The sequence below is a fragment of the Agelaius phoeniceus genome, chromosome 18 (genome assembly GCF_051311805.1).
Source record: "Agelaius phoeniceus isolate bAgePho1 chromosome 18, bAgePho1.hap1, whole genome shotgun sequence".
Lineage (NCBI taxonomy): Eukaryota > Metazoa > Chordata > Aves > Passeriformes > Icteridae > Agelaius > Agelaius phoeniceus.
In genome coordinates this window covers 13,524,169-13,664,439 of record NC_135282.1, presented here as the reverse complement: position 1 = coordinate 13,664,439, position 140,271 = coordinate 13,524,169, and the positions used below count along the sequence as shown (strand labels likewise).

Genomic DNA, 140,271 nt, shown 5'->3' with positions numbered 1-140,271 from the left:
TGATTCTGTTAAATTAAAAACCCCACAAACATGGAGAGCCCAGAGCAGTTTCTCACCTCCCTGCACTCCACTGGACCAAGGGAACTGCTCTGCCATGCAAAGATCATCGGCTGTTGAGATAAATTAAGTCCCTTAATCCCTTAAATGTCTCCAGGCTTTATCTCGAGATGGCATCTTGTAAATTTGTGCTGTTTGGATCCTCACTAAGCTGCTCTTGGGCAGTGCCAGGGGTGGGTGATGCTGCAGGTGAGAGGCAGATGCCCAGTGTGACCCCAGAGGCAGATGCCCCTGTTCCTGTGGCCCCAGAGGACAGGGCTGTGGCACTGGACAAAGCCCCAGCCAGCCCATGAGCAGCACAGAGCCCTGGAACACCCTCTGCTTGCCTGCTGTGATGTGTGGCTGTGGGTAAGTGTACAGAGTCTGCAGCCCCAGATTAGATTAAGATTATTTGTAAAGGCTTTTTCTTTACATATGTTTGCCCTTGTGCTGCACAGCTGTGGGCAAAGCCTCTTGGAGCTGCTGATCCCCTGCACAGCTGTGCAGGCTGATGTGCTGCTCCTGCCAGGCTGGGCAGCCCTGGCAGTGCAGAGCATCCTCTTTCCTGCACTGAAACTGCAGCAGAGCCTCCTGCTGAGCCTGCAGCACTTCCATGCCCTGGGTCCCCTCCCATGGGCTTCGACTCCAGGTTTCTATATTATATTATTATATATAATATATGATATATAATATATTATATATATATATATATATAATATTATGCATCCAGGTGTGCCCCAGGTGCCTTGGGGCTCTTCCCCCAGAGGGTGCTGGCACTGCCCAGGCTGCCCAGGGAATGGGCACGGCCCTGAGGCTGCCAGAGCTCCAGGATCACTCCAGGGATGCCCAGGGTGGGATTTTGGGATGTCTGTGCAGGGCCAGGAGCTGGACTGGATGATCCTGTGGGTCCTTCTGTTATTGTGTGATTCTGTAACCTGACTCTGAAAGGAATTCACACAATCACAGAATATCCTGAGCTGGAGGAACCCCCAGCATTGCCCAGCCCACCCCTGTCCCTGCCCAGACCCCCAACAATCCCACCCTGTCCATCCCTGGCAGTGCTGCCCAAAGGCTCCTGGAGCTCTGGCAGCCTCGGGGCTGTGCCCATTCCCTGTCACTGTGCCAGGAGCTCTCCTGTGCTGGTTTGGGATGCTCAGGGACCTCCTGCCTCTGCCCTGGTCCCTGGCATCTCTTCCCCTGAGTTTGCCAGGGTTCCTCAGCAATGCTTTATCAGTTCATCAATGGCTGCTTCACGTGAAACATTTGCTGAACACCTGGGATTGGACTCAGCTTTGGGGTGGTGCTGAGTTAGGCTCTGGTTTAAACTTCAGGTGAAAGAAGAGTGAATATGACACAGAAACATCAGTGAGGCTCCTTCCCCACATCCATTAATTTGGGAAAGGCCTCCAAGATCAAGTCTAACCTTCAATCAAATCCCACCATGGTCACTGAGCCATGTCCCAGTTGCCACTTCTCATTCTTTCCCCATTTCCAAGGATGGGGACTCCACCACTGCCCTGGCTTTCCTTGGCCAAGCTCCTGTGCTCATTCCTCTCTCCAGACCCAGCTGAGAGCTCTCTGGAGGAATCACAAGCTCTTGTTAAAGCCCACAGGTGACTTTGGCAATTGCTGGCCTGGCAGAGGTCAGCCCTGAGCCTGGAGTGCCCCTCAGGCAGCACAGCCTTGCAGGAAAGGTTTTTCCATCCCAGGGGTTCTGAGAGCGGTCTGTGTGTGGGGACTGGTAGAGCAGGACACGGGGGGCTGTGCCTTGCTGGGAATGGGGTGTCCCCTGCAGCCTTGGGGAGCCTCCAGCTCTGTTCCTGCCCGGGGGCCCTTTGCCAGGTGGGATTTGGGACACCTGCAGTGACAAACCCTCCCTGGCCCCTCTGTCCCACCCTGCCTGTCCTCTGCACGGGAAATGCACCTTTAAATAGCTGAGAAGCCCCCTTGACTCCGTGCCCAAAACCGTGGTGAAAGAGGCTCCATCTTTCCATCTCTGACAAATCAATACTGTCTGGGCACTGGAGATCCCAGCTAAATGAAGTGCTAATTACTAATTTAATAGTCAGAATAAAACTCTCTCAGGCTGTAAAGAGAAAGGCCACTCCCCCTTGAAGGTGAACAGAGCAGTGAGCAGAAAGGCTAAAATACAACCCAAGAGTCTTCTCAAAAGGTTGAAGGCACCTCTCAGTCATTTCTGTGTTTTGTTTCCTCTGTTTGTGATTTCTTAGATCCAGCAGTGTCCTGTGGAATCCAAAATTTATTGTGAGGAGAGCATTGGTAACAAAAGTTCAAGTGCTGCAGTGAAAATCTGTCTCCTCTTCTTGGAAAGCCCTTGCAAAAAAACCCACCAACAACACAATGCATAGGAATAAAGCTAAGAAATGCAGCATTTGGAGCCAGAAAATGAAAGCTAAAAGCTGTGGTTGCTCTGCATCTTAATCTCTCTGCCCTGGCTAAGGTTTCCTTTTCCATTAGTGCATTATTTAGCAGCTAAAATGTAAGAGAGGATGGGAGCTGACAGGCAGAGCCTGTTCTGGAGTGGTTACAGGGCTGTGCTTCTCCTGCACCCACAGAGCTGACTCCAGCTTTGATGGATCACCAGGAATGAGATGGGTGGGTGCAGTGCCCTGCAATGGGGCAGGAAGGGGCAGCCCAGACCTGCAGGGGATCCCAGCACAGCTTGTCTGTCCTTCCTGGGGCTGCAGCCCTCCCACAGAAGAATCACAGGACCATGGAAGAAGCTGGAAGGGACCCACAGGACCATCCAGTCCCACCCCTGTCCCTGCCCAGACCCCAGTGAGCCCTTCTCAGGGACCTGGCAAAGGGACATCACCCAGGAACCTGCTTAACCCTTCCAGGGCCTCATCCATACCCCAAAGGATGAAGCTACACCCAGCAAAGCCAGGATCCTGTGCATGGAGGGAAATAAGGAAAGGGAAAAGAGGAACAGGGCAGGGAAAGAAAAAGAGAGGAACTGTACAAAGCTCTGTTCCCATCATCTTCAAGCCTTGGTTCAGCTGTGCAGGGTGAGCACTGAACTCCTCACTTCTGCCAAGGTTCCTCAGGAGCTGGGTGATGAAAGGGTGGATTCCTCATCCCAGCAGTGCAAGGCTGAAGAATGGGGATAAAGCCTCACAGTCCATGATTGTCTTGAGGGATCCTTTTGTTACATCTCTTTTTAGAATCACAGAATCACAGAATATCCTGGGCTGGGAGGGACCTGCAGGGATCATCCAGCCCAGCTCCTGTCCCTGCCCAGAGCCCCAACAATCCCACCCTGTCCATCCCTGGCAGTGCTGCCCAAAGGCTCCTGGAGCTCTGGCAGCCTCGGGGCTGTGCCCATTCCCTGGGCAGCCTGGGCAGTGCCAGCACCCTCTGGGGGCAGAACCTTGCCCTGATCTCAGCCTGAGCTGCCCTGGCTCAGCCCCAGCCATGCCCTGGCTCCTGTTCCTGCTCACCACAGAGCAGAGCTCAGTGCCTGCCCCTCCTGTGGACACCTGAGCTCCTTCCCTCCCACAGGGGCTGTGCTGCCCTTGGGAGCTGAGGAGCCCTGGAGAAGGAGCCCAGGACAAGGTGCCAGCTGTCCCACTGAGAACAGGGCATGCTGCTCTGCCAGGTCCTACCTGTGGCAGCACCAGAGCCCCTCCAGCCCCCCCTGTGACCCCTCAGCCACGGCTGGGCAGGAGCTCCAGTGCTCCTGCCCTGATTTTCTGGTGACTGGCTGTGAGAGTCTGTCTGAATTTTCCCTCATCTGCCTCACGATCGTCATTTGAGGACCACTGAAGAGAAGAGCCCCCTGTTTTCTCTGTAGGAGAAAGTCACATGCCAACAAGGCCCTGAGACCTGAGAGCATTGCTAAGTTACTGTTTTCACAGGTGTTCTTTGCTGTGTGCTACACTGAGCCCAATGAGAAGAAGGGGGCACCGTGCCCTGTTTGCAACAACAGCCCTGGGAGCTGTCCCACCTCTCGGCCTGGCTGGATTCTCCTGAGTTCTGGGTGGTCCCCCCACAGCAGACCCTGACCTGTTTTACAACCCCCGTGACAGACAGACTGAGATGTGAGGAGCCTCTCCATCAAGGACTGGGACATGGAACCCCCATGTGAAAAGGCCCCTCTGCTCCTCCCAAGGACTGAGACATGGAACCCCCATGTGAAAAGGCCCCTCTGCTCCTCCCAAGGACTGAGACATGGAACCCCCGTGTGAAAAGGCCCCTCTGCTCCTCCCAAGGACTGGGACTGAACCCCCCAGCCCGGGGCAGGTGTGTGGGGGAGGCAAGCTGACCAAAGCGAGATGTTTGCCTGCAGGTTGTGACCACTGGACCAAGAACACAATGGCTCTGGTTTACTGCTGAGAACATGGACTACCTGTTACATCTATTCCTTATTGTATCTGTTCCCCCCCTCACCACAATTTCCAATAGAGTTATCATAATAAAAACCTCTGAGTTAGTGAGAGATTTTGAGATCTCCCCAGCGTAACAGGCGGATCCTTGGCTGGACTGGACCAAAGGACTTAGTCTCTACCTTTGGTAGCAATATCTCCCTCTTTCTCTCTCTCTTTTCTCTCCCTTTCTCTATCTTTTTCTCTCCCTTAATCCCTCTATTGCATTTTGCTGTGGGTATTCAATAAAGATGCATTTGTTTTGATTATCACTGCAAATCCCCTGTGCCATGTCAGTGTTTTTTGCACCCTGAGATCAATCCATGAACCATCACGAAACCCATCCCTGAGGATGGATCATGACAGCCATTCCCAGGGCCCTGGAACCCTGCACTGGCTCCATGTGCTGTGGAGCCGAGTCCCCAGTGCCAGCACAGCTCTGCACAGGGGCTGTCCTCACTGGCTCAGCAGCAGGGCAGGGACAGCTCCAGGGGCTCCTGCTGGGCCCATTCCTCCCCTGGAAGCTGTTCCTCCCTGTTCTCTGGGCTCCAGGGCCCTGCCAGGCAGGAGGCACAGCCGAGGTGCAGTGCTGGGTATCGACGTGCCCCAATATTCATGGCCCCATAAAGCTGGTTTATGGTGATATAATAACCCTAAATATGGCACTATTGGCAACAGGGAGCTCGCAGTTCTGAGTGCTCTATCCTCGGTGAAATAAATGCCTCCCAGTCATCAATAGAGGAGCTGGATGGAGTCAAGCAAACAGCAGCTTTTCCATCCCTCTCCCCGCTGCAGCTTCACAAGGTATCAATATATCTATTGGAGTCCTTTGTGAGCAAGACATAAATCTGGGCGTTTGTTTGCCGGGAACAAATGCTTTATTATTAGCAAATTGTAAAGCAGGGGCGAAGCACTCTGCTAACAAGTGCCCGATCTGCAATGCTAATGGCAGCTGGCTGCAGCTCACACTCCGCCCCTCCTGTAAACACCTCCGTGGGAGCAGCAGCATCTCCCGGTGACTGAGAGCCCAGCCCTCCCCTCCCGCTCCTGCTGCCGAAAATAAGCTCTGCAATCGCTCCAGGCCTGGCAGACGAGCACGGGAAGCGCTGGGCAACGCTCTCCACTCTGAGTGGCAGCGGAGCATTTTGACATCTTGCCAGAATTCCTGAAAAAGGAAGGGGGAAAATCCATTTTCTTTCCTTTTTTTCAGGCTGTTGTTATCAGGAGTGAGTGGGGAGCTGTGTTTGCCAGGAGCTGCGAGGCTGGCAGGCTGCTCTCCACCCATGTGGGGTGGGGAACACGCTGGGAGATGTTTTGGGAGATGTTTTGGGAGATGTTCTGGACGTGCTGCAGGGCTCCCCAAAATCCTGAGTGATCAGAGCCCTCTTCAGTCGGAACACCTGGACAGGACTGCCAGGGAAACCCCAGGGCACAGGGGACACCACGAGCTGTCAGCAGCTTTGGGAACTTCCCCAGCCCCACTCCTCCTTCAGAGGAGCTCAGCTCAGCCCCGGTTCAACAGGAAAACCCCCTGGCTCTTGCCCAGCTCCCTGGGAAGGGGAACAGCCCCAGGGTGCTGCCACAAGATCCTGAAACTGCAGTTTAAGTGAGGTTCCCTCCTGGTTTTCTCTTTTCCAGTGCATCACCATCCTGGTCTGGAGGCCAACCCAGCCATGAGCAGCAGATATTTCATCCACTTTCAAGAGGAGGGAGTGCTTGCACTGTGAGCTGGAGGGCTGCTGGCATCTCACCCTGGAGCCCACCTTCCCTTCCCTTCCCTTCCCTTCCCTTCCCTTCCCTTCCCTTCCCTTCCCTTCCCTTCCCTTCCCTTCCCTTCCCTTCCCTTCCCTTCCCTTCCCTTCCCTTCCCTTCCCTTCCCTTCCCTTCCCTTCCCTTCCCTTCCCTTCCCTTCCCTTCCCTTCCCTTCCCTTCCCTTCCCTTCCCTTCCCTGGCACCCTGCAGCCCAGCATGGTTTGCAGAGCTGGGATGTTCCAGCAGCTCCTTGGGAGCCCTGCAGAAGGCACCACCACCCACTCCTGCCAGGGAACAGCAAACACGGCCAGATATTTGCATGCTCCATTTGGAGTGCTTTGAAACAGCTTCTCAAGTCAGTTTTGGTAAAGCTCTCAGTGATCTTCCCCACTGCAAGGATGTTTTATGTATCTCAGAGCACTCTGTCACATACACACAGGAAGGTGCCCTTCACAGGTGGCTTCTCTGTTGCTTGAGGGTGACATCAAGCTGTCCATGTGAGTCACAGAGGGAGGAAGAGCAGCCCCAGACACCAGAAGTCCTTCCACACTCAGGCAGTGGTGCAAGAGCTTCCCAGGCTGCAGTTTTCCAGGGCACAGCCCCTCTGCACAAGGCTCTGTTGGAGCAGAGCTGAGCACGGTCCCTGCAGCAGCTGAGGGAGATGGAGGAGCTCCCAGGGGCCTCCTCTTGCTGGGAGCCCACAGAGCCCCCAGGCACCACCCAGACACACCTGGGCACAAGCTCAGCCCCATTTTCCTGCCCTCTGCCCGTTCTGAGCTGAGGAATGGCACGAGAGGAGCTGAGGCTGGGGGGGACTGAGCCTCAGGCAGGCTCCTGCGTGGTGTGAGGGCTCCCTTGGCTCCCTGTCCTTGGGGCTGCAGCCCAGGGGAACATGGAAATGGCAGGAGAGGAAGAGCAGGACTGTGAAAGGTGAGAAAAGCATGGTGGGGGGGTTTAGCCAAGGGCCAGCTGGGCTCTGGGCTTGGAAAGACCTCAGGAGGAAGCATCAGGAATCCCTGCTGTCCTTGCCATGCCAGCATCCATCTGCAGGGCTGCCAGCAGTTGTGTCCTCACACCTGCCCTGTTCCTGCACTGCTCCCGAGCATCACTCCTGTGCAGAGATGGAGCTGGGACATGGCCTCAGCCCCATTCCACAGGGAAAAGTCCCTCTCAGCCCTGCCCATCCTTCCTGGGATGCCCAGGGCAGCAGCACATCTGCAAATGACCCCAGAGCTGCAGTGCCCAGCAAAAATGTCAGGCTGGACACCAGGAGGAATTTCCTCATGGAAAGGGGGCATCAGGCCTTGGCAGGGGCTGCCCAGGGAGGTTTGGAGTGCCCATCCCTGGAGGTGTCCAAGGGAGGCCTGGATGTGGCACTGAGTGCTCTGGGCTGGGGACAAGGTGGGGATTTGGAACAGGATGGAATCAATGACCTTGGAGGGCTCTTCCAGCCTCAGTGATTCTGGGATTCTGTGAATAAAGCCAAGGTTCTCACTTCCAGCAGACTCTGGGCAAAGCCTCCAGCCCTGCAGGAATCTCTCACGGAGAAAAGAAGCCAAAATTGCAGCTCCTGCAGCATGGAAATGCTCAGGGCTGTCTTGCCTGGCACCTGCAGCAGTCTCAGCCCCATGCTGGCTCTGCCTGATGCTGCAGAATCTCATGGATCAGCACACGGGGCCCTGGCACAGCCCTGTGCCAAGCACTGCCCTTGGAGGGGACAGAGGTGACAGCGGGGCTCTGAGTGCTGCCCTGGCCTCAGCCTGCCATTGCCAGCTCCCCTGCAATTCCTGATCCCGCATTCCTCATTGCCCAGCTCACGCTCGGCCCAGTGCAATTCCTGCTTCTTATCCCACCATCCTGCATTCCCGGCCGTTCCAGTGCAATTCCTGCTTCTTATCCCACCATCCTGCATTCCCGGCCGCTCCAGTGCAATTCCTGCTTCTTATCCCACCATCCTGCATTCCCGGCCGCTCCAGTGCAATTCCTGCTTCTTATCCCACCATCCTGCATTCCCGGCTGCTCCAGTGCAATTCCTGCTTCTTATCCCACCATCCCGCATTCCCGGCTGCTCCAGTGCAATTCCTGCTTCTTATCCCACCATCCCGCATTCCTGGCTGCTCCAGTGCAATTCCTGCTTCTTATCCCACCATCCTGCATTCCCGGCTGCTCCAGTGCAATTCCTGCCTCTCCTGATCCCATATTCCGGCATTCCCGGCCGCTCCAGTGCAATTCCTCCTCTCCTGATCCCATATTCCCGCATTCCCGGCTGCTCCAGTGCAATTCCTGCCTCTCCTGATCCCATATTCCGGCATTCCCGGCCGCTCCAGTGCAATTCCTCCTCTCCTGATCCCATATTCCCGCATTCCCGGCTGCTCCAGTGCAATTCCTGCCTCTCCTGATCCCATATTCCCGCATTCCCGGCCGCTCCAGTGCAATTCCTGCCTCTCCTGATCCCATATTCCCGCATTCCCGGCCGCTCCAGTGCAATTCCTGCCTCTCCTGATCCCATATTCCCGCATTCCTGGCTGCTCCAGTGCAATTCCTGCCTCTCCCGATCCCATATTCCCGCATTCCCGGCCGCTCCAGTGCAATTCCTGCCTCTCCCGATCCCATATTCCCGCATTCCCGGCTGCTCCAGTGCAGTTCCTGCCTCTCCTGATCCCATATTCCCGCATTCCCGGCCGCTCCAGTGCAGTTCCTGCCGTGCCCGCACAGATGGCGTCGGGCCGGGCCGTGCTGAGCGCGGCTCTGCGGGGCCGGGTCCGAGACAGAGCCCCCAGATCCCGGCTCTGGGCAGCGCTCCGGGCCCTGGCAGATCGCTCTGCCTCTCATGCTCAGCGCTGTCGCTCTTAAAATCCATCTCAGCGCTGCCCCGCAGCATCAGCTCCTGCTGCAAAATCCCCGTGTCCCTCGAAATCCCTGTGAGGGGCTGTGGGTGCTCCTCTGGGGCTGCCTGGGACCAGTGCGGTGCTGCAGCCCTGCTCTGTCCCTGCACTGCTGCTGCAGCCCTGCTCTGCTCTGTCCCTGCACTGGTGCTGCTGCAGCTCTGCTCTGTGCCTGCACTGCTGCTGCAGCCCTGGTCTGCTCTGTCCCTGCACTGCTGCTGCAGCCCTGCTCTGCTCTGTCCCTGCACTGCTGCTGCAGCCCTGCTCTGTCCCTGCACTGCTGCTGCTGCAGCCCTGCTCTGTCCCTGCACTGCTGCTGTAGCCCTGCTCTGCTCTGTCCCTGCACTGCTGCTGCAGCTCTGCTCTGTCCCTGCACTGGTGCTGCTGCAGCTCTGCTCTGTCCCTGCACTGCTGCTGCAGCCCTGCTCTGCTCTGTCCCTGCACTGGTGCTGCTGCAGCTCTGCTCTGTCCCTGCACTGGTGCTGCAGCCCTGCTCTGCTCTGTCCCTGCACTGCTGCTGCAGCCCTGCTCTGTCCCTGCACTGGTGCTGCTGCAGCTCTGCTCTGTCCCTGCACTGCTGCTGCAGCCCTGCTCTGCTCTGTCCCTGCACTGGTGCTGCAGCCCTGCTCTGCTCTGTCCCTGCACTGGTGCTGCAGCTCTGCTCTGTCCCTGCACTGCTGCAGCAGCCCTGCTCTGCTCTGTCCCTGCACTGCTGCTGCAGCCCTGCTCTGCTCTGTCCCTGCACTGCTGCTGCAGCCCTGCTCTGCTCTGTCCCTGCACTGCTGCTGCAGCCCTGCTTTGCTCTCTCCCTGCACTGCTGCTGCAGCCCTGCTCTGTCCTGCACTGCTGCTGCAGCCCTGCTCTGCTCTGTCCCTCCCGTGCCCCCCGGGCAGCAGGGCCGGCCCCCAGCCCCTGCCGGGCTCCTCGGTCCCTGCCAGCTCCCCCAGGGCTGCCCCGCTGCTTCCTTGAAACTTGTCCTGTACTTTACTTTGAATGCAGCAGGGAGTCAGAATTCCGCCCACTGTTCCCTTCTATTCTTGGCCCTCCGCTTCCCTCACCTCCCAACCAAAATCTGTTCTCCTTCTGAAAATGGCTTTGATTTTCTGACGGCGAGAAGGCAGCTCTCTCCCACGGGCTTTGGGCCGTGGGCTGGCACCCCCAGCTCTGCAGCCCGGCCCAGGGGCTGCCCCTGGCCTCGCTGACCCCTCCGCAGCCCCGCTCTGCTCTGCCCTGCCCTGCTCTGCCTGCTGGCAGCGCTTCTGCGGCTCCTCCACTCCCTGCTCCTTGCATTTACCGCCTGCCTTGTGCCAGCCCTGCTAAATTTACGGGATTGTTGCTGGGAATTAGCGCTGTGTCCGTGTTTTCCTCCCTCCCTTCCTGCTGCCACTGCCGGCCGAGGCGGAACGCGCTGTTTGTCCCCATTCCAAGCGGCTCTGTCGAATCAACAAGAACAGATATTCATCTGCTGCGGGAGGCTAATTGCAAACAGCCAGGAAACAGAGGATGATTTCACCGGCAAGGAATGGGCAGCGCTGGCCCTGCCCCTTTTGGCAGCACGGGTCAAACCCGAGCTCACACCTGAGCACAGCCCTGGTGCCAGCACCCTCTGATGGCTTTGGGGTCCCCAGACAGGGACCCTGCTTGGCGAGGCAGCAGCACAGCCCCATCAGTCCCAGTCCAAGCAGCCCCTGCAGTGCCAGAAACCCCTCCAGCTCACACCCAGGCACATTTGTAACACCTGCACCTGCTCCCTGAGCTCTTGAGCCTGCACTGGGGGGAATCCTCAGGTGCTCTTCAGAGCTCTGAGGTCTCTGGAACACAAACCCCCCCAAACCAGCACCCTTGTGCTGCCCATTTCACATCCTTAGCCAAGAGGTGGCACAAACAGCAGCCCCAGGGCAAGCAGGAGCCTCATGGAGGTTCCTCCAGTCCAGGAACGTGGAAGGGTTTGCTGGACATGTGGTTTGTGTGTCATTGTCACTGCCACTCCTGGTGGCACCTCAGCTGCACACATTTATGATGTTCACCCTGCAGGAGCAGCATGCCTGAGTGTCCTGAGTGCTGTCCCCTGCTCAGGGCCTGGCCAGCACGGCCTGGGGAGTGCTGGTCCTGCAGGACATGGAACCATGGCTCTGGATTCCCAGTGCTGGTCCTGCAGGACATGGAACCATGGCTCTGGATTCCCAGTGCTGGTCCTGCAGGACATGGAACCATGGCTCTGGATTCCCAGTGCTGGTCCTGCAGGACATGGGACCATGGCTCTGGATTCCCAGTGCTGGTCCTGCAGGACATGGAACCATGGCTCTGGATTCCCAGTGCTGGTCCTGGAGCACATGGGACCATGGCTCTGGATTCCCAGTGCTGGTCCTGCAGGACATGGGACCATGGCTCTGGATTCCCAGTGCTGGTCCTGGAGCACATGGGACCATGGCTCTGGATTCCCAGTGCTGGTCCTGGAGCACATGGGACCATGGCTCTGGATTCCCAGTGCTGGTCCTGGAGCACATGGGACCATGGCTCTGGATTCCCAGTGCTGGTCCTGCAGGACATGGAACCATGGCAGTGGATTCCCAGTGCTGGTCCTGCAGGGCATGGGACCATGGCAGTGGATTCCCAGTGCTGGTCCTGCAGCATGTGGGACCATGGCAGTGGATTCCCAGTGCTGGTCCTGCAGGACATGGAACCATGGCTCTGGATTCCCAGTGCGGGTCCTGCAGGACATGGGACCATGGCAGTGGATTCCCAGCTCCTGTTGCTGCTGCCAGGGCTCTGAAGCAGCAGCTGCTCTGCAGAGTCAGGTTTGCAATGAGAGGAGCTGATTTCCATGGGCCTTCCCACAGAGCTGCATTCTGCTTTCCTGCAGCCTTCTGGCTCTTCCTGAAAACCTCTCGCTTTAGGAGCTATGTGGGCACTTGGCTTTTCCTGGGGCACTCTGCAGGAGCAGCTCTCAGCTGTCACTTCAGTGTCTGCACTGCTCTGGGCAAGGGTGGGCAATGGAGGGGCCACCAGGCCAGGGGGGTCAGGGGGTGGCTTAATCCCAGGGGCCCTTCTAGGCTCAGGCTGCTGCCAAAACCACACCTCCTTCTCACTGTACTCAGTGGTTTTTTGCCAAAATACTCCATTCCATGATGTTCATTTGCCACTTTCCCTGTGGAATTGGGTGCCCCTACCCTTTGCCAGCAGAGCAAAGCCATGGCCTTGACAGGGATGTTTCTAAAGCCTTCATTAAGAGCTGGTTCAACAGCACTGACAGCATTTTCTTGGGGTTATTTCTAAAAGCTGAAGCAGTTCTTGTAAAGCCTTGAAAGTTCCAGCACATCCCCTGGCAAACCTCTGTGGTCCAAAGCAGCAGCAATGCCCCAGCAATTCAGTGCCTGGTGGGCAGGGTGAGCTGGGCTCTGACTCCAGCAGCTCCACAAGGCCAAAGCCAGCATTTGCTGGGATCATGGCAGTTTGGGACAATAATTGCCAAACAGGATCAAAGACAAATCCACCAGATTTGAGCTGCTCGAGCATTCCTGCACTCCCCTGAATATAGAACAAGTTTCAAGGCAGAAAAAAAGGTTTGAAAAAATCCAGCTTGTCACAGGTTCTCTCCAGGTGATGTTTGGGGTCAGGTTTAGTCTAAAACCTCCTTGGAGAGGGAGCAATGCTTTGGTTCTCCAATCTTCTGCCCAGTTTGGCACAGTCAGTACTGGAGAATTCTGCTCTGAACTTTGCCCTTCCCTGCATTCCCACCCATTACATTTTCAGGAAAACACACACTAGAATTGTATTTACTTGTTTAATTCTAACTAAAGAAGACAATACTGCCTTACCCCTCTCTGAAATGCCTCAGTGTGCTCCAGTCCACTCTGCTGCGTTCCATGGGGGGGCTGAACACTGGGGACTGACTAAAAGGGCTAAAAACTGAAGAGCCAGACTGTGGTGCCTGGAGATCCATGGGGCAAAGTGACAGAGCTGCTTAAACCTGGCCTGTCCCAGCTGGAGATCCTGCCTAGGGGGCCCCAGGAGCAGCTCAAGCCAATCTTTGCAGATAACTGAACGAGTAATCCCTGCTCTACCCCAGCTTCCACCTTCCTCCAGCTCGCTTGGTTTCTCTTTACCATGAGCAGTTTTCCTGCTCTTTAGCCAGCTTCTCTGGCACCAAGCCATGCCAGTGCCATGCCAAGGGCCATGCCAGTGCCATGCCAGTGTCATGTCAAGGGCCATGCCAAGGGCCAGTGCCATGCCAAGGGCCATGCCAGTGCCATGCCAGTGCCATGCCAAGGGCCATGCCAGTGCCATGCCAGGGCCATTCCAAGGGCCATGCCAGTGCCATGCCAGTGCCATGCCAGTGCCATGCCAAGGGCCATGCCAAAGGCCATTCCAAGTGCCATGCCAGTGCCATGCCAATACCATGCCAGTACCATGCCAAGGGCCATGCCAGTGCCATGCCAGTGCCATGTCAAGTGCCATGCCAGTGCCATGCCAAGGGCCATGCCAGTGCCATGCCAGTGCCATGCCAGTGCCATGCCAAGGGCCATGCCAGTTCCATGCCAGTTCCATGCCAGTGCCATGCCAAGGGCCATGCCAAGTGCCATGCCATGCCATGCCAGTGCCATGCCAAGGGCCATGCCAGTGCCATGCCAGGGCCATGCCAAGGACCATGCCAAGGACCATGCCATGCCATGCCAAGGACCATGTCAGTGCCATGTCAAGGGCCATTCCAAGGGCCAGTGCCATGCCAAGGGCCATGCCAGTGCCATGCCAAGTGCCATGCCAGTGCCATGCCAAGGGCCATGCCAAGGGCCATGCCAGTGTCATGCCAAGGGCCATGCCAGTGCCATGCCAAGGACCATGTCAGTGCCATGTCAAGGGCCATTCCAAGGGCCAGTGCCATGCCAGGGCCATGCCAGTGCCATGCCAGTGCCATGCCAGGGCCATACCAAGGACTGTGCCAGTGCCATGCCAGTGCCATGCCAGTGCCATGCCAGTGCCATGGCCAGTGCCATGCCAAGGACCATGCCAGTGCCATGCCAGTGTCATGCCAAGGGCCATGCCAGTGCCAGACCCTTCAGGAGCTGTGCAGGGGGTGGCACACTGAGTCCCTCCCATCCCTCGGGCACAGCCTGCTCGTGGCTCCCCTTGCCTGGGGCCAGGGGGTTCCTCCTGCTGTGCCCCAGGGACTTCCAGGCTCTTCTTGGGGATCTCCTTCTTCCTCAGGCCGGTTTCTCCTCCTTAGGCTGTTTGGGAGGTTTCAAAGCGTGGCTGGCCACAGCTCCTGGTGCCTCACAGCACACCCAGCCCCTCCAGTGCCCCCACCCAGGGCTGTCACACCATGGTGGGCACAGCTGAGTGCCCCACACGGGCTGGTCCGGCTGGAAATTGTGATTTGCCTCCAGCCTGCCCTGGCCCCTATCCCTGGGTCCTCTCCCATTCCCCATGCGCCCTCTGCTCTGGTTCCTGCCCCAGGCTGGCTCCCTCTGCCCTCTGTTGATGGCAGCAGCTAAAGGGGAAGAGTCCAATCTTTGGCCTGGAATGGATTTACCTTCAGTGCCCCTGGACAGCCCATGGTGCTGGTCCCTGTTTGGTGGCAGATCCCCGTCCCTGGGGGCAGGAGAGCTGCCCAGGGCTGCCCTGATGTGTCTCACACCCTGTGCCTGCCTGGCTCAGCTCTGCTCCAGGTACAGCAGCGTCCCCGGGAGCCTCTGCAGGCCCTGGAGATTTTCAAGTTAAGACATGAGCTAGAGGAGTAATCCAAAATGAATAATTTATTTTGGTGAATTTTCCTTCCCTCTGTTTACAGATTGTCTCAGAGCAGATTGCAGCTTTCACACCTCAATTCATTATTGGAAACTATTTGCAGATAGTTCCCGGTCTGCAACTCATTTGCTAACTCTGCTGGGAGCACTGCAGATCTGAAATCAGAGCTGCTGTGACTGGTCAGGTGGTGCTGCCATGCTCTCATTCCTCTGTGACATCTCTGAGCTCGGGATGGGGCTGCAGGGGCGGCTGCTCCAGGCACAAATCCCGTGCTCATTTTCTGCCAGGGCTCTCCAGAGCCTTCCTGCAAGGCCCTGCAGCTGCCAGGACAGCCAGGGGCCTTGGGAGAGGAGGGGTCCGCCTGAAAAATACACAAGGAAATGGAAAACAAACAAACAAACAAACAAACAGAGTGAGGAGAAGCCACGTCCCGGTGCCTCGAGGCAGAGGAAGTCTGGGCAGGGATGGACTGGAGGGAAACACGAAGCTGAGCCCTGATAGCAGACAGATAACCCATGGATTGCAGACTGGAGGAAGGCACGAAGCTGAGCCCTGATAGCAGACAAATAACCCATGTGTGATGGTGTTCACAGGGGTCTGAGGATGAGGGAAGAGACGAGGATCTGACTCCATGTTTCAGAATGCTTGATTTATTATTTTATGATATATATTACATTAAAACTATACTAAAAGAAGAGAAGAAAGGATTTCATCAGAAGGCTGGCTAAGAATAGAATAGAAAGAATGATAACAAAGGTTTGTGGCTCAGACTCTGTGTCTGAGCCAGCTCCTTGTGATTGGGCATTAATTAGAAACAAGCACATGAGCCCAATCCCAGATGCACCTGTTGCATTCCACAGCAGCAGATAACCATTGGTTACATTTTGTTCTTGAGGCCTCTCAGCTTCTCAGGAAGAAAAATCCTAAGGAAAGGATTTTCCATAAAAGATGTCTGTGACACCCATGGATTACAGACTGGAGGAAGGCACGAAGCTGAGCCCTCAGACAGCAGACAAATAACCCCTGGATTGGAGCCCAGCCCTAGAACAGCAGAGCCCTGGAAGGCAGAGCTCAGAGCAGCGACCCCAGCTGGGTCCTACAGCTGAGACTGTGCAAAATCAACAGAGGAAACTTTTGTAACAGGGCTAAAATAGTAAAATAAAAGCAGACCTTTATTTGGAAGCTTCCAGGTGTCCCAGTGGTCATGGGCACACCCAGTATTGTATTTTTACATTTTTTAGAGGTATAACAAACTAGCATATCTAACAAATATTGTCCAACTAGAAGAGCAGTTGGTTAGGGAATTTTTCCCCCAGGTACTGCCCCAATGGTGTTGGTCCAGGGCTTCTTTGCTTCACTTCTTGTTATGTCTTCCCAAATTCTGATTAGAAAATGGAATGTTCTTCTTGTAGGTCCTCTACTTGAAAATAAGACTAAATAGTATTCTAGGAATGTGTTAGAAGGTTAGCTTCTTCCTCTGAAATCTAAGAGAAAGGATAGGAAAAACACCAGGAGCTGTATAAACACATTTTAATGGTCTACAAAGTCACAAATACATGAAAAATACAGAAAAAGGAAAAATGTTCAGGCATCAACTGGGCTGGAGCAGCCATTCTTCAGCTGCTGCTCCCAGGTCCCTTCCCACTCCTTGGCTGTGTGTCCAGCACACACCCAGACTGCAGGATGTGCTCAGCAGCTGGGACTGGGGCTGCTGGGAGGCTTTGCACCCCAAAAACCTGCTCAGTGTGGATGCTGGGTCTGCCTGGAGCTTTGCATTGGGGTGGGGCTGAGAGCAGCTGCTGCAGGGATGGAGAGGCCATGGCTGTGCTGGGCTCCCTGGGCTGGCCTGGGGACACCCAGCACTGCCAGGCCAGCCCCAGCACCCATGGGCACCCCTGGGGACACCCAGCACTGCCAGCCCCAGCACCCATGGAATGCACAGGGCTCCCCTGGCCCAGCTCTGTGCAGGAGCAGCTTTTGCTCTCAGGTCTTTGTTCAGATTTTACTGCACTTCTCCCCCTCCCCTTGGCTCCCCTGCACATGCAGAATCTCTGAGGTGGGCTGGCCCCAGCTGGATGCTGGGTGCCCACCAAAGCTGCTTTATCAGTGCCCTCTGCAACTGGAAAGGGGAGAGAAAATAAAGGGAGAGGTAAACACTGGCAGAGATCCCTCCCTGGTCACCATCACAGGCACAACAGCCTGAACCTGGGGATAGTGACTGAATTTATTACCAAAAAATCAGAGCAGGACAATGAGAATAGAATAAATCTTAAAACCAGCTTTCCCCCACCTCTCCCTCTTCCCTGTTTACTCTGCTCTGGAGCCAGGCTGGGAGAGCTGGGGGTGCTCACCTGGAGAGGAGAAGGCTCCAGGGACACCTCAGAGCCCCTTGCAGGGCCTAAAGGGGCTCCAGGAGAGCTGCAGAGGGACTGGGGACAAGGGATGGAGGGACAGGACCCAGGGAATGGCTCCCACTGCCAGAGGGCAGGGCTGGATGGGATATTGGGAATTAGGAATTGTTCCCTGGCAGGGTGGGCAGGCCCTGGCACAGGTGCCCAGAGCAGCTGGGGCTGCCCCTGGATCCCTGGCAGTGCCCAAGGCCAGGCTGGACATTGGGGCTGGGAGCAGCCTGGGACAGTGGGAGGTGTCCCCCAAACCCTTCTGGGATTCCCTGCCTGTTCCCAGCTGCCCACAGTGAGTGCAGGGCGAGCTCAGGGCAGCCCCAAGCCCAGGTGAACCAGGTGAGTCTCCCCAAGGCTGCAAAGGGAGCAGCTTTCTGCAAGAGACGCCTGAATAAATCAGCAGCCCTTCCTGCACAGCCTTCTGAAGGATTCCTGGCACATCCCAACCTCAGCAGCACCGCCAGGACCAGGTGGGAACCTTTTCCAGAGGGGATTGATGTGTCAGGCTGGAGCGGTGCTGGGATGATTTACAGGAACAACTCGTCCACACCGACCCCATTGCTCAGGCAGAGAGGCTGAAATGTGAGGGAAATCACGGAGCAGGAGCTGCCAGGGCCATCACTCACTGCTGGGAGCAGCAGCAGCCCGGGGATGGCTGGAGAGGCAGGGCTGGGTGCACTGGCAGAGGTGCAGATTGCACAGCAATGTTCCTGCTCTCTTCCCAAAGCTCACCTCTCCTGGCATTCCCAGAAAACCCTTCTGTGCCTTCAGAGCAGTCCTGCCATGACTGACAGAGGGGAGCTTTTCCCTCCTTGCCCAGCCCAGCCCAGCCCAGCCCTGCCCAGCCCAGCCCTGCTGCAGTTTCATGGCAGAGGAGCAGAGCAGCCCAGGGAACAGCTCAGACACTCCCTGCCTCTCCCTGGCTTCATGAGCTGAGCAGCTGGCAGGGCTGGAGCCAGGCAGGGCTCACAGCAGGGCCAGGGCCAGCCCCTGCCATGTCCTGTGTCCCTGCAGAGGGGCCCAGGCCATGCCTCTGTGCTCTGTGCTGGGGCTGGCCCTGCCAGTGCTGGCCCTGGGCAGCCTCTGAGGTGCTCTGGGACCCAGAGCTCACTGACTGCAGGGGAGGAACCAGGCCTGGCACATCAGCTCTGGGAGCTGGAGGGACCCCCAGGATCATCCAGCCCAGCCCTGGCCCTGCCCAGACCCCCAACAATCCCACCCTGGGCACCCCTGGCAGCGCTGCCCACTCAGATGTGGGTCCTTAATTCCTGACACAAACGGGCCCCACAGGGAGGCTTTTCCTGCATTAAATGTTGGCTCATTCCCCCTGAGCTCCAGGATCAGGAGTGTGCCCAGGCAGGGAGGGCTGGAGGTGGCACAGGAGGCTGGGATGTGACCCTGGTGTGGGTCAGGCACAGGGAAGGGCAGATGGAGCCACAGCTCCAAATCTGAAATGCCTCTGATTTGGCTCCATTGGATTTTATGGGGATAGAAAAGAATTTCCAGACAATCACAGAAAGCATTTCCACCTTCTGCTCCTCAGGCTGGGAGAGATCAGAGAACCATAAAATCTCCTGAGCAGGAGGGACCCCAGGGATCTTTGATCCAGCCCCTGTCCCTGCCCAGAGCCCCAACAACCCCACCCTGTCCATCCCTGGCAGTGCTGCCCAAAGGCTCCTGGAGCTCTGGCAGCCTCGGGGCTGTGCCCATTCCCTGGGCAGCCTGGGCAGTGCCAGCACCCTCTGGGGGAAGAACCTTGCCCTGATCTCAGCCTGAGCTGCCCTGGCCCAGCCCCAGCCATGCCCTGGGTGCTGTCCCTGTCCCAGAGCAGAGATCAGTGCCTGCCCCTCCTCTTGCCCAGGGAATTCCTCCTGTGGACACCTGGGCTCCTCCTCTCTGTGGCACAGTTCCTGTGGGAGCTGAGAAGTTCTGGAGAATGATCCCAGAGCAAGGTCCCACCTGCCACAACTTCACATCCACTGTTCCTGCAGTTATGTGTAAAATACCTGGTTTGTATTGGAAATGTTTGCTGTGCAGGTTCAGTCCTGGTACTCTGTTCTGCTGCAAGAGTCCCTCTGCCAGCACAGAGCTTCCCTGCCCATGGCAGGGCATCAGTGCAGGCACTGAAAATGGAGCAGGAGCTGCTCTGGGTGCTGGGGTAAATCCTGTCAGCACAGATCCTCCCTGGCTGCTGCCCTGGCCCAGGAGCCCTGCTGGTGTAGAGCCCCCCAGTGCCCCCCAGTGCCCCCAGTGCCCCCAGTGCCTCCCAATGCTTCCCAGTGCCCCCAGTGCTTCCCAGTGCCCCCCAGTGCCCCCAGTGCCCCCATTGCTTCCCAGTGCCCCCCAGTGCCTCCCAGTGCCCCCAGTGCCTCCCATTTCCCCCAGTGCCCCCAGTGCCCCCAGTGCTTCCCAGTGCTTCCCAGTGCCTCCCAGAGCCCCCAGTGCTTCCCAGTGCCTCCCAGAGCCCCCAGTGCTTCCCAGTGCCTCCCAGAGCCTCCCAGTGCCTCCCAGTGCCCCCAATGCCCCCCAGTGCTTCCCAGTGCCCCCAGTGCTTCCCAGTGCCCGCAACGCCTCCCAGTGCCCCCCAGTGCCCCCCAGTGCCTCCCAGTGCCCCCAGTGCCTCCCAATGCTTCCCAGTGCTTCCCAGTGCCTCCCAATGCTTCCCAGTGCTTCCCAGTGCCCCCCAGTGCCCCCAGTGCCTCCCAGTGCCCCCAGTGCTTCCCAGTGCCCCCCAGTGCCCCCATTGCTTCCCAGTGCCTCCCAGTGCCTCCCAGTGCCCCCCAGTGCCCCCAGTGCCTCCCAGTGCCCCCCAGTGCCCCCAGTGCTTCCCAGTGCCTCCCAGTGCCTCCCAATGCTTCCCAGTGCCCCCAGTGCCTCCCAGTGCCCCCAGTGCCCCCAGTGCTCCCAGTGCCTCCCAGTGCTTCCCAGTGCCTCCCAGTGCCTCCCAGTGTTTCCCAGTGCCCCCAGTGCCCCCCAGTGCCCCCAGTGCCCCCCAGTGCCCCCAATGCCTCCCAGTGTTTCCCAATGCTTCCCAGTTCCCCCAGTGCCCCCAGTGCTCCCAGTGCTTCCCAGTGCCTCCCAGTGCCCCCAGTGCCTCCCAGTGCCTCCCAATGCTTCCCAGTGCCCCCAGAGCCTCCCAGTGCCTCCCAATGCTTCCCAGTGCCCCCAGTGCCTCCCAGTGCCCCCAGTGCCTCCCAGTGCCCCCAGTGCTTCCCAGTTCCCCCAGTGCCCCCAGTGCCTCCCAGTGCCCCCAGTGCCTCCCAGTGCCCCCCAGGCTGCAGGGGCCATGTTCCAGCTGCTGGAAATGCCCATGACAGAGCCATGGTCTCGGTGCCCTTCACAAAAGTCAAGAGGTAGAAGGTGTCAAACACAATCTCTGTCAGTAGAGCAGTGGTGGTGGTGGCTCTGGAGAGCCCCTTCAGTTCTGCAGCTGGGTCTGCCCCGTGGGGTGCCCATGCCTGGCCTCGAGCAGGGGACACTGCTTTGGAAAGGTGTCCTTGTGCCTCTGCAGGGTGACTCTGCCACAGGGGTGTCACCTGGAGCAGGTGACATTGCCCAGCTGCTGCCTGCCCACATCTCCCCCTGCCTCCTGTGAGCACAGCAGTGCCAGAACTTGGCAGAGACTCAGTACAGAGTCCCAGGATGGTCTGGGCTGGGAGGGACATTAAAAGAGCATCTTGTCCCCCTTCCACTAGAAAGAGAAAAAAAAAATCCTGATCCTTTGGTGCCCTTTTCTGCCTCCTTGCTCCTCTCAGAGGTGTTTCCAGGTGCTCCCAGCCCCATCAGACACAGGACAGCTGCAGCCACAAGGCCATGAGGGAGAAAGGTGAAAAGCCTTTCCTGGACCAGAACAAGATACACTTTATTCAATACTGGCATTCAGGAGTCAACTCCTTTAGGCTATGTTAAAAAAGAAAGAGGTGGGTGGCACAGCAAAGGGCAATGAATCCCCATTTCATGTGCCCTATTTCCCCACATGCACCTCTCTCAGTGCCCACAGGCCCAGGAATGGGCCCTAAATCCTTTGGGAGCCCTGTGCTCACAGCTGAAGAGAGCAGGGAGGGATGGCACTTTGCAAACAAGACTCCCAACGTGCAGAAAGAGAACTGATCCCAGTGTGATTAAGCATCAGGTAGAGATGAACATGTAATTATCCAGTCAAAGCAAGGAGGCTTCATCTCGAGGAGCTGGCTCCTCTCCAGAGCCACTGCAACTGTGAGCAGCCCAGCTCCCCCAGGACATCTCCTGCCTGGGACTCCCCTCCTGCAGCAGCTTTGCTGGACACCCCCTTGCCACAGGGAGAAATGGGGAGCACAGGTGTCACACAGGGAAATGGGGAGCAAGGTGTGACACACAGCAATGGGAGCACACGTGTCACACAGGGAAATGGGGAGCACAGGGGTCACACACAGCAATGGGAGCACAGGTGTCATACAGGGAAATGGGGAGCACAGGTGTCACACAGAATTTGGAAGCACAGGTGTCACACAGGGAAATGGGGAGCACAGGTGTCACACACAGGGAAATGGGGAGCACAGGTGTCACACAGAGCAATGGCAGCACAGGTGTCACACAGGGAAATGGGAAGCACAGGTGTCACACACAGAGCAATGGGAGCACAGGTGTGACACAGAATTTGGGGAGCACAGGTGTCACACAGGGAAATGGGAAGCACAGGTATGACACAGGGAAATGGGGAGCACAGGTGTGACACACAGAGCAATGGGAGCACAGGTGTCACACAGCAATGGCAGAACAGGTGTGACACAGCAATGGCAGCACAGGTGTCACAGCAATGGCAGCACAGGTGTGACACAGAGCAATGGGAGCACAGGTGTCACACACACAGCAATGGCAGCACAGGTGTCACACAGCAATGGCAGCACAGGTGTCACACACAGCAATGGCAGCACAGGTGTGACACACAGCAATGGGAGCACAGGTGTCACACAGCAATGGCAGCACAGGTGTGACTCAGCAATGGGAGCACAGGTGTCACACACACAGCAATGGCAGCACAGGTGTCACACACAGCAATGGGAGCACAGGTGTCACACACACAGCAATGGCAGCACAGGTGTCACACACAGCAATGGGAGCACAGGTGTCACACACACAGAGCAATGGGAGCACAGGTGTCACACAGAATTTGGAAGCACAGGTGTCACACAGCAATGGCAGCACAGGTGTGACACAGGGAAATGGGAAGCACAGGTGTGACACAGCAATGGCAGCACAGGTGTCACACAGCAATGGCAGCACAGGTGTGACACAGAATTTGGAAGCACAGGTGTGACACACAGCAATGGGAGCACAGGTGTCACACACACAGCAATGGCAGCACAGGTGTCACACAGAGCAATGGGAGCACAGGTGTCACACAGAATTTGGAAGCACAGGTGTCACACAGCAATGGCAGCACAGGTGTGACACAGCAATGGGAGCACAGGTGTCACACACACAGCAATGGCAGCACAGGTGTGACACAGCAATGGCAGCACAGGTGTCACACACAGCAATGGGAGCACAGGTGTCACACACACAGCAATGGCAGCACAGGTGTGACACAGAGCAATGGGAGCACAGGTGTCACACAGAGCAATGGGAGCACAGGTGTGACACAGAATTTGGAAGCACAGGTGTCACACAGCAATGGCAGCACAGGTGTCACACACACAGCAATGGCAGCACAGGTGTCACACAGAATTTGGGAGCACAGGTGTGGCACAGAGCAATGGCAGCACAGGTGTCACACACAGCAATGGCAGCACAGGTGTCACACACAGCAATGGGAGCACAGGTGTGACACAGAATTTGGAAGCACAGCTGTCCAGCACGGGGCACACAGCAGCAGAGGCAGTTTCTCAGTTTCTGTGCCCTGTCACACGGCCTGGAGGCAGGGCTGGCCCGAGCACACCCTGGAGCATCACTGCATGCCAAGGTCACAGCCCCAGCTGCCTCACAGTGACCTCTGAGCCACAACTGCTGGGTCAAACAGCCCGAGGAGGGGCAGGATCTGCACCAGAGTCAGCCCCAGCCCTGTACAGATGTGTGCTCTCCATTTCCAGATTAACCTTTCAGAAATGTCAGCCAAACAACCGCTGCCTCCCTTGGACAACCTGGAACTTTTGGGCCTGTGACTAGAGCTTCAATTAACTCCTTCAGTGCTCCTGCTCACCTTCCAGCCCTCTCCCAGGAAATTCCAGCTCCAGGGCCCTTTCTTCTGCAGCTATTTTGATGCCCTGCACGTTGTGACCTCTCTCTCCTGCTGCACCGCTTGGGATGGTGGAGTCAAAGGGCACTGCTGAAACAGGAGTGCTTGCAGGTGTGTTCACAAGGAGGAGCAGCACATCCCTGATCTGTGCTAGCTGGGCTGCAGCAAGAGCAGGGCAGGGTGGGATCAGCCTCCCTCCCAGAAGATGTCCATAAACAACAACAGAGAGTGCTGCAGCAGATTGCACAGCAATGTTCCTGCTCTCTTCCCAGAGCTCACCTCTCCTGGCATTCCCAGAAAACCCTTCTGTGCCTTCGGAGCAGACCTGCCATGGGCTGGCCCAGGCACCCAAGAGTGGCCCAAGTGTTCCAGCTGTGGCCCTGTGGGCACACTGCTCCTCTGGCAGCACGTTCATCAAGAGCTCTCCTGTTCATTAAGTGTGTAGAGGGCTCCTGGAAAATCCAGGATGGGCAGGAGGCAGCTGCAGTCACCCAGAGCAAACAGAGGGAAGGGGGCAGGCAAGGCAGAAGGGGCAGAGGAGCTCAGGGCATGCCTGAGCTGGGCTGCAGGTGTGGGAAGGAAGAGGATTGGGGAATCATCACTGCACCTTTGCACTCTGGAGGAGCAGAAAGAGAGTGGCCAGAGGGAGCCCCTGCCCTCCCCAGGTGCCACCTGCCCTCTGCAGGGGGCTGTAGGAAGGGGCTGCAGCCCTGGGCTGCACAGAACTTCACATCTGCACTTTGAGGGTGTCTGGACAGCTCTCCTGGATCATCTTCAGATGGGGTTTCAAGGACCTATTGAAGGTATCCCTGCCCATGGCAGGGATTGGAACCAGATGAGCCTTAAGGTCCTTCCTAACCCAGCCCCTGCTGTGATTCTGAGCCCAGCACCTCAGGCCAGCTGAGGCTGTTGGCACAAACAAGGCCCACACTGGGTAATTCACCCCCAGCTGCCCCAAGTGTCCAGCTGGGTGCTTTTGGTTGAGTTTCTTTGTTCCATAGATGATTCTGGGCTGGGTCAGTGGGAGGCACCCTCAGCCTCTGGGTTGTGCACACAGGAGAAACTGAACCCTGGCTCACCTTGCAGTGATGCCTACATGGAAAGGTGGAAACTGGGCAGGCCTTGGAGGGATGTGGTTGTGACAACAACCCTGAGGGCAAGCTGGAGAGATGGCCAGTATTGGGTACAAACCCACTGAGGAATGAAGGCTCAGTAGCATTTCTATACCCAGTGTACACCGGTAAAGATAATTACACACATTATGAACCTCAGAATGGATTGGGCTGGAAGGGACCTTAAAGCTCATCCAGTGCCACCCCTGCCATGGCAGGGACACCTCCCACTGTCCCAGGCTGCTCCCAGCCCCAGTGTCCAGCCTGGCCTTGGGCACTGCCAGGGATCCAGGGGCAGCCCCAGCTGCTCTGGGCACCTGTGCCAGGGCCTGCCCACCCTGCCAGGGAACAATTCCTGATTCCCAATATCCCATCCAGCCCTGCCCTCTGGCAGTGGGAGCCATTCCCTGTGTCCTGGCACTCCAGTTCTTCAGGAAAAGTCCCTCCCTGGCTTCCTTGCAGCCCCTTCAGACCCTGGAAGGTGCTGTGAGGTCTCCACACAACCTTCTCTTCTCCAGGCTGAACAATCCCAGCTCCCAGCCTGGCTCCCCAGGGGAGGGGTTCCAGTCCAGAGCTGCTCCCAGAGCTCCATGTCCCGTGTTTGGGGGGTGCCAGGGCTGTATGCAAAGTCCCAGGCGGGGTTTCACATGGATACAGATACAGCCACACATTGTCCACAGATCTGGTGGCAGCTGAACCTCTGCCTAGCAGGGACAGAGCCACCGCCTCCCCATACCGTGGATGTTCAGCTTTCCCCGGCACAATCCTTCCCTCATTGAGCAAATGAGTTCACTTAATAAAAATCCATCTTTCTGCTTCCCAGATGGGATGGGGGCAGATGGGATCTGCCTGTGCAGGAGCCCTCGTCCCCCCAGGCCAGGGAAGGGGGTCGGAGGGCTCGGCAGGGTGGGAATCCAGCTACAGTGAAACCCTCGGGCTCTGTGGGTAAACTGAGGCGAGCCGCTGTCCTTGCTGCCCGCGGGAGAGGGATCCCGAAGGGCAGGGATGGCGAGGGAGCTCAGCCACAGGGAGGAGTTCTCAAAGGGCTCTCTGACATCCTTCCCTCGGGAAAGCAGCGGCTCCGCACCCGCAGCAGCCGAATCTGGTGAGGAAGAGGAGGCACCGCACGTTCGGATGTCTCTCGCCGCCTCCCCGGCGCGCAGATCCAGAGCAGGGGCAAACACCCGCCGAGGTCTCCGGTGCCTCCCGAGGGGCTCCGAGCCGCGGTGCCCGGGGCGGTGCGGGCGCGGCTGCGGCGGGAGCTGGGGAGGAGGGAGCGGGCCCGGTGCCCGCCGAGCCCGGCCGTCCCTCTCCGCCGCTTCCTTTAGGTGGCACCGCTCCTCCAGGAATGAGCTCCCGGCCCCGCGCAGCCCTGCCCGGGCCGCGGCCGCACCGCGGGGGCTCCGCCGCGCACCGCACCGTCGGAGCGGCCCCTCCTCCCCTCGCCAGCCCGTGCCCGGCTCCCCCGTCCTCCCGCTCACTCCTCCAGCCAGTAAATCCGATCTAGGCTGATTCCTCTCACGTCAAACCACATGATCCCATAAAACATTCATCGCCTCTCCATCCCCGCTCGCTCGCCGCTCGCTCCCGGGATCCAGCGCAGCCGGCTCCGCTCCCCGCCGGGATCCGCCGCAGCCCCGGCCCCGTGCGTGCGGCGGGCGGGCGGGCGGAGCGAGGAGGAGGCAGGCGAGGCAGGCGAGGCGAGGCAGGGAGGGGGAGCCTCGCCTGGATGCTGACTCCAGCTCGGGGGCTGCTCATTCCCCCGATGAGCGAGGGCACCGGGAGCGCCCCCCCCTCCCCGTGCGCCGCCGCTCCCCGCTCGGGCTGAAGTTTGGCTCCGGGATCTGCCCCGCTTTCCCAAGGATTGTACCGCTGCCGCTCCACTTTGCGCCTCCAGACGTGCCTTCCCCGACCCCTAAGATGAAGAGGGCGATAGCTGAAGGTACGTGCGCCCCGGTCTCCCTCCGCCGCCGCGGCTCCCCCGGGCAGGGCACGGCGGCCGCGGCCCCAACTTCGCCCGGCGCCGGGAACTTCCCTCGCCGCAACTTTTTTTTTTTCCCCCGTGGGGTCTTCGGGAACGGCCAAGGTCCCACGAGGAGAAGAGGGGCCGGGGGCCGGGCCGGGAGCGGGCGCTGGGGCCGGGAGAGGCGGCGGGGAGGGCGCGGGGGGAGCGGGAGCGCCGCGGCTGCGGGAGCGGAGCGGAGGCGAGGCCGGAGGGGGAGCGAGCCCCGGGCACGGCTCGGCTCCAGCCGCGGAGCAGGGCAGCGGGAGGGAAGGAGGAGGACAGAGGGATGGTGGAAAGGGAGCAGCGGGCTAAGCCCCCTCCAGCCGCCGCCCAGCCTGGCTTGGCTCAGATCGGCCTCGGGGTGACCGGGCGAAGTTGGTGCCTCCGGGGGAAGCGCGTCCGCACCCCACACCCCGCACCCCGCATCCCGCACCCCGCATCCCGCACCCCGCATCCCGCAGCCCGCATCCCGCACCCCGCGGCGGAGGGGCCGGCACGGGCGGCAGAGGGGATGGGGCAGCCCGGCTTGCCCCGCTCGCAGCGCGGCCGCCGGAGCAGCCCCGGCCCCGCTCCCCGAGCCCGTCCCGCTCGCGGAGCCGCCGCACGGGGAAGTTCCCGGAGGCTCCAGGGGCTCCGCAGGGTCCCGGGGTGCGGTGGGGGCTCCCCGCAGAGCCCTCCCTCAGGGTTCCGCCGCTTCGTGTTCGGGAGCCAGAGGCTGGGGAGGGCTGGGGGTGCGGGGCTGGTGCCCCTTTCCATTCGCTCGCAGCGCCGGGGGAGAGGCACGGAGCTCGCAGCCCGGCACGGCCGGACTCTCCCCGCACCTTTTCCATGCACTTCGGCGATAACCTTCGCTTCCCGGGCCCGTGTGCGGGCTGGGGCTGGGGCAGGGCTGGCACAGGGGCCGGGGCTGCGGCGGCTCCCGGAGCTCCCCGGTCCCGCCGTGCCGTGGCCGCTTGCGAGGGCTCCGGGGGCACCGGGAAGCGGCCCCAGCTCGGGGGGGACCCCGGGAGCGGCCCCGGCTCGGGGGGACACTCGCTGCCGGGCTCAGCCCGCCGGAGCAGCAGCGTGTGCCGCCCAGGATGTGTGTTCGCTGGGAGCCTGCCCAGGATTGCAGTTCGGAACGGGAGGGACCAGCCCGCGGTGGGAGCTCCCGGGCTGGCCGGGGCTGGCCAGGGGAGGCTCGGGCGTGCGGAGCCTCTGCCTGCTCTGACTCCGCTCTGTGCCGTCTCCGGCTCGCTTCCCGTTCCCGTCAGCGACACAGATATAATTCTCTTTTCCTTTCTATTTTGGAGGGCACTCTGGCTGATTTATTTGTGACGATCAAAGGACACATCCGAGCTGTGCTCCACACCGCACACTGCCTCCTCGAGAGGCTTTGTGTCGATGTGAAACGTGAAATGGCCAATTTATTGCTGTTTGGGGAACACCTCGGGAGCGGGCTCGGCTCTGGCAGCTTCTCCCCGGCCCGGAGGGGATGCTGAGAGCGCAGCGTCCATTTGCCGGGGCTCGGGGGCTGCCGTGGGTGGGAGCCCGGGGCTCGGTGCCCCGCTCGGCCGGTGCCGGGCAGCGCTGGGTGTGCCCCGATCCCCTCGCTCCATCCCCGCTGCTGCTGCTGCTGCAGCGCTGCTCTCCCCACGCACTGACACTCCCGGCTGCCGCCAGCGCCGTGTGGAACAACACGGGGAAAAATGAAATATAAAAACTGTGTTACAACGGCTTTATTTATAGAACCAGGCTTGGAGGAGTTTGGGGTTGAATTATTTGCTTTTTTGCTGCAGTTTATGAATTGCTCCTGTGAGAGGCTGGCTTGCTGGCAGGTTTGGCTGGAAAGTCCTCACGAACCTGGGGGATTCTGTTTAGCTGAGTGTCCATCCTGCTGGATCTGCACTACATTTCCCACTGTGGGCTGCCAGGATGCTTCAAGTGCCTTGTAAGCCAGAAATAGCCACCAGGGGCAGTTGGACAGGCAGAGCTTTCCCTGTTCTCAGCACTGGCTGCCTTATTAACACGATTCATTTTTACTGAAAAAGAGCTTTCTATGCTTATTCTTTTTTTTTTTTTTTTAACCCGAATACAAACCTCTGTAATAGGAGAACCTACATCAACATCACCGATGGGAGAGCAGCTCTTTTTTTTCCTCTTGAGAGAAGACACCATTCATTGCATTATTCTGTATTTCCTGTCTTTATAATGTAAATTTTTTATCAAGGGCCCGCTGCATTTTCTGGGCTTTGTCCCCCCTTTCCCAGCTGGCGGCACAGAGCTCAGACCACGGGCCCATCAAAGGCTGTGTTTGGAGAGGATTTCCAAGGAGGAATGTGCTTAAAGAGGAATTTTAGGGCAAAAAGGTGGAGGTGCTGTTGCACCACTCGGTGCCTGGGCGTTGAACCGGTGCAGACATCGTTGTTCCCTGCTGGATCTGGGATGTTTTCCCAGACAAAGCTGGGCCAGAGGAGGAGTTAATGAGAAGCAGTGAGGAAGTGTGGAGGGCTGTGGGCAGCACGTGCTGAAGCAGCCGGGCCCCTCGTGAATTCCCTCAATGCCGAGCTCAGGAGCTCCAGGCTGGGCTTGGGAAAACCTCCCGGGAGCCTGGTGTGTCCATAAAGGAGTGAAGGGAGAGGGAGTGGCTGGTGGGAAGGAGCAAGGGGACATTTGTCACACAGCATCTCTGTCTGCCCTGCTCCCTGCCCTGCTCTGCAAGGGCAGGAGAGTGGCTGTGGCTCCATCCGCTCACCCTGTGGAGCTGGAAGCTGGCAAGGGCCACGGGGATGCCCAGCTGAGATCCCACATTCCCTGTGCCAGGCTGTGCCTGCTGCCACAGGCCCTGGGTAATCTTCTTCTGACCCCAACCATGACTTGGGCCTCATATTCCAAAGGAACAACCAGAATCCTGCAGCACAGATGGGAATTTTCCACATTTTTCATCTCAGAAGCAGCAAGAAGCCTGTGAGCTGGGGGCAGGGCAGGGGAGGATGCTCTGAGGCTGCTGCACCCCTGCACACACAGCCCTGCTCAGCCCTGCAGAGCCCTGCTCAGCCCTGCTGCCTGAGGGCACTGGGGCTCTTCCCTTCCCTTCCCTTCCCTTCCCTTCCCTTCCCTTCCCTTCCCTTCCCTTCCCTTCCCTTCCCTTCCCTTCCCTTCCCTTCCCTTCCCTTCCCTTCCCTTCCCTTCCCTTCCCTTCCCTTCCCTTCCCTTCCCTTCCCTTCCCTTCCCTTCCCTTCCCTTCCCTTCCCTTCCCTTCCCCTTCCCTCCCTTTCCCCTGAGGAGAGGGAAGTGGCCCAGAGCAGGAGGAGGCAGGGCAGTGCCCGGAGCTGAGCTCTGATTTCTGCCCTGCTCTGCCCCGGAGCTGCAGCCGGGATTCACCTGCAGGGGCCAGGGAGGAGCTGCTCCCTCCAGGCTCAGGTGTTTGTTTGTCCTCTTCCCCTTGGATTTGCAATGCTCTCTGCTGCTGTCACCTTCATGAGACAGATCTCCGAGTGCCAGGAGCCTCTTTAGATGTTCCTCAGGAGGTTTTCTCTTTATGCAGGGGGCACAGCCCCCGTGGAACAGGAGCACCCTGCAGCACTGCACAGGGGGCTGGCACGGGCAGCAGCTCAGCCTGGGGCCTGCAAGGGCTGGGACTGAATTTCTGGGAGTGCTTGTCCTTCCTGGCACTTTCTGGGAGGGCTTGTCCCTCCTGGCCACGTGGGAAGCTCTGGGCTGTGTCCCAGAGCAGGTGGAGCTGCCTGGGGTGTGTGAGGAGCAGGGGGTCAGGGCTCCTCCATCACAGACACCCAGCACTGTGGGAGGAGGAGTGAGGCTGCTGAGACACAAAGCCACCTTCTCCTCCCCTTTCCTGCTGTGGCTGCAACTCCTGGAGGTTTCCAGAGGCTGAGGGAAAAGGGGACAATTGTACTGAAAAGTCTTAATCAGCTGAAAGAGGCTGAGGGTGGGTCCTGCCGTGCCTGTGCAGAGGTGCCGGAGGAATTCGTGCAGAGTTTGCTCAAATGTGCAACCTCACCTCAGCCTGAGCTCTGTGTGCCTGGCGCTGCTCTGACACAGGGGAATGGGGCTCTGGGGGGCTGGTCACCCTCTGGGGGGGTTCAGAGGGCTCTGGGGGCTCAGGGCAGGTGACAAAGCTGTGTCCCTTGGGCTGTGGGCAGCTCTCGGCCAGAGCCTGCCTGTGGGCAGGGCACAGCTGTGGTGTGGCACAGGAGGGCACAGCTGTGGGGTGGCACAGACAGGGCAGGGCAGAGCTGTGGGGTGGCACAGGAGGGCACAGCTGTGGGGTGGCACAGACAGGGCACAGCTGTGGTGTGGCACAGACAGGGCACAGCTGTGGGGTGGCACAGACAGAGCAGGGCAGAGCTGTGGTGTGGCACAGACAGAACACATCTGGTGGTGTGGCACAAGCAGGGCACAGCTGTGGGGTGGCACAGACAGAGCAGGGCACAGCTGTGGGGTGGCACAGGAGGGCACAGCTGTGGTGTGGCACAGACAGAGCAGGACACAGCTGTGGTGTGGCACAGACAGGGCAGAGCACAGCTGTGGTGTGGCACAAGCAGGGCACAGCTGTGGTGTGGCACAGACAGGGCACAGCTGTGGGGTGGCACAGGCAGAGCAGGGCACAGCTGTGGGGTGGCACAGACAGGGCAGAGCACAGCTATGGTGTGGCACAGGAGGGCACAGCTGTGGGGTGGCACAGAAGGGCACAGCTGTGGGGTGGCACAGGAGGGCAGGGCAGAGCTGTGGGGTGGCACAGAAGGGCACAGCTGTGGGGTGGCACACACAGGGCAGGGCAGAGCTGTGGGGTGGCACAGGAGGACACAGCTGTGGGGTGGCACAGGAGGGCACAGCTGTGGGGTGGGACAGACAGGGCACAGCTGTGGGGTGGCACAGAACACATCTGGTGGTGTGGTACAGGAGGGCACAGCTGTGGTGTGGCACAGGAGGACACAGCTGTGGTGTGGTACAGAGCAGAGCTGTGATGTGGCACAGGAGGGCACAGCTGTGGGGTGGCACAGGAGGGCACAGCTGTAGGGTGGCACAGGAAGGCACAGCTGTGGGGTGGGACAGGAGAGCAGGGCACAGCTGTGGGGTGGCACAGGAGGGCACAGACCTTGACCTGCCTGCTTTGCTTTTGGAGTGCTCCTAGAAGGCCTCTGGAGTCTGCTCTTGCTCTGCCTCCCTGGTATCCTTGAGCAGGTCACTGAGCCTTTCTGTGATGTGGTCTCAGCCCTTCCAGCTCTGTTCTCACACAGTGATGCTGAGTTATGTCCCAGGGGACCCAGGGGATGCTTAAACTCAGCCCAGAGCTGGGGTGTGGAGGCTGAGCAGTCCCTGATCCCTCCCCAGCAGTGCCACAGTGGCAGGTGGGACACACTGATCATCTCCTGGGGGCTGCTGCTGCATCCACAGCAGCTCTGTGTCTCTGGGCTGGCCCACCTTCCTCCCAACCTTCACACTGCAGATTGTACAGCTTTTATTGTCCCTCTCCTGGAACCAGGAGATTAGCAAAGCACTTGAGTTTTATTTGGAATCCTCCCTGGTTGTCAAGGAAAGCAGAAACACTCCACAAGCACATGCAAAGCATCGAGGAGACTGGAAACAAAGAAACACAAACACTCCAATGCTGGGGTTTTTAGTTCAGTTTCTGGAGAGCTCAGCAGTTTGAGGCATCCCCCTGATGCCTCTCAAGGAGCAGTGCTGGCTCCTGTCTGCAGGGCTCGGGCAAGCCAGGCTCAGAATGTTTGCTTTCATGAAACCATGGAATATTTTGGATATTATAATCTCAATACACCTCTTGCTCAAGCACAGCTGATTTCACAGCCAGATCTGGCTGCTCAGGGGCTTGTCCTGCCCAGCATGGATGTATTACCAAGGATGGAGCTGCCCTGTCCTCCTCCACAGCCTGGGTGCAGCCCAAGCCCTTTGTCACCCGGCCTGGATCAGCACCATGGGTGCTCCTGTCCCTTTGGTGGCCTGGGGGTGCCTGGCTCTGTCCCTGGCTGGGGCAGGGCTGGGGCAGGAGCAATGGGGAACTTTGTGCTGGCTCCCTGTGAGGTCAGAGCAGGTGCTGGGGGGGCATCAAAGAGGGGTAAAAGCAGGGGTGACAGCCAGATGCCATGGCAGGGACACTCAGGGTGGCAGCAAGGACAATCAGAATGGCAGCAGGACATTCAGGGTGGCAGTGGGACACTCAGGGTGGCAATGGGACACTCAGGGTGGCAGCAGGGACACTCAGGGTGGCAATGGGACACTCAGAACAGCAGCAGGGACACTCAGGGTGGCAGTGGGACACTCAGGGTGGCAGCAGGGACACTCAGAACAGCAGCAGGGACACTCAGGGTGGCAATGGGACACTCAGGGTGGCAATGGGACACTCAGGGTGGCAGCAGGGACACTCAGGGTGGCAGTGGGACACTCAGGGTGGCAATGGGACACTCAGAACAGCAGCAGGGACACTCAGGGTGGCAATGGGACACTCAGAACAGCAGCAGGGACACTCAGGATGGCAGTGGGACACTCAGGGTGGCAATGGGACACTCAGAACAGCAGCAGGGACACTCAGGGTGGCAGCAGACCCTTGCAGACGTTGTCCTGTGCTGTGTTTGCTCTGTGCTGCTCCTGCCCTTTGCTGTGGGCTGGTTCCAGCCTGCTGTCCCTCATCAATGGTGATTAGCACAGCTCCCCTGGGGCTCTGCAGTCCCCAGATGCTCCCTGTGCTGACACCCTGCAGGGACAGGGACCTCTCTGAGGACACACGGACCTGGCCACATCCCAGAGCCCTGGAGGTGCTGGGGGAGGCTCCAGAGCGGGGCTGCTGCACCTCAGCTCAGCTCTGCTGGGGATTTCTCTGCCCAAGCTTTGCAAAGCTCCAGCGATGGAGCCTGGCTGGCCTTGCCCAGCACTGGAGCTGATGGAAAAGCCTCTCCTGATGTCTGACCTGCAGCTCTTGGCTGTGGCTCCTTGCTGTGTCACCTGGCCACACAAAGGTGTGCTCTGCTCTGCCATCCTTTCAGCTGCCCTGGAGCAGCTGGAGGCTGCAATTAAATCTCCCTTCACCTTCCCTTTGCCCAGCCCAACCATCATAATTCCTGCTGCCTGACCCTGCAGGACATACTAGCACATATATTGGGAATTGTTCCCTGGCAGGGTGGGCAGGCCCTGGCACAGGTGCCCAGAGCAGCTGGGGCTGCCCCTGGATCCCTGGCAGTGCCCAAGGCCAGGCTGGACACTGGGGCTGGGAGCAACCTGGGACAGTGGAGTTCCAGCCCAGCTATCCCAGGACAAGGGCTGGACTCAGCTCCTTCTTCCTTCCAGGAGCTGCATCCTGAGAGCATCCAAACCCTTTTGGTGCTTGTGGACTGGAGCTGACTCCAGGAACCTCCCTGTCCAGCATTTCTGTCCTTGACCTGTGCTCTGAGAGCCTTTATTGTCAGCTGTGCTCTGATCCCACTGCAACTGCAATTCCACAGCAAAGCAGAGGGATGCAGGCCAGAGGGAGGCTCAGGGCCTGCATGGGAGTTTCCATCCCAACCCAGCTTTTCTCCTGCCTGCATGGGAGTTTCCATCCCAACCCAGCTTTTCTCCTGTTTGGATGGAGTTTCCATCCCAACCCAGCTTTTCTCCTGCCTGGATGGAGTTTCCATCCCAACCCAGCTTTTCTCCTGCCTGGATGGAGTTTCCAGCCCAGCTTTTCTGGGTCCCGCTGGAGCTGGACACGTTCCCTCCCTGGCTCTGGGAGTCCTGGTGCCTTTCCAGCGCTCTGTGCTTGGTTTTCTCTCTCCGTGCTGCACCTTCTGCTGGAAACAAAGGGATGTTTGCATTCCAGCGCGATGCTTCCCTTTCTTCCCTGAGTGCAGGGGATAATTACAGTGCCTTGCACTAATTGATCCCTTATTAGTGCTAATTGTGATTTACGTGGTGCTTTAGGAAGGGGCATTTCTGTGGCAGAAGTGATGCTCTAATGTCGCACTTGTGATGTGTCACCTCATCTCCCGTGAGCTGCTCATGGGGGAAGCGGGTTCACTTTTATTTTTTTGTTAAAAACCAATCTTTTGCAAGAACCATCTGGCTGCTAAATTCTCCTCCCGGAGCTGTGCGGTTTGCAGGGAGTTCATTTGCGTCTTTAGCTACTAAAGAGGAAGTAAAAGTGACTGATTAGTCTGAGACTGGGACCATTCACATCAAAGTGACAGATTTTGCGAGCTGGATTTGGGGAAGTGTTTAAAACTGGTGTGTTTTCATTAAATTGTGAAGGCTGTGGGCAGAAGTGCGCTCTGGGCGCTGCAGCTCAGGCTCAGCCCTGCACCCTGGGTTTTCTGTCACTGTGAATTGTGGGGCTGCTCAAATTTCCCTCTGCTTGTTTGATGACTTTAAATATTGATTTTAATTGTGCCTCTTTCTGAAGGCTCTGAGTGATGGTGGGAGCCATGGACAATGATCCCTGAGCACAACACAGCCACGTGCACCGGGAGGGGGGAGCTCAGCCTGGCTCTGCACAGGGGAGGGAGAGAAGGAAAATACCTGTGGAGCCCCCAAACTCAGCTTTCCCTGCTCACATGGGGGCTTTTCAGGGATGTGCCAGGAGCTGCTGGCCAGGCTGGGCTCTCAGAAGCCCTTTGGGGGTGCTGGGGTGAGGCTGGGAGGGCTCCACACTCTCCCCTGTTCAGAGGGGTCATTGGAAAGCCTCAGAGCAAATGCAGAGTTTGGGAATGTGGGATTTGTCTGTGCAGAGAGAAATGGTCAATGGGAGACAGCAGGACCTGTGGGACTTGCACTGCAAGGATCTGGAGGGACAGAGCAAGGGAATGGCTCCAAACTGAGAGAGAGTGGGTCTAGATTGGAAATCAGGGAAGATCCTTCCCTGGCAGGGTGGGCAGGCCCTGGCACAGGTGCCCAGAGCAGCTGGGGCTGCCCCTGGATCCCTGGCAGTGCCCAAGGCCAGGCTGGACATTGGGGCTGGGAGCACCTGGGACAGTGGGAGGTGTCCCTGCCATGGCAGGGGTGGCACTGGGTGGCTTTGATGTCCCTTCCAACCCAAACCCTCGTGGGACTCTGGGGTTGCACGTCCCTGGGGCACTGGCATGTTTTCAGAGCAGTGGGAGCTGTGCTGTCCCTCTCCCTGTGCCCGGGTTCATTCCCAAGCACACATCCTGATGGATCTGGCCCTGATCGATGCTCTGTGGCCGTGCAAACACGGTTAGCATTGGCTTTACACTAGAGGGCTGTCTGTCCCTTTCCCTTCTGAGAGCAGCCCTTGTGCCGGGCTCCCAGTTTGATGCCGGGGTGGGGAGTGCTGCAGGTGGGGTGTGGTGCTCGGCCCTGCTCTCTGCGCTGCCCACAGCAGCCCTGCCCGGGCTGCAGGAGCCCTTTGGAGCTGTTTCTGGTCTAGTGGAGCTCTCTGGCTCTGCCCCCTGTCCTGCCCAGCAGGAAGCAGCAGCTTCCACACAGGATTCCTTCCCCTCCTGCTCTTCCAGGCTCCTTTTGCTGTGGGGAGTGGGGCACTCTGGAGCACAGGGTGCTCTGGGTCTCCAGGAGTGTGGTATTTCCTGCTGCTGCCCTGCCCTGCCCTGCTCAGGATCTGCAGCCCTGAACATCTGCACATCCAGCTTGGGCTGACAGACAGCAATTGCTCTGGGGGCTGGAGGAGCCTTCAGTGTCCCAGGGCTGAAAGATATTTGCTGTGGGAATCTACAAAACCAGAGGGTTTTGGGAAAGCTGCAAAAGGCAGGCCTCAGAGACAGCAGAACTGTGACTGGAGCTAAGCAGCAGCCATGAGATTGGTCAGCAGAAAAATTATTCAAACTGTAGAAAAGCAAGGACAGATAGAACAATGGTCTGTGTATTAATGCTTGTCTAGAATAACTCTCTAAGCTACAGAAAAGTTTATCTTGTGAGATATTAAGAAGTTTGAAGCTTAATAATGGAGCTCTGTGCATTATGTTTTAAGGCTCACAAGCAGGTATTGTATTTAAAATAAGCAAGCATTGTTTAACCAAAGGTAACTGTGCTTACAGTGGTTGGATAGAACTACTGTCAATGTGCTTTTGCTTTGTGGGATTGGTTAAGAAGCTTATAAAGTGAGTTGTGACATTAAATTCTTGGTCTGCTGCTTAAGATGTGAGCTGGTGGCATCTTCCCATTGTCATCACCATGTAATGAGGCTGATGCTGGAAAATAAAACAGCTCAAGGCACGTTCCCAGCAGTCCCATCCTGTTTGTGATTTGTAAATAACCCCCCACCAGTGTCATTTGGCAGCTGCTGTGTCGTTATAGGACACAAAATAAAACGATGTGGACACACAACTCTCCAAGGTAGAAAAGAGTGTGTTTAATTTGTGACTCTAACATTTATAGATTTTCAAAAGTGACAGTGGATTGGAGGGTGGCAGTGCTACTTCTCCAATGACACTGGACAAACCAACAGTTTATCAAATTTTTGTTCTTCCATAAAAGAATGCAAAACAATCAGTTATTTACATAAAGTGTGTGAGAAAGTTGGTTACAAGAATGTAAACACCAGAAGGCTTAGAAAAACTTAAAAAATCAGGGCAACACTTCTGCCTGAAAGTTCAGCTGGGACAGCTCCTCTGGCTCTCCTGTCACCTGTGGGGCTGGGACCTCTGGGGACATGGCCACCATGAAGCCTGCTTGCTTTGGTCCCTGCTGCCATTTGTTTCATGGAATCACAGAATATCCTGAGCTCGGACTCCCAGGATCACCCAGCCCAGCCCTGGCCCTGCCCAGACCCCCAACAATCCCACCCTGTCCATCCCTGGCAGTGCTGCCCAAAGGCTCCTGGAGCTCTGGCAGCCTCGGGGCTGTGCCCATTCCCTGGGCAGCCTGGGCAGTGCCAGCACCCTCTGGGGGCAGAACCTTGCCCTGATCCCAGCCTGAGCTGCCCTGGCCCAGCTTCCTGCTGGTTGAATTGAATTGATTTGTTTCATTCTGTCCCCACTCCCCTTTAAGCCAGGTAAAGGCAGAACCAGCTGGAGCCTGCCTGTGCCTGACAGACATGGTTTGAATTCAGGCCTGCCTGGAGAATTCCAGCCCCAAACACAACCCCTCAGTGCCTGCCATGTGCCTCAGGCCATGCATTTGTGGCACTGCTTTTTCCTCTTCCTGGATGCCTGGGCAGTCCCTGTTTGGCTCAGTTTGGGCAGAAGTGGTGAGAATGGAGAGCAGCCCTGGGCAAGGGTGAGCAGGGCTGGGGGTGGGAATGAGCTGGGATGGCCAGGAGGGGTGGAGGGGGCACTGGTGGGTGCTGGGAGCACTCAGGGGCTGTGCCCAGCACACACTCAAGTGTTGCTGTAGGACATGAAAGAACACAAGCGCACACCGCTGCTCTCAAGGTGAAGAAAAAAGGAAGGTTTATTTTCTGACTCCAACATTTATACATTTCCAAGAGTGACAGTGGATTGGAGGGTGACAGTGCCACCTCTCCAATGACACTGGGCAAACCAACAGTCCATCAAATTTCCCCTTCTCCATAAAGGAATGCAAAACAATGAGTTATTTACAGAAAGTGTGTGAGAAAGTTCATTACAAGAATGTCAACATATCAGAAGGCTTAGAAAATCTTAAAAAACCAGGGTGACACTCAAGTGCAGAGGGTGGTTCTTTGGCACAAGTTGGTTTAGGAGGTCCAGGCACTTCTCTCCCTCCCTCAGTTTGTCCCTGATATGTCCTGAGGAGGGGCAGGGGTGAATGATGGTGATGCTGAGCTCTGAGGGGTGGCACTGACCCCAGGGGTGGTGGTGGGACCATGGGGACCAGGGCTTGGAGCTGCTCTGCATCCACCACCCACAGCTGGGGCAGCAGCAGTGGCAGCAGTGACAGCAGTGGCAGCTGTGTCCCAGCTGTGTCCCAGCTGTCCCCAGGCTCAGGAGAGGGATGTCCCCAGGCCCAGGGTCCCTTTGTGGGCATGGCAGAGGGATCATGCTCAGCCCTGCAGGATTGGTGTTCCAGGCTTGATGTTCCAGGCTTGAACCGTGATTTCTGACATCAGGGGTGAAGTGAGAGGAGAAGGAGAAGGAGAAGGAGGAGGAGGAGGAGAAGGAGAAGGAGAAGGAGAAGGAGAAGGAGAAGGAGAAGGAGAAGGAGAAGGAGAAGGAGAAGGAGAAGGAGAAGGAGAAGGAGAAGGAGAAGGAGAAGGAGAAGGAGAAGGAGAAGGAGAAGGAGAAGGAGAAGGAGAAGGAGAAGGAGGGCTTGGAGGCAGAGCCTGGCTGAGGGGTGCAGCTTCATCTTAGGTGACCCCCAAGGCCACACCCTTGGGTTTGATGTCACCCACAAGGCCAAGGACCATTTCTCCCAAGCTTTTACCAAACCCAGCTTCTACCATGACACAAATTTTGCAGCTGAGGCACTGGGGGCAATGTGGGGTCTGGAGATCAGGCAGTGCTTGTTTGAACATCATTCCCACTACTCAGGCACTGTTCCTGTTTTCCTGAGCCTGTGTCCTCTGCTGGGTGCAGAGAGGTCCCAAAGCCCTGGGAAGGGGCTCTGGGAGGGGCTGGGGGTGCTGCTGGCCTGGGATTGTGTCCAGTTCCTGTCCCTTCTCTCCCAGGCTGGAGGGGAGCCCCAGGGGACAGCCCAGCCAGGGAGAGACATTTGTACCAGTGGCACCATCAATGACCCTGAGCTGCATGGGGAGCCAGCCCAGGAGAGCCTTTCCTTGGCCATGGTGTTTCATGGGAAATGCTTTGCTTTCTCTGTGATTATTTTTGGCTTTCCAGGAGTTTCTCAAGGCTTACAGTTAATCCTGAGCTTTGGGGTGGCCAGCTGGGCTGCAGGGACAGAGTCTGCCTCAGAACACTGGGTTTGGCCATTTCCTGGGGAGCTTGGGTGTGCTGGGAGCTTGGAGAAGGTCAACCTGGGTACACCTGGGGTGTGTGCAGAGTGCTCTGCATGGAGACACAGCTGGGCCAGGGGAATGTCCCTGCCCATGGCAGGAGTGGCTCTGGATGAGCTTTAAGGTCCCTCCCAGTCCAAACCATTGCAGGATTCTGTGATGCTGTTTTTGTAGTTATGAGGACCCCCCAGCTCAGCCTGTGCCTGCTCCAGCCCTGTCCCCTCCCAGCTTCAGGTGCCCCCCAAGGCAGCTCCTGGGAGCTGAGCCCTCTCCTCTGAAGTGCTGGGCTCTGCTGGTTTCACCTGCATTTCTGAGTGTTCTACCCTGCTCCTCTCCTGAAATCAAGGCCTCAGCGTGGCCCATGTGAGCCCATGACTCCCTTGCTGGGACATTTGGCCCCAGCCCTGCTGCTGAAGCCAGCCCTAAGGCTGGGGTGGGAGCCCTGCTGTGACAGCCCCCGAAGCTCTGTGGGATGTCTGGGTGTGTTCCACCCCTCTGCAGGTGTGGGATGTGTGCCCTGGGGCTGTGCTGGCCCTGGGGTCACCCCGTGGGACAGGGGCAGGGCCAGCCCTGCTGTCCACACCATGGTTTAGTGACAGAGGGGCCAGCAGCCCCCCAGCACCTGCCCTGTGTGTATCAGAGCACGAGGCCCTCCCAATAATCCCTGCCAGCTCATTGCTGCCTGTCTGCCTGCTGAGGAGGGACACCAGGCTCTGAGTGCCCCTGCTGGGGCTGAGTGTCCCCAGGGGTGACCTGGTGCCCTGTGGCACTGCAGGAACAGTGAAGCAGCTGCTCTAAACCAGGGGCTGCAGCTGCAAACGCCCTGGGAGCCCTCCCTGCTCAGGGCTGCTGTTTGCTGTGCTCTCTGACCCAGAGAGATCTGAGTGAAAGGTGTGAGCCCAGCACTGGGCATGGGCAGAGCTGGGATGATACTGGTTTTACCAATATTGCAGACAGGAATATTGGCTTGTCTGGCCCTGCTGCTGAACCAAATCACAGCAACTGTGGTGTTTCACCCCACAGACACTTTGGGCTGCCTGGGTGTGTGGTGTTTCACCCCACAGACACTTTTGGCTGCCTGGGTGTGTGGTGTTTCACCCCACAGACACTTTTGGCTGCCTGGGTGCTGCAGCTGGGCCCTGCAGACAAGTCCAGGCCTGCAGGAGCTCTGGTGGTGCTGGGATGGAGCTTCCCCCCATAACAGGGGCTGCTCCTCAGGTTTCCCTCTGTTGGAGAAGCTTTAAGGCAATGGTGAAGGAAAGGAGTTGGTTCTGATGGAGGGTTTGGATCCAGAGCTTTATTCTGGCCCACAGGCCTCTGAATGCAGCACCAGCTCCAACAGAACTCCCTGAGCCCGTGGTTGCTGCTCCTTTGAACCCCGGGGAGAGGGCAGGGAAGGGGCAGGGAGCCACCAAGCAGGGACAGGAGGGGAGGGACAAAGGGACAAAGGACACCTGGATGGCCCAATGCCCCCCGGGGGTAGAGGGCATCCTGTGACTCTGCCAATCACTCGAGGCCCTTCTGGAATGCCAGGACTGACAGACAGTGCTGGGAGGGGGAAGGAGAGGTGACTGACACACCTGGCAGGGAATTACCAGGGGAGGGACCCGGGGTTCTGAGGTAAACCCTGAAATCACAACACAATGGGAAGGGATGGTGCAGCCAGGGCTCCAATGGCACAGGAATTGCCACCGTGCTGGGAGCCAGAACCTGCCCGGGTGTGCAGACAAGGAGTGAGCAGGGATTGCCAGGGCACCCATAGCTCCTGGGACAGAGCCCCAGCCAGCTGTGGGGCCACTCTGCCAGAGCAGCTGCCCTGGTGCCCTGGGAGAGCAGGGACAGGCACAGCCCCTGGCCAGGCCAGGCACAGCCCCTGGGGACCGCGTGGAAAAAATCACAGAGCAGGGACATGCCAGGCTGGGGGACACTGGGGCTGGCTGTGGGACACTGCACATGTGGGGCTGCCTGTGTGACACTGGGATTGGGTGTGTGACACTGGGGCCGGGTGTGTGACACTGGGAATGGGTGTGTGACAATGGGACTGGCTGTGTGACACTGGGGCCGGGTGTGTGACACTGGAGCTGGGTGTGTGACACTGGGAATGGGTGTGTGACACTGGGGCTGGGTGTGTGACACTGGGATTGGGTGTGTGACACTGGGATTGGGTGTGTGGCAGTGGGGCCGGGTGTGTGACACTGGGATTGGGTGTGTGACACTGGAGCTGGTGTATGACACTGGGAATGGGTGTGTGACACTGGGATTGGGTGTGTGACAATGGGACTGGCTGTGTGACACTGGGGCTGGGTGTGTGACACTAGGGTCGGGTATGTGACACTGGAGCTGGTGTGTGACACTGGAGCTGGTGTGTGACACTGGGGCCGGGTGTGTGACACAGGGGGTGGTGTGTGACACAGGGGCTGGGTGTGTGACACTGGAGCTGGTGTGTGACACTGGGGCTGGGTGTGTGACACAGGCTGGGTGTGTGACACTGGGATTGGCTGTGTGACACTGGGGCCCAGTGTGTGACACTCTGTACACACGTGGGGAGCAGGCTGCACCCATGGGGACATGGGGACAGCTGCACCAAGGGCTGCCCTTGATCTCTTGTGGTATTTTCTGGGTCCCCCATCGTTGGGAGGAATAAATGAATCTGACTCCATGTTCTCAGAAGGCTCATTTATTATTTTATGATCTGTATTATATTAAAGAATGCTAAACTATACTACAGAATAGAGAGAGGATACAGATAGAAGGCTAAAAGATAATAATGAAAAACTCGTGACTGACTCCTCAGAGTCCGACACAGCTGGCTGTGATCGGTCATGAAGTTAAAACAATTCACATGAAACCAATCAAACATTGACCAGATGGTAATCAATGTCCAAACCACATTCCAAAGCAGCAAAACACAGGAGAAGCAATCAGATAATTATTGTTTTCATTTTTCTCTGAGGCTTCTCACCTTCCCAGGAGAGAAATCCTGGGCAAGGGGATTTTTCAGAAAATATGATGGTGACAATCTGTCATGGGACAGGGCTGAAAATCAGCCTGGGATGGGCACACAGCTCATGAAGGTGAATGGGCCATGGCTTGTTTGTCACCCAGGAGGGACACAAAATAAGGGACGTGATTCAAAACCAATGGAACAAAATGGTTGTGTTGCACACAGGGTAAGGACAGGCTCTGCCAGGCCCCTGGGCTGGGGTCAGCACTGCATGGGCAGTGTGTGAGCCATGGGTGTGGAGCTGGTGAAAGGCTCCTCCTTCTCCTTCTCCTTCTCCTTCTCCTTCTCCTTCTCCTTCTCCTTCTCCTTCTCCTTCTCCTTCTCCTTCTCCTTCTCCTTCTCCTTCTCCTCCTCTCCCCCATCTCTGGGAGGAAGTGGGAAGGGGGACAGCCCTGGGTGAGGAGGAAATGGGAAGTGCAGCTGTGAGTTGGTGCCTCCTCCCTTGGGGAATGACAGTTCCTTATCCCTTGTCTCCCAAAAGGCACAAAGTGCTGGGGACACCCCGAGGCTTTGGCATGCACGGGGCTCCAGGGGCTGCAGCTGCAGAGGGAGAGGGGACAGGGGGACAGTGTACAGAGACAGGGGGGTGACAAATGGCACAGGAGAGGGTTCATGGACAGGAGAGGCCTCCTGGGCTGCAGGTCCAGGGCAGGTGCAGCAAGGGCCACGTTTGTATTTTCAGGAGACCATCCAGCCTGCAGCTCACCCACCTCTGGCAGGGCTGCAGGAGAGCCAAGGCTTGGAGAGAGCCCTGCTCCCTGTGGGAATGCAGGGAGGGGTCACCAGCAGTGCCCACCAGAGCAGCTCCTCCTGCAAAACCAGCAGCTGGAGCCCTCTGGCCCTCTGGGGACCCTGTGCTCTCCTCAGGTGACAGTTCTGGGCTCAGGGGCATCCCCAAACTCTGCTCCCTCTCAAGCAGTGCCACCTCAGGTTGTGTTCCAGAGGAGCTTTCCAGGAGGTGGGCCCGGGAATGGGGATCCCTCAGAGTACAGCACAAACACCTGGAGGAGCAGCCAAGGCATGGCCAGCAGAAGGTGGCAGGAAATGCTGGATCAGGAAAGCTCTTTTAACAGTTTAGTGGTGCCAAAGGATGAAGGATGGACTCCATGAACCTGGAGGTCTTCTCCAACCTCAGGGACCCCGGGGTTGTGTGGCTGGTGCTGAGCTGGGGGTCCTGTGCCACCCTTGAGGGGACCCCCTGTGCTTTGTGCCCTGCCCAGGGGCTCTCCCTGTGCTCTGGGAGCCGCAGGCTGAGCCTCAGGGCTGTCCGTGCTCAGCCAGGGCCAGCCCTGCCCTCCTGGCTTGGTCACATGGGTGTGTGACCACCCCAGGGGTGTCCTGGGAACTCTGTGCTCATCTGGGCCCTTTGGAGCTCTGCTGGGCAGGTTTCTGTGGGTTTGGGGCCTCCCTGGAGGGCTGCAGTCCCAAGGGCACTGTTGGAACAGATGTTGTGTTAGGAAATGCAGAGGTGGCTCCATGGCCCTTCCCAGGGAGCATCCACGCTGTCCCTCCCTCCATGGGGACAAGGAGCTGGTGCTGGTTTCCTCCTCCCTGCCCTGGGCTGCTCTGCAGAGGCAGGGCCAGTGTGGGGTCCCTCCACTGCCTGTGGCCCTTTGCTTTGCTCCCTCCCAGGACCAAAGGCCACTGTGGAGAGTCACAGAACCATGGAATTAGGGCTGGAAAAGATCTCCAAGGTCATCAAATCCAACCTCTGACCAACACCAAACCATATTGTGAAGTGCCAGGTCTGCTCACTTTTTGAACATCTCCAGGGATGGTGACTCCAGCCTGTTCCAGGGCCTGACCACCTTTGAGTGAGGAAATTGTCCCTGATTTCCAGCCTGAAGCTCCCTTGTTGTGCAGCCTGAGGCCGTTTCCCCTTTCCCACTTGCCCAGGAAGGTGCCTGGTGCCACCTGAGCAGGTCCCTGAGCCCTGCTGGCACAGGCTGGCAGCAACTCCTCCTGCCTGCCTGGCTCTCTGGAGCCGCACAGGGAATATGCAAATTTAACCTTTGCATTTTCTGCGCTGTTCTTTTCCTGGGAAATGTCACCGGGGGCACCAAGCTGGGATCGCCTGGCACTGGGGGAAAGAGCAGCAGTGGTGTGTGCCTGGATCCTGGGGAGGATCCAGCATGGAGCTGCCTCCTCCAGGGAGGGCTCTGGGAGCTGCCCTGCCCTGCCCTGATGTTTGCAGGGATGGTGACTTGGTTTGGAAAGACAGGAGTCTGCTGAGGAAGGCAGGAGCCTCCCCTGAAATGGAGAATGTAAACCCTCCCCACCCCTCTGAATTGCTGTAAACTTTAAATTAAGGGGCTCTCAGGCAAAAATTATGGGAGCAGGAAATAACAGTTCTTGAATAGGGAAGGAAAAAAATAAAAGGATAAAATAAACAATGCAGTGCACTAGAACAACACTGCCAGAGTCAGAACCCAGCCTGACACCCTGTGGGTCAGGCTGTTGGCACAGTCCCATTGGAATTGTGGCTCAGCCCTCCTGCAGTGCCAGGGCTGGCTCTGCTGGAGCAGGGATCCTGTAGAGAAGGATGGATTCTGCCTCTGAAGATCCAGGGGAAGGAGAGGCAGCTGCTGTTCCTCTGGGCAATCCTGTGCAGAAGCCGTGCTGGTGTCTCAGAACCTCTGGATTATATCCAGGCAGGAATGCTTGGCTCCTCCCTCTGGGCTCACATCTGCCAATGGGATGCTGTAGTTCTTATCAGCCATGCAGGGACATTCAATGGCTGTTATCAGCAGGTGTCCCCTCCCCAGGGAGGTGTGAATGTGGTCACTCAGAGAGAGAGATAAGGCAAACTGCCCACTTGACAAAGGTAATCTGCCATACAGATGGGAATGGAAAACATCTTGCAGTGCAATCTTCAACAGATGGATGGATGGGATGGGATGGGATGGGATGGGATGGGATGGGATGGGATGGGATGGGATGGGATGGGATGGGATGGGATGGGATGGGATGGGACGGGACGGGATGGGATGGGATGGGTGACTGGAGCCAGAGGGAGGTTGTGTCCCTCGTGTCCCCAAGGCTGGGGGAGCTGTCAGCAGTGCCACATCTCCGGCTGGGAGAGGCTTGGGAGCCAGTGCTGTGCTCCAGGGATGGATCCAGGGGCAGCTGCTGTGGCAGGAGGGAGCTCCCTGTTTGCCCAGAGAGAGACGAGGAATCCCAGCTGGCAGAGCTGGCAGTGGCTGATGGGACTGTCCCAGCTGAGCCCAGACTGAGGTGAAGGGCTGGGATTCCTGGGAAGCACCTGTAGGACAAACAAGAGGGGGGTTGCAGTGGGGGCAGGACTTACTGCAGGAAGGAGAGGAATTTCAGCACCAGAATAACCAAAGCCTTTATTAACACCCTTGTAGGTGCTGCCACATTGGCTTTGTGGCTTTTGGGAGCCCCTGCCAGGGTGGATGTGTTGATCTCTGCACCATTCTCATGGAATAATTCCATAATTCCACTGAGGAGCAGCTGAGGGAGCTGGGAAGGGGCTCAGCCTGGAGCAAAGGAGCCTCAGGGGGGCCCTTGTGGCTCTGCACAGCTCCTGCCAGGAGGGGACAGCCGGGGGGGTCGGGCTGTGCTCCAGGGAACAGGGACAGGAGCAGAGGGAACGGCCTCAGGCTGGGCCAGGGCAGGCTCAGGGTGGATTTTGGGAACATTTCTAATGACTGAAAGGGTGGTCAGGCCTTGGCACAGCTGCCAGGGCAGTGCTGGATCCCCATCCCTGGAAAAGCTCAGGAAGCTGTGTGGGTGTGGCACTGGGACATGGCTCAGTGCTGAACTCAGTGCTGGCTCGAGGGTTGGACTCAACAGTCTTAGGGGTTTTTCCACCCCAGACAATTCTGTGATTGCCATGGGCTGTGCCAGCCCCAGCTCTGGGTTCTGTGATTCTCTATGGGCTGTGCCAGCCCCAGCTGTGGCTCTGAGCAGGCAGAGCACACCTGGAGAGCCCCGTGAGCAGCTCAGGGGGGTGGCCCTGGTGCTGTGTCCTCTGCAGAGTGACCTCAGCTGCCACTTTGGGTCTGTCTCTGTGTGGGACAAGTGCTCAGGGCCAGCAGGGCAGGAGCTCTCCAGGGACAGCCAAGGCTCCCCCAGGAGCAGCAGGGGCAGCTCTGGGCCAGCAGAACCCAAGAAAGCAGAGCAGGAGCCTTCACAAGCAGCCCAAAGTGAGCCAGGCAGGATGGGTGGGTTCCACAGGAGAACAGATCCATCTCCTGTTGGGGAAGATGAAACAGGAAAGCCTTATCAATGTGTTTGTCTGGCAAAAGATTGTGAGAATATGGAAACTATAAGTGAGATTGAAATGAAAGCAAGCTTTGAGATCCCTCAGTTACTGAACAACTGGAAAACAATGGTGTGGCCAGCTGAAGGTGATCCCCTTTTGATGGAACAACACCCTCTGCTTGCAGACAGGCCCAAGGGTCAGAGCAGACCCTACAGCTTGGCAGAAGGGCCCAAAGAGGAGATTTTAGGGTTTAAAATGTAACACAGTATGGAAGTGTAATGATTCTTATAGGCTGTATGTAAATGCTGTAGGATTTGCATCTTATATTAGATTGGTTAGTGAGAATTAGAATATTCAACACAGAAGATTTATTGTATTGTAATGGGAACCTCGCTCTCTTTACCCTTTTACTCTCTTTACCCTTTTACTCTCTTTACCCTTTTACTCTCTTACCCTTTTACTCTCTCACCCTCTCATCCTCTCTCCCCCTCTCTTCTCTCAGTCCTGCTCCAGCTGTGCCTGGCAGCTCCCAGCAGGGCCCTGCCCTTGGCCCTTTGCAATGAACCCCAAGTTCCTGACCTGGCCCCAGAGATCTCTGCTCTCCGTCCATCCCCACCCTCCTACCCTCTGACGCTCCTGCAAAATCCCAGCTCCCAGAGGGGTTGGGAAGCAGTAGAGTCACAGAGGGTTTGGAAGCAGGACAGATGCCTTGGAGGTGCCCTTGGAGCAGCCTGGGCTCGTTGGGGTTGCACTCCCAGCTCCGGGGCTCTGGGAGCAGTGGGGGCCCTGGGGACTCCCAGCCCTGCTGAGCTCCTGGTTTTGGCTGCCCCTGAGGAGCAGGTTGGGCTGTGCTGGGAGATGGTGCTCACAGGGGTCCCAGCATGAGGGAAGAGATGAGGATCTGACTCCATGTTTCAGAAGGCTTGATTTATTATTTTATGATATATATTACATTAAAACTATACTAAAAGAATAGAAGAAAGGATTTCATCAGAAGGCTGGCTGAGAATAGAAAAGGAATGATAACAAAGGCTTGTGGCTCAGACTCTCTGTCCAAGCCAGCTGACTGTGATTGGCCATTAATTAGGAACAACCACATGAGCCCAATCCCAGATGCACCTGTTGCATTCCACAGCAGCAGATAACCACTGGTTACATTTTGTTCCTGAGGCCTCTCAGCTTCTCAGGAGGAAAAATCCTAAGGAAAGGATTTTTCATAAAAGATGTCTGTGCTAGTGCTGTGTGTGCTGCAGGTCTGCACACTCAGAGAGGAGCAGTCACAAACCCACCACGAGGTGTATCCAAACCTCCTTAATTAACATCAATAACCTCAGCAGTCCCTGGCAGAGGGGCTGGAGTGCTGGGGAGGGCTGCAGGGCAGGGATGGAGCCATGGAGCAGTGAGGGGGTGCTGCTGGTCCTCACCCCCAGGAGCAAGGCAGGGAAACAGAGAGAGCAGGGCAGGGTCCACATGGGAAAGCTGCTGCTCCCACAGTGCATGAGCAACTTCCAGAACCCTTGGATTTGCCAGATCATGGAATATCCTGAGCTGCAGGGGATCCACAGGGATCACTGGGTGGCTCTGGAGGGAAGGACCCATCCTGGGACTGAACCTCGGTGCTGTCAGCACCAGCTGAGCCCAGCCCTGGGGCCGAGGGGCTGGGAGAGCTCCCCAGGCTCTGCCCTGGGGCCGAGGGGCTGGGAGAGCTCCCCAGGCTCTGCCCTGGGGCCGAGGGGCTGGGAGAGCTCCCCAGGCTCTGTCCTGGGGCTGAGGGGCTGGGAGAGCTCCCCAGGCTCTGCCCTGGGGCCGAGGGGCTGGGACAGCTCCCCAGGCTCTGCCCTGGGGCCGAGGGGCTGGGAGAGCTCCCCAGGCTCTGCCCTGGGGCTGGGATGGGAAGGGGGGAGCAGGGCAGGGATGGGTTTCCATTGCTGGGCAACCCCAGAGCACCTGGCCATGGTGGGGCCACTCAGGGGACACTGGGACCGGCTCCTGGGGACAAGAGGGACAGAGCAGGGCCAGCGCAGGGCCAGGCAGGCTCTGCAGGGTGTGGGATTATTTACAGCCAGGGGAACAGCCCCAGAGTCACCTGGGGACTGGACATCCCCAGCTCACAGCAGGGGCTGCTGGGGAACATTCCCTGCCCAGCACTCACAGGAGCAAGGCCTGTGATAGCCACGGGATTTTCTGGTGATAGCCATGGGATTTTCTGGTGATAGCCATGGGATTTTCCTGGGTCTATCCATAGGAAACAAGCAGAACCAGGCCAGCTTTGTAATGCCTGAGAGAAGAGCCTCATCCCAAAGATGAGAGCAAAATCTATCCCTGTTTTCATGTAAACCATTTTAAGGAGCATCTTTAGGCTGTGTGGCAGGTGGGAATGGCCAAGGCCTGGTTTATTTATTCTTTACTCAGAGGGTGGGCAGGCCCTGGCACAGGTGCCCAGAGCAGCTGGGGCTGCCCCTGGATCCCTGGCAGTGCCCAAGGCCAGGCTGGACATTGGGGCTGGGAGCAGCCTGGGACAGTGGGAGGTGTCCCTGCCATGGCAGGGGGGGCACTGGATGAGCTTTAAGGTCCCTCCCAACCCAAACCAGTCTGGGATTCTGTGATTCTGAGCTCTGGGGCAGAGCTGCTGCTTCCCAAATCCCTTCAGGAGCAAACATGGGCTCTGGTGCAGATGTGGAGCTGCCCCTGGCAAGGGAGGCAGCAGAGGGTTCAGAGGCACTGCCTGTTTTCCCAGCCAGGGAGAAGCATGTCCTGGTGTAATTGCCTGGCTTATTTGGAAAAAACTCACTGTAGTTCCTAGAAATTCAATATTGAAAGCACTGAGTAGGACCCTCTGTGGATTAATTTTGAGGAGAGAAGAAGAATGAGGAATTTAATGCTCACTCTAATGAATGTCAATCTTCTCTCTTAATGAATAGGAATCACAGTTTGCTGCACATTGTTGGGAAATGAAAAGCATCCTAAGTTCCATTCACTTCCTTTTTTTTTTCCCTTTCCCTTTCTTTTCTCCCCTCTTTGAGTGAGATAATGCTGTGCACAGCAGATGTGAACATTCATTTGTGAGCACGGAGGATTTTTATCTCTCCCTGTACAAGGCAAGGCTCTCCTTCAGCTGAGCTTTGTAAAATTTCCTGTACAATCCAAGCATTGCTTCAGAGCTGGATCCTTCACAGCCAGCTGGGGTGGGGTTTTTCCCTTTTCCTTGGGAAACCATCCTGACAATGCAGAGCAGAACTGGCCCAGCGTGTGCTTGATGTGTTTGCTGCTCTCAGCCCTGGCTATGCTGACTGGAGTGGCAGAGGTGAGGCTCTGGTGCCACTGTCACCCTGCAAGGGACACAAAAGGACACAAACCCTCCACAGCCCATGGCATCCCTTCCCTTGGCAAAGGGATGCCCAGGGGTGATGCCAGGGGGGGCTGCAGTGCAGCTCTGGCTTTGGGAAGGTGCTGAGGCTGGCACAGGGCAGGGCAGGGGCTCCAGCCAGGACAGGGGAACCGCCCAGCACTGCCCAGCCCTGGGCCTCAGCTCCTGCCTCTGCCTGGGGATGGACGGCCCAGGGCCTCTGCAGCAGCACAGCCCCCCCATTGCAGCAGCACAGCACCCCCATCTCAGCAGCACAGCACCCCCATTGCAGCAGCAGAACACCCCCATTGCAGCAGCACAGCACCCCCATTGCAGCAGCAGAACACCCCCATTGCAGCAGCACAGCACCCCCATTGCAGCACAGCCCCCCCATAGCAGCACAGCACCCCCATTGCAGCAGCACAGCACCCCCATCTCAGCAGCAGAACACCCCCAGAGCAGCACAGCCCCCCATTGCAGCAGCAGAGCACCCCCATTGCAGCAGCACAGCCCCCCCATTGCAGCAGCAGAACACCCCCATTGCAGCAGCACAGCACCCCCATTGCAGCAGCACAGCACCCCCATTGCAGCACAGCACCCCCATTGCAGCAGCACAGCACCCCCATTGCAGCACAGCACCCCCATTGCAGCAGCACAGCCCCCCCATCTCAGCAGCACAGCACCCCCATTGCAGCAGCAGAACACCCCCATTGCAGTACAGCACCCCCATTGCAGCACAGCACCCTCATTGCAGCAGCACAGCCCCCCCATTGCAGCAGCACAGCCCCCCCATTGCAGCACAGCACCCCCACTGCAGCACAGCACCCCCATTGCAGCACAGCACCCCCATTGCAGCACAGCCCCCCCATTGCAGCACAGCACCCCCATTGCAGCAGCACAGCACCCCATTGCAGCACAGCCCCCCCATTGCAGCAGCACAGCACCCCATTGCAGCACAGCACCCCCATCTCAGCTGGGCTGGGGAGGTCTGTGAGCAGCAGAGCCCTCTGAGTGCCAGGAGCCTCCTGGTTCTTGTCCTGCTCCTTGGCAGCTCCAGCCCTGGGGGAGAGCCACGGGCCAAGGGATCTCCTGGAACTGCTGAGGGGCCCAGGGATCTCCTGGAACTGCTGAGGGGCCCAGGGATCTCCTGGAACTGCTGAGGGGCCCAGGGATCTCCTGGAACTGCTGAGGGGCCCAGGGATCTCCTGGAACTGCTGAGGGGCCCAGGGATCTCCTGGGAACTGCTGAGGGGCCAAGAGATGTGCTGGGAACTGCTGAGGGGCCAAGGGATGTCCTGGAACTGCTGAGAGACCAAGGGATGTCCTGGAACTGCTGAGGGGCCCAGGGATCTCCTGGAACTGCTGAGAGACCAAGGGATGTCCTGGAACTGCTGAGGGACCAAGGGATGTCCTGGAACTGCTGAGGGGCCCAGGGATCTCCTGGAACTGCTGAGGGGCCCAGGGATCTCCTGGAACTGCTGAGGGGCCAAGGGATGTCCTGGAACTGCTGAGGGGCCCAGGGATCTCCTGGAACTGCTGAGGGACCAAGGGATCTCCTGGGAACTGCTGAGGGGCCAAGGGATGTGCTGGAACTGCTGAGGGACCAAGGGATGTGCTGGGAACTGCTGAGGGGCCAAGGGATGTCCTGGAACTGCTGAGGGACCAAGGGATCTCCTGGGAACTGCTGAGGGGCCAAGGGATGTCCTGGAACTGCTGAGGGACCAAGGGATCTCCTGGGAACTGCTGAGGGGCCAAGGGATGTCCTGGAACTGCTGAGGGACCAAGGGATGTCCTGGGAACTGCTGAGGGGCCCAGGGATGTCCTGGAACTGCTGAGGGGCCAAGGGATGTCCTGGGAACTGCTGAGGGGCCCAGGGATCTCCTGGAACTGCTGAGCTCCTGGCTGAGGGCTCAGCCCAGCCAGCCTGCACATCTGCCCTTTTCCATTGCTCTGTTTGGATCAGGGGGTCACCTCAGACCCTGGGGACAGTCTGGGGACACCCCAACACAGGCCCTGGCACTGGAGACAGCAGCAGCAGCAGGGGCTGCCAGGAGAAGGCTCCGTGGCTTCTGGGGCTTTGGGAGGGACTTGGGGTGTACACAGGGGCTTTGGGGTGTATGTCAAGGTTTGGGGTGTACATGGAGACTTTGGGGTGAATGTGGAGTTTTGGGGTGTACATGGGGGCTTTGGGGTGTATGTGGAGGCTTGGGGTGTACATGGAGACTTTGGGGTGTATGTGAAGGTTTTGGGGTCTCTGTGAGGTTTGGGGTCTCTGTGGGGGCTCTGAGGTGGGAGTGGAGGTTTGGGGTGTGTATGAGGGCTTTAGGTTGTATTTGGAGGTTGGGGGTGTATGTGGAGGTTTTGGGGTGTCTGTGGGGGTTTGGGGTACATATGGGGCCTTTGAGGTTCATGTGGGATGTTTGGGGTGTCTGTGGAGGCTCTGGGGGGTCTGTGAGGTGTGGAGCACACACTGAGGCCCCTCCTGCTGTCCCCAGCACCCAGGCTCAGACACAGAAGGGATGAGTGGCTGCAGGAGAGGGAAGGGAATTCTGAGGAGCAGTGGGACAGAGCTGAGGGCTGGCCCATCCATCCTCCAGGAGTGGAGCCCAGGCAGCCCCCGGGAAGGGAAGTGAGGTGTGAGCAGAGCCTGCAGCACCCAAGGCAGTCTGGGATCAGGGTGAGAAACCCCAATCACTTGTTTTTTAAAATCTTAAAAGTTTAATGATAATAAAATGGTTCTAAAAATAGCAATACAATTAGAGTAATAATAATATGGACAATTTGGATTAGGACAATATGAGACAATAGAAACAAAGAGTTACAGATGTCTGGGTACCTTTTCTGGGCAGCACGAGCCCGAGAAAGGACCCACGTTAACAGAGGATTAACCCTTAAAAACAATAACCTGTTGCATATTCATACACCTCATCCATGATGCATAAATTCCACTCAAACACAGGATTCTGTCTGGGCAGTGCCAGCTTCTTCCTCTGAATCCTGACGGGGTCTCCAGGGCTGAGCAAGGCAGGAAGAAGTTTGTTTATTCTGATGATGGGGCAATAAATTCTCTTTTTCTGAAAGATTCAGGTGTCCTCTGGCTGCTGTCTGGTGTGAGTCCTTTCTTAATAAAAGAGTATCTTACATAGCACAGTTTCTATTTTAACATTTTGTTATAACCTAAAACTCTATTTAACAAACTACTTAAGAGAATGAACACAGCATCACTTTCTAACATTACACATATAATATTCATTTCAATATTTGCAAGAAGCCAATCATAAAAGAGGCATTTTTCAGAACCAGGATGCAGATCAGGAGCAGGGCCAGGGGTCCCTGTGGCTGTGCTTTGGGATGTGGAGGGGAAGGGGGCAGCCTGGCAGGAAGGGCTGCTCTGGAAGGGGCTTTCCCCTGGTCTGTTCCCTGTGCAGATGGCTCCAGCTGAGCGGATGCTGGCTCAGAGCCAGGGGAGTTTAGAGTTGCACTGTTTTAAAATATTTATTAATGTGAAGATGTCGTTAGCACTTAAGCCGAGGCAATACTGTAGAAGTCTTTTTGCTGGAGTGGAAGTTAGTGATGCTGAAAAGCCATTAAACTGTAAATATAAACTATATTAAGTGCTCAGGAGCAACCTTAAATATCCCTCAGCTGGTTGCTGTGCCTGTGCAAGGCTGAGTGTCTGAGAGAGGATTATTCACAGAGATCTCTCTGCACAGGGCCTGGCTCTGCCCAGGGCCTCCAGGAGGGGCCTGAGGGGATTTACAGGTGAGATTTTCAGCTCAGGGGTTGCTGTTCAGTGCCTGATATCCCCCAGAACCACAGGATGCCACAGGCAGGGATAAGAAGGAGAGCATTCAACCCTGCCCAGCCTGGCCTTGGGCACTGCCAGGGATCCAGGGGCAGCCCCAGCTGCTCTGGGCACCTGTGCCAGGGCCTGCCCACCCTGCCAGGGAACAATTCCTCATTCCCAAGATCCCATCCATCCCTGCCCTCTGGCAGTGGGAGCCATTCCCTGTGTCCTGTCCCTCCATCCCAGTCCATGCACATTGAGCCCTGGAGAAGGAGCCTGTGGCTGAGATCCTGGGGTATTAAATATTGGTCCCCAAATGTTTCGGGGGTGTGTCCTGCCTGGCTTCGTCTGGCCTCGCTGCTGGACCAAAGGCTGCAGCTGTGGTGTTTTCACCCCAGAGATGCCTTTGGCTGGCTGGGTGCTGCAGCTGGGCGCTCAGAACAAATCCAGGCAAAATAGGAACTCAGTTTACCTTTGGTGGAAAAGGTTCAGGCAATGGTGAAGAGAAAAGAAGCGGGTTCTGCCGTGGAGCTTAGATCCAGAGTTTTATTGTAGCATGGTAGACTTCTGAATGTGGTAACAGCTCCCAGACAGACACCACACCTCATGGTCTCGTCTCCTTTTTAAGCCCCGGGGACAGGGGGAGGGGACGGACAGGTGAGGGCCAACCAGGTGTGAGCAGGGGAAGGCTCAGGGGATGTGGACGCTAGGACAAACCAATGTGCCCAGGCCTGGGGGGCATCTGCCAATCACACAACACCTTGCTGGAAGGTTTAGATTAATGAGCAGCTTCCAGGCAAGAGGGCAAAGGGGGAGTGGGAAAGGTTGGCGTATCTGAGGGGGATGGGATAGGTGAGACAGGAAACCACACTGCAACACTGGGGTGGTTGCTGTCCCTGGAGATGGCTCACAATGCATTCAGCCCCTGCTGAGGTTCCTGCCTGTCCCCATGGGCTCCCTGCCCAGTCAGGATCAGCCCTGATCCTCCTGCCCTGCCAGATCAGGAGCTGGGATTTTCTCAGGAAGGGCTGCCAGAGCTCAGGGAGTCGGTGAGTGCAGTGGCCCTGAGCCCTCTCTCCATCCTTGTGCTCACAGTGATGGAGCTGATGGGGGTGGTTGGTGCTGACCCTGCCCTGGGGTCTCTGGGGTCTGGCTCTGCCCCCACAGTGTCTGCTCAGCATCCCCCAGAGCTGGGCAGCAGCAGCCCCTGAGCCCTCCTGTGCCCGGGGTCCTGCTCTGTGCCAGCCCTGCTCTGCTGCCCAGCTGTGCCCAACCCTGCCAGTCTGGGTTCAGGGGAGGCCATGGATGCTCCGAGGGCTGGAGCCAGGCTGGGAGAGCTGGGGGTGCTCACCTGGGGAGGAGAAGGCTCCAGGGACACCTCAGAGCCCCTTGCAGGGCCTAAAGGGGCTCCAGGAGAGCTGCAGAGGGACTGGGGACAAGGGATGGAGGGACAGGACCCAGGGAATGGCTCCCAGTGCCAGAGGGCAGGGATGGATGGGATCTTGGGAATTAGGAATTGTTCCCTGGCAGGGTGGGCAGGCCCTGGCACAGGTGCCCAGAGCAGCTGGGGCTGCCCCTGGATCCCTGGTAGTGCCCAAGGCCAGGCTGGACATTGGGGCTGGGAGCAGCCTGGGACGGTGGGAGGTGTCCCTGCCATGGCAGGGGTGGAATGGAAGGGCTTTAAGGTCCCTTCCAACTATTCCTTAATTAACAATTCCATGATTCTGTGATTCCATGGATTTTGTTAACCCCAGGAGCTGCTGGGCAGCCTGGCCTTGCAGACCCTGCCTCCCTCTGCTGCTGGACCCTCCTTTTGTGCTCCAGCCTAAGGCTGGCAGTTGATTTAGTAAACTCCCTGCACCCAGGAGAGCTCACATTTCAATCTTTAAATCCAACCTGAATAAAGATTGCAGAAGTGAGGAGCCCCCACTCTGGCTGCTGAGAGCTCACAGTGATATGGATTTCTTAGGCAATTAAATTGCACATAATAGAGTAACTGGATTGTACAAATTTAAAGAGCACCTGGAATATGCAGGCATATTCTGAAATTTCTAATCTCATATTTCAGCTCTAGCCCATTAATCTGTCATATTTAAGGCCTTTATTTCTGTTCTGTTCACCCTGCTGCAGAGTTGGGATATTGCTGGGAAATGCAGCTCTTCCATGTCTGCCTGGATCTCCTGGGCCAGGGCCTGAGCACCTTTTCCTTCTCACATCCTGTGCTCCATTCTGGTTTTCTGAGGAGAGTGGAGCAGGGCTGGGACAGTGCAGGAGCACCCTCAGCAGGGACAGCCCTTGCTGGGGACAGGAGCTGCAGCCCCACGTCCCTGTCCCCATGCCCAGCCTGCCCACCCCTGGCTTTTCCCTTCTCACATCCAGCAGGCCCCCAGTGCTGTGTGCCCCTGCAGTGTGCAACCCCCTTCCTCTGGGCTCTGCTGGCCCAGCTCAGCTCCCTGCTGGCCCCTGGGCTGCTCTCCTGGCCAGCTGGGCACCAAGGGGGTCCCTGTGGAGAGGGAGGGAGCTCAGAGCCTGTGCTGCAGCCAGGAGCCTCAGCAGCCACAGCTGCTGCTTCCACTGACTATTCGGGGGCTGAGATGCAGCCAGGGGGATCTGGGCCCTGAGACTGGGGAGGATCTGGAGGAACACCTGCAGGAGAGGAACTCCAGCCCTGGCCCAGCTGCCCAGGGCAGGAGGAGTCCCCATCCCTGTAGATGTGGGGGAGCGATGCCCTGGGCAGGGCTGGGGGAGCAGAGGATGGAGCTGGGGATCTCAGAGGGCTTTCCCAGCCCTTCTCACTCCATGATTGTTTGGTTTGTGCCCCCCACCCCGGGTGTGGCAGCGGTGTCTGTGCCTGTCTCACCCCCACAGGTCCCTTTCTGCCTGAGTGACAAATTGCCTGTGTGGAACATTCCAAGTGTCCTCTGCAGGAGCCCCAGTGCTGCTGAAGCCCAGCAGGCCCCGTGGCTGGCAGTGGATGCCCCATGCATTTGTGGGTTTGGGTCATGGAGTTATCTGGGAGATTTTTTCCCTTTACAAATGCCAAGAGCAGCCCAGCTCTCCCCACAGGAGATCCCTCAGGGATTGTCTGGGGTGCAGTGCTGGGACAGTCCCTGGGGTGGGGCATTTTCTGGGGTCCCCGTGGCAGGAAGGAATGAATCTGACTCCATGTTCTTAAAAGGCATTATATTATATTATATTATATTATATTATATTATATTATATTATATTATATTATATTATATTATATTATATTATATTATATTATATTATATTATATTATATTATATTATATTATATTATATTATATTATATTATATTATAATGCTATACTAAAACTATACTAAAGAATAGAGAAAGGATACAGACAGAAGGCTTTACAAGATACTAATGAAAACTGTGACCCTCTCCAGAGTCCTGATACAGCTGGACTGTGATTGGTCATTAAGTTAAAACAATTCACATGAAACCAATCAAACAATGACCAGTTGGTAAACAATGTCCAGACCACATTCCAATGCAGCAAAACACAGAAGAGGTAAATTAGATAATTATTGTTTTCATTTTTCTCTGAGGCTTCACAGCTTCCCAGGAGAAGAAATCCTGGTGAAGGGATTTTTCAGAAAATGTGACAGTGACACCTGGTGTGGCCCTGTGCCCACCTGCAGCCAGTGCTGGGCTCTGCTCAGCTGCAGGTTTTGTTCCAGCAGAGGGGAGGGCCCAGGGCAGGGCCGTGTCCCTGGAGGCTGCTCAGGGTAGCACAGACAGGAATTGCAGCTCCTGCTCAGCCCAAAGCTCAGGCTGTGTGTCTATGCCAGCCAGGGCAGCCTGTGTCACCTGTGTCACCTGTGTCACCTGTGGCACCAGCTGTCTCTAGGATGCTCTGGGGGGTTGCTGTGGGGCAGCCCTGAGCTGCCTCCATTCCCCTGACCCTGCCCCAGCCCTTTCCTCAGGGACTGTGCCTGCAGGAGCACTGGGATGGGATCTGACTTTGGGATTCCATCTGCTTGTGAATCATAAAGTCATGAACAGCTTTGGATTGGGATGGACACCAAATCCACCCAGTGCCACCCCTGCCATGGCAGGGACACCTCCCACTGTCCCAGGCTGCTCCAAGCCCCAATGTCCAGCCTGGCCTTGGGCACTGCCAGGGATCCAGGGGCAGCCCCAGCTGCTCTGGGCACCTGTGACAGGGCCTGCCCACCCTGCCAGTATCTTCCCAATATCCCATTGTCAGGAAAATTAATCCGCAAACAGAGGAGCCCTGTAACTTTATTTGAATAGAGGGAGAGGCAATGGGGCATCTCCCTGGGTCTCTCACATTGCTAGAGGGCACAGCCTCCTTTTTATCCCAATTTCCTGCCTGCATTTCCCTCTCTTTTCCCACTGGGTGAGGTACCTGTGAGGTACAGACTTCCCAAATGGCCTGGTACACATCCCCTTCTAATGTGCATCCCCCTCTTCTCTTCCTTTTTCTGCATCTCTGTTCTTTTTCTCTAAGTCCAGGGATTTAGCACAGCCTTGGGTGAGCTTGGTCTGTGTCAATTAGTGCAACTCCTCTGGAATTTATGGTTCCTCCCACTGCTTCTTTCACCTCTCAGTATCTGGTTTTATCTACCAGCGGGCTCACAGGTTGTTTTAAAGACACCTCATTCCTTTCACCATCCATCCCTGCCCTCTGGCAGTGGGAGCCATTCCCTGTGTCCTGTCCCTCCATCCCTTGTCCCCAGTCCCTCTCCAGCTCTCCTGGAGCCCCTTTAGGCCCTGGCAGGGGCTCTGAGGTGTCCCTGGAGCCTTCTCCTCTCCAGGTGAGCACCCCCAGCTCTCCCAGCCTGGCTCCAGCCCTTGGAGCATCTCCATGGCCTCCTCTGGACTGGTTCCAGCAGCTCCAGGTCCCTGCTGTGCTGGGCCCAGGGCTGGGGCAGCTCTGCAGGTGGGGTCTCACCTGAGGGGCACAATCCCCCTGCCCCAGTCCCTGCTGGGGTCAAACAAGGAGCTCCTGGAGCTCAGCTGCCCCCCAAACACATCCCAGGCTGCAGGAGAGCCCTGGCCCTGCCCTGCCAGCTCCTCCTGGGAAATCCCTTGGGGTACCCCCGAGTTCAGGCACCCACAAAAGGCTCTCTGTCATTTCTGCCTCTCTGGGGCAGGAGGAAGGTGGAGCTGGGAGCTTGGGCTGTCCCTGGGGTGGCTCTGGAAGCTCTGGGAGCCAAGGACAGGGGGACAGTGATTCAGGAGGCTGTGCCATTGTGAAAAATGCATGTATTTTATGATTGGCTTTTCTCAAATATTAAAATGAATATCATATGTGTTGTGTTAGAAAGTGATGCTGTATTAATGCTTTTAAGTAGTGTGTTAAATAGAGTTTTAGGCTATAAAAAATGTTAAAATATAAACAATGCTATGTAGGATACTTTTTTAAAGAAAGGTGCTGTTAGGATTTGGAGGAAGAAGCTGACACTGCCCAGACAGAATCCTGTATTTGAATGGAATTTATGCATCATGGATGAGGTGTATGAATATGCAACAGGTTATTTTTTTTAAGGGTTAATCCTCTGTTAACGTGGGTCCTTTCTCGGGCTCGTGCTGCCCAGAAAAGGTACCCAGACATCTGTAACTCTTTGTTTCTATTGTCTCATATTGTCCTAATCCAAATTGTCCAAATTATTATTACTCTAATTGTATTACTATTTTTTACAACCATTTTATTACTGTTAAACTTTTAATATTTTAAAAACAAGTGATTGGCGTTTTTCACAGCCACACATGCCACCCTCCTGGGAGCTAAGGACAGAGGGGACTCAGGGGGCTGTGCCACACATCCCACCCTCCTGTGTCACCCTGATTTTTTAAGATTTTCTAAGCCTTCTGATATGTTGACATTCTTGTAACGAACTTTCTCACACTTTCTGTAAAAAACTCATTGTTTTGCATTCCTTTATGGAGGAGGAGAAATTTGATGGACTGTTAGTTTGCCCAGTGTCATTGGAGAGGTGGCACTGTCACCCTCCAACCCACTGGAAATGTAAAAATCTAAAAAATAATCTATCTAAATCTAAAAAATCTATCTAAAATAATCTATCTAAATCTAAAAAAAATATAAATGTTGGAGTCAGGAAATAAACTTCCTTTGTATTCTTCACCTTGAGAACAGCGCTATGCGCTTGTGTTCCCTCATGCCCTACAGTGACACTCCTGGGCAGCCGCAGGGCCCTCTGTGGCTCAGGACTCTGCAGCCCTGTCTGCCACAGCATCTGCAGCCTCAGCAGCGCCCTGGGAGCTCCTCTGAAACCCAGCCCGAGGGAAAGAGGCAAAAACCTGACCTGCTTTTGTTTGCTGCGCACAGCCCGGGCCGCTTTCAACTCCTGGCCTCGATTAGTGGAAGCTAAATTGTTTTCCCGTGGAATTGTTCGAGAGTAAAGAGAGGTCTCGGGTGTTAATTCGCTCTTTGTTTTCGCTCAGGGAACCACGGGGGTTGGAGCCTGGCGGCTCGGTGAGCGAGGCAGGCAGGTTTGTGTTGGTTTGTTTGCAAAACAAAGTTTAGGGATCGACTCTGCCGAGCAGAACGAGCCAGGATGGAAGAAAAGATGTGAGCGCTCTCTCAGGAGAGCTTTAAAAGCCTGCACATCTCGCAGACGCTTTAGAAATTCAGAGCTGACCCTGCTTGCTTTGTTTAAAAAAAATTAAAATATAAATAAAAATCTGCTGCACAACCCCGCCCCCGTGGCTTTCTTTGTGAGGAACTTCTGACAGACTCGGAAATGCTCTGCCTGCTGAATAAATTATAAACCCCATCCTCGGGCAGAGGCTGCACAGCCAAAAGCAAATTAAATCCTCTTCATGGCAATATCGAATGGAGACGTTTGCTTCAGTTGGAGGAGCGTGCATTCAGAGGATTTACCTTTGCTCAGCCTCTCAGGAGGGGAATCTCTGCCTGGGGAGGGCAGGGTGGGTGATGCTCTCAGAGAGGGCTCAGGAGCTTCAGAGCCAGGGGAGCCAGGGCTGGGCTGGCAGGGGCAGCCCTGGGTGAATTAAACACGGGCAGGAGACCTTTCTGCTTTTTAATGCCTTTATTAAAAGTGATCAGATTGGGTGGGGAGAACCAATGGGTCACGCTCACACTGCTGCTGCTCCCAGGAGTGACAGAGAGGAGGAGGAAGAGTGCAGCTTCATCCACTGGTCTGCAGGCAGAGCTGGGGGCACCGTTCTCACAACAGCAGCAGGAAATTCCCTGATTTTTGGCTCAACATTCGAGGTCCTTTGTCCAGCCAACATCTTTAGGTTAGGGTGAGGGGTAAAAAGGGCCTTAGTGGATACTGGATTCTGTTCCTCACGTCTAGACATCACTTTGATCTGTCAGTTCCGTGTTGGCTCATTGTTTTTAGGGGTTTTTGCTAGGTTTGGTCAGGGGCTTCTTCATTTGCATGCCAGCTCCGATGTCCCCTCCTCTTCCCCATCCAGGTGCCATCCTCCAGGAAGCAGCAGGGTGCCACTGACAAAAGGGGCATTCCCAACCATCAACAACAGGTAGTTAACAAAAACTGACAGGTGATAACAATAACAAACAGTTAGAGCTCCACCCTGGCAGCAACTGGCCCAACCTGTGAACTCTGCAACCTTTTAAAAAAATGGGCAACTGTTCTACTCATAACACTGAGCATCCCTTTGGATGGGGCCCAGAATGCTGCTGGGCCTCCTCGGGGCAGGGATCAGCTGTAGGGGCTAGAGCTGTCACACAGACCCCTGGTGTCACACGGACCCAGGGTGTCACAGCAGCCCTGGTGTCACAGCAGCCCTGGTGTCACCTCCCCTGGTGTCACACCAATCCCTGGTATCACACAGACCCCTGGTGTCACACAGACCCTGGTGTCACACAGACCCCTGGTGTCACACGGACCCAGGGTGTCACAGCAGCCCTGGTGTCACAGCAGCCCTGGTGTCACCTCCCCTGGCGTCACACAGACCCTGGTGTCACACAGACCCTGGTGTCACACGGACCCAGGGTGTCACAGCAGCCCTGGTGTCACCTCCCCTGGTGTCACACCAATCCCTGGTATCACACAGACCCCTGGTGTCACACAGACCCCTGGTGTCACACAGACCCTGGTGTCACACAGACCCCTGGTGTCACACGGACCCAGGGTGTCACAGCAGCCCTGGTGTCACAGCAGCCCTGGTGTCACCTCCCCTGGCGTCACACAGACCCTGGTGTCACACAGACCCTGGTGTCACACAGACCCTGGTGTCACACCAACCCCTGGTGTCACACAGACCCTGGTGTCACAGCAGCCCTGGTATCACACCAACCCCTGGTGTCACACAGACCCTGGTGTCACAGCAGCCCTGGTGTCACACAGACCCTGGTGTCACACAGACCCTGGTGTCACACCAACCCCTGGTGTCACACAGACCCTGGTGTCACAGCAGCCCTGGTGGGCAGAGCTGTCACACCAACCCCTGGTGTCACACAGACCCTGGTGTCACACAGACCCTGGTGTCACAGCAGCCCTGGTGTCACACAGACCCTGGTGTCACACAGACCCTGGTGTCACACCAGCCCTGGTGTCACCTCCCCTGGTGTCACACAGACCCTGGTGTCACACCAACCCTGGTGTCACACCAGCCCTGGTGTCACAGCTCCCCTGGTGTCACCCAGACCCCTCGTGTCACACAAACCCCCTGGTGTCACACCAGCCCTGGTGGGCAGAGCTGTCACACGAACCCCTGGTGGCTGCTGGGCTTTGGGAGCAGCCAGCAATGGCTCAGCAAAGATCTGGGAAGGTCTCTCCAGAGTGGTCCCCAGGGAGCCTCACTGGGGGAGCCCAGCCCTGTCTCAGGGACTGGAGGTCCCTGGGGTACCACACTCAGAGGGGGTGCTGCTGTCCCTGCTGTCCCTGCTGTCCCTGCTGTCCCTGAGCCTGCTCAGCATCTCAGACACCCCAAACCCATGTGGCAGGGGATGCTCCAGGGCTGCCGAGCACCTCTGAGCTGGGGGTGAGCTCCCTCTGGGCACCCAAAGAGGGGAGAAGTGGGTCCAGAGCTGTTCCAACTGTTGTGATTCCCCTCAGGTGACAGGAGAGGCAAGAGCCAGAGGTTTGTACATTAGATTGTGCTTGAATTTAACAGCACTTGGTGCTGCAGAGCAGTCCCAGCTCCATCCCCTGCTGCTGCTCCCTGCACCCAGCATGTGCCAATGCAGCTGGCTCTGCCCCCAGCCTGGTGCCAGGGGAGTTCATAGAGAGCACAAAGGAGAACAGAACCCCCCTGGATCTTCTCCACGAGTAGGGGCTGTCAGAAATATTACAGATTGATCTGTATTTTATCTGGGAGGGAGGATGGCTCCTTAACATCATTAAGTGGTGACCTTTAAAACTCATCTTGTGCTGCCAGCCGGGCAGGCAGGGGATGGAGCGGAGACGGATGGCGGCGGTGGGGAATCAAATAAATTGTTTGCTGAGATCACTGCGGGTGTGTTTGCACTGGTGTGGAGGTCCCTGGGCCACTGCTCACTGTCTCTTTCTTTTTTACAGCAGAATAAATCCAGTTTGGTGCCCAAGATGAATTTTCAGGGCCATATGTCATGTTTTACAAGGGGCTGACAGCTCAAATTGGGGCAGAATAATGGTGCCCAGCCTGAAGTCACCTCGATGGCTTTATTAGATTCCTCATCCCCTAGCAGATGAGCAGGCTGGCTTTGGGGGCTGCTTTCTGCTGGGAAACTGATCCTGTTTAGTTCCAGCTTTGAGTGTTGGTGTGTGGGAAGTGCTGCCAGTCCAGGTGCCAGTGCCAGGGCCAGGCTGGATGGCTCACACTGGGGTGCTCCAGGTGTGGGGCCTGTCCCCTGCACCCCTGGGACAGGGGAACATCCCTCACAGCCTGGGACTGTGAAGGGGTCAGTCCCACAGGGGTCTGGGCAGGATTGCCCTGTACCCTGTGAGCTCCTGTGTGGGGTCTGGGCAGGATTGCCCTGTACCCTGTGAGCTTCTGTGTGGGGTCTGGGGGATTGCCCTGTACCCTGTGAGCTCCTGTGTGGGGTCTGGGGATTGCCCTGTACCCTGTGAGCTCCTGTGTGGGGTCTGGGGATTGCCCTGTACCCTGTGAGCTCCTGTGTGGGGTCTGGGGGATTGCCCTGTACCCTGTGAGCTCCTGTGTGGGGTCTGGGGATTGCCCTGTACCCTGTGAGCTCCTGTGTGGAGTCTGGGCAGGATTGCCTTGTACCCTGTGAGCTCCTGTGTGGGGTCTGGGGGACTGCCCTGTACCCTGTGAGCTCCTGTGTGGGGTCTGGGCAGGATTACCCTGTACCCTGTGAGCTCCTGTGTGGGGTCTGAGGGATGGCCCTGTACCCTGTGAGCTCCTGTGTGGGGTCTGGGGGACTGCCCTCTGCCCTGTGGCTGTCACTCCCTGAGGGGCTTCAGTTGCCTCAGGGCACTGGGGGACTGCTGGATCCCCTTCCCCTGGGGCTGTGGTCAGGGTTGTTATTCCTGCCATAGCATGGAGCTGGATCCAGGAGGGTAAATCCCAGTTTGGGTCCATTTCCAGGAGGGCAAATCCCAGTTTGAGTCATAGCCATAGCCTGGAGCTGGATCCAGCAGGGTAAATCCCAGTCTGGTTCCATTTCCAGGAGGGTAAATCCCAGTTTGGGTCCATTTCCAGGAGGGTAAATCCCAGTCTGGGTCCATTTCCAGGAGGGTGAATCCCAGTTTGAGTCATAGCCATAGCCTGGAGCTGGATCCAGCAGGGTAAATCCCAGTCTGGTTCCATTTCCAGGAGGGTAAATCCCAGTTTGGGTGCATTTCCAGGAGGGTAAATCCCAGTTTGAGTCATAGCCATAGCCTGGAGCTGGATCCAGCAGGGTAAATCCCAGTCTGGTTCCATTTCCAGGAGGGTAAATCCCAGTTTGGGTGCATTTCCATTGGTGTGGCTCTCATCCCTGGGGCTCCCAGCACAGCCTGGGATGGTGTTTGGGATGGGGGGTGGAGGGGAGGATGGAGAGGGCAGAGGGAGCCCAGGCAGCCTTGGGGCAGGAGGAGGAGGAGGTGCTGCATCCTTTTCATGGCCCTTTCCTTGACCTCCGAGAGGTCACTGAGGACTCAAGAGCTCATTCCATGCACTCAGTGAGAACAACCCAGGGGCACAGGGACAGAGGAGCTGCATCCCGAGGGGTGGCAGGCCCTGAGGACACAGGAATAGCTCAGACACCAGCCCTGGTCCCCTCTGGGGACAGACACTGGGGGTTTCCCCAGGCCCTGAGCTGCTGGCACAGCTCCTCTGGCCCCTGGGCTGGGTGTGTTTGTCCCTTGTCCCAGGGCCGTGCTCCCAAGGGAGGTGAGGACAGAGTTCCTGTGTCTCCAGTGAGGATGTGCCTGACTTTGGGATGTCTTTGCAGACTCAGACAGCTCTTAAAGCAGAAGGTTACCCTAATTTATGGTGCTTGGATTTATGGGAGGTATATATCAGGCACAGTGTAATAGCTTTGCTGTGGCCCATCTCCTGGGGGGACATCCTGGAGTCTCTGGGAGCAGGGACAGCACTGGGAGCACTCACCAGCAGGGAAGGGACAGTCCTGGCACTGCCCACACTGCCCAGAGTGCCCAGCCTGTGCAGTGGGATCCAAAGCTCTTTGCCTTCTGGCAGTGAATGGGAAACTTCAGAAGGGGAGATTTCCCAAAGCTCAACCCACCCAATCCGTGCCCTTCCTGCAGGACCCTCCTGCAGTGCCCTGTGCCCACCCCTCTGCATGGCCCTGCCCCCAGCAGGGGCAGTTTGTCCTTCCTGTCCCTCCCTGCTGGTACCCAGAGCTGCTGGTGCAGTTCCTGGGCTCTCTGTGCCTCCTGGCCCTGGCACCTGCCCCAAGTGTCCCTGCAGGCAGTGCCACCTCCTGCTGCTCCTGCCAGTGGCAATGCCCCCAGTGCCCCTTGGAACAGGCAGAACACTGCAGGGGCAGATTGGCTCCTCTCTCCCTTCCCATTCCCAAAGCCCCTGGGAGCAGCCCTTGGGAGGGTGGGGATGGAGTTGTGGGGACATCTCTGTCCTCTCCCTGCCCTGAGCTGCTGTGTCCCATTGTCCCCACACTGAGGGATGGCCCAGGGGCTGCCCAGGCTGGGGAGGTGCCCAGGCAGGAGAGCTGAGGGTGCTGGAATCATCTGTGGAACAGGATCCTGGGGCAGCCAGCAGGTCAGGAACTCAGCTGGGGCTCCTCTGGGAGCTGAGGATCCCAGCACTGCTGGAAACCTCAGCAGGAGCCAGTGGGAGCTGCTGGGCTGGAATGGGGATCCCAGCAGCTGCAGAAACCTCAGCAGGAGCCAGTGGGAGCTGCTGGGCTGGAATGGGGATCCCAGCAGCTGCAGAAACCTCAGGAGGAGCCAGTGGGAGCTGCTGGGCTGGAATGGGGATCCCAGCAGCTGCAGAAACCTTAACAGGACCCAGTGGGAGCTGCTGGGCTGGAATGGGGATCCCAGCACTGCTGGAAACCTTAACAGGACCCAGTGGGAGCTGCTGGGCTGGAATGGGGATCCCAGCAGCTGCAGAAACCTCAGGAGGAGCCAGTGGGAGCTGCTGGGCTGGAATGGGGATCCCAGTACTGCTGGAAACCTTAACAGGACCCAGTGGGAGCTGCTGGGCTGGAATGGGGATCCCAGCACTGCTGGAAACCTCAGCAGGACCCAGTGGGAGCTGCTGGGCTGGAATGGGGATCCCAGCAGCTGCAGAAACCTCAGCAGGAGCCGGTGGGAGCTGCTGGGAGAGCCTGGAGCAGCCCAGGGCTGGCAAAGGCTCTGCTGGGCTCTGTGCCGGGGTGCTGGGGACCGAGCTGGGCTGGAGCAGGCTGCACTCCCTGCAGGATAAATCCCTCTGTGACTCATTCCCGACGCTGCAGGCAGGGCCTGGAGCAGCTGATGGTGCAGAGGCACCGGGAGCTGTGGGCACAGGGAAAGAAAGGTGAGAGCATGGGCGGGGACAGGCGGGGTCCCGGGCGCCGGCTGCTGCAGCCCCGGCTCACAAACCTTACTCACATCCCAGAAAGCAGAAATGGCTGGGGCATCTCTGCTCCCAAGCCTTTGCTCCCACTGATATCCTGAAAAGCCTGAAATCAGCAGGAATTCCTTGGATTTCTCCTCAGACCCACCAGGGCAGGCTGAGCCCTTTCCCATCGCGCCGCCCCCTCCTGCTGGAGCTGCACTTTCCGAGCTGCTTTGCTGCGGCTGTAGGAGGAGGGGGGATGAAAATCTGCTATTCCTGGGGCCCAGGCTCTCCTGTCCTTCCTCCTCCTCCTCCTCCTTCCCTGCAGTCCCTGTGTGGAAATGGCTGTGCCCACTCAAGAAGTTGGCACTGCTGCTTGAAGATGTTCTGCTTCTTTAACGGAGCCTCAGCAGTTACAAAAACTTGTCTTTAAAAATTCATGCTGTTCTGTATCATGTTAAATATTTATTCTAAAGGAACAATGCGTTCCCCCCTCCCCCCTTCTGCTATGATACCTATTTTGCATATGAGCTGATTAATTATTAAGCATCTACATTTTATTTTGACAAACAGAAGACGTGCTCCAGTCAGTTGGATGCTGTTGTGTTCTGCTGAGCTGTGAATTCACCTTCCCTCTCCAGGCACAGAGATCCTCCCTGGCCTTGTCCTGGGGCTCCCTTGGTGTCCTTAACCCTGCAGAGCCTTGGCCATGGAGAAAACTGCAGGATCCCCTTTCACTGCCCACCCAGCAGGGAGCCAGGCTGGCTCCTCAGCCCCAGGTGTGTTTTTACCTGCCCTGTCCCTTGGCTGTGCCCAGGTGAAGGTGATGAACCTTTCCTGATGGGGACATTGCCTGGGCTGGGGCAGGAGAAGGTGCTGCTGGTCCAGCACACACCAGGCTGTGCCAGGGCAGCAGGGAGAGCCTGGTGCCAACTCCCACCCCTGGGCACCAGGGAATGGGGGAGAACTGGGATGTGCTGAGCCTGAGGCAGCTGGGTCCCTGCTGGAGCTGCTCCATGACAAACGTGGATGGTGGCACGAGGTCCAGGGGACATTTCCTGCAGGGGAGCTTGGAGCTCCTCTGGGGGAGCTGGGACCCAAATTCCCTGAGTGATTCCTGGGGTGGGAGGGCAGAGCTGTGTCCTTGGAATAGAGGCCTGCCCTGGGGACACAACCAGGCCTGTCCTCCCTAAGCCCTGGGGACACAAACAGGCCTGTCCTCCCTGAGCCCTAGGGACACAACTGGGCCTGTCCTCCCTGAGCTCTGGGGACACAAACAGATCTGTCCTTCCTCAGCCCTGGGGACACAAACAGATCTGTCCTCCCTGAGCCATGGGGACACAAACAGGCCTGTCCTCCCTGAGCCCTGGGGACACAACCAGGCCTGTCCTTCCTGAGCCCTGGGGACACAAACAGATCTGTCCTCCCTGAGCCATGGGGACACAAACAGGCCTGTCCTCCCTGAGCCCTGGGGACACAACCAGGCCTGTCCTCCCTGAGCCCTGGGGACACAAACAGGCCTGTCCTCCCTGAGCCCTGGGGACACAAACGGGCCTGTCCTCCCTGAGCCCTGGGGACACAAACGGTCCTGTCCTTCCTGAGCCATGGGGACAGAACCGGGCCTGTCCTTCCTGAGCCCTGGGGACAGAAATGGGCCTGTCCTTCCTGAGCCCTGGGGATACAAACGGGCCTGTCCTCCCTGAGCCCTGGGGACACAACTGGGCCTGTCCTCCCTGAGCCCTGGGGACAGAAATGGGCCTGTCCTCCCTGAACCCTGGGGACACAAACAGATCTGTCCTTCCTGAGCCCTGGGGACACAAACAGATCTGTCCTTCCTCAGCCCTGGGGACACAACCGGGCCTGTCCTCCCTGAGCCCTGGGGACAGAAATGGGCCTGTCCTCCCTGAGCCCTGGGGACACAAACAGATCTGTCCTTCCTCAGCCCTGGGGACACAACCGGGCCTGTCCTCCCTGAGCCCTGGGGACACAACCGGGCCTGTCCTTCCTGAGCCCTGGGGACACAACCGGGCCTGTCCTCCCTGAGCCCTGGGGACACAAACGGGCCTGTCCTCCCTGAGCCCTGGGGACAGAAATGGGCCTGTCCTCCCTCAGCCCTGGGGACACAAACAGATCTGTCCTCCCTCAGCCCTGGGGACACAACCAGGCCTGTCCTTCCTGAGCCCTGGGGACACAACCAGGCCTGTCCTTCCTGAGCCCTGGGGACACAAACGGGCCTGTCCTAAGCCCTGAGCCCTGGGGACACAACCAGGCCTGTCCTTCCTGAGCCCTGGGGACACAAGCGGGCCTGTCCTCCCTGAGCCCTGGGGACACAACCAGGCCTGTCCTCCCTGAGCCTGCTGGGCACTGCTCCGCTGGTCCAGCTCTGGGGCTGGAGCCTCCTCCCAACAAGTCTGTGGGAGAGGGAAGCACACAGTCTGCAGCTCAGCTCACTGGGGCCCAGGTGTGTGCTCCTCCCAGCAGGAAAGGGCAGAGGTGGGATAGGTGGATCTTGGGTTTTTCGTTGTTAATTGCTACCCCCAGATGTGCAGGATGTCTCTGTTTCAGCCTGTGTGTCTGAAGAACGAGTCAGAGCTCTTCAGTTTTCGGTCCTGAAGTTGTTTATTAATTCTTATGAATAAAATTTTCTTTCTGCCCAGCCAAGATCTGCTCAGCAGGGCAGCCACAGGCACTGTGACCACCCCTGAGGTGGTGTTGTCTTACTATACCACAAACTACATATAACATATTTACACTTAATTCCCAATACCCATCACCTATGTTAGACAGTGCACTTCTACTCTAAACCAATCCCAAAGTGCCAACATCACTGCAGAAAATGGAGAACAAGAAGAAGAAGAAAGGCCAGACACGCCCAAGTTCCTCCATCTTGTCCCCATAACCCCATACCAAAAATCCTAAAATCTACATTTCACCCTGTGATAATTTTATTCTTATACTATTCAAACTTCTGTGGCTTTCACATCCTCATACAAAGCTGGTAACTTGCTCCAGGGGTCAAAATCAAACCCACAGGTGTTCTGGGCTGTGTGCCAGGGTCTCTGAGCCCCTCTGCAGGGTCCTTGGCAACTCTGGACACCCAGAGGGATGTACTGAGTTCTGACAGGTGGAGAAGAAGAGCTCTGGCATGCAGGGGCCCATCCTGCTGCAGGGGCACCCAATGGCACCGCTGCTCTGACCCTGCAAACTCGAAACAAGGGCTGAGCAAAGATCTGATCCCAGGGCAAACCCCACTCCAGGATTATCAGGAATTAATCCTGCTTAGAAAACGGGATTACTGTTCAGGAGAGATGCTGAAAACCCAGCATTTGTATTCTTTGTGAGATTCCAGTGTTAGCCCCTCTTCTCCCTGCCCCAGATTTCCCAAGGAAGAACAAAAATAACTCTGAAGTTTTCCCATGGAAATGTGATCTCAGCTGCTTTGCAAACATGGGAGCATCTCTCTCTCTCTCTGTGCTTCCCAAGCAGGCTTTGCACCAATAAAAACGCAGCCACGGGATCCATTTTGGAATCAATGCTCAGGAAAGCAGGAAAATGAAGCAAATCGGGCTGAGGTGTTTGTTTGGGGAGCTCTGCCAGAAGAGATGCGATCCCTCAGTGCGTGCCCTTCAAAGGGTCTGTCAAAAACCCCTCCTCGGGCTCCACCCTTGGGACTGGAATCGCAAAGTGAAGAGACCGGGCAAGGTGGAGATCTCCAAAGCATTTGGAACAGATTCTCAGGGAACCTTTGTCTCGGGACGAGTTTGGGAGCTCTGTCACAGCGAGCAGGGACTGCCCGGGGGGCTGTGGGCAGGGGGCATGGCTGGGCAATGAATGCTCTCATTACCAGCTGGGCAATGAATGTTCTCATTAACAGCTTCATTAGTGAGCGGTGGCACCGCGGGGGGGCAGGAGTTGAGAGGTGGCACAGGGCTGAGAGGTGGCACGGGGTTGAGAGGTGTCCAGGCTGAGAGGTGTCACACAGCTGAGAGGTGGCACTGAGCTGAGAGGTGGCACAGGGCTGAGAGGTGGCACGGGGCTGAGAGGTGTCCAGGCTGAGAGGTGTCACATAGCTGAGAGGTGGCACTGAGCTGAGAGGTGGCACAGGGCTGAGAGGTGGCACGGGGCTGAGAGGTGTCCAGGCTGAGAGGTGTCACATAGCTGAGAGGTGGCACTGAGCTGAGAGGTGGCATGGGGCTGAGAGGTGGCACGGGGTTGAGAGGTGTCCAGGCTGAGAGGTGTCACACAGCTGAGAGGTGGCACTGAGCTGAGAGGTGGCACGGGGCTGAGAGGTGGCACAGAGCAGAAAGATGGCATGGGGCTGAAAGGTGGCACAGGGCTGAGAGGTGGCACTGAGCTGAGAGGTGGCACAGGGCTGAGAGGTGGCACAGGGCTGAGAGGTGGCACAGGGCTGGGAGGTGGCACAGGATTGAGAGGTGGCACAGAGCTGAGAGGTGGCACTGGGCTGAGAGGTGGCACAGGGCTGAGAGGTGGCACGGGGCTGAGAGGTGGCACAGGGCTGAGAGGTGTCCGGCGCTGAGAGGTGTTGTGACAGCTCCGCGGTTCTGGAGCCCCGGGAGAGGCTGCAAACCCGGCACAATGGGATCGGGATCGGGCTCGGGATTTGGATCTGGATCGGGATCGGGATCGGGATCGGGATCGGGGTCGGGATCGGGCTCGGGCTCGGGCTCGGCTCGGTACCCATGGCCCGGGGCAAAGCGGCCGTGGCACTCGGTGCTCTGTGTGCTCCTGTGTGGGGCTGCTCTGATCCACAGGTGCACAGACAGCCCCGGGGTCACTCTGCCGCTGCTGCACTGGAATTCCAGCAAACCCCTGGGAACCTGGGGGTGCAGAAGGCACCAAGCCTGAGCAGGGCCCTTGTCCCGTCACTCCACAAGGAGCTGTGGGCAGGGCTGGGTTTGCGGCCTGCCCCACCCCTGCTTTTGGAAATGTTGGGGGTCCCACCTTGAAAGGGCCACTTTGGGGAGTCAGGCACTGGCTGGAGTAGAAACAGAGCTGTGACATCCCCTGGAGGACCCAGAGCAGGGAACTGCAGGTGCTGGGTCCAGCCTGGGTGGGGTCGCCCCTGAGGGGCTCTGCTGGGACAGGGATGGAGCAGGGTTCAGCAGTGGAGTGTCCCAGGGGAGTGACAGGACAAGGGACAATGGATTTGAGCAGCCAGAGGGTAGGGCTGGATGGGATATTGGGAATGAGGAATTGTTCCCTGGCAGGGTGGGCAGGCCCTGGCACAGGTGCCCAGAGCAGCTGGGGCTGCCCCTGGATCCCTGGCAGTGCCCAAGGCCAGGCTGGACATTGGGGCTGGGAGCACCTGGGACAGTGGGAGGTGTCCCTGCCATGGCAGGGGTGGCACTGGATGGGCTTTAAGGTCTCTTCCCACCCAACCATCCTGGGATTCTGTGCCATGGGGGAATGGGAAGACTCTTCCAAAGGCAGGCCCGGAGCCTCCCTGCCCAGGCTGGGCATTGCAGGCTCTGTCTGGGGCAGGGCTGCCTGGTGCCCGCTGACCAGGCTCAGGAGCAGGGCCAGCAGGGGGGCCCAGCAGGCACAGCTGAGGTGCAGGAATGCAGGAATGCAGGCTGGGGTTTGGACAATGCCTTGGAAGGTCCTGGCTGATGGAGCAGCTGCTGCTTCTCCCTGCCTTTGTGGCTGGGGTCGATCACTGTGACTTTCCCTGAACTGAATTCCCAGCTGGAAGCAGGGCCTGCTTTGCTACCTCTGCAGGATTAAAGAGCCTTTGAGTGTCCACTGGTTTCCTCCCTTGGAAGTGCTCAAGGGCTGTTATCAGGTCACCTTTTAGCTTTTCTTCAGGGCACACTCAGATCAGGTGTCTTTACTTCACACCGTTTTTCCTGGCTCTTGACATCATTTTAGGCTCTTCACAACTGGTCTGAATCTTGTGCCTTTCTCTGAACTGCCTTGGGACAGATTTCCACTGGAGCAATATTCTAATCCTGCCTTCCCCCTGGTGCAGGGTGGGCCAATTCCCTTCTGGATTTGCAGGTGGGATTAATGGTGGAGCTCAGTCCCAGCACTGTGCCTTGAGCTGGCCTTGGCTGCAAGCTGCATTTCCTGTGAGCAGTTGCTGGTTTTGGACAAACCATGGCAGACTCATGGATGGGTGGGGCAGGAAGAGCTGGATCTGCTCTGTTTGGGCACAGAAAATGAAGCTTTATTTTACTTTATTCCCCTCTCTGGGAACTGAATCTTGGCTGAAGGCTCATCCAGGAACAGCCAGTGCAGGGTGGCAGAGGCAGGGCTGAGCTCCATGCCCAGCCCTGCCCAGGAGTGACTGCCAGTGTCCCTGAGCCCAAAGCCATGAGCTGCATCCCAGTGCTTGTGGCAGGGAGAGAGCTGCATCCTGAGGTTTCCAGGGTGAAGGGAGGGAAATGTCATTCCCCTGGAGGAGCCAGAGATGCTGGCTCAGCTGGAGCTGACGTTCCAGGGCCTTTGCCCACCCCAGAGAGCTGGGGACCGTGGCCAAAGCAGGAACTGCTTGTGCAGCCCAGGCTGGTGGGATGGTGATCCTTGGGAAGAGGAGCCAGCCCCTCTTCTTTGGCCCAGGACCCTTTCCTGAGGCTGCCAGCACTGCCTGGGGCAGACCTGAGACATTGGGTGGCTTTCTTTGATACTTCCAGGACAGGCAGGACTGCCCTGAATCCCAGAATCCCTGAGCTGTCCTCCTGCTGCCCCTGTCCCACAGAGGCTGGGCTGGGCTGGGCTGGGCTGAGATGGGCTGGGCTGGGCTGGGCTGGGCTGAGCTGGGCTAGGCTGGGCTGAGCTGGGCTGAGCTGGGCTGAGATGGGCTGGGCTGGGCTGGGCTAGGCTGGGCTGGGCTGAGCTGGGCTGAGATGGGCTGGGCTGAGCTGGGCTGGGCTGGGCTGGGCTGAGCTGGGCTGGGCCGGGCTGGGCTGGGCTGGGCTGGGCAGAGCTGGGCTGGGCTGGGCTGAGCTGGGCCGGGCTGAGCTGGGCTGGGCTGAGCTGGGCTAGGCTGGGCTGGGCTGGGCTGGGCTGGGCTGGGCTGAGCTGGGCTGGGCTGAGCTGGGCTGGGCTGGGCAGAGCTGGGCTGGGCTGAGCTGGGCTAGGCTGGGCTGGGCTGGGCTGGGCTGGGCTGGGCTGGGCTGGGCAGAGCTGGGCTGGGCTGAGCTGGGCTGGGCTGGGCTGAGCTGGGCTGAGGGTCCTGGCTGCAGGGAGGGTGCAGAGCTGTGCTCGTGTCTGAAAGGACACAAAGCCCTGGCAGCTGGGCAGGACAGTCTGATTTTAGTCAGAATGGTCTCAAATCCTACAAATCCTCCATCCCAGGAGGGACAGCACCCACTGACCTGTGCTCCACCCCAGGGTGTCTGGTCCTGTGTCCTGCTGTGCTGAGCTGTTGGGGTCTGTGTCCTTGGTCACTCTGAGCTTCACTTCCCCTGTTCCCTGCTCCTCTCCATGGATGCTCTGTCCCCAGCAGCAAGAGAATTCCCTCAGCTGCATGGAGCTCCACATCTGGTGGTGGACATGGTCACATCACATGTCCTGATGGTGGACATGGTCACACCACATCTCCTGATGGTGGACAAGGTCACACCACATCTCCTGATGGTGGAGATGGTCACACCACATCTTGTGATTTGTGGACATGGTCACATCATATGTCCTGATGGTGGACATGGTCACATCACATCTCCCTCAGCCAGGGGCTTGTCCTGCCCCAGGGGACACGGACAGGCAGGGACACTCAGGTCTGCACAAAGCTCCAAGCAGGCACTGCTTGCTTCCCTCCTTTCCCATGCTTGGCCACGTTTCCTGCAGGAATCCCCTCCCCCACGGGTCCTGTAACATCCATTTTGGGTTTCCCATGGGTTTGGGGCCAGGGAAGCTCTCCTGGACACAGCACAGGGAGGGTGATGACTCCATCCTCCCCCACTGCCTGCTCAGGCCCTCTCCTGGGAAAGCCCCCTCTGGAAATAGCAGGCTGAGTGTTTCCAACTCCCAGACTGCTTCAGGAAAGAATCACATCAAGGACTCTTAATGCTCGACCTTTCCCATCTCCCTGCAGCTCCTGAGTGCCAGGCTCAGGCTGGGAAGTGCCTGGGGACACTTCTGCCCCCACCCAGCCTGTGCTTGGCAGAGAGCAGAGCTGCAGCTGGACAGAAGGACTGCCCTGGCACCCCCAGCTGCTGCTGTTGGGGACACCTGGGCCACCCTCTGCAGGGCTGCTGAAAGGTGCTGGCAGAGCTGCACACACGGCTCTGCCAGGGCACTGCCTGGAGACAGAGAGACTGCTGGGTTCTACTGGCTCATACTGGGTTGTGCTGGGTTGTGCAGGGCCATACTGGGTTATACTGGGTTGTACTGGGTTATACTGCATTGTGCTGGGCCATACAAGATCATACTGGGTCATACTGGGTTGTGCTGGGTTGTGCAGGGCCATATTGGGTTATACTGGGTTGTGCTGGGTTATACTGGGTTGTGCTGGATCGTGCTGGGTTGTGCTGGATCGTGCTGGGTTGTGCAGGGCCATACTGGGTTTTACTGGGTTGTACTGGGTTATACTGGCTTGTGCTGGGCCATACAAGATCATACTGGGTCATACTGGGTCATACTGGGTTGTGCTGGGTCGTACTGGGTCTTGCTGGGTCATATGGGCTTGTACTGATTTGTGCAGGGTCATACTGGGTTATGTTGGGTCATGCTGGGTTATATGGGGTTATACTGGGTTATACTGGGTTATGCAGGGTTCTGCTCAGTCATACTTGGTTGTATTGGGTTGTGCAGGGTCATACTGGGTTGTACTGGGTTGTGCTGGGTCATACTGGATTATATGGGGTTATACTGGGTTGTACTGGGTTGTGCAGGGTTCTGCTCGGTCATACTTGGTTGTAATGGGTTGTGCTTGGTTATACTGGGTTTTACTGGGTCATACTGGGTTGTGCTAAATCATGCTGGGTTGTGCAGGGTCATACTGGGTTATACTGGGTTGTGCAGGGTCATATGGGTCATTCTGGGTTGTGCTGGGTTTCCCTGGGTCATACTGGGTTATACTGGGTTGTACTGGATTTCCCTGGGTCATACTGGGTTGTGCTGGATCATACTGGTTATATGGGGTTATACTGGGTTGTACTGGATTATGCAGGGTTCTGCTGGATCATACTGGTTATATGGGGTTATACTGGGTTGTGCTGCTGGTTTGGGGCTCTAGGTTTCCCTGGATGAAGTCGGGGGAGCCCAGTGATGCCAGGAGTGTGGCACTGGGAGCTGGAGGAGGCCCCTGGGATCCCTGCAGGGAACTCCACAACTCCTGACAGGAGAGGGGGTCGGGCTGTGCTCCAGGGAACAGGGACAGGAGCAGAGGGAACGGCCTCAGGCTGGGCCAGGGGAGCCTCAGGGTGGACATCAGGAGGAATTTCCGCATGGAAAGTGGGGTCAGGCCTTGGCAGGGGCTGCCCGGGGAGGTTTGCAGTGCCCATCCCTGGAGGGGTCCCTGGAGGTGGCACTGAGTGCTCTGAGCTGGGGACAGGGTGGGATCAGCACAGATTTGACTCGGTGACTCTGGAGCTCTTTTCCAGCCTGAATGGTTCCATGATTCTGTGATTCCAATTCCACCCTGTAGGAGCAGCTCCCAGCAGCTCCCTGCAGAGGCAGGGGCTGTGTGGGACAGCAGCCCCAGCTCAGGTTCCACCTTGGAGCTGCAGGGCTTTGGAGTGGCTCAAGCACTGAGACACTGGAGTGCAGGAGCTCCTGTGGGCAGGCAGGGCTTGCTGTCAGCAGCTGGAGCTAAAATCCATGTTTGAGAGCAGGAGGTGCCTGCTGGAACAAGGTGGGTCTGGGGCAGCTGGATCCAAGGACAGAGTTGGCATTTCCCTCCTGACCAGCTGTGAGAGACAGTTCAGTCCAGGGAGTTCAGTTGTGTCAGCTTTGGGGAGGTCAGTGGAACAACTCTGTCCTGGGGCTGTGCAGGCTCCAGGCAGGAATGGGACAGGCTGCTGGGGGCAGCATTCTCTGCCCACCCCGGCACAGCCAGGGGCTGCAGGACACTGCCCAGGCCACAGCTCCATCCCTGCAAGGCTGGGCATGGGAATGGGAATGGGCATGGAAATGGGAATGGGAATGGGAATGGAAATAGAAATGAGCATGGGCATGGGGATGGGCATGGGGATGGAAATGGGAATGGGAATGGGAATGGAAATAGAAATGAGCATGGGCATGGGGATGGGCATGGGGATGGAAATGGGAATGGGAATGGGGATGGAAATGGGAATGGAAATGGGAATAGAAATGAGCATGGGCATGGGGATGGGAATGGGAATGGGAATGGGAATGGAAATGGGAATGGGGATGGGCATGGGAATGGGGATGGGCATGGGAATGGGAATGGGAACAGGAATGGGCATGGGAATGGGCATGGGAATGGGAATGGGAACAGGAATGGGCATGGGAATGGGAACGGGAATGTGGATGGGCATGGGGATGGGGATGGGCATGGGCATGGGCATGGGAATGGGCATGAGAACAGGAATGGGCATGGGAATGGGAATGGGAATGTGGATGGGCATGGGCATGAGAATGGGGATAGGAACAGGAATGGGCATGGGAATGGGAATGGGCATGGGAATGGGATTGGGCATGGGAATGAGAATGGGAATGGGAATGAGCATGGGCATGGGAAGGGTTGGGGCTGCTGGTCTTAGAGGGCTTTTCCAAGCAGACTCCATGAGTGTGTACCCAGAGGAGGAACATCTCCCCAGAGGCACACACCTTGCCCTGGCCACTGCTCCTGGCCCTGCTGGGGGATCTGGTGATCCAAACCAGCTGCAAAATCCAGCTTTGCACAGAATTCCCTGGGTGGGTGGTGGCAGTGGCAGAGCTGTGGCCCAGGGCTGTTGTGTGCAGAGAAACCAGGGTAAGCACAAAGCAACTGGGGAAAAAATGATAAAAATAAATAATTTTTTTTAAAGTTTTTAAAATTTAAATGAGTTTTATTTCTTTTCATGTTGCAAGGCTGCATTTTCTTTCCCTTATTTTCTGCTCCTCTTAGAGGCTGGTACTGCTGAAGTGGTTGTTTTGTGCTTGTTCCTTTAATTAGCTCCTTAGCAGCTTCCCAGCTTTCCTATGGAGACTTGTTCTTCTTCTGAAGTTGATTTCTTAAGGTTAGGCTTAAAAAAGCTCATCCATACGGAAAGACATGAAGTGAAAGGGAAAGCCAGGCTGTAGGAATGATGCAGACACGTTTGCTGGGCCTCAGTGTCCAGTTCTGATGCACTGGGAGAGATCCAGGGGCTGGGATTTGACCTTACAGGTCACAAAGATTGATCATCATCAATCATCAATCACCACAGAAATGGTCAGAGGACTGAAGCACTTTTCCTATTAGGAAGGGCTGAGAGATTGGAATTACTCAGCCTGGAGAGGAGAAGGCTCCAGGGGACACCTCAGAGCCCCTTGCAGGGCCTAAAGGGGCTCCAGGAGAGCTGCAGAGGGACTGGGGACAAGGGATGGAGGGACAGGACACAGGGAATGGCTCCCAGTGCCAGAGGGCAGGGATGGATGGGATCTTGGGAATCAGGAATTGTTCCCTGGCAGGGTGGGCAGGCCCTGGCACAGGTGCCCAGAGCAGCTGGGGCTGCCCCTGGATCCCTGGCAGTGCCCAAGGCCAGGCTGGACACTGGGGCTGGGAGCAGCCTGGGACAGTGGGAGGTGTCCCTGTCCATGGCAGGGCTGGCATTGGATGGGCTTTAGGGTCTCTTCCAACCCAACCCATTCCATGGTTTTATATCCAATCAGAGTTTCCAGGTTGAACTTTTTGGGACTTGGGCACCTCAAGCATTGAAATTCTTCAGCAAACCCCTCCCTGTTCCCTTTGGCTGGAGCACAGGGCTGATTTTATCCTGCTCCCTTTGGAAATGTCAGCCCCTGTGCTCAGGAGTTTTACAGGCACCTTGTACCTTGCAAGCCAAGATCACTTTTTAATGCTAACAAGGAATCAATTTGTTTTGAATGTGCAAAGATTTTATGCCACTAAGAGAGAAGGGTTTTTAATATGGATATAATAAGCCTTATGCTATGTCCATGGTTTGAATAATCCATGGATTTCTCATTGTCCTGCCTCAGAAAAAAGATGCTGGAGTAAAGGAAAAGCTGCTGAGAAGGGCAGCCAGGGTGCTCAGAGGGCTGGGGTGGGCACAGACCCACATAGAGGTTTTACACCTTTTTGCCAGAGGTGTCCAGGGCAGGGCAGGGGGCACTGAGGAACTGGTCACAGTTCTGACCCTGGTGGCACTCGGGGAGCAGGTGAGGCTGGAGCCTGACCACACATCCATCACCTGTGCAGGGCTTTGCCCAGGATGCTGTGGGAGCCAAAGGACAGAGTGAGTTTGAAGAGAGGAAGGGCAAAGTGGCTCTCTGGGATCCACTGTGGCTGTGGAGCAGGTGGATAATCCCAAATGTGGAGTCTCCAAGCTCTGCCTGTTCCCTGTGCCAGGGCACACTCTGCCCTGCCTCACCTGCTCAGACCCACGTGGAGCCTCTGCTGTGCCAGGGCAGGATGAAAGCCCCGTGATCTTTGTAGTGCTTCAATATTCCAGTGCTTGTACAAAAAAAGAGTTTTAAAAGGGTTCACAGGAGCAGCCCAGACCCAGATTTCAAGCTGCTTGAAACCCTGCAGAAGCAGGGATTTAACTTTCAGAAGCTGCAGATTTCATCATGGCTCACGTCTGTCTTTTTTTCTTCTTCTTCTTTTTTTTTTAATGGTTTTCTAAAATTACCAAAAAGCACCCACAGATGGTGGAGTTCTGATTGGTTTATTGTGTGTGAGTGTGAAAATCCACAGCATGTTGGTGCTCCCAGCTTGGTCTCCAGAGACACACAGGCCCTGCAGCTGATTGGTGAAATGAATATCACAGAATTGTGGGATGGGTTGGGTGGGAAGGGACCCTGCAGCCCATCCAGTGCCAGCCCTGCCATGGCAGGGACACCTCCCACTGTCCCAGGCTGCTCCCAGCCCCAGTGTCCAGCCTGGCCTTGGGCACTGCCAGGGATCCAGGGGCAGCCCCAGCTGCTCTGTGCCAGTCATGGCTCACATGGCCAGCACAAATATCCTAAATCATTGCAGGTGTTCTGATACAGCCAGAACTCTTTTAAATGGAAGCTCCAAATAACTTCATTGACTTTGCCAGTCCTCCGTGCTCTGCTCTCCCAGCTGGAAGTTTTGCTGGGAGTGGGATGAGAACAAGAGCTCCCCTTCCCCAAGGCTGCTCTGAGCCAGGGCCTGGCTGTCACCTCCCGAGGACATTTCTGTGCTCAGGACACCTGATGGCACCAGTCCACAAATGCAGGGTGGTGCTGTATCTGAGGGGTGCCCTTGGCAGGAAGGAATGATGAATCTGACTGCATGTTCTCAGAAGGCTCATTTATTATTTTATGATACTATATGATATAAAAGAATACTAAAATAAACTATACTAAAGAATACAGAAAGGATACAGACAGAAGGTTAAAAAGATACTAATGAAAAACTTGTGACTCTCTCCAGAGTCTGACACAGCTTGGCCCTAATTGGCCAATAAGTAAAAACAATTCACATGAAACCAATGAAAGAAACACCTGTGGGTAAACAATCTCCAAACACATTCCAGCAAAACACAGGAGAAGCAATCAGATAATTATTGTTTTCCTTTTCTCTGAGGCCTCTCAGCTTCCCAGGAGAGAAATCCTGGCAAAGGGATTTTTCCAGAAAATAAGACTGTGACAGGGTGGGACAAATCTGTCCCAGATTTCCATCCCCTCTCTGTGTGAGCTGGGGTCAGAGTCGCTCTGGCTGGACCACGTGGCACCTTCAGCAAGATGCTGTCACTGCTGTCCTGCTGTCTGTCACTGCTGTCCTGCTGTCTGTCACTGCTGTCCTGCTGTCTGTCACTGCTGTCCTGCTCTGGGACAGGACCCCTTCCTCCCTGGAGCTGGTGCAGGGCTGTGTTTGGGATTTGGTGTGAGGATAATGCTGAGAACACCCTGAGCTTATGGTTGGTGCCAAGCTGCGTTCACTCCAGATCCAGGAGTTCTCAGGATGCCAGGCTATGGCAGTGAGCTGGGATGGAACCTGGCCAGGAGAGCTGACCCACAGTGGCCACAGGGATGTTCCACACCACAGAAGGTCCTGCTTGGGGTAGGAACCAGGGCAGGGGTGGAGTCTCCATGCCTGCACATGCAGATGTGGTGATGGAGGAACTGTGCTCAGTGCTGCCCTGGGCAGTGTCTGGATAATGAGGGCAGTGCTTGAGCTCCATGGCCTTGGGGTCTTTTCCAGCCTTAACTCTGTGACTGTTCAGTGCCTGAAGGGGCTCCAGGAGAGCTGCAGAGGGACTGGGGACAAGGGATGGAGGGACAGGACACAGGGAATGGCTCCCACTGCCAGAGGGCAGGGATGGATGGGATATTGGGAATCAGGAATTGTTCCCTGGCAGGGTGGGCAGGCCCTGGCACAGGTGCCCAGAGCAGCTGGGGCTGCCCCTGGATCCCTGGCAGTGCCCAAGGCCAGGCTGGACACTGGGGCTGGGAGCAGCCTGGGACAGTGGGAGGTGTCCCTGCCATGGCACTGGATGATCTGTAGGGTCCCTTCCCACCCCAATTCCATGACTGTGTGGTGCCTTGACTCTCATGTGTGCCCTTGGCAGGGAGAACTCAGAGCTCATGTGCAGGATCCAGAGATGTCCTGGGGCCTCTGGAATCCCATCCATGCCCATCCCAGACACCATCCCAAGGAGCTTTTTATTCTACTGCTGGAGCTTCCTTACAGTGGCATCCTGCTGCTGCTGCCCCTGGAGCAGCTGAGGCCTGCTGAGGAAACGCTCTTCAGTGGATTTGAGAAGGAATCTCTTGGATAAGGAGAAGAGACCCTCAAGTGCTGATTTTCTGCCCGGTTGCCTCTTCTTGCAAGAGGCAGTTGAACTGCAGTGGGAAGAATGTTTTGCAGCACTTTGCAGCTTACACACTACACCAGGCCCTCGGTGTCCCCACTCATTTGAGCTCATTTTTCTCCTCCTTCCCTTTCCACAGGAACCTTTTCACTCCTTCACAAAGAACTTGCAATAAGAGCATTTCCGAAATCATTGTTTATTCAATATTTATGACAACCTTGGAATGCAAATTAAGTTGTAACAAATGAGCACACAGGTGGGTGCTTTGCTCCTACACAATTCCTGAATTACCCTCCTGGAGCCCTGATTTTCCATGGTTTCCTTGCAATGCTCTGATGGTGCCTGGGAGCTCTGTACTTCAGCACTCTCTGTGAATTTCCTTCCATTCCTGCCCTCCAGTCCTCCAGCAGGAGTGGGAGGTGTCCCCTTGAGCTGGACTTGACACATCTTGAGCAGGAAGACAATGGAATCCTGGAATTCTTTGGGTGGGAAGGGACCTTAAAGCCCACCCAGTGCCACCCCTGCCATGGCAGGGACACCTCCCACTGTCCCAGGCTGCTCCCAGCCCCAATGTCCAGCCTGGCCTTGGGCACTGCCAGGGATCCAGGGGCAGCCCCAGCTGCTCTGGGCACCTGTGCCAGGGCCTGCCCACCCTGCCAGGGAACAATTCCTGATTCCCAATATCCCATCCATCCCTGCCCTCTGGCAGTGGGAGCCATTCCCTGTGTCCTGTCCCTCCATCCCTTGTCCCCAGTCCCTCCCCAGCTCTCCTGGAGCCCCTTTAGGCCCTGCAAGGGGCTCTGAGGTGTCCCTGGAGCCTTCTCCTCTCCAGGTGAGCACCCCCAGCTCTCCCAGCCTGGCTCAGAGCAGAGGGGCTCCAGCCCTTGGAGCACTGGGATGTCCTGCTGGGCTCTCCCAGGTTTCTGACTTGACATCTCCAGCAGCTTGGAGTGTCCAGGATGAGGTAACCACTGTGCCACAGCCAGGGAAATCTGTTATTGGCATCCAGAGGTTCAGGATATCTGTGTAAGCTGTCCCAGTGAGTTCTTGATCTGGACATCCCCTGTGTAGGCCCAGGCCCAGCAAAGCCAGGTGTGGGTGCTCTGCCTTCCCTTCACCTCCCCAGCATCCTGTGAGCACCTCTGAGGAGCCCAGCTGGCTTCACTTCCTCCCCTCCTTGTGCACACACACAAACTCTTCCTCTGGGGCTTCCCAAGGGATCCCTTCCCCATGGCACTCCCTGGTGCCCAGGCTGTGCTCTCCTGCCCAGCTCTGTCACCAGGGTGCCCGTGCCCCATGCTGGGCTCACAGCTCTGTTGGGAGATGCTCCCCTGCTCTGTCCTGCAGAGGCCCAGCCTGGCATTCTCCAGAGCAAAGACTCAAACAGCAGCACTAAAATCAAGAAGAAAATCCTGTATTTGTAGCACCAAAACTTTGATGCTTTCTGGGTTTCTCTCCTCTGGCAGCTGCAGCAGGAACGAGATCATCAAGATTTAATTCAGCCTGTGGCTTGAATGTGATCTCTGCACTTGTCCTGCAGCCCTTTCCCTTCTCCATCTGCCTCCCTGCCTGCATCTCAGCATGGATCACATCCAGCCAGCTGGATGGAATGGAGCTGTTGTCCACCCAGGAGCCACCCCTTGCTCTCTTTTATTCCTTGAACTGCTTTTCATTGCTGGGGTGTTGTGGAGAAGGAGCAGCTGTGATGTCCCTGTCCCCAGCCCCACTCTGTGCTTGCCAGCCCTGGTTCCCAGCTCTTCCCTGGAGGTTGGGTTTGCAGTTTGGGTGTCAGGAACAAGAGCTCTGAGCTCCTCCCTGTGCCCTTGCTCCAGGGATAACCTTTTGTCCCTCCCCCGTGCTTACACCGATCCCAGAGGCATTCCTGACACCTGCAGAGGAGCTGGGACACTCCCAGCCCTTCCTGCAGCTCTGGAGGATGAGGCAGGGCTGGGGCTGGGGCTGCCACCCCTCCTGCTGTCAGGAACAAAACCTCTGGGGGTAGAGATTTATCCCTTCCCCTTGCTCCTGAACAAAAACCTTCCGGGCTGCCTGAAGTAAATCATAAAACCTGGAATCTCCTGAGCTGGAAGGGCCCCACCAGGATCATCCAGCCCAGCTCCTGGCCCTGCCCAGACCCCCCAACTGTCCCAGCCTGGATTCCCTGTCCCTCCCTGGCAGTTTTTGCCCTGGGGGTGCAGGGAAGTGCCTGGAGGAGAGGACCAGGAAGGTGATGGGAGATGATTTAAAGGGCCTGGAGAGCCAGGACAAGGGGGAAGGGGTCCACACTGATAAAAAGTGGGGTTAGATGGGATATTGGGAATTAGGAATTGTTCCCTGGCAGGGTGGGCAAGCCCTGGCACAGGGTGCCCAGAGCAGCTGTGGCTGCCCCTGGATCCCTGGCAGTGCCCAAGGCCAGGCTGGACATTGGGACAGTGGGAGGTGTCCCTGCCATGGCAGGGGTGGCACTGGATGAGCTGTAAGGTCCTTCCCACCCAAACCATTCTGGGATTCTGTGCTGACTCCACGAGCTGACCCTGTGGGTGGTGGGGCAGCCCTGGCAGCAGGGACAGAGCTCCCTGGGGCACTGCAGATGCCAAGGGGATGCATTCCCTCGGTGCTGGTGGATCCCAGTGTTGAGAAGGCCCTGTCCCTGTGTCTGGGCAGCCAAACCCCCCCTGCTGGCCCTGCCCCATGTCCTTGGGTGGGCCCTGAGCAGGGCACGGCATCTGTGGCTCCCGGGAGAGCAGCGTCCGTTCCAGGTGAATATTAATCCTAACAGGAGGAGGCAGAACCATTGTTTACCCTGCTTTTGTTAATCAGTTTGTTTCCCTTCGTGATCCCAAAATGAAATTAAAAGGCTCTGTTTACATTGCTGAATTATCATCTGCTCCAGCAGGTAAAGCACTTTGGTGGAGAATTAATGGAGCTGCGGACAGATTTGTGTCAAAAATATGTGCATATTTTCCCAGCAAAGGATTTGTTTAACTGAGCTAGAATCTCATGGCTTTGTGTTTAAATAAAACATCAGCCACCAGCCACCCACAAAAGCTGCTGGAGGCTGTGGCCCTGGAACGAGTTCACCTTTAAAACAGCTGAGCTGGAGCCTTTTCTCCTGCTGCATTCTGAGGTGATGCTCCAGGAGCAAAGGCACCCTTGGAGTGCAGCTGAAGGATTTGTAATCTTCTCCAAGGAAACACCCAACCCTAATACCAAGGAAACACAAGGGAATGTGCACAGGGTTCATCCTGCAGCTCTTCTGCTGAATTGTCCTGGGGGCAAGGTGGGAATTTCTGTCAAATTCTCTCCTCTTGTCCCACAGCACAACTCAGCACAGGGTTGGGCCCTTGCACCTGCCTCAGAAGGCTGAAAAATATCCAATTCTGCTCATTTTTGCTCCAGCTGCACTAAATTTATAAGCCAGCACAAGGAAGACAAGATCTAAAAACCAATTTAGCAAAAAATAGCCTTTGCAACTAAAAATTAATGCTTGGAAAGGCCTAAATGAAGCTTGAAAATAGCTTTTTTTTCCCCTTCTCCAGCCGATGATTCACGTGCCTATTTGCAAACAATTCAAATGCAGTAAATTGAGAGGAAATATAAATCAGGTTCCTAAGTGAAGCTGCATAAATCCAATAAATGATTGATGAGAGGATCCTGTTTTAAGGCGCTGCTGTGTGTCTCCAGTGCTGAGGCAGAAAATAACGGGGCCTCCTCCTCTTTGGCCCTGGCCAGTGGAGCAGGGTGCAGTGACCCCCTGTGATCCCCCTGTGCCCCTGGCCAGGCTGCCCAGGCAGAGCTGCAGAATGAGCCTGGGCCCACCCCATGGATCCCTGTGGGCTCTCCCTGGGGAGGAGGAGCAGGGAATGGGCAGAGGAACCAGAGCTGCCAGGGCAGCCCTGCAAAGGCTTCAGTGCTCCCCAAGAAATGTGGCACTGTGCCTTGGTTTGAACAGACAGGTGTCTGCTGAGGAAGGCAGGAGCCTCCCCTGAAATGGAAAATGTAAATCCCCTCCTCTGAATTGTTATAATTTTGAAATTAAGGGGCTCTCGGGCAAAGATATGGGAGCAGGAATAACAGTTCATTACTAGGAAAAATAAAAATATAAATGCAATAGTACAAAAAAGAAAACAAACCACTGCCAGAGTCAGACCATGCCCTGCCCCCTGTGTGTCAGGGGGTGGCCCAGCCCCATCCCATGGGGGCTCAGCCCTCCTGCAGTGCCAGCTGTGGCTCTGCTGGAGCAGGGATCCTGCACAAGGGGGGAGTTTTCCTCTGCAGCTCCAGGGCTGCTGCAGATGGGCCTGGGCTCCCTCTGGCCATGCAGGGCAGCAGAAGCTGCTCCTCTGGCAATGCACTGGGCAAAGGCTGCTGGGCTGTGCCAGGCTCACATTGGATCCAGGTAGGAATGCTTGGCTCCTGCCCTGGGCAATGCAGCATCTCCCCATGGGATGATGGAATTGGATCAGCCCTGCAGGGACACTCAGTGGCCATGGACAGCAGAGATCTCCTGCAGGGAGGATTGGCTGTGGGAGAGATAAAGGAAAAACTGCCCCATGGACAGCAGAGAACTGCCCCAGCTGTGACAGATGGGGACAGAACGCAGACATTGCCTTGCAATCCAGGGCACACCGACTTCTCACAAGGGCACAGAGTGATGGGACAGGGGGCGTGGCTGTAACTGGGATGGAGTAGATTTAGATGGGATATTGGGAATTAGGAATTGTTCCCTGGCAGGGTGGGCAGGCCCTGGCACAGGTGCCCAGAGCAGCTGGGGCTGCCCCTGGATCCCTGGCAGTGCCCAAGGCCAGGCTGGACACTGGGGCTGGGAGCAGCCTGGGACAGTGGGAGGTGTCCCTGCCATGGCAGGGGTGGCACTGGGTGGGCTTTAAGGTCCCTTCCCACCCAACCCATTCCATGGATCTGTGGTTCCATGGAGCTGATGCAATGGCTCAGGAGCCGCTCTGGCTCCAGGGGAAGGAGCAGCCCTGTCCTGCAGAGGACCTGCTGGTTCTGCACTAGGACCATGCTGTGTCCCTCCACTCTCATGGCAGGTCCTGGGGAGAAGCTCTGGTCCCTCTGTGCTCTCAGGGACTCCGGGCTGTGTGTCCCCTGCTGGCACAGAGGAGCTCCCAGCTCCCTGCCCAAGGGCAGCACGAGGGCAGCTGGAGCTGGTGCATTCCCAGAGCTGATGGCTGTGGCAGATGAATGGCAGCACAGACACCTGAAAACCCTTCCAAAAATTCATCCAGGAGCTGCCCCAATCCAGTCAGGGCTCCTGCAGTCTGTCCCAGGGCTGGTGGCATGCTGTGGTATCCAAACCTTTGCTTGGAGCTCAGGGGATAAGCAGTGTCCATCTCTCAGGGTACATCTGGAGGTGGGGGAATAGCCAGGGCATGGCAGCTGGTCAGCAGGGAGGGGCTGTGGCCACATCACCTTTCTCACATGAAGTTCTTGGTCATGGAATCCCAGGATCACTGAGGCTGAAAAATCCCTCCAGACCATCAAGTCCCAGCTGTGCCCAATCTCCACCTTGTCCCCAGCCCTGAGCTCTGAGTGTCCTGTCCAGGCCTTCCTTGGACACCTCCAGGGATGGGCACTCCAGACCTTCCTGGGCAGCTGTGCCAGTGCCTGACTGCCCCCTCCATCAAGGAATTATCCCAAAATCCACCCTGCCCCTGCCCTGGCCCAGCCTGGGGCCGTTCCCTCTGCTCCTGTCCCTGTTCCCTGGAGCACAGCCCGACCCCCCCGGCTGTCCCCTCCTGGCAGGAGCTGTGCAGAGCCACAAGGGCCCCCTGAGGCTCCTTTGCTCCAGGCTGAGCCCCTTCCCAGCTCCCTCAGCCTCTCCTGGGGCTCCAGCCCCTTCCCAGCTCCGTTCCCTGCCCTGGACACACTCCAGCCTCTCAAGCTCCTACTTAAATTGCAGGGCCCAAAACTGTCCCCTTGAATTGCAGGGCCCAGCACTGTGCGCAGCCCTCGGGCCCTCAGCAGTGCCCCAGGGTCCTCATTCCCCGTGTCCCAGCAGCTCTGGTGGGCAAGGCCGGAGCAGGGCGGGTCTGGGTCCCGGGCCGGAGCTCCTGTGGGAGGGGCAGGGCAGTCGGTGAATCCTGCTCCTCCTAAACCCCTCTAAAACCCCCCCAAACCTCCTCCAAACCCCCCAAAGCCTCCCAAGCCCATGCCGTGAGCGAGTGCTGCTGTGAGCCCAGCCTGCAGGGAGATGGATCGGCAGCAGCAGCAGCAGCTGTTGGAAAAGCCCCCAGGGCAGAGTCTGGAAATGGAGATTCCAGCTGCCAGCACCCTGCCCCCAGCACGGAGCTGAGCCCAGAGCATCCTCCCCAGTGCCCTCGGGTGCCCTGGCGCCCGTCCTGCTGCCATTGAACGGTTCCAGAGGCCTGGCAGAGTGGGATGGGTCACAGCAGCCCTGAGGGCACGGCAGGAGCAGCTTTTTCCATCCCCACTGAGATGGGAGCATCAGAACGGGACCAAGCTCAGAGGAGTCACTCTGCAGCCGTGTGGAGCAGGATCATCTTGGGGTGCCACCTTTTCCATGTGTCCCCAAGCCCTCTGAGGGACCATGGGGACCGTGAGGGGCAGGGCTGTGCCCCACCAGTCCAGAGCAGATCTCTGTACAGACCTTTCACCTCACTGCCCTCACCCTGCCCCACCAGCAGCATCCCAAAACCGTGAGGGGTGAGGATGAGCTGTTTAGGAGGCATCAGTGCAGCCAGCATTGCAATGCCAAGGTGCTGGGAAGAGCCTGAACACAATCCAGAGCCTTGGTATTGGGAGGTTCAAGCATTTTTTCAGCATGTGACAGGCCAAGGCAGCTGCCACCAGCTCCTGCTCCCAGCCTGGCATAAATCAGCAGCAGAGGAACAAGGTGACTTGTCTCCACTCCAGGTTGTCCCTCTTTGGAGCTGGCACTGACACAGTTTTCATGAAAAATTTATTTTGCAAGAAAATGGGTTTTCAATCAAAGCAAGCGTTTCTGCATGAAATATTATTTACATTGACATTTCCCCATTTTTTCTCAATGATACACTTCTCTTCCTTCCTTCTCCCACTTTCTTCCAAAGAGACGAGCCCAAAAATAATTCAGAGGCAGTGTTAATTTTTCAGTGAAACTGTCTGGCTTTGGGTAACAGAGGACTGCATATTTTGAGAGAAAATCAAATATTTTCCCTCCAAAGTGAGGAAAAGTGAGTTTTCAGAAATGAAACCATCAACTGGTAATGAAGTGGGGGTATCAGAACGATCTGGGGAAGGGTTTGCAGAGAGGAATGGGGGATGCTGTGTCCCAGAGCAGCTCTGGGCACAGGGAGGGGACAGCAGTGTCCCTGCCCTCGGGTCCATCCTCCTCCTCATGACCCAGAGCCCACAATGTGACAAATTCATAATCTGCAGCAGAAATAATCCAATGCATTTTCTTTTCTTTTTTTTTTTTTTTTAACAGAAAATGGGGAGGTGTTGTATTGCACTAAATAGTTTATTTAGTTGTTGTTTTGCCCATCTCCTGCTCCTGCCCAGTCCTTGGTTTGAGCCTAAGGAGGCTCGATGGGGCATCTAATTGAGGCGCCTAATTAAGGCAACCTAATGAATCCACTCTGGTGGCACAGGAGGGAGGAGGCACCGTTCTGGTCCCTGGGGACAGCAGCTCCCACATTCCCACAGGTCCCACGTGGGCTGGCTGCTGCTGGGGCCATGCCAGCCCCTGGTGCCCTGGATTCAGCTTCCTCTGCCCCATTTCTGCCTGGCACATCCAAGTGCTCAGCTTTCCAAAAGTATTCCACAGGCAAAGGCTTTGATCCCCTGAGCCACAGGGGATCATCCCTGCCTGTGCCTGGATCCAGAGAGCAGCACCTGCAGGTTCTGCACCCTCTGGGTGCTGGGCTCCCCTTGTGGGGCTCAGGGCCAGCCTGGGGGACTCCAGGGCACTTGGAATGTTCAGCTGGAGCAGAGGACACTGAGCTCAGAGCTCACCAGGGGCTGCAGCTCCTCCCAAGGGCAGCTCCCATCTCTGCCCTGGGACAGGGACAGCACCCAGGGCATGGCTGGGGCTGGGCCAGGGCAGCTCAGGCTGAGATCAGGGCAAGGTTCTTCCCCCAGAGGGTGCTGGCACTGCCCAGGCTGCCCAGGGAATGGGCACAGCCCCGAGGCTGCCAGAGCTCCAGGAGCCTTTGGGCAGCACTGCCAGGGATGGACAGGGTGGGATTGTTGGGGGTCTGGGCAGGGACAGGAGCTGGGTTGGATGATCCTGTGGGTCCCTCCAGCTCAGGAGATTCCATCATTCTGTGAGGCCATCACCTGTGATCCCACAGCAGCCCTGAGCTGGGTGTTCGTCCCCTCTCCCTGAGCCAGAGAGGAACAAAGGTGCTGGAGCCAGAGAGGGTCTGAAGCCATGGGCAGGCAGAGCAGCTGGAGCTGGAGGCACTGCCCCATTCCTGCACAGGGATGCTCCCAGCTGCCCTTCCCAGGAGCAGAGCCAGCTCCAGAGGGGCCTGGGGGAGGCTCCCCGTGCCAGCTGTGGCTGGCAGCTGGCTGGGCATGCGGCCTTGGGAAATTCTTGCTATTTTCCAGCTCTTGCTCTTTTGCAGGGCTAGCAGAATTTCTCAGTGTGGAGACATTTGTCAATTTGCATAATTAAAGCACTGCAAACTCATCCAGATTCACAGATCTCTGCGCTGGCTCCCTGGAGACTCCCCACTCCTCTCCCATGAATTATTTATCGGCAGTGCTGGTTCTAACAGGGCCCTTTGTCTGCGCCTTTGCTCCACATTTCAGAGCTCCCAGGTGGAGATGAGGAGGCTCCCCCGAGGCAGAGCTGGGGACAGGAACAGCTCCGTGTCCCACAGCCCTGTCCTTCCACTCTGCTGGGTGGGATCCACGGGAATTCCTGGAGCTGCTGTGCAGAGGGAGCTGAAGGTGTTTGGTCCAAGGCTGGGCTCCATGGTCCTGGAGCTCTTTTCCAGCAGCAGGGATCCTGTGAGTGAGTGAGCAGCAGGGATGCTGTGACTGAGCTTCCTGTGCAGATGGAGGTGTTGCAGCAGGGCAGCCCCAGGGCTGTCCCCACACTGCTTCAGGCCTTGGCTGTATCATCAGCTCAGGGTGCCTGGTACCTCTGTCCCATGTCCCAGCCTGTCCCTGCATGGGACCTGAGGGCTGGGGATGTCCCTCCATGTCCCCTGAGCTGGCACTGCTGGGACACCTCCAGTGCTGGGGCAGCTCTGGGACCCTCCTGACAGGAGAGACCTGGAGGGGCTGGAACGTGGCCAGGCCAGGGAACGGAGCTGGGAAGGGGCTGGAGCCCCAGGAGAGGCTGAGGGAGCTGGGAAGGGGCTCAGCCTGGAGCAAAGGAGCCTCAGGGGGGCCCTTGTGGCTCTGCACAGCTCCTGCCAGGAGGGGACAGCCGGGGGGGTCGGGCTGTGCTCCAGGGAACAGGGACAGGAGCAGAGGGAACGGCCTCAGGCTGGGCCAGGGCAGGGGCAGGGTGGACACCAGGAGGAATTTCTGCATGGAAAGGGGGGTCAGGCCTTGGCACAGCTGCCCAGAGCAGTGCTGGAGTGCCCATCCCAGGTTTCCAGCAGCCATGTGGATGTGGCACTTGGGGACAGGGGTCAGTGGTGGCTGTGGCAGTGCTGAGCTGACAGTTGGACTCAATGGTCCTACAGGGCTTTTCCAGCATTAACAACCCTGGGATTCCACGGTTCTGGAAGGAAAGGGGCAGTCTGAGTGCTCACTCTGACCCTGTGTGCTCCCAATCTCAGGGGCTGCTTTGCCTCTGGTGAGAGCACCCAGTGATGACTTTCTCTTTCCAGAAACCACAATTCCCTGGGTCAGGCCCAGGAAAAAATGGAGATAACATGAGGGAACAGCCAGAGGGAGGGAGAAAGGCAGGAGCAAGTGGTGAGTACACAGAAACCTTGCCTGTGTTTGCAGGCTCTCTCTGCTGGAGTTGAGTGTGTGCTTGTAAATCCCACAGCAGAGGAATACAAATATTTGTGCTGCAGAAACACTTCCCATGAACTCCTGGAGCTCCTCTGCTCAATTCCTTCCAGCCTTTCACAGGCCTCTTGTACTTCCTGGGCTGTGGGACATGGAGCTGCTTTTGCAGGGACAGGAAAGAGGGGAAATGGTTTTGAATTTAAATAGGAGAGATTTAAATTAGATGTTAGGAAGGAATTGTTCCCTGGCAGGGTGGGCAGGCCCTGGCACAGGTGCCCAGAGCAGCTGGGGCTGCCCCTGGATCCCTGGCAGTGCCCAAGGCCAGGCTGGACACTGGGGCTGGGAGCAGCCTGGGACAGTGGGAGGTGTCCCTGCCATGGCAGGGGTGGACTGGATGAGCTGTAAGGTCCCTCCCACCCAAACCATCCCATGATTTCTCTGTTTCCCTGGATCTCTCAGTGGTGCCTGCAGAGCAGTGTGGGGCTGAAGCAAGAATGAAATCAGAACTCAGAGCCAGGGCTGAGTCATTCCAGGTAAATCTGGGTGGCAGCTGCTGAGTGCAGCTTTGCTGGGCAGGGTGCAGGTCCTGGGGTGGAGCAGGGCAACAGGGGATGATGCTGGCACATGGAGGGCTCCAGGGACACCAGAGTGGCACCTTCCAACCCGACAGCCCAGACTCCCCAGCTCCTGGGGCTGGGGCTGGAGCTGCTCTGCTGAGGGAGTTGGCAGCTTCAAACTCAGCCCTAAGAAGGTGCAGTGTCCCCAGGCTCCAGGTGCCTGTGCAGTTCTCATCCCTCCCTGCCCAGGAATAAGGATTCAATAGCACCAGCACTTGTTCTGTGAGCTCCTGGGCAGTGCCAGCCACATGAGCAGGAATGGCCCATGCCTGAAGGTGTCCAAGGGCTTGGAGCAGCCTGGGACAGTGGGAGGTGTCCCTGCCCAGGGCAGGGAGGTGACATGAGATGGGCTTTAAGGTCCCCTCTGTTAGGAAAATTAACCCACAAACACCAGAGGTTTATGTCCAAAAAGGAGACAGAGGAGTCCTTTGACTTAATTCCAATCAAGGCAGAGGCCATGGGGCATTTCCCTGGGGTCTCTCCAATTTTTGGAGGACACAGTCTGCTTTTTATCCCAATTTCCCAGCCACATTTCCCTTCTCTCTTTCCCCATTTCTGAGGTACTTGAGAGGTTCAGACTTCCCAATACACCTGATACCAGAGATCCCCTTCTAATGTATAACCCTCCCTTTTAATTTTTAATTCTTATGGAATTTAGGGGTTTTCCTTCCCCATTGTTTCTTTCATCTTTCAATGTCTAATTTCATTTATCAGCAAACCTAAAGTTTATTTGTAAAAGCAAATCTCTTTTTCCATTCATTAATCAGTGGAATCCTTCCCATTGTTTCTTTTATCTCTCAGTGCTGGTTTTATCTACCAGCAGACCCCCAGCTTGTTTGGAAAGACAAATCCACCATTCCTCTCACCTCCCACCCAAACCAGTCTGGGATTGGCTGAACTGGGAGCACTGGGAGTTGGCACTGGCTGGGAGATTCATGGTGGTTTTTTGTCAGGAGCCCTTGAGGCCATGGCAGGGGGCTGAGAGCTCTGCTGGGGATGCTGGGGAGGTTTCCCTGCATGGAGAGCTGCAGGCTGGCCTCTGGGGGCTGCAATGTTTATTTTGGCCAGCCCAGCGCTGCCGCTGTGCTCATCACAAGGTGTGATCACGCCTGCAGAGAGGCCCCCAAGAATCATTTTCAGCTCCCATCCCCTTGGTTCCAGCAGACAAGGCGAGAAATGGTACAATGCAGTTGGGGGCTATTGTGAAAAGCCTCTGCAAAGGATTTCTCACAGTGTGATGGAAGCTGGAATACTCATCTGGGCTCCTCTGGTTCTTTATTTTTATTTATTTATTTATTTATTTGGTTTTCCCAGAGCCTGCTGTTGCTGATGTATTATTTATACAGCAGGAAATTAGACTCTGAGGACTCAAGTATTCTTCAAATAAGCTTCCTAATTCTGTCAATTAAGAATGCACAGGCTGCTGGGGTTCTGGCAGGGGATGAGCTGTGCAGGAGTGAAAGCTGCCCCTGGTCATTGCTCTGATGTGCTGCTGCAGAGATTTTCAGCTGGAGGAAAAAATCTCTTGGTCCCAAAATCAAAGGTGTGAGGTGCTGGGAGCGTTCTGTGGAGCAGCTCTGGCTGGTCCCAGGGGCACAGACAGCTCCCTGTGCTCTGGCAGGGGAATGCTGGAGTGCTGAGTGTGTGGTCACTCCCTGCTCTGCTCTGCAGTGAAATCTGGGGCCTTTCCTTGCTGGTAACAAACAGCCAGGGCTGGGAGCCTGTCAGGGATGAGTTTGGGGTCATTTACTCCCTAATTAATGCAGTAATTCTTCATGTGCTCCCGGTGTAGCTCTAGAGCAAATTAGTTAATGTGTAATTAATACATAAAAGAGCATCTTTCCTCCTTCACTGCCTTTCTTTGACCAAGCACTTCTAAATGAGTTTGGAATTCTCCTTCTGCAGCAGGGCTGGGCACAGGGCTGCAGGATGGGCTGTTCCACCTCCCTCAGGAAGGGGAAGGTGAGGGCCAGAGGGAGCAGGGAGAGCCTGTGTCCAGCATCCAGCTGGGAGTGCTCCCTTCACCTGCACAGTGCTCAGCCCAGCTGTGCCCCAGCATTCCAGAGCCAGGGAAAGGCCCTGGGGTCAGAGCCTGTGTCCAGCATCCAGCTGGGAGTGTTGCCTTCTGTGGGAGCATTGGGGGTGGGATGGTGGGGATGGACGGAGAGCAGAGATCTCTGGGGCCAGGTCAGGAACTTGGGGTTCATTGCAAAGGGCCAAGGGCAGGGCCCTGCTGGGAGCTGCCAGGCACAGCTGGAGCAGGGCTGAGAGAAGAGAGGGGTAGAGAGGATGAGAGGGTGAGAGAGTAAAAGGGTAAGAGAGTAAAAGGGTAAGAGAGCGAGGTTCCCATTCCAATACAATGAATCTTCTTCTGTGTTGAATATTCTAATTCTCACTAACCAATCTAGTCCAAGATACAAATCCTATAGCATTTCCATACAGCCTATAAGAATCATTACATTACCACACTGTGTTACATTTTAAACCCTAAAATCTCCTCTTTGGGCCCCTTCTGCCAAGCTGTAGGGTCTGCTCTGACCCTTGGGCCTGCCTGCAAGCAGAGGGTGTTGTTCCATCAAAAGGGGATCACCTTCAGCTGGCCATGCCATTGTTTTCCAGTTGTTCAGTAACTGAGGGATCTCAAAGCTTGCTTTCATTTCAATCTCACTTATAGTTTCCATATTCTCACAATCTTTTGCCAGACAATCATATTGATAAGGCTTTCCTGTTCCATCTTCCCCAACAGCCTTCACCTGCAGAGGGCTCAGCCCAGCTGTGCCCCAGCATTCCAGAGCCAGGGAAAAGCCCCGGGGTCACTGGGCCCAGGGAGTCTCTCCAGCACATCCCAGTGTTCTGGAGCATTCCTGCACAGGAACCCAGCACAGGCAGAACTGGATGCTTGTCCTGCCCTCGGGCAGCTGTGAGAAAGGTGATACCTCTGAGGTGTCCCCTCCTGCCTGTCCTGACCTGGACATGTCCCTGCCATCACCGGCACTGCCTGGCTCTGCCTGAGGGAAGGAGCTTTATGGCTGCAGCACAGTTTTTCTTTTTTATCATTGCTGTGGATTTAATGTCCACTGCAAATGCAGATCTCTGCATCTGGAGGAGGGGTGGAGGCTGCTCTGCCTGCTCTGCTCAGGAAGCCCTCAGGAGGACAGGGACACAGCCTCAGGTGCTGCAAGGGGACAGCCAGGACTGTCACAGCAGGGCAGGGTGGGCTGGGGGATCCCCCTGCTCCTGGGGGCTGCCAAGGGAATCCAGGGCAGGATGGATTCCCGTGTGCCCTGGGAATGTGGAACCAGCCCTGTGCAGGCAGAGATGTCCCCAGCACCCTGCACCCTTCCCAGTCCCCAAAGGCTGGCAGGGGACACAGCCTGGGCCAAGTGACCTGGGGATCCCCAGCCACAGGGCAGAGAGAAATAATTCCCACTGAGGGTTCTGTGACCCTTTGTGCCCTTGGATCCCCCTCCCTCTCCTCTCAGCTAAACAAGTGTCTCCTCCCAGCCCTCTGCAGCCCTATCCTTGTGGAAAACGAGCAGAGCTGGGAGCAGGGCTGTGACTGTGGAAGCAGTTTGTGCTCCTGATGGCAGTGCAGAGACATGGGATGGGATGGAATGGGATGGGATGGGATGGGATGGGATGGGATGGGATGGGATGGGATATCCCAGCCCTTTGGACTCACATCTCAGCAGCCCCCAGCCCTGGTGAGCTGCAGGAGGTGCCTGGGAGGTGGATGTGGGGCACGGCCTCTCCTGCTTTCCATGCAGCCAGAGCCAAAGCCTGGCTGTGTCCCTGTGCAGGCAGCTGGGCACCAGCAGCAGAGGTGCTGCAGGGTGGCAGTGACCCTGCAGTGCTGGGGGAGCACAGTGTGGCCCCTGTGCTGCCTCCCCAGCTGCTGGGGGAGGGGGAACACTGAGGGTGCAGCCTCAGGGTCCCTGGAGCAGGGTGGGACAGGGCAGAGCCATGAGGGGAATGTCCCACCACCCCTGATTGGGGGCTCTCACCTTTTGTGGCCCTGGCAATGCCCAGCCCCACCCTGGGGGTTTTCCAGGGCCTTCCTCCCTGGGAGTCCTGCCTCCCACAGGACTCAGTGCTTTTGGCCATCCCCATCTCCCCTTGGTCCTCCCACTCCTGCCAGGACATGCTGGTGCCCTCACTGCCTCTTCCCCTGTGCTTAGTGGGGCAGGAGCAGCCCATCCTCCCCCTGGGCATCTCCTCTGGGAGAGCAGCAAATCCATAAATTGGGAGCAAAGCTCAGCTCAGACCCACAAAGGCTTCAAGGCCTGGGTTGAGCAGGAGACAAAAGCTGCCAGCAGGCTCTGGCTCCCAGCTCTCCCTGCTGAGAGGAGCTCATGGAATCTGAGCCACACGTGGCATTGGAGCTCTCTGTGCCCTTCATGCTTGTGGGGGAATAAAGGCTTTTCTTGTGGGCTCTGTGAGCCGAGCCTCTCCCTCTGCGCACGTTTGCTATGGAAACCAGGCCCTGCTCTGCCAGCTCAGCCCTCAGCAGCGAGGAACAGAACCAGGGCTTGGGAGACAACAAACACCAGAGAGCCCTGAGCCTCTGCTGCACCTCACCAGGGCACACCTGGGGCAGCTCCCTGCCTGTCTGGCCTGGCTCCCAATTTGGGAGGGCAGGAGTAGGGAGAGGGACTGGGCACAGGGAGGGCAGAATGTTGTAGTGTGTTTTTATACTTTGTAATACTTTGAAGTAGTTCTGGTTTGTATCCCCATATTTTTCCCAAATGGTTTATCCCAGACTGTACCCCCTCCCTTTACCTGTGTTATCCCTCTCCCTGGATGAGATCATCCCCAAACCCCCACCCTGGCTCTCTGTCAATCACTCAGCCTCCCATCCCCTCCATGCAGAAGCTTCACACCAGTTCCTCAAGTGATGAGCCAGAGGCCAGGGGTCAGCCCCCCAAGCCTTGCCCCATACGCTGTCCTAAATGTCTATCCCCCAGCATCCATCCCTTAGGGTCACTTAATGGTTGGTAGGATGTTATCTACTTTTGGTTTCCACCTCCCTTTAAATGTAACCTTGGCACATCTCCCGGGGCTCTCGGCAGGAGGCCCCTGAGGTGCAGGAGCTCCTTTGGGACTCCTAATAAAACCTTGGATTAACCCCTGCTAAGAGTCGGCCCTTTCTCTTCTGCTGATGTCTCTGGTGTCTCTCCTGCTGCAAAGGCACCAGCCCAGGTGCCCTCATACCCTCGGGGCACACACAGAGAGTGTCTGCCCCCAGCCCAGGTGCCCTCAGCACCCTCGGGGCACAGAGAGTGTCTCCCCCCAGCCCAGGTGCCCTCAGCACCCTCGGGGCACAGAGAGTGTCTGCCCCCAGCCCAGGTGCCCTCAGTACCCTCGGGGCACAGGGAGTGTCTGCCCCCAGCCCAGGTGCCCTCAGCACCCTTAGGGCACACACAGAGAGTGTCTGCCCCCAGCCCAGGTGCCCTCATACCCTCGGGGCACACACAGAGAGTGTCTCCCCAGCCCAGGTGCCCTCAGTACCCTCGGGGCACACATAGAGAGTGTCTGCCCCCAGCCCAGGTGCCCTCAGTACCCTCGGGGCACACACAGAGAGTGTCTCCCCCCAGCCCAGGTGCCCTCAGTACCCTCGGGGCACAGAGAGTGTCTCCCCAGCCCAGGTGCCCTCAGTACCCTCGGGGCACACACAGAGAGTGTCTGCCCCCAGCCCAGGTGCCCTCAGTACCCCCAGGGCACACACAGACAGTGTCTCCCCGCCGTGTCGGGGCTGCCCCCGGGTCTCTGCCGACTCGGGACTGGCCCAGGGTTCCTGAGAGGCTCGCAGAGGGACCGAGACAGCAGAACAGCAGAATTCTCCCCATTCTGCTCATTTCTAAACAGATCCTTTTCTCCTCATTATTTCTCTTCTCAGTGTTTTCCAGCCCCTCCAGACAGGGATGCACGGAAATATCAGGCAGTGTTTAAAGAGGCAGCACACTTACAAACTAGGAGATGTGTCATTAAAAGTTTGGATTATTCCTGCTGTTCTGCTTTTGCCAGGAGCGTGGCAGGGACCTGCCAGGCAGCTCCTGGGAATGTCAGAGGCTGTGGCTGAGAGGAGCTGCCCAGTCCTGGGGGTCATTTTCCTGTCATTCTCAGACACCTTGGCATGGCAGGAGTGTCCTGCAGTGCTCAGGAATGGGGGAACCCAGGCTTTGCCTGCACAGCCTCTGCTGCCAGGGCTGTCCCCAGTGGAGCAGCTCTCTGCAGAGCCAGGAGGGACAGGGAGCAGGCTCTGTAAAACAGGGGGCAAATCCTCCTCCCCTCAGGGCCTCCCTGGGGGCTCCAGCAGGGGTGTATGGAAAACACCTTCACTCTCCTGGGAACATTTAAAAAGTGTAATAAAGGACAGTCGGAGACAAGGACCACAGAGCAAGGGTTATTATGGTTATTATACTCAGCCAAGAGCACCCTGTTATCTTCAGGGTACCCCTTAAATACCTTTTAATTGCATCAGCCTGTTGCATATTCATTGACCCTCATGCATAGTAAACTTTTCCCCAAACCTGTTCACACGTTTTAAGAACTGTTCAGCCTGGCTCCTCCTTGGATCTGCCTTTTTAGTGTGTGCATTCCTTGGCTGTGGTTTTAGTCCTATTTTACCACCTCCATTTTTTGGGCCTTGCTCCACACTGCCTTCAGCCAGTGAGTGCTGATGGTTGGCAGATCTGTCCAGGTGTGCTCATCCTGTGTTCACTGGGTGTTATCCCATCCCAGCAGGCACTGTAACACAAGCACACTGATATCAGCTACTGCACTATTCTGTCTAGGCTTAATTAACAGCAGAAATAAAAACTATATCAGAGTTACTTTAACACTACACATATAAATCCATTTTAATATTTGCAAAACGCCAATATTATAATATGTATCTATAACAGGTGTCACTGCAAAAAAAAAAAAAGATATCAGCCCCGTGGGGATGTGTACATCCAACCTCCCTGTCCAGTGACGTTTATTTGATCGTTTGAAAGTCCCTGCAGGTCACCTTTGCCCTCAGTGGAATCCAGGGCTGGTGTTTCCTCATGAGCAGCAGTGTCCCAGAGCCTGGAGCCCAGAGTGATGCCCTGCTCCAAAGCCCAGTGATGAAATGCAGCCACAAACAGCCCCCAACCTCTGGTGTCTGTGGGGCACAGCAAATCCGTGCTCGAACCACAGCTGGCCCTTGAAAAGGGGGAGAAGAATCCACCCTCGCATGGCTCAGCCCCAGGAGCCGGTCTGGGCAGTCCCCGGCTCTCCAGCCAGGCCCACATTTCAGGCAGGAACGCCTGAGCTGCCTCTGCGGCCACTCCAGCTCTGTAAATCAGCTCCCCCCGCCTGCCTGCCTCCCCAGGAGTGCTTAAATCAACCCTAAATGAGCTCTTTTAAGGAAATGCGGGCAATCAGCGCTGAGTTATTGCGAGGCACAAGGGCTTTCTTAAAAGCGACGAGCACTTATTGGTCATCTGCACTCCAGAAGGCACAGCCCTGTAAATCAGAGCCCGCGGGCCAGCCTGGAGCTCAGCCTGTGCTGGAGCATTGTCGGCATTGTCCTCCCTGCCTGCTGGCTTTTCAAACAATCCTCTGTCCTTCCAAACCATTTCCTGTCCTTCTAAACCATTCCCTATCCTTCCACACCATCCCCTGTCCTTCCACACCATCCTCTGTCCTTCCACACCACTCTCTGTCCTTCCACACCACTCTCTGTCCTTCCACACCATCCTCTGTCCTTCCACACCATCCTCTGTCCTTCCACACCATCCTCTGTCCTTCCACACCACTCTTTGTCCTTCCACACCATCCCCTGTCCTTCCACACCATTCCCTGTCCTTCCACACCATCCCCTGTCCTTCCACACCATCCCCTGTCCTTCCACACCATCCTCTGTCCTTCCACACCATCCTCTGTCCTTCCACACCATTCCCTGTCCTTCCACACCATCCCCTGTCCTTCCACACCATCCCCTGTCCTTCCACACCATCCTCTGTCCTTCCACACCATTCCCTGTCCTTCCACACCATTCCCTGTCCTTCCACACCATCCCCTGTCCTTCCACACCATCCCCTGTCCTTCCACACCATCCTCTGTCCTTCCACACCATTCCCTGTCCTTCCACACCATTCCCTGTCCTTCCACACCACTCTCTGTCCTTCCACACCATCCCCTGTCCTTCCACACCATCCTCTTCAGTGCTCAGCTCTGGTTTTGAGCCCTTCTCCTGCTCTTTCCACACTGCCCTGCTTGGAGCCCACAGGAAATCAGAAAATCATGGAAAATGTGCCCTGTTGCTGAGGAAGGGCTGTTGCTCTCTGCAGGGCTGGTGTGATTTGGGGACCTGTCCCTGAGCCTTTCCTCACCCACCCTGTTTGCCAAGAGCTGCAAAGCTCAGAAACAGGGAAGGAGATTCCCAGAGAGCACAGTTTGGGATATTTCAAACCCCTCCTTCTCTCTGAGGTTCAGCTAGAGTTCATGTTTCATCTTTTTTGCCATAAAAATAAAATATCATCATAAAGTTGTGAGGAGCCCCTGAATGCAGAAGCTGGCACCTCAGACAGTGCTCAGTACCCTGAGATCAGTGGTAAAGCCTGAAATGTGCTGAGAGCTGCAGCATGGGAGTGCCTCACATCCCCTGCCTTGGGGCTGAGCTCAGGGGGGCTCCTGCCCCTCCCTGCCTCTCCTCCTGAGCCTGAGGAGCAGGGATGCTCCAGGGATGCTCCAGGGATGCTCCAGGGATGCTCCATCCTGTGTTTAACAGGAACACAGACACACCCCACAGCCTGACCCCATCATTTCCCTGCCGGGGCTGGCAGTGAGTGACAGCTCTGTCACCTCCCTGGGGGAGTCATCCCCCGTGGGTCAGCCTCTGCCAAGGAAACCACAGGCCATGTTTGGACTTCCTTCTCTGGATTCTCCTGCTTTAAAAGCATCTCAGAGTTCCCTCTTGTCTGTAATGTCAGGGCAGTGGCTCTCAGGAGTTCACAGTTTATTGCAGGACACGTGAGCAGTCTCTGTTTTGTCCTGCACGTTCGAAGGAGTCAGAGTTCTTCAGTTCTTGGTCTCAGAGTTATTTATTTTATCTTATCTAGAAAAATTTTCTCCTGTCCAGCCAAGGTCTGTCCAGCAGGACAGCCAGAGGCACTCTGCCTGCCCCCAGGGCAGTGTTATCTCTTTATACTAAAAACTAGGTGTACAATTACTTTCCAATACCTATCACCTGTGTTAGACAGTGAGCTTCTGCTCTAAACCAATCCCAAAGTGCCAACATCACAGCAGAAGATGGAGGTAGAGAAGAAGAAGAAGAAAGTCTGGACACACTCAAGTCCCTCCATCTTGTCCCCAAAACCCCTGTTCTAAAAACCCCAAAATCTACTTTTTCACCCAGTGATAATTTTATTATTACACTACTTAAACTTCTGTGGCTTTCAGGTCTTCATACAAAGCTGGTAATTTGCTCCACGGGTCATAATCAAACCCCCAGGTGTTCTGGGCTGTGTGCCAGGGTCTCTGAGCCCCCTGGCAGGGGTCCTGGCAACTCTGGACACCCAGAGAGTTGCACTGAGTTCTGACAAGTGGTGATAAATGTCATCTGTCCCCCAGGATACCATACCTGCAGCCAGCTGTGGGTTTCTGGCAGGCTGGGGCAGTTTTGGGGTGCAGAAAGGGCAGCAGGAGCTGGAGTTCAGCACAGGGAGAGGCTGCAGGAGCAGTGGGAGGGCAGAGCTGAGTGGCAGCTGTCAGGAGATCAATGTCTGGGGATGAGAAAGCCTCAGTGACCTCGCTCTCTCCAGGGCCTGGCACTTCACTGAAGTATTTATTATTTTTCCACACCAAGTGTGCCCTCTTGGGTGCCCAAACCTGGTCATGGTCACCAAACCAACCCCAGCTCCCAGGCCCTGCAAGGGGCTCTGAGGTGTCCCTGGAGCCTCCTCCTCTCCAGGTGAGCACCCCCAGCTCTCCCAGCCTGGCTCAGAGCAGAGGGGCTCCAGCCCTTGGAGCAGCTCTGGTGCCTCCTCTGGACTCTCTCCAGAGTGGACCCAGGGCTGGGGCAGTGCTCCAGGTGGGCCAGGGGTCAGCAAAGCATGTGAACTCCAAATAATTGGTGACAGCTTGGCGGTGACACCTCCCTGAGCTTTGCCATCAGGCTCAGAAGTGGGGGGCCAAGGCAGAGGCTGCAGATCCATGGTCCAGCAGCCACCCCAAAGATGGACAGGTGGGAAGGGAGAAGGGAGGGAAGTGGTGATCTGCAGCTCTTCCTTCCCATCCCAGATGCATCAGGCAGAGCAGGGGTCCCAAGGGAGCAAGCAGAGCACAGCAGGAGCACACAGGGGGGGAGGAACCCTTCTCCCTGCCCTTCTCAGTGCAGCACTTCTGCTTTTAATTCCCAGCTGTGTCGTGTCAGATACAGGAACAGTCCTCAGAGCAGGGCCTGGAATAAACCTTCTCCTTCTGCTCTCTGTCCTGCTCTCAGTTCATCTCCTGCCTCATTTGCTGCAAGCTCTGGTTGTATTTGTCATGGCAGAACTGTTTCAATTTCCAGTTCTCCTTGACAAGGCTCCTGACCCAGCCCATTTGCTGCTCTCAAATCCACTTGGATGTGGCTGAGAGCTGGACAGCTCCATGCTCAGTGCCCTCCCTTTCTCTGGAGCCTCCCACCAAGCCCTGAGGTGCTCAGGGATGCACAGGCACAGCTTTGAGCAGGGGGATTTGCCTGGGAAGTGCAGGTGGACACAGAGTTTCACAGGACACCAGGAGCCTCTCCTCATGCTGTAATGCTCCTGTATCGACATTTTCACTGTGAATTGGTGTAGGGGCTGTCTTTTGAAGAAACTGGTGATTTTTAACCTGCCCATAGGGTCTGACAGCTCTGCTCCCAGGGTTTATGTGCCTTGGAGAGCACCTGAGGGATGGCTCTTCTCGCCCAGCAGTTGTGGGAGTGTGTGAGAGTGTGTGTGCAGAGCTGTGGTGCTGGGCCAGAGCTGCAGCTGATCGTCCAAGAGGGGCTTCGTTGTTAAAAAATCCTGATTTACACCCAGGGGCTTTGCTTTCCACCCTTTTAATTCACCTTCCCATTTTCCTAGCATCTGTCCTGTGCTGCTGTTCAGAGTGTCTGAAATGTTCAGATCTCTTCATAAGCAAGACTCTCTCCATTTTCACCTTCATTTCTGCCTGGGGATGGAGCCCAGCAGTATCTGGGGCTGTTTGTGCTGTGTTTGGCAGCTGTGCCCAGCTCAGCCCCTGCCCTGTCACTGCTGAGTCAGGAACAGGAGTGAAGGTGACACACAGACTGCAGGTCTCTCAGAAGGCTAATCCAAGTTTATTAGAAACCCATTCCTTTTCATACACCTTTGCTGACTGGTCATTTAATCAACACCCCTCACACCACTGGCTAATTAAGGAGACACCCTTTGGTAAACATCTTATGAGAAACAACTGATCCAAACACCAGCTGCAAGATTTCATTCTTACTCTGAGCTTTCCCAAAGTTCCCCACAACAATTCCTGGGAAAGTTGGTCCCTGGGGCTTGGAGCAGCCTGGGACAGTGGAAGGTGTCCCTGCCATGACAGGGGTGGAATTCCATGATCTGAAAGGTCCCTTCCCACCAATTCCATGATCTGAAAGGTCCCTTCCCACCCAGAACATTCTGGGACTCTGTGATTTGCCTGTAAAATCATCCCTCAGACCAGCACAGCACCACAGGGCAGCATTGTTTGGCTCTTTGGCCATTTTTGTCATCCCTATCCAAGGGAAAGGAAGGAAAGGATGTTTAGTGCTCCACAAAAAGAAATATTTCAGGAGAAAAAGCTTGGGGAAAAGAGGGACAACAAAATGCCACCTTTCCAAGGCAGAACTGTGGGCAGAGTGTGTCTGTCCCAAGTTCTGCTCTCCCCAGAGTCAGAACTTCCCTGGAATCCTCCAACTTAAAGCAGCTGCAGTCCAAGTGCTCTCTGCAGTGAGAGACTAAATGACTTACACCCTTTCCAAAGGCAGGGAAGGTTTATCAGGCTTTCTCTCTCTGCCCAGGCTGTCAACATCCACATTCCCCAGCCCCTGTCACCCCAGCCTGGGGCTGGCACTGGGCTGGCACCAGCCCGGGGTTCCCTCCAGCCCAGGTGTCTGCAGCTGATGCAAGCTTCCTGTGAAAAACCCCAATCACTTGTTTCTAAATTTTTAAAAGTTTAATAGTAATAAAATGGTTATAAAAATAGCAATATAATTAGAGTAGTAAAAATTTGAACAATTTGGATTAGGACAATATGAGACAATAGAAACAAAGAGTTACAGATGTCCAGGTACCTTTTTCTGGGCAGCATAAACCCGAACAAGGACCCACATTAACAGAGGATTAACCCTTAAAAACAATAACCTGTTGCATATTCATACACCTCATCCATGATGCATAAATTCCACTCAAACACAGGATTCTGTCTGGGCAGTGTCAGCTTCTTCCTCTGAATCCTGAGGGGGACTCCAGGGCTGAGCAAGGCAGGAAGAAGTTCATTTCTCCTGATAATGGAGCAATAAATTCTCTATTTCTGAAAGATTCAGCTGTCCTGTGGCTGCTATCTCAGTGTGATTCCTCTTTTTTTAAAACAGTATCTTACATAGCATAGTTTCTATTTTAACATTTTGTTATAACCTAAAACTATATTTACCACACTACTTAAGAAAATGAATACAGCATCACTTTCAAACATAACACATACAATATTCATTTCAATATTTGTGAAAAGCCAATGATAAAAGAGGCATTTTTCACACTTCCCTCTCAATCTGATGTTGTTTTCTCTGCCTGTAATGTCAGAGTGGCCGCAGAGGCCGTGCTCTGAAATGTCACATTGTTTGTGCTTCCTCCGGGGACACCGGGGCAGGGATTGCAGCTGAGGGTCAGCTCCCACCGTCCCTGTAAAGGCTGGGCCTTCATGCAAATGTTGGCAATGATCTCAGGCAGAGCTGTGGCCCCTTCCCTCCCCCTGCTGTCATTCCAGACAGTCCCTGGGACAGGGTGAGGGATGGAAAACCCATCCTGGGCTCCAGCTCCACACCTCAGGGGGGCAGGAAAATGCAGAAAAGGCAGAGGTGGGGCTGTGCCCTTCCAGTGGTGTCCCACTCCCTGGGCAGCTGGTGGGACCCTGTGCTCCATCAGAGTCCTTTAAGGTGCCACACATTGTCAGAATCTCCAAAATCAGTTACAGGGTACCAGGATGGGTGAGGCTGGAGGGAGCCCAGAGGGTCCCTGGTGTCCCCTGGTGCCCCAGCAGGGCCATGGCAGAGCTCAGGGCACAGCAGGGTGTGCTCACAGCTCTGCCATGGCCCCAGGGAGGAGCCCCCAGAGCCTCTCTGGGCTCTGCTCAGGGCTGGGCACTGCCCAGGGCAGCAGCTCTGCCTCCTGGCCAGGGGCAGCTCCTGGGCTCAGGCCCTGCCCGTGGCTCTGGGGCCATTGCTGGGCCTGGGGCAGAGCCTGGGGCTGCTCTGAGCCCTGCACACAGGGACAGACTGGGGGACACAGGGACACACAGACAGGGACAGACTGGGGGACACAGGGACAGACAGACAGGGACAGACTGGGGGACACAGGGACAGACAGACAGGGACAGACAGGGGGACACAGGGACAGACAGGGACAGACTGGGGGACACATGGACAGACAGACAGGGACAGACTGGGGGACACAGGGACACACAGACAGGGACAGACTGGGGGACACACGGACAGACAGACAGGGACAGACAGGGGGACACAGGGACAGACAGGGACAGACTGGGGGACACATGGACAGACAGACAGGGACAGACTGGGGGACACAGGGACACACAGACAGGGACAGACTGGGGGACACACGGACACACAGACAGGGACAGACTGGGGGACACAGGGACAGACAGGGACAGACTGGGGGACACAGGGACACACAGACAGGGACAGACTGGGGGACACAGGGACAGACAGGGACAGACTGGGGGACACAGGGACACACAGACAGGGACAGACTGGGGGAAACATGGACAGACAGGGGGACACATGGACAGACAGACAAGGACAGACTGGGGGACACAGGGACAGACTGGGACAGACTGGGGGACACAGGGACAGACAGGGACAGACTGGGGGACACACGGACACACAGACAGGGACAGACTGAAGGACACAGGGACACACAGACAGGGACAGACTGGGGGACACAGGGACACACAGACAGGGACAGACAGGGGGACACAGGGACACACAGACAGGGACAGACTGGGGGACACAGGGACACACAGACAGGGACAGACAGACAGGTACAGCCAGCCAGGCACACCCAGGCACCCCCAGGGCTCAGGCCCCTCTCTCTCCCTGGGCTCCTCTCCAGGCTGAGCAGCCCCAGCTCCCTCAGCCTTTCCTGCCCCGAGCTGCTCCAGGCCCTGCTCAGCTCCAGGGGCTCCACCCCAGCCCAAACTCGGCCCTTTGCTCTGTCCCTCTCACCCTGGCAGGTTTCTCCTCTCAGACTGGGGGTTTATAAAAGCTCACAAGTCAGAAATGCAGATTTCCTGTCTTTTGTCTTTAATTTCACTGTGGTGCTGAGCTGCTCGTGCTGGGTGAGATCTGATCAGCGGTGACACAAAGTGGATTCAAACAAGTGCTGGGAGCTGACAGCCTCTTATTTATATATGGGTTTATTTTTTTAATCAGAGCCCTACACCACTGATTTATTAATTTCTGCACGTCTCAGATGCACCAAGGCTTACAAGCATCTCAACAGAAACCTTTTGTGTCCCTGCTTGCCAGGGCTTTTCAATTCTCTCTTTCTCATTTAGATTTTCTTCTCAGTCTCCAGTAAATGCCACTCAGCCATGGGCTTTGCTCCTATTGTGATTGTCAGGAATGGTTGAATTCCCACCCCCAGGCAGGAGGGATCCCTTCCTTCTCCAGTTGTGGGGCTGCTCCTCCCAACATCCAGGGATTATTTTGACAGCTTAGAGAAATTGCTTTGATTTTGTGCATTAATGCTGCTCTCAAGCCTTAACACCTTTTTTTTTCTCTCAAAGCTTGCTTTATTGCCTCCTCTCTGCTCTTCAGGAGCTGTTTTAAGTAGTCAGACTTCCACATTTGCCTTGAATATCTTCTCCCTCGTTTGAAGTCCCTGCCTTTGGAAAGGGTGTAAGTCATTTAGTCTTTCACTGCAGAGAGCACTTGGACTGCAGCTGCTTTAAGTTGGAGGATTCCAGGGAAGTTCTGACTCTGGGGAGAGCAGAACTTGGGACAGACACACTCTGCCCACATTTCTGCCTTGGAAAGGTGGCATTTTGTTGTCCCCTTTTCCCCAAGGTTTTTCTCCTGATATATTTCTTTTTGTGGAGCACCAAATGTCCTTTCCTTCCTTTCCCTTGGATAGGGGTGACAAAAAGGAGGCCAAACAATGCTGCCCTGTGGTGCTGTGCTGGTCTGAGGGATGATTTTACAGGCAAATCACAGAGTCCCAGAATGCTCTGGGTGGGAAGGGACCTTTCAGATCATGGAATTCCACCCCTGCCATGGCAGGGACACCTTCCACTGTCCCAGGCTGCTCCAAGCCCCAGGGTCCAACCTGGCCTTGGGCACTGCCAGTTGCTGAGTCCCATTGTGACACAGACTTCAAGCTGGGACTATTTTGCCCATAATTAACTGGGATTTTTTGGCTTCCCAGCTCTTTGCAAGCTGCCAGGGGTTGTCCTGGTGTGCCTTTGCTGTGTCCATGTGGTACCATCCCACACGGGGTTCCCTGTCATGGCACAGCTCAGTTAGGAGGTAAATTTGAACTGGAGAGGTCACACAACATTTATCTCTTCTCTTCTCTTCTCTTCTCTTCTCTTCTCTTCTCTTCTCTTCTCTTCTCTTCTCTTCTCTTCTCTTCTCTTCTCTTCTCTTCTCTTCTCTTCTCTTCTCTTCTCTTCTCTTTTCTCTTCTCTTCCCTTATGAGCCCTGGAAGTCCTGGAGCTCCTTCTCCTCCAGCTTAGTTAATTCACTGTCCCACACTGCTCCATCCTGTATTTCCAGCATCCTCCAGCTCTTTGGACACACAGTTAGGACATTTCCACCTGTGCTGCCCCAAGTTCACCTGTGGATAAATTCTCTCCCCCTTTCTCTGAGTTTCTTGGTGGTGTGGTTGAGGAAGAGCATCATCAGCCCCTAAGAGCTGCTGGAGCAGGGATCAATGACAATTGGATTCTTTCTGATCGGCTCCAGGAGCCCCAGGCAAGGAGTAACATTTGGCAACACAAGCTCAGAGCAAAAATTCCCTCCCATTCCCCCAGCTCTTCCCTCTCTCATTTTCAGGCATCACCTCTCAGCTCCTGGCAGCTCCTCACACACAACTCTCTTATCTGCAGCCTTTCCCCTTCCTGATGAGCTGGAAGGAGGCTCATTTTCCCCACAAGGAGCAGTTTTCCAGCCTAGAACAATCTGCCAGCTCTTGCCACAGCCCTCCCTGTCATTTCTCCATCCCCACTAAAGCTGAAACCTTCCCCAGCTCAGTTTAATTAACCTGCTATTTCCTGCCCTTCTCATTAGATCATTAATGGGAGTTCTAATGAGCTGGGTGTGATGGTGGCCCTGGGGGCCTGTCCCAGCACGTGTCCTCCTCTCCATCCATCAGCCACTGAACCCTGGGCTGGATCTCCCAGGCAGAGCAGGGATTCCTCCATGGGGTGATGTGACAGGCTGGGTGCTGGCAGTCTGGCCAGAGAAGGAGTCAGATGAACTTCCCCAGGCATTGCTATGGGAACTGTGAGAAACAACTGCTCACCCTGAAAATTTAAAGATGTTTATTAAACCTTGACAAAAATACAACAAAGGACTACATAAGGAAAAGCTGCAGCACTGGGAGCTGCCCTCATGCACACCACAAGGCCAGTTCATTTTCAAGCTGGATGCTCAGTGTTTTATACCCCTGGGGCTGCACCAGCCAGCCCTGGCCCCTCCCAGAGTCTGTCACTCAGCTCTTCTGTGCCATTTATCAGTGCAGACTGCTTTGTACCTGCATTGGAGCTCAGGTGTTGCCATGCTGCACCCCTAAGCACCCCCAAGCTTTTCCATTCCCACCTGCCCCATGCAAGGGACACCTGTGCAGCTTCTTTGTACCTGTCCTGGACAACAACACAGGGGGAAAGGGAACTGTGGAGAGAACAGAGGACACCTGAACTGCAATAACATAACTGTACATCACTAAAGCTTTTCTTAATATTCACACAATAGTGATCCCTTAATTGTGAGAGCCAATCATCTCATTATCCATCTATAACAGAACTTTTGAGAAAGATCAGAGAAAAAAATTAAAACAATCCTTAATCTTTACAACTAGTGTTTTAAGCATGTTGTTTATTTGTAAGATGTATAGAAAAAAGTTATTCCTAATTAACCAATAGTATAAGAAGTATTAAGAACCAATCAACTCCAGCTTTGTCAGAACTATCTATTAAAAAATGTGCAATATCTAATAAACTCAACATTTTACCTTCTAAAAACAGAAGAATTTCTATCACTTCATTCATCCATCCTTAATGCCAGAAGAACAGAGGGGTTCCCCCAGTCCAGCAGAGCTGTCAGAAGGAGCTGCTGGTCCTGCAGTGGTGTGGTCCTGCCTGGGGGATCAGGGTGCAGGGCTCTCCCTCAGGCCAGGCTCTGAAAGGATAAAACAAAGAGATCTCCCTCCCTTGTGCTCCTTAGGGATGGTTCAGGAATGGTGGCACAGCCCTGGACACCTCTGCAAGGCTCTCCATGCCCGGCTGGCCAAGCAGGCCCTGCGTGCTCCACCAGAGCCTGGGGATGGAAATGTGCTCCATGAGAATTCATGTGCCAGAAAAGTGCCTGGGATTTCATCTAAATTTGACACCTAAACTCTAAACTTCCCATGGAGCTGGGATGACTTGGAGAGGTGCAGTGGTGCAGTGGCAGCTGCAATTCAGGTTCTGGCAGCTCCTGGGGACATTTGCCACTGCCAGAGGTCCCCTTGTCCCAAGGACAGGTCACTGCTGCTGCTTCACTCATGGAACCACAGAACTGTGTGGGTGGGAAGGGACCTTTAAATGCCACCCCCTGCCACCCCTGCCATGGCAGGGACACCTTCCACTGTCCCAATGTCCAGCCTGGCCTTGGGCACTGCCAGGGATCCAGGGGCAGCCCCAGCTGCTCTGGGCACCTGTGCCAGGGCCTGCCCACCCTGCCAGGGAACAATTCCTCATTCCCAATATCCCATCCATCCCTGCCCTCTGGCAGTGGGAGCCATTCCCTGTGTCCTGTCCCTCCATCCCTTGTCCCCAGTCCCTCTGCAGCTCTCCTGGAGCCCCTTTAGGCCCTGCAAGGGGCTCTGAGGTGTCCCTGGAACCTTCCCCTTTCCAGGTGAGCACCCCCAGCTCTCCCAGCCTGGCTCCAGCCCTTGGGGCCTCCTCTGGGCTCTCTCCAGCAGCTCCAGGTCCCTCCTGTGCTGGGCCCAGGGCTGGGGCAGCTCTGCAGGTGGGGTCTCACCTGAGTGGGGCAGAGGGACAGAATCCCCTCCCTTGGTCCCCACTCTGTGGGATCAGGCCAGGACATGCACAGAACAGAGCAGGATTTGTCCCTGGTTCCATTGTCACCCTGATTTGCTGTCACCCTCCTGCAGAGCCCCATGTGGCTCTGAGCAGGCTGTGCACAGGGGAAGAGGGTTTGGGCTGTTTTCCCAGAAAAAGGGCTGTGTGAGAGGCTGTCACCCCAAATAACAGCTAAGGAGGAAAGTAGGAAGGAAGGGGCCACAGGTGGTGAGGCAGAACCAGCAGCATCACATCCTGGGAGGAAACATTTGCACAAGCAGTGATTTAGGATTTGGGCTCTGGAGCTGAGGGGAGACTGGCTGAGCTTGCTCTGGAAAAGTCCTCCAGGAAGGGAAGGCAGAGGCAGAGGCATCAGAAGTAGTGACAATTTGCAATTCCCAGCTTCACTCCAAAGCATTCCTGCTTTTCCTGTGAGAGGTCCCATGATGCCCTCCATGAGGCTGGGAGGGGATTTGCTGGACACTTTTTGTGGAGTTTTGGGGTTGAGAGGTGGGAATGCTGAGCAGGCCTGGGAAGCAAGGCTGGCACCAGGACCATTTTGGGAAATGATGTCTGGAGAGCTCCTGCTGGAGCCAGCAGGGTTTGTGCTCCTTGTCCTTGCTCCTGTCAGAAGCTGCACAGATCATTTCCCCAGGGAAAGGAGAGTTGGCTTTCACTTTGCCAGGAAAAAAAAAGAGCAGGAGAACAGGAGGAGATGGGTTTTTTGGTTTTTTTTTTTTTTTTGGTTTTTTTTCTGTCTTCAAATCCACAAGATTTACTCTTCTTTTTCCTTGACTTGCATAATATGAGAAATCCCCCCAAAACCCTTGTGAATATGTTGGGATGAGCTTTTCCAGGCTGGAGGAGATGGGATATTCTGCTTGGAAATGAATATATTACCCATGAGGTGCCATTTGGGTGCCTGATGTTATTGCTCCTGCAGGTTTGAGCTTTCCACTGGCATTTCTGTGATTCTACTGTAATTTCTATTCATAATTTGACCAATTTCTTCCTTTTTTTCACTTGAGTTCATTCCTTTGACGAGATTATTCATATGTCCCCCACATCAGCAGTTGGTCCTTGGTCTCTCTTTCGTGCTGCAGGAGGTGAATTAAACAAAGATGGCAAATGAAATGGAAAGAAATTCACTTAGTCCCATGAAATATTAACAGGCACTTATGGGAAGGGAGCCCTGCTGCAGGGAGGGACCTGCAGGGTGGGAATTCTCTGTCCCCTGGACACTTGCAGGGCCTGGCTATGGGATGGTGATTGTCTTCAGTCAAATTTGTGGTTTGGTTCTTTCAATTAAGTGTGGTGTTGTGAGGGTTCCCAGGACAAGGTGAGAGATGAGAATTTGACTCCAAGTTCTTAGAAGGCTGATTTATTATTTTATGATATTATAATATATGAAAAAAAATGCTATACTAAAACTATACTAAAGAAAGAGAGAGGAAACATCAGAAGGCTGGACAAGAATGAATAATAAAAACTCTTGACTGACCAGAGTCCCAACACAGCTGGACTGGGATTGGTCATTAAGTTAAAACAATTCACATGCTGGGTAAACAATTCTCCAAATCACATTCCAGAGGAGCAAAACAAGGAGAAGCTGAGGCTTCTCATCTTGCCAGGAGAAGAAATCCTGGTGAAGGGATTTTCCAGAAAATATCATGGTGACAATTGAGGAATGAGCCCAGGGGCTGAGCTCAGGGCCAGGCTGAGCCTGTGTGCCTGGGGGGGCAGGGGAAGGACAGGTGGCCCTGCCACCAGGGCTGGAGGGGTGACAGCAACACCCAGTCCTGGGGACAAACAGCTCCCGTGGGAAGGAGAAAATACTGGTTATTCAAGGAAACCTTTTCTTTTCTCTGCAATGATCCTGAATACTCCAACAACTGTGGAGGGGGATGGCCAGCTGGGATGAGGCCCATCCTTCAGGATGGTTTATGGACAATAATCCCATAGGGATGGATGCTCCAGCCCTTTCTCAGGAGTGAGTGTGGGAGCAGGGCCAGAACTTGCTGACAAGATCCTGGCTCTAATTCCTTATAAACCTGAAAACAAGAGGATTCCCAGAGGCAGGGAAGGCTAGGGAAGGTTGGAAGCAGCAGGTGTGAAAGCCTCAGAGGTGAGGAGAGGCTGCTCAGAGCAGGAGCTGTGCTGTGGAGAAAGAGGAGATGTTAACAGAGCTAAGGATCAAAGGCACAGAAATCCAGAGAAAAATACCTGGAAAAGCACTGGAAAAATACCTGGAAAATACCTGGAAAAGACTGTCCAGAGAGTCACCATCCCTGGGAGTGCTCCAGAAACGTGTCCCCGTGGCACTTGGGAACATGGTTCAACAGCACTGGGTTGACATTGGACTTGGAAATCTTTGAGGCCTTTTCCAACCTGATTGAATCTACGATTCCATGAAACACCAATAATTTCCACTGCTATATTTCCCAGAATTTTTTTCCAAACCCGGTTGTCTTTTTTTTTTTTTTTTTTTCTGATGTTGTTTTTAAAGGTATTGCTGTCAAAATTATTTATTGATGGCATCACCTCGATGCCAGCAAGCCTGGGGCTTAGACCGATGTCCTGGTGGATGAGATGTGCACAAACTCCCCCAGCCTCTGCTCATGGATCTGGATTATCATAATAAATTCAGATTTATGTCAGGAGCTCGATTTCCATGGTGGAGAATATCCTGTCTCTGGAATCAATGGACAGTTATTAAATGGATTAAGAAAAAGGCAGCTTAAAACCCTCAAAATGCGATTGTTGGTGGAGGATCAGTGCAGAACAAGCTGCTTGCACAGGAGCTTTGCAGGATTCAGCTTCCACCCTGCCGTATTTCCCTGTTTTCATGAATGATCCAGAAAATATCTATAAATGACTGCCCGTGCAGTTGGCAGCTGGCTGGGATTTTGCCCTGATAGATAAAGCTGAAGGCAGGGCTCTAATGCAGAGCAACTGCAGCTGCCTGGGAGGGGGACAGCAGGAAAAAGGGAATTGAAATCCAGCAGGTGCCTGGCCTGGGAGCAGGGCATGGGGGCCTCTCCAGCACCTGGGAGCTGCAGGGCCTAAAACTGATTGAAGGCCCCATTGGAGAGCAGGTGATTATGGCCATTTAATGCCCTGTGGTGGGGAAATGGAGGGACACAGGGAACAGGGGAGGCTGCAGGTGGAACAGGAGTTTTATCCACCTGGAGGGAAAAGCAGGAGGGGGCTCTCATTCCTCTGCCTGCAATGAGACCTTGAGCTGAGGACTTTGGGCATGGAAGTCTGGTGTGAATTCCTGGTGGAATTCTGTGGGATCTCAGGGTGGATGTGAGGTGAGGGCAGCTCAGCCCAGCACCGGGGGCTAAACCCTGCTGGGCTGCAGGATCCTTCCCCCATTGCTCACATCCTGATTCCCAGGAAAACAGGGAGCTGTGTAATTAGCAGCCTGTTGAGTCCTTGCTCACCTTGGCACATTTCAGAGGAATATGTTTATTTCTAGAGCTGTGGGTGTCGTGCTCCTCACCTGGGGAGCGTGGCTGAGTGAGCTGCACTCACCTGAGCCACACACACTTACCAAAAACCAGTCCCAGCTTGGTCTGGGAATGAAAGGATGAGCCAGGGATGTGTGCCAGGAGCTGGGAGAGATGCTGGGGGAAAGGGGAAAGGAGAGTGTGGCATTCACATTGTCTGGAAAAGTCCCTTCGCCCAGGATTTTTCTCCTGGGAAGCTGAGAAACCCATGGAAAAGGAAAAAAATTCTTATCTCATTTGCTTCTCCTGTGTTGTGCTGGTGTGGAATGTGTTTGGAGATTGTTTACCCACAGGTGATTGTTCCATTGGATTCTGCTGGGAGTTGTTTTCACTCTTTGGCCAATCAGGGCCAAGCTGTGTCAGGACTCTGGAAAGAGTCAGGAGTTTTCATTATTGTCTTTTTAGCATTCTGTAGGTGTCCTTTCTGTATTCTTTAGTATAGAATAGTATTCTTTAATATAATATAGTATAATCAAGTAATAAATGAGCCTTCTGAGAACATGGAGTCACTTCCTTCCTTCCTCCCTCCCTCCCTCCCTCCCTTCCTCCCTCTGGGGGGAACATGAATACAATAGGAGGGAGAGGGGGAGCATGGAGGGGCTGGGTGTCCCAAGGGGGATCAGGGATGTCCTGAGCCTGCTGAAGGCCACATTGAGGTGGAGACCTCACAGACCCAGCTCCGGTCCTCCCCTGCTCCAGGTGACAAACCTGGGGATATCTGGAGAGCTCTGGTCCTCCAGGCCCAGCAAGGGGAGCAACAAGTTGTGAGCAGGACAGAGAAATCTGCTCTCCAGTCCCCTGTGCCTGCTCTCTCCCGTGGCTGTTCCCTGGGACTGTGGCTGTGCCCAAGGTCGGGGTTGGAATGTTCTCCCCCTCCCTTCCTGCCTGGGCTGCCTGGGGCTCTTTGCTCACTCTGCATCCACACACACAACCTAACTGAGGCCATGGGGGATGTTTGGAACAACTTTCCCTTCCAGGCTCTTTGCTGAACTTCATCACTGCACTCCACATGATGTGGATGCTGGGGCTGCGAGCACAAACTGAGATAATGTTATTTCAGATGGAAACCAAGGAAAATGCTGCCTTGGGCAAGGGGGCTCTTCCAGAAGCTGTGGGGGTGGGGTTTGCAGCTGGCAGGGGGTGCAGTCCCAGATGGCTGGGGGGGAGCAGGTGTAAATTCCATCTGGAGCTTCACCTCTCCTCTCCCTGAGTCACTCACACACAGAGCAGCCACCAACGCCAGCTTTGGAGCTGCAGGAACCTCTCCTTCTTCCTGAGAAGGTTTGGAAGATTCCTGGGGTACTTTGTGCCCCATAGGAGACCTAAATCATCTCAGGAAGCTGCATTTCCTTCCTTTGGACACCTGTTTGTCCCTGATTTTTTACAGATATGGCACAGATAATCCCGAATTCTGGAGGAGCTGCTTGTGATTCACAGTGAATATTTTGTCACTTCATTCTTCCCAGTGTGGGGATGGAAGGGTGGCAGGATCACACATGATCCTGCTCGTGCAGTGTGCTGGATGCATCCCATCTGGATAGGATGGCAACGAGGACTGGGCTGACTGCGGGTGCCCTCAGTAGTGCTGGAACCAGGGACAGCTTTTCTGATCTCCTTCTTAGGGATCTGCTGGGTTTGGCTTTACTGGGCTGGGTGTGAGTTTTGGCCATGAGACTCTTGGGAAAAGGCAGCATGACAGGGACAGATTTGGGGGAAAAATCCTTCCCTGGGAGGGCGGGCAGGCCCTGGCACAGGTGCCCAGAGCAGCTGGGGCTGCCCCTGGATCCCTGGCAGTGCCCGAGGCCAGGCTGGACATTGGGGCTGGGAGCACCTGGGACAGTGGGAGGTGTCCCTGCCATGGCAGGGGTGGAATGAAATGGGATTGAAGGTCCTTTCCCACCCGACCATCCCATAATCCTGTGACAGCTGTGACAATACCATGGCCATTGGTGGCTGTCACTTGGAGAAAGACCAGCTGTGACATTTCATGTAACCCTGGGATGGTTTGGGTGGGAAGACACCTTAAAGCTGAACTCATTCCAACCCCTCTGGTTCTCCCAGGCTGTGAGGAAGGACCCCTCCCTCCTCCTCCTCCTCATCTCCCTGTGTTCAGTGTGGCTGGGCCCAGCCTGGCAGGTGCCAGTGCAGCCCTGGGAAGTGGATCAGGATCACAGCAGCTACTCAGAGCTGCTCTCCAGGATGAATTCAGGATTTGGAGAGCTCAGCAGATGCCTGAAGCATTTCAGGGATCTCTCCCTGCCCTGCTGCCTTCCTGCCCATTCCCTTCTCCTTTTGGTGCCTCAAGTTTTCCAAATGCACATTCCAGGCCATGTGCTTTCACCTTCCCTTTGGGCACTGGGCTTTTTCTGCCTCTCATCCAGCTCCCAGAGCCTTGGGTCCCTGCCTTTGGCACAGCTGGCCCCTGCTCTGTGCATCTCCAGGAGATTCTGCCCTCTCCTCCCACTGTCACTGTGGAATTTGGTACCTGGCAAAAGCCAAACTCAGCTGCTCTGAGCCAAATCCCCACAAACCCCATGTGCTCCCTGTCCCTGCTGCTGTGCTACAGGGGCCCTGTGCTGTCCCACTGCTGGAGAGGGCACCAGGACAAGGCTTTGCATCGTGTGTTCAGGAGAGTTGGACATGTCCATGGTTATTCCAGCTCCAGACAGGATCACAGGATCCTGACAAGGGCCACACTCCTGCTTGCACTGGGGAAACCAGTTCTGGGGAAGGCAATGGGAATACTGGGAGTTTGGGTGGGCAGCAGCATCTGAGACCTGCAGTGTCTGCACAGAAAGGAGCAGGGTTGATCTGTGCCAAGCCCAGGACTGGAATAAACCCACCTAAGAGGCCTTTTCCACAGGAATTCTCCATGGTTTACTTTAAGCTCATCATTTTCTCCCTTTAAAAGGTCAAGAGCTTTCCCCTTCCAGTTGTGCCACAAATAGAAAGAGGTCAGGTGGCAACCATGCAGATTTATTTTGTATTACATGAGAACAGCTGAAAATTCTGCTTGTGCTGATGGGCCTGGCAGAGAGAGCCCCACCAGGTGAGGGCAGAGCACTCACTGCAAAATGGGCTGGTGTAGCCATTGGATTTCCCAGTGCCTGTCCATAGGAATAACTAGGTCAGGTTTTCAGTGCTTAAGAACCTCAAAGATTATTCCTGATTTCATGAAAATAATTTTAAATACCATCTTTAACTCTGGGTGGGGTTGGCCAAGTCCTTATTTATTGTTCTCTGTAAGGGAGGGGAGGTGCTAAAATGGAATTTCCAGAGAAGCTGTGGAACTTCTGTAAAATCCATCTCAACCCCTGCACACATTTCTTGAAACCTTTGCAATTGTCCATCTAAATCTGTGCAAAATTCCATCTGAATCTCTGCAATTGTCCATCCAAAGCTCTGCAAAACTCCATCTGAACCTCTGCAAAATTCCACCTAAACACCTGGAAATTCCATTTAACCTCTGCCATGGTCCCTCTGAACCTCTACAAAACTCCATCTGATCCTCAGCAATTTTCCATCTGAACTTCCGCAAAATTCTCTCTAAATCTCTGCCCAATCCCATCTGCACCTCTGCCATGGTCTGAGCTTCCCCTGCACCCCAAGTATTGCACTGAGGAGTACAGCAAAAACATCTGGAGCAGCATTCCTACAGGGACCCGGGGCTTGGAAGAATCCCCAAGAGGGGAAAGAAGGTTTTCTGTCTGGTAGGGAGCCAGGGAAGCTCTGCCTCAGGCCCCTGTTTGCCCAGGGATGGGGAAGGTGCCAGGGAAATGCTCCCACAATTTAGAGCTGCATTCCCACCCCTGTCTGCTCCTGGATCCCACCTCAGACCAGCCCAAATGTCCCTGGCCTGGCTCCCTGCAGCTCTTCTCACCTTCTTTTATTGGAATCAGGACTTCTCCCATTCCCTGGCCTCCCAGGGCACTCCTGGGCTGTAATAATTGATAATTGTTATTGTTAACCAGGGACCTGCTGACTCCCTTGGTATTTCCCTCAGAAGCGTTCTGTGACCTTTTCTCTGAGCAGCTCTCACACCTCCGTGCCTTGCAGCAAGCCTTGGGAATTCAGCAGCATGGAAACCCTCTGGCTACAGAAGGAACTTTAATTTTTGTGCTCCTTGTTGGGTTCTCATTCAAACGGGCTGAAATACAAACTGCTCACTCTGCCCTTCTCTTTCCTCTCCCTGCTGCTGCCCAGGGAAATGCTGGCAAAGCACCAAAAGCATAACCCTGACCAAATGTTCTTAGGCTAAAGCCAGGCTGCTGCCAAAATTTTGGGAGTGAGGGAGAGCCAGTGGCAGGGATGGGGAGCCCCACAAGTGGAGCTGCTTTGGCACATGCCAGGGAAGGATGGAGCTGTCCCAGGGAAGGCTGTGCTGCCCTGAGCTCCTGGAATGAGCTGTGGAGCTCAGCCCCAGCCATGCTGAAGAACCAGTGCTCAAACCCCCGTGGAGGCTTGGGAGAATGGAGTGGAAGAATTGCACAAGGTAGAACTCGTGTTTACCTTCTTCCCTTCAAAATATCCTTGCAATATTAAGTCTACAAACCACATTAAGGGAGTGGGATTTAAGAGGGGAAGATGAAGAGCTGAAGTGAGGAGCTGGCACATGCACTGCCTGGGATGCATTATGGAAATGACCTTTCAGCCCTGAGCACAGCTGGGATTTCTCCTGCTCAGACCCTGCTCAGGATGTTCTGGAGGGGCTGTGCTGCCAAAGGCAAGGAAGAGCTCCTCAGTCTCAAAGGTTAATGGGTCTGGATGCAGTCCCAGAGGATGTGGGATCGGGGACAAGCCAGGGCTGGGGTTCAGGTGCCTAAATCACTGCCCCTGCTGCTGCTGCCATCCCAGCAGCTCCGGGCAGGGCTGGCACAGGTCTCACACGGAGCTGCACCAATCCTGCCCCCAGCACTCCTGCTGCCTCAGGCCCCCAGGTGTGCCCAAAAGGGAATTAGCTCCCCATTTTCAGGCTGCTGGGATTCATCCCCGGTGTTCTGGTGTGAGCTTGGGCTCGAGCTCCAGCCCCTGGACCTGGAGCATCCCCAGCAGAGCCAGATCCCCATTCAGAACCCCAGAGCTCACCCACCCCAGTGACCTCGCTGTCTGTCCCACCTGAGAGGGGTGTCTGGCACCCCAAAATGCCCATGGAGATACAGAAGTGCCCCAGGACCTGCTTCAGCCCCAAAACGCTGTGCTGCAGCTGCCTGGGGGTGGCAGGACCTGCTCTGCCCCACAGCTGTGACTCTGTCCCAGGTGTTTCATGGAGGCAAAGCTTCACCCCCATCCTCTCCTCCGGGCTGGGGCCGCTCCAGCTGCACCTCCATGCTCCATCCTTCCTCTCCGCAGCAGAAGGGAGGGAAATTCCAGACCGCTCCGAGCCCATTGTCCTTCCTCGCTGACCTCTCATCCACCTCCACTTGAAATGCATCAAAGCGCTGCCCTCTTCCCTGTGGCACAGGCACAGCCCCACCTTTGGCCACGGGACAAAGCGAGAGGCACCAGGAGCGGCCGAGGGCGGAATTTCAAACGATGCCCGTGGAATTTCAAACGATGCCCACAGAATTTCAAACGATGCCCACAGAATTTCAAACCATGCCCACTCCGAGTGGGGAATTCGGCAGCTCCAGCGTGTCCCTGCTATAAACAAAGGCGAAACGCTGTGTGCATCAGCAAAAGGCTTTGTATTGTCAAATGTTCTCTTTATGTCCGAGCAGGAGAGAATTCTGATGATTATTGACCCTGCACTGCAGGAAAGCCACATTAGAATATCTCCAAATCAATGGCAGAGCAGAGCAGCGGGGAGAGGCCGCGCTCTGCAAAGGGCATCACATTGCAGCTCGCTCTGGCCTCCTGAAAAAAAGTTTGCAAAGCATCTGTTGGAGGCCCCCGGAGCCTTTTCTTTCTAATTGCCACGTCTGACAAGGCGATGGCCCGGGGGAGCGGTGGGGAGGCAGATAATGGACCCACTTTAATTGCTTCCAGTTCCATGAGTCAGAACACTCGGGAATGGCAAAGGGGAAGCTGCAGCTTCACTGAAGGAGCTTTCTGGCTTTCAAGAAAGCTCTGGAGGAACAAATGCTAAACTCAAAGCCAAAGTCTTGGAGGGACTGAAGGTTCCAGGTTCTGGAATTTCTTTCATGTTTTGCTTTTGATAGGAACTCTGGAGTTAAGTTTTAATCATGTTCTGAAAGAGGGAGGGATGGTTTCTCAGCTAAGAGAGGAGGGGACAGGTGTCATTCCAAGAGCCTTTTCCTCAGGGATGGGCACTGAGATGGGAGCTGAGGTGGGGGAGTCCAACTGGAGGTGGAGGATCAACACCCATTGGTGGTGATACAGATGCAGCAGTCGGGATGGATTTATCGGGAAGGTGAAGGGAGGATGCTGCTCCCCACTGGGAGCTGTGGCATGTTCTGGGAATGGGCAGACAGGGAACCTTCTGGACTCCCTCCTCCCTGACAGCCCTGAATCACAGAATCACAGAATGCTTTGGGTTGGGAAGGACCTTTAAGCTTATCTTGTTCCACCCCCTGAGACCTTCCACTACCCCAGGTTGCCCCAAGCCCCGTCCAACCTGGCCTTGAATGTCTCCTGTCCTTCTGACCTCAGGGCAGGGGCGTTTCCTGGAAAAGTAAGGAGCTCACCGCCAGAACTGAACCCAGTGCTCCAGGAAAACAAATGAAAATATCCCTGTGCAAGGTCTGGGTGGCCGATGGCACTTGGTGTCCACGGGGATCTGGGACACACTGAGAGCAGGCCCAGCTGCTGGTTGGACAGCAGTCACTGGAGAAGGGTTTGGAGGAGCAGGGAAAGCCATGGCAGGGTCCCTGGGGTCTCTGTCACAGCACACCCAGCCTGGCTGGGCACAGAAGGGTCACCTTGGCTTCCCATGGCTTCATCCACTCCTGCCCTTCCCCCTGGCCCTGCCCTGGCTGGGACTGCCAGGCTGGGCTGTGCCGTGGGTCAGCCAGGACACGGCTGGGCTGCACGGTGGGAAAGCCACTGGAAAAAGGCTTTGGGGGATGATTGACAGGAACTGTCTCGCTGGAAGGAGCTAATCCGAGCAGCTCATGAACACCAGGTCCCTAATTAAAGCGCACAGCCTGGCCCTGCTGTAATTAATTTCCCAGCAGCTCTCAGTGCCACTGACTCAGCGCTGCTGGCAGCCTCGGGGCATGGGGGTGGGACAGGGGGCTGAGCCTGGCAGCAGGATGTGCCCTGTCCCTCCTGGGCACAGCCAGGAGCTGCCCAGGGGAAGGGGGACCCTGTGGGTCACCTGTGCCCGCTCAGCTGTGGGACAGCTGGCACAGGGCAGGGTGATGCTCATGGCTCACCTCTGGCAGCAGCTCTCTCCCCGTGTACACATGGATTTCCATGGATGTACCATGTCCTCAGCTGGAGCTGGGACAGGGATGGTGTCACCGTGCCTCCTCTTGCTTGGCAGTGGGTTTTTGCATTCCCTCTGCTGTTTCCCATTTATTCCTAAGGCCTGTGGGATGCACCCGGGCTGTGGCTGGATTGTCCCCAGGCCGTGGCAGGGAGGAGCAGCCTGGGGACAGCTGGATGCTGCCCCAGTGTCCCAGTCCGAGCTGTTTTGCTGCAGTGGGAGGTGTTGCATGAGGAGGTGACTCCAGTGTCACCCCCGGCCCCATCACCCAAACCACAGAGCTGCCGAGGGAGGCTCCACAAAGTCCCATTTCTCTGCCCACGGGGTTTCATTATCAGCTGCAGAGGGATGGCCAGAGAGTGGCCAGAGCAGTTTTAATTTCCCAGGAGGCTGCTCTTGGTGTGCCATGGCTGCAGCAGGGAGTCTCAGCTGTCTCCTTTTACCGTGCTTCATGCAATGGGACGTGACACGTCAAAACATGACAAGGCAGCCAAAATGTGTCACAACACTGCACTCAAACTCTGCCTTGCAGGGTTGCTCAGCAGCTGATAGCATCAGGCTCCAATTATCTCTGCATGCTGAGCTGGGGTTTTTATCCCTTGTGGAATATGATATATGGGAGTCTCCTGCCTGTATTGGACTATTGGATCACATCAGATTTATTAACCACACATGGTGAATTGTTCTGACCAGACTGACACCCAAAGTTGGGATCCTGGCCTGTTCTTGCAGGAAGGAGACTTTCCCACCTCAGCTTTTCCAATTGTTATTCCTTCAGTGAAGATTTGGTGATGTTTCTGTGTGATTAAAATCTGTTATTGTTGGTGTTTGACGTGGTTCCATTGGCCACGTCAGCACCTGCCAGGCTCTAAGGGAGGTGCAGCCACTGCCTTCAGATTCCCCCTGGGAATTTGCAAGGCTGGATTTGGCTCCAGTCTCCCCAGTTCATCCCATTCTGCTCCTCTGGGCTTTCCTGTCTGGCTTTTTGCACTCTGCTTTTCCACCTTACTTTGTAATGAGGCAACAACATTCTGGAACAATGTTTTGAGTTCTTCAAAGGGAAAACCCTCCCAAAAAAGAGGCAAAACCCTCCTATAAGAGAGGCAAAGCTGGAGATTCCCAGTGTTGGGGACGGGGACGTGTCCTTTGGCCAGAGGTGCTGTGATGAGCTGGGAAGGAGTCACAGTGTCCCTGTTCACATGGGGCATTCCCAAATGGAGCCTCCCGCTGCTCTGGCTGCTTTCCATTCATTTTATCTCCCGTTTGAAGGAATCAGACTAATTACTGGCTGCTAATTGCTGGGAAAGCAGTGCTGGCACTGCCTCCCTTCCCACCAGCAGCAGGGAACAGCCTGGCTCTCCTCAGGCCTCTCAGTGGGACCTTCAGGGACCCTCGAGGTCCCTTTGGAGGAGGTGCTGCTGTGTCCATCCCCTCCCTCCCTCCAGGCTCATTTCCAGCTCCCAGCTGGGGAATTTGGTGACCCAAAATGCTTCCCTGGGATTCCAGTGCATCCCAACTCCTGGGGAAGTGGGTGAACATCACCAGGAAAAAAATTGTTCCTCTCTGGGGTTTTCCAGCCCTGTGGGGCTGCAAGCATGCTTGGGACACATGGAATCTGTTCCTGCCTTGCACACTTGATGGGATCCCTGAAGGAAGCCTTGCAAGTGACTTTTTCCTACGACAGCACAATGGAAAATCCTGCTGTTTCCTCCTCTTCCTCAGTGGCTGCACAGGTTCAAAGGAAAAAAATATGGGGAGAGAGGAAGGAGGAATATGTGGCTTAAAGTTTTGAGCAGGAGAAGGAAAGGATCCTTTTGGCCCTGAGACTTCTCCAGGCAGGTCTGACCTGAAAGTTATTCTGGGAATGTCTCACAGTTATTTCTCCCAGGAGATCAAATCAGTCCAAAATTATTTGTGGAAAGTCACAGTCATGTTTTGAGAGCAGTGTGGGGACACCTGCTTGTTTGGAAGAGTTGTTCTGTGACCCTGCAAAGTGAGGAGCTGGTGGCACTGCTGGGATGGGATTTGGGGTTTCCTGGTACATCCCAGGTGCTTTTCCAGGGGCTGAGCTGTGCCAGGTGTGCCCATGGCAGAGGGAAATGCCCCAGAATTTGGTCCCTTTGCTCACAGGTAAGATCTTGGGAACAGGGCTGGTGTTGGATGTGCAAATCCAAAGCCCTGATCCCACACTTTCACCTCCTGAGGGTGCAGGGCAGAGGAGGCACTGGGACTCCATCTCTACAAGTGTACACTGATTTAAGCTCTTGAGCTGAGTGGCAGAATCCCATTTTTAATCCTACATTTTAATCACTGGCTGCCCTGGCATCTGTTTGTGGTTGGTGGTGCCACCCTCGGAGGGGGAATTTCAGGCTTCTCTGCCAGGAGAAGCGCTCTCCATGACCCTGCCTAATCCCCACCCTATTTCTGTCCTTCCTCAGGAAGCAAACTGCTGATTTTGGTGCTTTGCTTGAACATCCCATCAGAAGTGGAGTCCTGCCCCGGGGCGTGTGTATGCTACAGTGAACCCAAGATCACCATCAGCTGCCAGCAGCAGGGGCTGACAGCCATCCCCACGGAGATCCCCATCCAGAGCCAGCGCATCTTCCTGCACAACAACCGCATCACCCTGGTGAGGGCCACCAGCTTCACCTCGTGCCGCAACATGACCATCCTGTGGATCCACTCCAACAACATCAGCCTCATCGAGCCCGGAGCCTTCTACGGGCTCACCAAGCTGGAGGAGCTGGACCTCAGCGACAACACGAACCTGAAATCCATCAACCCCGTCACCTTCCGGGGGCTCGTGCACCTCCACACCCTCCACCTGGATCGCTGCGGGCTCCTGGAGCTCTCCACAGGGCTTTTCCGAGGGTTGTTCTCCTTGCAGTACCTCTACCTTCAGGATAATAACCTCCAGATCCTGCTGGACGACACCTTCATCGACCTGGCGAACCTCACGTACCTGTTTTTGCACGGGAACAAGATCAAGAGCCTGTCGGAGAACGTCTTCCGCGGGCTGATCAACCTGGACCGGCTGCTGCTGCACCAGAACAGGGTGAGCGTGGTGCACCGGCGCGCCTTCCACGACCTGGGCAAGGTGATGACCTTGTACCTGTTCAACAACAACCTGACCGTGCTCACGGGGGACACCATGGCCCCCCTGGTGTCCCTGCAGTACCTGCGCCTCAACGGCAACCAGTGGATCTGCGACTGCCAGGCCCGCTCGCTCTGGAATTGGTTTAAGCAGTTCAAGGGCTCCTCCTCGGAGCTGGAGTGCCACCTGCCCCCTCGCCTGGCGGGGCGGGACCTGAAGCGGCTGCAGAGCTCGGAGCTGGACAGCTGCGTGGACTCCTTCAACCAGATCCGCACCAGCGTCTTCAGCACCAAAACCAGGTCGGGGAAGCTCCCGACGGGGCTGCCCCCGCTGGGCTCCCACGACGGCTCCTCCAAGTGCTGCCAGCCAGAGATGGACAAGTCCTTTATTTACGAGGCCAAGGGCAAGGCAGGGCCCTCCTCCCACAGCAGCCGCTCATCCAACAACCACCTCAAGGAGAAGGAGAACATGTCCAGGCCCAAGTACATGGAGACGGACCGTTCCAAAAACGGCAGCAACAAGCAGATAAACGATTCCCCCTTTGGGACCTTCCCCAGCATTGTAGACCCTCCTTTGACCAAGTTGAGACCCGAATTTCTAGAGCCTATTGAACCTTCCACAGTCCCAACCAAAAAGAGGCAGGGCTGCTCTAAAAAGAACAGATCAAAGGCCCAGTGCCGCCTCACCCAGCAGGGGAACAGCTCCACGTTACAGCTCAGCCTAAGCCTTTTGATCCCCCCCTTGGTGTGGAGCTTACTGTTATTCTGCTAAAATTAACTCTTTTCCTGGGTTGATGACACTTTAATACTCGACTTTTGCTGACCTCCATAAATGTTGCAAACAAAAGCAGGACTCCCATCCACCCTGAGAAAGCTTTGTTACACAAAACTTAACTGGATGCCTTTATTAAAACAAACAAACAAACAAAAACAAAACAAAACAAAACAAAAAAAGACAAATACTGAGATGTACATAATTTATTTGTCCTGAAACCTGTGAATTATACCTTTGGTCTTCGGAACTGCACTTGCCCACAAAGCAGCTTTTGCTACAGCAGATGGTAAAGAAATATGGTTTATTTACAGGAAAAAAAAAAAAAAAAAAGAAGTGTAAGAAATGCTCTGAAAAGAATGTCTAAAATCTGTTTGTAACTCACCATCTCACTGAACAGTGTTGCAGGTTCCCATTTGCAGAGGTAATGGATTTGATGCTGTTTTAATCCTATGTTGATGACTCTTGCAGTTTTTCCGTCTCCATTCCATCCTTCACACCACGTTTACAGGCAGCATTTGTTAAAGAATGCTGCCTGCCCCTTCACAAGATTGCAGTATATATAGATATGCATTTTATTTTACTTGTGTACAAGTATACAAAAAAACCTATAAAATAAAGATTTCTTTTTCCTAAGTGGTTGTCATCTGCGAGGGGTGAAGGACTGGGAGCAGCTGAAAAGCTGAAGATTTAAAAGGATGTGGAGTGTGATCTGAGCGTTTAACACCACAGTGATAAATAAGGCATTTTTGGATGGTTATGCAACCTATGACTGGTGCCAGCAAAGGGTTTGGTTGTGTGAAACATGCCCTGCTCATGCTCCTGTTTCCCTGCAAACTGTCCCACCTCCTCCCAGCATCACTCAGGTTCCAGAATGATCAGAAGAGCAGGAAATGCTGGCCCAGCCCCTCAGAGCTGGGGTAGAGGAATGTCAGAAACAATCCCAGGATTTGGGCAGGGCCATTTTTCTCCTTCTCTGCACAGATGGGCTCAGCTCTGTGGTAGGGCCTGAGTGGAGCAGCACTGGGATTTAGGGAATAGGGGGGTTCTCCCCAGAAACACAGGGCCTGGCAGCTCAGATGCCCATCCCTGGAGTCACTGTGCCACTGGCTTCATCTCCAGGGTGACCTTGGGATGCTGAGAAAATAAACCATTGCTGTCCATGTGCAGTGGATGCCACTCCATGGGACCCAGTGGGCCATAAAGTGGAGCTGGCTGTGCCCCCCTGGCACTGCAGCCACCCCTGGGCCAGGCTAGGAAGGGTTGGGCACAGAGCTTCTCAGGAGGCTGCTTTTCTTTATCAAAGCACAGAGATTGTCCTGTGCCCCTCTCTCCTGCTGGCTTTGGAGGTCTCTGAAGGCAGGAGCAGCCTGTCACACACAGCTGCCAGGGGATGGGGGCCAGAGAAGGGCAGTGCCACAGTGCCAAGGGAATGTGCACTCCAGGGTTATGTGTGGAAGTCAGACTGGGGGGCTCCAGGTTGCACCATCCCTTGGGGTTCCCAGCACTGAGACTGGTGCTGAGCTTCCCAGAAGGAGTGAGGCACTGCCAGCCAGGAGTGAAGGCCATCAGCAGGCCCATGGCTTCCTTCCAGCCTTGTCCTAGGCCTGGTGGCTCAGGAGGAGGGAGCAGATACCGTGAGGAGGAGCAGGAGGATGCTTGGATGGCTGATCTCCAGCCTGGGGATGCTGTGGGGCAGGGCCTGTGCCCCACCCTGGGGTGCTGCTGGCTCTTCCCTCCTCTGCCACAGCCAGTTCCCACCTGGGTGAGTGCCAGGGAGTGCCCAAAGTGCTGCAGTTGTGATCTGTCTCCAAATCCATCCCTGGGGCTGCCAAAAAGGTGCGGCACAGACCCCTGGCAGTGAACATCTCCCTCGTGTCACCACAATGGGGACAGGCCTGTCTCTGCCAGCTGGGCTGGAGCTGCTGTGCAGGACAGCCCTGGGATCCCAGCAGATCCCATTCCTGCCAGCCCAGCTCCATGACCCAGCCTCTGCAGAGGCTCCAGGTGTGTTTGGGTGCAAATTCATGGTCCTGCCAAAAGGATGGAGCAGGAAATCAGTGCCTGTGCTGGGACAGTGCCAGATGAGCTGGCCAGCCCTGCCAGCCCTGCTGTGTGTGCCCAGTTTGGGCTGCACTTGCTCACACTCACAGGCCACTGACTGGGACCTCCCCAGCCCCTTCCTGCCATTCCTGCTCGGATCTGTCCCATCATGCCAGCATGGAAGGATTTCCCAAGGTCCTGCGCTCTCTGTCTCATCCCAAAAAGCACCATCGAGACTCTTGAAGGACTCAAACCTACACTGGAATCTGAAGCTCAGGAACAGAGAGCACCTTGGTCAGCAGTGCCCCAAAGCCCATGGAAAAGCTGGAAGATCTGCTGGATGCTGTGACATGGAACCTCCTGTTTGGGTCATAGGCTCAGTGTGACTCCCTTGTACAGCAATTAGTGAGTCTTGTGGTCCAAATTCCTGGTCCTTGGACACGAGGAAAACTGAGCAGGTGGCAAAAATTCAGGATGAATCTGGAAGGAAAAAATTGAGAAAAAAGAGACCATTGTGGCTTTCCCCCAGCAGCTGAAGGGCAGAGCTGGGAGCTGGGCTTGCCCTGCCCAAAGCAGGGTCCTGGGCAGTTGGGCTCCCTGTGGACAATGCAAAGCAGACAAGGAATTCCTGTCACTCATCCTGAATGGAGCAGGAGCTGCTCTCTGCCAACCCAGTGACACCATTCCTGCTTTCTAGAGCTCGGCTCTGCTGTGCTTTCAGTGGCTCCTAGGACTATACATTGGCCACAAGCCCAGGAGAGTCCCTCGTGCTAATTTCCTAGATTTCCTGCTGTCCAGATGCCAATTCTGTGTTTACAGCCATTGAAATGACAAATATTGGAGAAGGGGATGCAGTGGGCAGGAGGAATTCCCATAAAAGCTTGGTGTTCCAGAGGCTGAGCCCTGGTATTGGTGAGGTAGGAAAGGAACTCAAATGAAGGGAGTTTCACCCCTGCTTTGTGCTTTGCTGGGGTTGGCACAATTCTTTCAGGTATTCCCAGATTTATTTTACACTCAGATGTCGCTGAGGTGAGTGGGATTCACCCAGCAGGGCTCAGGACCTTGTTGGCTGTTCCCCATCTCAGGATCCTTCCTCTCCCTTCCTTTCTCACCGTGCAAGTCACACTCAATTTTCTGCTCCTGTCACTGATGCCAGCAATGAAATCAGAGACAAAGGCAGCAGCAAAGAGCCAGGAGGGATGGGATCCCTGGGAAGAATGGGCTCCTCATCACCAGCAGAGAGCTGCAGCACTCAGCACCCACTGTCCCCTGGCACTGCTGAAGAGCAGCCACACCACAGGCCCTCAGGCAGTGCTGGGAACACACCATGTTCATCCTTAATTCTCCAGAATTTGTCTCCATGGATTGCTGGCTGCTAGTTCCAAGCAGGAGGAGAAGCAGAAGAGAAACCCTTCTTCCAGGCTTTTAGGTCCATCTGGAAGGACAACCCAAGCTGACAAGGACACGATTGTGCCCCTCCTTGTTGTGGTCACATGGAAGGGTGTTTATCTCCACCCCTCCCTCCCCCTTCCCATCCTCAGCACGGGGATGGGGCTGTTCCTCTGCCTGTGGATGGGGAAGTGGATTCCAAAGGCCTGTACAGGTGGGATTTGGCCCATCCTGAACGGGGTGCCTGGCACACAGATGTGGTGACCCCATCTCTGCTGCCAAGCTACAACACCTGATGTGGGCAGGTTTTATGGAGAGGAATTTCATCCAACTGGTTTTGAAAGATTTTCTTTTCTTTTGCTAATGGATGAATGTGATTCACTGGGATGAAATCTTCATGGAGGGATGCTGTGCCTCTGATGTAATTTCCATCAGAGACCTTTCCCATCAAAGCTGGAGACAAGAGAGGGATAATGCAACGTGGAAGAAGCCCCCTGATGGCCTGGTTCAGCAGATGTCCTGCCATGGATCAGGAAGGACTGAGCTGCTCTGACACCTGTGGCTCAGGCAGGTCAAGTACAAGCTGTGTGCTCCTGAGGATCGCTCCCTGTTCCTGTCCAGAGCCCCTCCAAGCCTTTGGAATATGAGCACTCTGAGTGTGGGCAGTGACAGAGCCCCATGGGGCTGGAGCTCGTGCCTGCAGCTGCTGAGTGAGCCCTGCTGGAACAGCCAGCAGGGGACTGGGAGAGACCAGGAGCAGGACAGGGGCAGCCAAAGGGATCATGGGCAGGCAACTGGGGCACAGCCTCTGTCCACTGCCCACAGCAGGCTGTGTCCCCAGCAGTGTTCCAGGCATTTTGCTCCATGCAGAATGACAGAATCATGGAATATGCTGAGCTGGATAGGACAAGGGTCATGGAGTCCCCCCAGCCCTGCCCAGACCCCCAACAATCCCACCCTGTCCATCCCTGGCAGTGCTGCCCAAAGGCTCCTGGAGCTCTGGCAGCCTCGGGGCTGTGCCCATTCCCTGGGCAGCCTGGGCAGTGCCAGCACCCTCTGGGGGAAGAGCCTTGCCCTGATCTCAGCCTGAGCTGCCCTGGCCCAGCCCCAGCCATGCCCTGGCTCCTGTCCTGCTCCCCTCGGTGCCTGCTCTGGTGGTGTCTCTTACCTTCAGACTTAAGCAATCCACAGCTGCCTCAAATGTGTTTGTTTCCCACTTCCCTCTCTTCCCCTGGATGTGGGTTGAGCTGCCTTTGCCTCTCCTGCCCTTCCCCTGGGACAGGGAGCTGCCATTTCTGAGCTGTTCCCCCCAACAACACCACTGGGGCTCAGCTCAGCTTCTTGAGCTGAAATCAGCTCCTTAACAAAGCTCATCTGAGTCCTGCTTAGCTGCCAAAGGGTCTGGAGACCCTTTCCCCAGGCTTTTCTCATCTGAGGCTGGAGTCTCCCCACTCCTCCTTGGAGTTGGGGAACCAAAGGAAAAACCCCAAATCCCACAAGAATGAGGAGAGCACTGAGAGCTGTGTCAGGGAGCTCCTGTCCTCACCTGTGCATGGGGACACCTGGGCTGCAGGCAGGTGGCATCTCTGCTCCATCCTTCCCCAAAAGAAGGTCCTGGGGCAGATTCCCAGCTGCCTGTGGCTCCCCACAGGGATGAGATCTCTGCTCCTAAAGAGATTCCCCATAACCCTGTGAGCAAGCTGTGTTTCCACATCTCTGCTCTGACACGGAGCAGATTATTCGAGCTGCTGAGTTTTGCTCCAAACAAACATGATGCATAGAAATAATAAAGGCTGGAAGGGTTTTTAATTCCAAGCTGTGTTTCTGGATTAGTTCCCCATCATTAGGCAGTCAGGGAGTAGAGTTTTTGCTGTTCTGCCTCCTTCTCAAAATCAGGAAGGGGTAAAAAAATCCCAGTATCATTGAGAGCTGGGGGTGGGCAGGAGAGCAGAGAGCAGGCAGGAGAGACAGGAGTTTTTTTAGGGATGATATCGGACCATGGTGCATCATTGCTGGTGGGAAGCTCTGGAGACAGCAGGAATTCTGCCTACAACCATGGTGAGGGCAAGAAATCTGTGAAAACCTTTCTTATAAATCCAAAGTCAAACATTTGAGTCTGGCTCGGGCCAGAAACTCTAATTAGAGCCCCCTTGATTTGTGCCATAAGTAGGACACTGCAGGGGGAACTGCTGAGGCAGGTGAGACTTATTGGAATTGCATCCCAGGGTATCTATAAATAGGGATAACAGAGGCTGGGCAAAAAGAGGCACAATGAGAATAACGGCGCACCCTGCCCACTCACTGAAGGATGAGGCACTTCAGATCTCAGAGTGACCCACCTTCCGTGCCGGTGGAGAGACTTGTTCTAGGTCAGCAGGTACCAAAACGGCCCAGCTGTCATCAAGCACAAAACCAGGGCCGTTTTTTGGGATGAAATCATCGCTTTTGATAGCCTGCTGCACTCCACATGGCAGCGACACGGGCGCTGCTCGCATGACTCACGGGCTGGGCTCCTGCGCAGCCTCTCGCGGGTGGGCGGCTCCATCTGCCCGGATTTACTGGAGTCAGGGTCCTCCTGCAGGGCCTCCTTGGGGCAGGGTCCATCTGCCCGGATTTACTGGAGTCAGGGTCCTCCTGCATGGATTTACTGGAGTCAGGGTCCTCCTGCAGGGGTTTACTGGTGTCAGAGTCCTCCTGCAGGGCCTTACTGATCCCAGTGTCCTCCTGCAGAAGTTTACTGGAGTCAGGGACCATCTGCAGGGGTTTACTGGAGTCGGGGTCCTCCTGCAGGGCCTTACTGGTGTGAGAGTCCATCTGCAGCACTTTAGTGGTGTCAGTGTCCATCTGTACAGATTTACTGGAGTCAGGGTCCATCTGCACACATTTACTGGTCCCAGTGTCCACCTGCAGGGCCTTACTGGTGTCAGGTTCCACCCTCATGGGGTTTATTTGTGGCCAGTTCCACCCTCAGGGGTTGATGTGTGCCAGGACCCACCCGCAGTGGTGAGCTCTGGGTCTGGCTGTGGGCAGTGCTTTGCTGACTGCTCAGTTCCTCTCTGCTGCTGTGGCTGGGGCTGGGTTCCACCTGCATTTGCTGTTCTGTGGCTGGTCTGGAGTGTTATCCCTGGAATTTCAACGAGGGAGGGAACAACTGCAGAGTCTGGTGTGAGGAAGGAGGGCCAGACTTTTCCGTGGGAGTGGGGAGCTCACGGTTTTGAAGCAGTGAGGCTGCACCTCTGGGGTGGTGCTGGTTGCTGGGGTTTAAACTGGAATTCCTGCAGCTCCCTGCTAAGCTGGGACATCCTGCTCTGCTTTCTGCTCCAGCCTCTCCAGTGCAGGTTCTTCTTCTCACCTCTGGAGAAGCAGCAGGAGTTCCCTGGCACGGGCAGCAGGAGCACAGCAGTGATCCAGGGAACCTTTGCATGTCTCAGGAGCACCTATCACCAGGTGCCCAACAGGCTGGGGACCCCCCTGCTGCCCTGGGCAGGGGCTGTGCTGGGCTCTCCTGTGCCCATGGCTGCCAGGAGGGGCCCAGCACCTTCCTTCCACAGCACCCACCATGGGCAGTGCCCCCAGACCCTCGGAGCCCTGGGGCACAGCCAGGGAGATGCTGCAGCCCCCAGCAGTGTCACCTGAGCTCGGTGACACCACAGGTGTGTCCTTCAGTCCCTTGCCAGGGCCGGCTGGCTGCGTGGGCTGGCTCTGCAGACACATCCAGGCAGCAGGAGAAGGGCAGGGCGCTGGGCTGCTCGCTGCTGTCACCAGAGCCCAGCCCTGGAGTGGCTGCCTGAGGACTCGCATTGAGCTGCACGCTGCTAAATAAGGGCAGAGCTGCTCTTTTCTCCCTGGCGTTTCCATTCAAACCACAACAACAATGGAATATTTATGAGCTGTTTGCAGAAATGTCAAGAAGAGCCAGCAGTTGTACGAACACCCTCTCGGAGCAGTGGGCTGGGAGAGTTACCCTGTGTGATTCTTGCTCTGAGTGCTGCGTGGAATGGTTACAAACCCCTGTGACATTCCCGTGTCCTCACAGCCAGACAGGAATTGATCCCCATCACTACAAGGAGCATCCCCACGCTCTCCCCAGCCAGCACTGGGCCCTGGGGGCTCTGCCTGCCCAGGAGGGCTCCCAGGAGGTGCAGGAGGCTGGGCAGCAGCAGCTCCTCACCCCGCCAGGCGGTCACACCACTTCCAGGCTCACTTCAAGGTTCCGGGACTAAATGTTCCCGTTGGCTTTGGGCAGTAAAAGCTGGAATTCTAACGAGGTTTCAGAGCCAGACTGTTACATTCTGTATTTCACTAAATGCCTTTTCTTTGCTCTTTTCCTGCCTTGCTGCCAGACTGACCTTGCTGGGATGTGGGGACGAAGGAGAAGCAACTTGAAGTCTGGGAATGCATTCCCACACACACCCTGATCTCTGTGAATTTGGGGTGGGAGTGGAAAAAACCAGGATGTTTAACTTTTCTCTGTATGTTTTAATTTGTGTGTCACTTTTAGGAATTTTCCAACAATTCCAGCTTTTCTCTGTGTGTTTCCATTTGTCTGTCACTTTTAGGAATTTTCCAACAATTCCAGCTTACCAGAGGTGTTGAATTCCAGCTTTCTCCACTCTCCATGAGGGTAAGTTCTAAATTGTTGGTTTGGTAGGACCTGAGAGGTGCTTTGACCACATTGCTCTTGGCCAACTCTTGTCAACTGGAGGGGTCAGGAATATTTAGGTGATGTCAGAGGACCCTTCAGTTTTTGAGTTGTTCTCTCCCTTGGAATATATTCTTTATTTCCAGCAGATCTGTGGGCTTTAAACAACCTATGAGATGATTTCCAGCCACTGGGGGAATCAGAGCCATCCCAAAGGAATGGAGGTTTTGTAGGATCACGGAATATCCTGAGTTGAAAGGTGCCCACAAGGATCATCAGTCAACTCCTGGCCCTGCACAGACACCCCAAGAAGCCCAGCCTGGTCCTGGCTTTCTGGGAGAAAATATTTGGGAGAAAAAGTGGCTAGAGGGTTCAGGGAAGGAGCAAAGTGACCCTCAGCAGCCCTGCTTTCCCTTGCGTTGGTGGTGCAGCTCCTGCCTTGCCAGGGCCCTGCTCTGACTCTGGGTGCTCCTGGTCCTGGCCAGCTTGGTTCAGTATCTCCACCCAAACCCTGGGCCCAGGAGCTCCAGTTTTGTCCAGCCTGGTGCCTCCAGGCCATACTGGGGAGTGCAGCTCTGCACTGGCCATTGCCCTGTCTCTCCTGGCTTCTCCATGGACTGATTTCATGGCTTCCCCTTGCAGCTCTCTGGGCTCCTGGCTGGCCCTGGCCACCATCCCTTGATTTGCTCCCTCACCCAGGGCCTGTGGGAAAAGCTGTGGCTGGAGGGGCCTTTTCCAGTTGTGGCATTCTAATCCTGGCCTTCCCTGAGGGAGCAGCTGCTCCTGCTGCTCCCTGACATATCCCAAACCTCACAGAATCCAGCTCAGAATGGGTGAGCAGAACAAAAAGCCACCCAGGTGGCCAAAAACTTGTCTGAAATGGCCTTAGCTTTGTCCAGAGCTGCTAAATTCTGCTGCTTGCAAAACCTTTTGTGGTGCTGGAACAATGCATGTGTGTATAAGGAGAATCTAGGCAAGATTTCTACTTTCCAGTTATTTTTGGTTTGCTTGGAAAAAAATGAGGAGGAGAGTGGGCTCCAAACCACGTTCCAAAGGCTGGAAAGGAAGCATCTGGTGTGCCCAGGGGTTGTCATAGTGAAGATGAGTGACACATAATAATGATGAATCCAGAAACTTTCACCTTGATTTCCCTGCCTGGTGGAGCTTTGAAGTGAGCCTCTAATATTATGTTAGCAGTTTATTGTGTGTGCTTCATTAAAAATACATCACAGGCCTCTCGGAGCTGGAAGGGACGCAAATTAGGTCAGCGAGTCCAGGCTCCTGCTGCTCTGCCAGGGCTCTGATCCTGCTAATGACTCCAGCCCAGCCCTGGCAGGTGCTCGTGTGCTGCCAATTCCAGCTCTGGGCTGACAGGGAAAACACGATTTCACTCTTTAAAACGTTCAGTTCTTGTTAAAAGGGGTTTGTTTCATGTTCCCTGCCTGGCCAGTGTTTGAGTGTGAGGGGGCAGCTCTGCCCCAGCCCTGAATCCCCCCCTGAGCCTGGGCTGAGCCCTGGGGTGGGCAGCAGGGGAGGGGGGATTCTGCCCCTCTGCCCCACCCAGGTGAGACCCCACCTGCAGAGCTGCCCCAGCCCTGGGCCCAGCACAGCAGGGACCTGGAGCTGCTGGAGAGAGTCCAGAGGAGGCCACAGAGATGCACTGAGGGCTGGAGCCAGGCTGGGAGAGCTGGGGGTGCTCACCTGGAGAGGGGAAGGCTCCAGGGAGAGCTGAGATGTGCTGCAGCTCCCTCTGTGCTTTCAGCCAGGCAGAAGCAGGCTCTGGATTCAGCCCTGGAGCAGGGCAGGTGTTGGGGTGTGACATGGAGCTGCTCTCCTGTGGGACATCTCCTCCAGGCTGGAAGCACTTTGGTGGAGGAGTGAATCCAGGAATGTGGCTGTGGCAGTCCTTCCTCGTGGCTTGGCCCCAGCCCTGCTGTTCCCTTGGCCACTCCTTTGGGATATAGTGCAGGTTTAGGTGCCTCAGCACCACCAAGGGAACAAGAATCCCTTTGTTCTGAGTTCTGTGATACCAGAGATGAAGGGTTTGCCTCCAGCTCTTCATCACTCTGAGCTGGAGGACATGAGGGACTGAGGAACCCCAGGGCTTGCTGCCACCCCAGTGTCCTTCTGGGCTGACTCTGGAGGGTGAAACTCTTTGGTCAGTGGCACCACAGCATCACCCATTTCGTGTCTAGCCTGGGCTGCTGGTGCTGTGATTGAGCCCAGGGTTAGGTGGCACATTGGTGAGAAATTCCTGCCTGGCAGGGTGGGCAGGCCCTGGCACAGATGCCCAGAGCAGCTGGGGCTGCCCCTGGATCCCTGGCAGTGCCCAAGGCCAGGCTGGACATTGGGGCTGGGAGCAGCCTGGGACAGTGGGAGGTGTCCCTGCCATGGCAGAGGTGGCACTGGATGATCTTTAAGGCCTTTTCCAACCCAAACCAGGCTGGGATTCTGGGATTCTGTGACCCACCAACTCCATCAGCTCTCCTGTGGGCATCCAGGGAATCCAGGCACCAAGGCCTGCACCTGGAGCTGTGGGTCCTCCTGATGGACCTCAGCAACCTTGGAGATGCATCTGAGGTGTGACTCAGGGCAGAACAATCTGACCCAGAGTTCTCTGCCCCTGGAATAAGGTTTGGCTGGGGTCAGCGTGGGGCTGGCACCGCTGGGGAGAAACAGAGCAGGTCTGCAGGACAGGCACCAGTGGGGTTTGCCCTGAGGGACCATCACAGCCCAGAGCTGTTGTCTCTGCTCTGAGGGCCATGAGCAGGGCCTGATCCTGTGGGGAGTTCAGAGCCCCTGAGAGCCCAGGGACCCCTGACTCTCACCTGCCTGGCAAGCCCCAGCACCCCGAGGTGTCCAGCCTGGGCTCCGTGGCAGAGGACACTCATTCCAGCTCGAGGATGCTGCTGTTTTCCACTCTGGCCCCCCGGGGGAAGGACAGCACAGCCCTTCATTAGCTGTAATGAGTGTCTGTCTGTCTTGGGCTGGGGCCACGGGCTCTGGGCTCTGCTGAGCAGCCCGGCCTGACCTAGAAAAACCCTTAATGTGGTGTTGGTTCTGCAAGGGGCAAGGCTCTTCTCCAATCACCAGCCCCATCCTTCAGCAGCAGAGCCACTGCAGCCCAGTTAACTGAATTAGGAAATCAGCACGCCGAGCTCTCTGCAGGCTGGGTGTAATGGTTGTAGACAGGAGACAATAACACGGAAACAAAGGGCACAAAGGGCTGTGATGGGGTAACCGGCATCCCCTGCACCCCCAGGCCGTGGCCAAGCCCTGCTGCTCCATGGGGCTCTCTCCTTCCAACCGAGCCCCTCTCTCTGGAGCTCTTTCTTTGTCATCTCTCAGCCTCAGAGAAACTCTCACATTTCCAAAGCATTTCAGCTGGAGAGGGGGCGTGGTGGGGTTGTGTTTTTGGGGGTTTTTTTTTGCTTTTTTTTTTTCTTTCCCCAAAAACCTTATTTTGAGGCTGTCCCCCCCCTCTCCCCTGCTCCAGGTCTGCTTTGCCTTGTGTTGCCCACTGGAGATGTCGGAGCTGCCCCCGAGGGGATGGAGCCCAGGTGCTGTGTTGCACATCCCTGGAGGTTCCCCAGGGAATGGGGTCAGCCCCTGGAAGGTTTGGGAAGCTGTTCCTTTAGGGCTTCCAGGGCCCTTCCTTCCCACCTCAAGAGCAGCCAAAGCAGGGTCACCAGAGCCCTGGTGACAGGAGTGTCACAGAGACAGGCAGGGCTGCTCTTCCTCACCCCATTCCCTCCAGGAAGGGCTCAGCCCTGTGTTGTCACTGTTCACAGAGCAGCGGAGGATCTGGGGGACTGAAATGCCCCAGGTGGCCTCAAAGGGTGAGAGCAGAAGTGGGATTTGGGCACAGACTGCTGTGTTTACATCCAGGGCTCACATAATCATCAGAATTTAAATCCTGAATTGAGCAACAACAGCATCTTTCCCAAATATATAAATTCACTTATGTATGGTTTGTCCTTTGTGTTTCCTCTCATGTCTCACCACCAGAGGAATATGTCAGGTCTGAGTGGATTTTGGAGACATTTCCCCTCTCGGGATAGGCAGCTGGAGCTGGAAAGCCTGGCCTGGGGAGCGACCTTGAGGTGGGATGAGGCAGGAATTCCAGGGCTGCCCCGAGTAGGGTCAGACTCCTGGCAAGCATTCCCTCAGATGAGGAATGAAATGATCTCATCGTGTCCCCCGTGGCCTCACCTCAGTCAACCTCGAGAGCACCGGGGGTGGAAGAGCAGCTCTGTTCTGCTTCCCCCGGGCACTGTTTCATGTGTGGCCTCTTTCCCCCAGCCCTGCTCTGGATACAGCACTAAAAATGGGCTGCTGCTCACTGCCCAGTGCTTCCCAGCCAGCCAGGAAGGTGTGTCAACGTTGGGAAATGGGGAGGTTATTTTATCAGCATTGTAGGCAGTGTTTTTTTCCAGGTGCTTGGAGAGTGGGGTTGGGGTTGCCAACCCCATCTCAGATGCCCAAAATGCACCTGGTTTGTTGGATTGTTAGAGCAGCAAAGTGCCAGGAAGCTGCTCCCAAACTCCTCCTTTTCAGCAAACAAAATATCTGTGATTGGACTGCTCTGAGGATGACACACAAGTTAAAAAAAAAACCTAAACAAAAGCCACAAGAATAACAAAACCCCCCTCAAAATTGTGGCATTTGTATTCTTTCCGTCCCAAACATTCAGCTAACAGGCAGCATTTATAAAATCATGGAATGGTTTGTGTTGGGAGGAGCCTTTAAAGGACGTTTGCTCCCACCCCCTGCCATGGCAGGGACACCTTCAACCATCCCAGGCTGCTCCAAGCCCTGTCCAGCCTGGCCTTGGGCACCTCCAGGGATGCAGGGGCAGCCATAGCTGCTCTGGACAAATTTCCCTTTGTCTCTGATGAGAGTGTTTTGGGGTGCAGGTTCATTCCCTGAATTTGTGCCCCACACCAACCCTCAGCATTTCCATGGCCACGTCAGTGTCTTGAAGCTTTTCCAGCATTTTTTTGCTCCCAGGGCAGTTTGGAAGTCTCAGTGCTCCTGCCTCAGTCTCAGCAGGGAGCTGAGCCTCCCAACATCCCAGTAATCCTTGAGGCCAGAAGAATTGGACCCAATGGAAATATCAGCATTTTTCCAAATTTAATTTTTTTGCCTCAGGAGGATTGGAAAGACAAAAACTGTGTGTTCAACAGAAAAAAAAGCTGTGGGATTGATTCTATTTCAGGTTTGACATTGGAAGCAGAAGCTCAGTAACAGCGGCCTGCAGTGAGGTGCCAGTCCCTGAGAGAGATGGGTGGAGCCACCTCCTGTCGCCCAGGGCAGCCCTGGGAGCTCTGCTGAGGGTGAGGAGCACAGGCCTGGTCCCTGCTCTGCTTCTGCCCCTGGGAGAGCGATCCCAGCAGTGCCAGGCAGCACAGAGGACACTGGAGGCCAGGGGAGGGCCCAGGGTGTCCCCTTTGCTTCATCTCGTGGTGCATTGGTGTGAAATGGGCTCAGTGTGAAATCGCCCAATTCCCTTCTCCTCTGGAGCCATTTCCCAGCTGCAGCACATATCTGTGCCAGGCTATTCCCATGGGCATGAAGGTGGCAGTCCCACCTGTCCCTGTGCCCTCAGCAGCACCCTGGCATTCCCTCCCCTTTGGCCAGAGCCCTGCTTTCCCACATGGAGCAAAGACGGTGCTTGTGCCTCAGTGTCCCCATGGTGCCACATCCCACACTGACTCCCTGGTCCTGGGGTGCAAACTCACCCCCCCAGCACCACCCTCAGCGTTCCCATGGCCACATGGTGCCCATGGGTGTTGTAGAATCACGGAAACAATCACAGAGTCACCAAGTTTGGAAAAGACCTCCAAGGCCATCGAGTCCAGCCTTTGACCATGCCCAGTGGTCCCCAGGTCCCACCTCTGCTCATTTTTTGAACACTTCCAGGGATGCTGACTCCACCACTGCCCTGCCAGCCTGTGCTAATGCCTGACCATCCTTTCAGGGAAGAAATTTTCCAAATATCCAACCTGAACCTCCCCTGAAAGCTGGAAGCTTCACAAACATTTTTGTGCCCAGAGTCACCACGCGTGGAAGCTTGGAAGGCTCAGTGCTCCCACATGTGTCTCAGGGAACTGAGTCACACAAAGACTAAAATGTCTCCAAAACATCTCAGTTCCTTTCAAGAGCTTCTTTTTTTCAGCTTCAAGAAATGTTTTGCATGTTGAGAATAGCCTGGGTGCCTCCTGCCTGAAATTAATGGGCATTGGTCAAGATGGAGCTGAGGGAAAAAATCCTCCCCCAAAAAATGGGCTTTTGCCAAAATGCCTGTGGACATCTGTAAATCTGATAAGAATCTGGATTCCTTTTCCTCAAGTTTTTGCAGGAAACATTTGCAACAGGAACATGCTAATGGATTTTTCACAAGGACACGGAGTGGCAGGACACAGGGAATGGATTTCAGCTGGAGGAAAGAAGATTTAAATTGGATATTGGGCAGGAATTGTTCCCTGGCAGGGTGGGCAGGCCCTGGCACAGGTGCCCAGAGCAGCTGGGGCTGCCCCTGGATCCCTGGCAGTGCCCAAGGCCAGGCTGGACATTGGGGCTTGGAGCAGCCTGGGACAGTGGGAGGTGTCCCTGCCATGGCAGGGGTGGCACTGGGTGGACTTTAAGGCCTTTTCCAACCCAAACCATGCCATGATTCCATGAATTCACAGCACTGTAACTGTCACTGAAAAAAACCAAAAGACAACAGCTTTAAAAATGAAAATTTTAGTGGAAA

The 140,271-nt window shown here is 55.8% G+C and overlaps 1 protein-coding gene and 2 long non-coding RNA genes across 3 annotated transcripts; all 3 read left to right on the top strand.

Annotated features, from left to right (window-relative positions):
- Positions 1–21,588: 21,588 nt before the first annotated feature.
- On the top strand, positions 21,589–22,375 carry LOC143695447 (uncharacterized). The gene is made up of 3 exons (XR_013184630.1): positions 21,589–21,713; positions 22,198–22,253; positions 22,341–22,375. It is a non-coding gene; the product is annotated as an uncharacterized LOC143695447 (long non-coding RNA).
- Positions 22,376–22,546: 171 nt separating this feature from the next.
- LOC143695446 (uncharacterized) lies at positions 22,547–23,157 on the top strand. Its single transcript, XR_013184629.1, has 3 exons — positions 22,547–22,654; positions 22,792–22,869; positions 23,006–23,157. It is a non-coding gene; the product is annotated as an uncharacterized LOC143695446 (long non-coding RNA).
- Positions 23,158–25,397: 2,240 nt separating this feature from the next.
- On the top strand, positions 25,398–126,076 carry RTN4R (reticulon 4 receptor). The gene is made up of 2 exons (XM_054645800.2): positions 25,398–26,473; positions 124,014–126,076. The coding sequence occupies exons 1-2, from the start codon at positions 26,452–26,454 to the stop codon at positions 125,438–125,440; spliced, it is 1,449 nt and encodes a 482-aa protein (XP_054501775.1). The 5' UTR covers positions 25,398–26,451; the 3' UTR covers positions 125,441–126,076.
- The last annotated feature ends 14,195 nt before the right edge of the window (positions 126,077–140,271 follow it).

Bases quoted from the DNA above. Each gene is read 5' to 3' on its own strand.
- RTN4R (XM_054645800.2), top strand. From the start codon at position 26,452: ATGAAGAGGGCGATAGCTGAAG. The intron at 26,474-124,013 runs GTACGTGCGCCC...GTCCTTCCTCAG, and splicing joins GAAGAGGGCGATAGCTGAAG to GAAGCAAACTGCTGATTTTG.